The sequence below is a fragment of the Dasypus novemcinctus genome, chromosome 4, assembly GCF_030445035.2.
Source record: "Dasypus novemcinctus isolate mDasNov1 chromosome 4, mDasNov1.1.hap2, whole genome shotgun sequence".
NCBI classification, from domain to species: Eukaryota; Metazoa; Chordata; class Mammalia; order Cingulata; family Dasypodidae; genus Dasypus; species Dasypus novemcinctus.
In genome coordinates, this window is record NC_080676.1 from 10,075,841 (window position 1) to 10,209,473 (window position 133,633).

At 41.4% G+C, this 133,633-nt stretch overlaps 2 protein-coding genes across 6 annotated transcripts; both read left to right on the plus strand.

The window, feature by feature from the left end:
• Nucleotides 1–1,588: 1,588 nt before the first annotated feature.
• Nucleotides 1,589–82,796, plus strand: LOC101430790 (uncharacterized). Of its 4 annotated transcripts, XM_058295092.2 has the most exons (13): nucleotides 1,634–1,687; nucleotides 2,526–2,564; nucleotides 11,940–12,077; nucleotides 26,495–26,704; nucleotides 29,086–29,238; nucleotides 38,080–38,228; nucleotides 40,367–40,507; nucleotides 40,869–41,014; nucleotides 47,643–47,738; nucleotides 55,102–55,237; nucleotides 72,681–72,787; nucleotides 80,261–80,373; nucleotides 80,772–82,796. In XM_058295092.2, the coding sequence occupies exons 4-13, from the start codon at nucleotides 26,525–26,527 to the stop codon at nucleotides 80,781–80,783; spliced, it is 1,233 nt and encodes a 410-aa protein (XP_058151075.1). In that variant the 5' UTR covers nucleotides 1,634–1,687; nucleotides 2,526–2,564; nucleotides 11,940–12,077; nucleotides 26,495–26,524; the 3' UTR covers nucleotides 80,784–82,796. The 4 variants fall into 4 exon arrangements, with proteins under 4 accessions (XP_058151077.1, XP_058151074.1, XP_058151075.1 ...); XM_058295091.2 differs by lacking the exon at nucleotides 2,526–2,564 and having other exon boundaries at nucleotides 1,611–1,687; XM_058295093.2 differs by lacking the exon at nucleotides 2,526–2,564 and having other exon boundaries at nucleotides 1,638–1,774.
• Nucleotides 82,797–87,773: 4,977 nt separating this feature from the next.
• RNF7 (ring finger protein 7) lies at nucleotides 87,774–94,969 on the plus strand. Of its 2 annotated transcripts, none has more exons than XM_004459238.5 (3): nucleotides 87,774–88,039; nucleotides 91,919–91,966; nucleotides 93,562–94,969. In XM_004459238.5, the coding sequence occupies exons 1-3, from the start codon at nucleotides 87,865–87,867 to the stop codon at nucleotides 93,678–93,680; spliced, it is 342 nt and encodes a 113-aa protein (XP_004459295.1). In that variant the 5' UTR covers nucleotides 87,774–87,864; the 3' UTR covers nucleotides 93,681–94,969. The 2 variants fall into 2 exon arrangements, with proteins under 2 accessions (XP_004459295.1, XP_004459298.1); XM_004459241.5 differs by having other exon boundaries at nucleotides 87,784–88,032; nucleotides 93,562–94,484.
• The last annotated feature ends 38,664 nt before the right edge of the window (nucleotides 94,970–133,633 follow it).

Sequence of the window (133,633 nt, forward strand, 5' to 3'; positions counted from 1 at the left end):
TGATATCCACCAACTTGAGATGCTTCAGTGAAGGACTCCGGAGGGGCAGAAGAAAGAGTAATCCTCTTGAACACATCGGAGAGTAATGCCCATTGGCTCTGCTCCTGCTACTTCTGCCATGCCTGAACTAGTTTCCTATTGCAGCAATGATAGATCACCACAAATTCAGTAGCCTAAAACAATACTAACTCATTATTTCACAGTTCTGGAAGTCAGAAGTCAGACACAACTGGACTAAAATCCAGTCGTCAATACAGCTGTGTCCCCTTATGGAAGCTGTAAGGGAGAGCCCATTTCTTTGCCTTTTTCAGCTTCTAGGAGCTGCCTGCATTCCTTGGCTCATGGCCCCTTCCTCCATGCAAGTGTGGGCAGAGTCCTTCTAACACTGCATCTCTCTGACCTTTTTTATCCCCACTTTTAAAAATTATTTATATATTTCTTTATTATTTTTTTAAAAAGATACTTAGATCACACAAAATGTTACATTAAAAAACATAAGAGCTCCCCATATACCCCACTCCCCACACCCCCCATTCCTCCCACATGGATGACTTCTTTCATTAGTGTGGTACATTCATGGCATTTGGTGAACACATTTTGGAGCACTGCTGCACCCCATGGATTATAGTTTACATTGTGGTTTACACTCTCCCCCAGTCCATTCAGGGGGTAATGGCAGGTTATATAATGTCCTGCATCTGTCTCTGACCTCACTTCTGTCCTCTCATCTTTCCTCTGACCACAGTGGCAAAAGGCTCTCAGCTTCATTTTCTTGGACTCATGTGATGAGGTCAGCCCAGCAGGAACAATCCCAGACAAATCACCACCTCAATTCTGCAACCTTAATCACATCTGGAAAGTCCTCTCTGCCATGTGAGGTAACATACACGCAGGGTCCAGGGATTAGGGCATGGCCATCTCTGGGGACCAGTTTTCTGCCGTCGACACATCCTCCATCCTTGGTTTACACACGCAGAGCCACTGTCCCCAGCAAGATTTCTTCCCACTTCTCCAGAAGGCTGCAGCTGCTTTTGTGAACTTGTCTCCTCAATATTCCCCAGGAAAACTCCTTCGCAGGCCCAGCCCCTGAGCGTCTTCCTTTATCCCCTCACCCCTTCCTCCTGAGACTGCCGAGAAAACAAAACGAAGCAAAAAAACAAAAAGCCACAAAAAGAAACCTCTCTAGTGGGCAGGAGAGGCCCAGGCGGTGACACGACCGTGTGCCCTGACGCTGGCTTCTGGCCGTCCCTGGAAAGGGAAGTCACCACACTGCTTCTCCGGGAAGCCCCGCTGGGGGTTCCGGGGCTGCCCTCAGCTGCCCTGGGGCTGGTTCCAGGCTGAGGCGTCTGGACTCCCGCGGCTCGACTCTGTCCCCCTGACGCCTTGATGACCAGGGCCGGGTCGGCCGCCCCCGCCTCCAGCCCCTCAGCCCTGTCCCCGCAGCGCCCTCGGCTGCGACTCGCCGGGCAGGCGGGCGAGGACGCCCGGCTTCCTCCAGGCGGAGCCCAGCGGCTCCCAGCCCCGCCCCGGCTCCTCGCCCTCCGCGCCCCCGCCGGGTGCCTGCTCGGTCCCGCCCCGCCTCCCCGTCGCGCGTCGGCGGCGCCGTGCGCGCCCCCGGCGGGCGTCTCCAGGGCGCGGGAGCCGACGCGGAAGGCCGCCTGGCGGGGACGCAGCGCCGAGCGCCCGCGTGAGTGGGGGCGCCCGACCCGGCCCGGGCCTCGCGCGGGTCTGAGGAGGAGCGGCCTCCGCCGGCACCCCAGACTCTGTGGAGACTGTGAGAGCTTGCAGCGCCATTTCCTCCCGGGGTGCTGCCCCTCCCGCCTCCCCCAGGACAGCGTTGCCCAGGGCCTGGTCTTGGGGGTTTCCCGGGCTCGGGGAGGGAAGGATTCTCTTGGGAATGTATGTCAAGTGTAGCATGAGCCGTTCGGAGGGGAAAGCTGGGAGCGGCCTCTGCTGCCCCGGGACCCGAGGTGGGGCCAGCAGGTGCTGGATCTGCAGGGGACCCCCGAGCGCCCGTGTGCACCGCTCCTGCGGACAGGAGCCCCCACCGGCCCCCGCACTCCTGCAGCTCTCACCCCCAGCATCCCTTCTCCAGGAAGCAGAGGTGGGGACAGTCACCCTCCGACAAAATCAGTAAAACCTAGCACAGGCACCGGGCACCTTCGCAGGAGATGATCCGTGACTAGAGAGGCCCTTACGAATCGACCAATCAATGCTGGCCTTGGGCACCTAAGTATCCGCTCACTTGGGCCACGACATTCCACTGTACGTGGAAATGTCAAGAAGAAATGCTTGTCATAAAATAGTAAGGGAAAAACTCAAGATTCAGGGGTGCCTTAAGAGAGTTTTCATGGAATTTAGGATCTCAGAGCTTTATCGAGCCATTCATGAACCCAGCAGCAACCCGCTCAGAAAGTAGAAGGTTGCCCCATGGAGAGGGTGGAAAGGGGAAGGTCATAGAAGACTAAGGGGGAAGCCTGTGAGGAAACGTTCTAATTGACTGACATTGAGTTTCCATTTTACAGGGGGGCGGGGAAGGAAGGAGATGCACATTACTTACTATGGTATGCTCCTCCATTCCGATAAGCTCGCTTTCCTGGACTGAAACTAGTTTATCACCAGGCCATCGCTTATCAGCAACCCTGTTACAGTGTGTTCCATTTTCGTTAAACACCCCCTGCAGGCCAATTGTTTTTATCTTCTGGAAAGGCCTTCTCAGAGAGGGGTCGTCTGGCCATGCCGAATACAGGCAGCCATTTTATTTTACTGAACAAGAGCCTTTACAGAATAATCCAAATTATGGTGTATGTATATGTGTGTAGTTTGTACATCTGCAAACATGCAGGAAGGACTGGTGTGAAATGCTCTAACTTGTGAATAGTAATACTGTGATACTAGTAGCTTTTAGGTGATACCTGGTGGTGGTTAAGAACTGGGGCTCTGGAGACCTGACTTCCTGAGTTTGGATCCCAGCTGCACAACTTGTGATGGATGAAAGCTGGGGATTCTCTCCCCAGTGATCTCAAATGACCAATTCCTGAAATTCAGGGTTTCAAAGGGAGAAAGAGTTTATTGCTAAGCACAAAGCAGGAGATCAGATGGCCAACTGACCTGAAATCTGTCACCCCCAGTCTAAGGAGTTTAGGGTCTGTATAGGTTCAGGCAAGAGACGGTGGAATTGTTACCACTACAATAAAAAGTATTGTAAAATAACCATTATAATAACAAGTATATACTATAATACCATGTAAAGGGGGGGAACCAAGCGGACCTAAGCTAAAAAACCATTACAATAGCAAGTATAAATACTGTAGTCAGCTGTGACAAACTTACAAGCTGCCTGACCTTAGGCAAATTACTTATCTTCTCTGTCTCAGTTTCCTCATCTGAGCACTTAAGACCGAGCTCTGTTCTCAGCACTTGCCATGTACTAACTCATTTATTTCTCATAACAACTCTGTGAATAACATACATTATTTAATCCTCATAGATACTCAGAGGTCTTATTTCCCCATTTTACAGATGAACAAAATGAGGTTCAGAGAAATGATATTACCCAGAGTCACTCTACTAATAACTGACAGGGACAGGATTCAAACCAGTTCCTCCTAACTGGGTGTAGCCGGATTTTGTCTAGGTTCTTGACTGTGCTGCAGAAATGAATTTCAAGAGCACATTGAGTGGATGAGGCCAATAATTTATTAAGGTAGGGAGAGAAGAGAAACGGGAGAAAATAACAGATCATGGGTCCCAGGTAGAGAGAAAGGGACTGAAAAGCGATACAGATGGCTGACTTACAGACTACAATAACCCATTATAGATTATAAATGCCCAGGGTTTACTTGTGTGTTGACCCATGCAGGGGGACACAGCGAGAGCAGGGTGCAGAAGGCAGAAATAGGCACCAGGACAGACACTGGGACAAGGTGAAGGCAAGAGAGCAAGAGAGCTTGACGCTTGCTTTTTAACCCATTAATTATTCTGCCCCTTTGCTAATGGCTGGGGAGGAGTTCCAGCTGTTTGCTGTTTTTATTGATTACCCCACCCATCAATCCCCCAGGAGGGCCCAATGATAAAGTCCTTGGGGAATATCAGGGGCCTCTCCTGGTTTCCGGAGCAAATCTTGTTCTAAATGGCAGAATCTTGTGGGAGGGGGGGGGAGGAGGGAGTGTCTTCCAGCAGGCATCTTGGGGTCACTGATGTCCATGTGGACTTCTTGCCAGGTTCCCGATCCACCTATTGATTCCCTATCTTGTCCGGCTTCACCAGAGCCTGGACCCTTCCCTCCTTGCCACACACACTCTTCCATGCTTTCATGCCAGTGTTTGCACATTGCCAGATGATAAAAATCACCTGGGAACTTACCAAAAACACAGAGCCTTGGGAGTCAGGAGATCCAGTTCTGTTCTCAGCCCAAGCAAGTCCCTTCACCTTCCCATACCTCCGTTTTGTCATATATAAACAAGAGGTAAGACCAGGCCCAAGACAGCAAGCAGGTTTCTGGGAGCTGTAATCTGATTGCTCTCGAGCAGCAGTTTGGAGCACGGCCTCGAGTAGAATTCTGAGGCTGCATCTGGGTGACGGCCGCCAAGGATGAGAGGGGTGGTAGGGCAAGCAACCATCCAGGTGTGCTCAGGATTTTCCTAGTTTTAGCACTGAAAGTCCTGGGATAATAGGTCACCCTGGGGGTGACATCCCTGGATTAGACAATCTGTAAGATCCCAGCTGGAGCTACTCTACTGCAGTTTCCTCATTACCCCAGTATCTGAGTTTTTCATTTTCCTGGGTTCATTCTCCCTTTCCAGAACTTCATCACTCATTCATTCAGCAACTGTTTATTAAGGGACTACATGTGTCCGGCGGTACTATAAGCCCGGGGAAACTGCAATGAACAACACATATAGTATTGACAAGGCCCCTGCTCATCAGCATGCTCGCGCCCACCTGGGGCCTGGGACCTCTGCACACCACTCACACGGGTGCCTCATCCCTGCCTCCCCCACTGGACCAGGCTCCTGTGTCTAGATCCAGACCTTACATCCTAGAGGAGGGAGAAAGACATTAACCTAACAAAAAATGTAAAATTAAGAAATATCTCAGTTGGTAATCATGGCTGTACAGAAAATTAAAATAGAGAATGTGATAGAGATGAACTAAGGCCATTCTGAAGAGGAGACATTAAACTGGAAGATGAACAATAGGAAGAAATTAGCTATGAGAAGAATAGTGACACGAGCATTTCAAGCAGAAGAAACACGTGGTGCCAAACTTCCAAGGCTGGACTATCAAAATGCAGCAGCTGTTTTTGTGTGTTTGTTTGTTTTGTTTGTTTGTTTTCAGAAATCAAAAAGCTGCTCCTCAATTCATATTGAATTGCCAGGGACTCCAAATAGCTAAATCAATCTTGCAAAAGAAGAACAAAGCTGGAGATCTCACACTTCCCAATTTCAAAATTCTTTACAAAATTGTAGTATTCAAAACAGTGTGGTACTGGCATAAAGATAGACATACAGATCAATGGAATCAAACTGAGTGTCCAGAAATAAACCCACCTATTTATGGCCAACTGCTAAGTACATTAAAAGGGGAAAGAATAGTCTGTTCAATAAATTGTGCTGGGAAAACTGGATATCTGTATGCAAAAGAATGAAGGTGGCCCTCTACCTCAAACCATATACAAAATTAACTCAAAGTGGATCAAGGACCTAAACAAAAGAACTAAAACCATAAAACTCTTAGAAATCATAAGGGAAAAGCTTCATGACTTTGGATTAGGGAGTGATTTTTTTGCCTATGACACCAAAAGTACAAGCAACAAAAGAAAAAGTAGATAAACTGGGATTTCATCAGGAAGAAAAATTTTTATGCATCGAAGAACATTATCAAGGAAGTAAAAATATTTGGAAACCATATATCTGGTTAAAATCCAGAATATAGAAAGAATTCCTACAACTGAACAAAAAGGACAACACAATTTAAAATGGGCAAAGGAATTCAATAGACATTCTTCAAAGATGATATACAGATGGCCAGTAAGCTCATTAAAATATGCTCAACATCATTAGTCATCAGGGAAATGCAAAACAAAACCATGGCATACCACTTCCCACTCACTAGGATGGCGGCTATCAAAAAAACAAAAAACAGGTGTTGGTGAGGATGCAGACAAACTGGAACCCTTGTACATTGTCGGTGGGATTGTAAAATGATGCAGCCACTGCAGAAGACAGTTCCGCAGTTATTCAGAAAGTTAAATGTAGGCTACCATATGGCCCGGCAATTTCACTTCTAGGTATATACCCCAAAGAATTGAAAGCAGGGACTGAAACAGACACTATACACCAGTGTTCATAGCAACAATTATTCACAATTGCCAAAAGGTGGAAACAACCCAAGTGTCCATTCACAGATGAATGGATAAACAATATGTGGGGTGTGTGTGTATTTCAGCAATGAAAAGAAACAAAGTTCTGATACATGCTACAACAAAGTTCAACATGGTTGAACTTTGAAAGTATGATGTTGAGTAAAATAAGCCAGACACAATCATACAAATATTGTAGGATTCCACTTATATCAAATATCTAGAAAAAACAAATTCATAGAGACAGAAAGTAGATTAAAGGTTACTAGGGCCCCAGGGGAGGGGGAATGAGAAACTTAGGTACAGAGTTTCTGATTGAGGTCATGAAAAAGTCTTAGTATGGATGGTGGTAATGGCAGCACAACATTGTAAATGTAATTAATAGCACTAAAGTATACACTAAAAATTTGTATTATATATATATTTATAATTTGTATTATATATATTACCATAATTTTTAAAAACTCTAAGAAGACTAGAACAAGTTTGATTGTGTTCAAGAAAATAAAAGGTCAGCTTAGGAGATAATAATAGGAGATATGGTTGAGATGAGCTGAAGACATAGACAAGAGCTACATTACATTATGGCTTTATTAGACATAGTAAGGGTTTTTTACTTTTATTAAAAGTACAGTGGAACTTCTACCTCTGGCTAGGATAGAATAGCTGTGGTACAACAACATGTTTTGTCAAGAACAATTAGAAGTCAGATTAATTTTAAAAAAACACATTGGTTTAATGGAATCAGAGAGTTACCAAGACAATTGGGACAGAAATGGTCAAAGCCAAGATCCCAGACAGAAGGAAACTATAACATTCCATGATCTGCTTAGACTCTCAGAGCATTTGCTGATCTTGAAGCTGACTTAGAGGTGAAAAGCTAGGTAGAAGGCACTGGTTAAGAAGCAGAAAAGTCAGCAGAGATGTTTGGCTCTCTCAGGAGGCTAGAAACAAAAGTTGGACTTTGGGGTTGCCAAGGCAACCAGGTCTTGAGGAGCCAAAATCCTATTGTGAAGGCAGGCACGGGCAAGTGAGCCAGACAGTCTATGGCATTCCTTTGTATTTTTATTTTTCTTTATTTTTAAAGGAGCTCTAAATTACATAAATGTTACTTTAAAAATACTGGGAATTCCCATATACCCCACCTCACCACCCTCTCCCCCACTAACAATATCTTTCACTAGTTGTGGCATTTCTCTTGAGCCTGCACAGGACAAGAGACTAGAGAAGAAAGCCTATGAGTTTTCAGCAGCCTCATGGTGCTAAGAAGATAAAAATTCTATCAAGTAATCTAATCAAAGTCCCCTCAACTGAATTTAATGTAATCAAAGGGTACCATACCCACAGGAATAGATTAGTTTGAGAACAGAAGCTCTTTCTTTTGGGGATTCATAAAATAACTTCAAACTATCACAATGGTCAAGAAAATAGAGGACATAATGGAGATTTTAAAAGAACTAGAAGTTATAAAACAGTATCTAGTGAAAATTATAAAACTGAAAATGTAATTGAAATTAAAAATTCAATAGATAGGTTAACTGCAGATTAGACCTTGCAGAAGAGAATCAGTGAATCAAAAGGCACATCTAGAGACACTATTAAGAGTCAAGTAAGAGACACAAATTCAAGAAGCTCTAAGTAAAAGAAATGCAAAGAAATTTACACTTGGGCACATCAATATAAAACTGTTGAAAACTGAAGGCAGAGATAACATTTTAAAAGGAGCCAGACAGAGAAGATATATTACCTTCAAAAATAAGGTGATTTCTCAACAGAAATGATAGAAACCTGAAGACAGTGAAATGACATCGTTAAGTGCTGAAAGAACAAACTGCCAACATATAATTCTACACAAAGCAGGAAAATTCTCCAAAAGGGAAAGAAAAATAAAAACCAGTCCTGGGAAGCAGATGTGGCTCAAGTGATTCAGCTCCCATCTACCATATGGGAGGTCCAGATTTCGCTTCCCGGGACTTCCTGGTGAAGGCAAGCTGGCCCACACAGAGAGCTGGCCTGAGCAGAGTGCTGACCCACACAGAATGCTGGCCTGAGCAGAGAGCTGACACAGCAAGATGATGCAACAAAAAGAGACACAGAGGAGAGACAATAAGAGATGCAGCAGACCAGGGAGCTGAGGTGGTGCAAGAGATTGAGTACCTCTCTCCCTCTCCAGAAGGTCCCAGGATCAGTTCCTGGTGCTGCCTAAAGAGAAGACAAGCAGACACAGAAGAACGCACAGCAAATGGACATGAGAGCACACAGTGGGGTGGGGGTGGGGGTGGGTAAATAAATAAATAAATCCTAAAAAAATGATTAAAAAAAGAAAATCCTGACAAATGAAAACAGATTTTGTTATTTTCCAGCAAGCTAGCATTAAAAGAAATATTAAATTTCTTTGGGCATAAAGAAAATGATCCCAGACAGAATTATGAATATAGGAAGGAATGAAGACAACTATTTAAGAGTATTACTTGTGCAAATAAGAATGAATATATAGACAAAAAAAAAAAGAACAAAAAAGAAAAAAAGAATGAATATAAACTATGCAAAATGTATTTAGAATTAAAATTCATTACAATGATTATATAACACAAAAGTTATGAAAGGATTAAATGGAGATAAAAGGTTCTTTATATTGGGAAATAATTTCTGTCAAACTGTAGTAAGATAAGGACGCACGTTGTAATCTCCAGGATAACCACTAACAATAATTAAAGAATATATACCTAAGCAAATAAAGGGGAACATATAAAATTTTAAAAATACTTTAATCAAAAGATGAGAAGAAAGAAGAAAATAATAAAATGGGTGGGAAAAAGTAATAAGATGGTAGATTTAATCCCAAATATGTAAATAGAACTAAACAATCCAATTAAAAGATTATTATTAGACTAGATTTTTTTAAAATGCCCAAACATGCTGCTTTCAAGTGACACACCTCATCTATACATCTATAGGACCCTGAAATGTTGGAGATAAAAGGGTATAATAAAAAGCATACTGTACAAACACCAACCAAAAGAAAGCTGGTATAGTTACACTAGCATCAGACACGGTGAATTCTGAGTAAGAGATTCCCAAATTTTCTTGTTCATGGCACCCTTAGTCAATCAGTAAGTTTTTCACAGCACCACAGACTAAAAGAAATATTACACAGTTCCATTCGCTAAGTAGTTATGCCCAAACAATTTAAGAAGTGTTTATAACCTAAAAATTTAGTAGCCTTTTGAAAAAATTAACACATAAATTTAAATATGTATTTTTTACTTAATTCTGTAATAACCACACTTATTTATTAATGGAATGTATGTGCCTGTTGAGTACTGCACAATTTCTCAAACCTTTGAATCAGATTGGATACTGTCATTCTCATGTCCTGTTCAACATTGATTATCAGATGGTGTGTACTTTTTTTTTTGTCACTGCTACTTCCAAACACCCAGTTTCATTCACAAAGCTCTGATGTCATTGAAAGGAATGTAGCACTACGGTGGTTTTATAGGATGTTCACCAATTCCTCCCTTCACGTGATAGACCTAACTCCTTTCCTCTTTTTTTTTTTTATGCCACTTATATTGAGTTTATTAAAATTCTAAAATACGTTCTCATTAAAATGATAGCTTCATGAATTTTGGCAAATCAAGAACACTTGTGTAACTGGCACCCAGAACAAGAATTGTACTAGAACCCCAGAGGTCCCCTCATGCACCGCCCTAGTCAATAACATATCAAAAGATAACCATTTACCTGACGCCCAGCAGAACATAATATTTTCACATTTTTGTAATTCCTATAAATGAAATTATGTTACATCTTTTTGTCTCTCCATCTATCACAGAATGTTATGTTGGTGCTATTTATCTCTTTTGTTTATCATAACTATATTTTTTTGCACAATTATCTTTATTTTTTTAAATGTTATATTAAAAAAATATGAGGTCCCCATATACCCCCTCACCCCCTCACCCCACTCCTCCCACAACAACAACTCCCTCCATCATCATGGGACATTCATTGTACTTGGTGAACACATCTCTGAGCACTGCTGCACCACATGGTCAATGGTCCACATTATCATTTACACTCTCCCCCAGTCCACCCAGTGGGCCATGAGTGTGGGCTGGACTTAATGACTCACTTCTAATAAATAGACTGTGAGGAAGCAATAGAGTGTGATTTTTGAGACTAGGCCATAAAAGGCATTGCAACTTCCTCCCTGCTTTGCCAATTGCCACATCATAAGGACATTCAGATTCTCCTATGCCCACGTGGTGAGGAACTGAGGCCTCCTGCCTAAAGCCAGAAAGGATCTGAAGCCTCTGATGAACAGCCAGTGAGAAACAAAAGCCTCTTCCCAACAACCAGTGAGGGAGCCATCTTGGACATCAAAATCCCAGCCAAATCTTCAGGAGCTGGAGCTGCAGCCAACAGCCTGATTACAACCCCCTGACCCAGACCCACCCCAGCTAGTCTGCTCCCAAATTCCTGACCCACAGAAATTATGAGATAATATTTTATTGTGTTTTAAGCTGCTAAATTTGGGGGTAATTTGTTACATAGTAATAGATTTTATTAGTCCAAGCATGACCTAATTTGAAACTGTGAATTACCTCTAGCTGGTAATTCACCTAGCACCTGTCTTAATTTGCTAAAGGCTGCCAATGCAAAATACCAGAAATGGGTTGGCTTTTATAATGGGAATTTATGAGGTTAAAATCTTACAGTTCTGAGGCTGTGAAAAGGTCCAAAGCAAGGCATCAGCATAGCTGCTGACCTACCAAAGGTCGGCTGCTGGTGATCCTGGACTCCTGCCATGTGGCGAGGCATAACGCTGGCTAGGCTTTGCTGAGGCCCCTACCTTCCCCTCTAGGCTCACCTTCTCCTTGCGCTCAGCTGTGGATGTTCAGGTGCATGGCTCATCTCCACACTCTCCTCGGGGCCTCACTGCTTCAGCCTGGGGCTGCTTTGGTGATTCCAGCCTCCAACCTCTCTCTTAGCCTCTTGGGGTTTCTTGGTCTTTCTATGGCTGCAGGCAATCGTGGAGTCCTCTCTCACATGGCAGGGTGAAGTGACAGCTCTCTTCCTTTGTGTGTCTCTGCATGTTTCTCCCATTTATAAATTACTCCAGCAAGAGGGCCGAGATCCACCCTGGGTCATGTGTCATTGAAGTACTCCAGTCAAAGGCCCCCATACCCACAGGAAAGGCCTGATTTGAGAACATGATTTTCTGGGGTTCACATAAAAGACTCCAACAACACGGCTTCTGACAGATGTTGCTGGAATTCCCTAGAAAATTTAAAATTTCCCAGTTTGCCTCAGTGAGTTTGCTGCAGGGCGCATAAGTACCACAGTGCACAGTTTGGGAACCACGACTCTAAGGCATGAAGTATTACTAGAGATAAAGAAGGATATTAAATAATGACAAAAGGGCCAATCTAACAGGAAGATTTAACACATCTAAATTCAAGGGCACCTAATAACATAGCTCCAAAATATATAAAACAAAAATTGGCAGAACTAATAGCAAAATTAGACATCCATGTTCATACAATGCTCTCTCTCTCTTTTTTTTTAGGTACCAGACTCAGAGATTAAACCCAGGACCTCATATGTGAGAAGCTGGTGCTCAACCACTTGAGCCACATCTGCTCCCATATCTCTCTTAATTACTGATTGAATAAGCATAGAAATATAAATAAAGATAGGTGCAATGGTAAGCCAATGGAAATATTTAAGCTGAAGAGTCACATGATCTGATTTACATTTCAAAAATGTCATTCTGGCTGCTGTATGGGGAATAGACTGAAGAGGGGTATGGTGGTTTGAAGCTGTATGTCCCTCAGAAAAACATGTTCTTAAATCTAATCCATTCTTTTGGGTGTAAATCCATGGTAAGTAGGATCTTTTGATGAGGCTCCTTCAGTTCAGGTGTAACCTAGCTCATTCAGGATGGATCTTAATCCTGTATAAACAGAACGAATAGAGAAAGAGAGAGAGACACACACAGAGGTACCAAGCCATGGAAGCAAGAAGCTGAAATCAACAAAAACTGGAGGAGAAGGGAGAGACCAGCAGGCACTGCTATGTGCCTTGCCATGTGGCAGAGAAGCCAAGTATCACTGGCTATTGGTCTTTGGGAAGAAAGCATCATTTTGATGATGCCTGATTTGGACATTTTCTCAGCCTCAAAACTGTAAGCTAATAAATTCCCATTATTCAAACCAAGCCATTTTAAGGTATTTGCTTTAAGCAGCCTAGAAAACTAAAACAGGGGCAGGAGGGCTGGGGTAGTCATGTGGATAGAAGATTGATAGTGGTAGTTGCATAGTATTGGTATTCCTTTTTTTAAAAATCATTTTTATTGATACATATTAATAAAGCAGACAATCCATCCAAAGTGCACACTCAGTGGTATTTGGTATAATCACAAAGTTGTGCATTTATCACTTCAATCGTTATTAGAGCATTTTTATTATTCCAATAATAAAATAAACAAAAAACAAACCAAAAAAGCTCTCCCCCTTAATAATCACCTCGCAATCTCTCTATGCTTTCCTTGCCATATATAGCTTCTATTCTGGTTTCTGTATTTCTAATTTATTTATATTTATATATAGTTTTAAAACAAATCAATTTTATTGATACATATTAATAAAGCACACAATTCATCCAAAGTGCACAATCAGTGGTATTTGGGGTAATCACATAGCTGTGCTTTCATCATCTCAATCATCATTAGAGCATTTTCATTATTTCAATAATAATAAAAATAAACAAAAAACAAGCCCACTAACAAGAAAAGTCTTCCCCTTTCAATCTCTCTTTGCTACCCCTGCTGTACATAGCTGCTATTTCTGGATATTCTTGCACAATTATTTATTTATTAGGCAGTTTTGTTGAGATATATTCATATACCATATGTTATAATCAAAGTGTATAATCAATGGCTTTTAGTATAATCACAGTGTTGTGCATTCATCACCATGAAAATTTTAAAACAATTTCATTACTCAAAGAAGAAAAACTCCACACCCTTTAGCAGTCCTTCCCCAGCCCTACATAACCACTAATCTAATTTATCTTTATAAACTGATTTATTTTTACATTTTATATAAATGGAGTCATACAATATGGACTACTTTGTGTCTGGTTTCCTTTACTTAGCATAATGGAGGCTTTTTGTCTGATATTAACATCTTGTACTCTTAAACATACATTTGTTCATTTTCAAAGAAAAACTGTTATTTATGCAATTTTACCCATATTCATATTTCACATTTTACTTTGCTATACAGTCCCATGTTACACTTTTTATTGTTTCTTTTAGTAATATACATCGCCTTACACTTTTCCTTTAAACCCCTTTCATACTGCTAGTTACAGACATGTTGGGCTTTCACCTTTTCTATTTATTTCCATAGCTTAGCACACATTCTTTTTACCAATTCTGCAAAAGTAACCCTTAGCTTTCATTCTCTAACTCATTCTATTTTCTGTGACCCATATTCAAGTTTTTAACTCCATGACATTTCACAATATATGTTCATATTAGTGCAATCACACAGTATTTTTCCTTTTGTGTCTGGCTTGCTTCATTCAACATAATGTCCTCCAGGTTCATCCATGTTGTCATATGCTTTACAACTTCATTTCTTTTTACAGCTGCATAATATTCTGTCATGTGTATACACCACAGTCTGTTTATCCATGCATTGGTTGATGGACACTCATGTTATTCCCATCTTTTGGCCATCGTGAATAATGCCACTGTGAACAGTTGTGTGCAGATGTCTGTTCATGTCACTGCTCTCAGTTCTGGTTATATATCTAGTAGTGGTATTGCTGGGTCACATGGCAAGTCTATAGTCAGCTTCCTTAGGAACTTCCAAACAGCCCTCCACAGTGGCTGTAGCATTCTACATTCCTACAAACAGTGAATAAGTGTTGCTATCTCTCCAAATCCTCTTCAACACTTGTAGTTTTGTCTTTTTAATAGTGGCCTGATAGGTGTGAAATGATATTTCATTGTAGTTTTGATTTGCATTTCCCTAATTACAAGTGATGTTGAACATTTTTTTTTCACGTGATTTTTGCCATTTGTATTTCTTTGGACAAATGTCTATCGAAGTCTTTTGCCCATTTTTTAATCGGGTCATTTGTCTTTTTTGTTGTAGAGTTGCAGCATCTCCCTGTATATCATGGATATTTAACCCTTATCAGATATGTGATTTCCAAACATTTTTTCCCATTGAGTTGGCTATATTTTCACCCTTTTGACAAAGTCCTTTGAGGTGCAAAATTGTTGAATTTTGAGGCAGTCCCATTTATCTATTTTATTGTTGCTGTTATTCATGCTTTGGGTGTAAGGTCCAAAAACCACCACCCACCACATGGTCTTTAAGATGTTTCCCTACATTCTCTTCTAGTAGTTCTATGGTCCTGTCTTTTTCATTTAGGCTTTTGATTATTTTGAGTTGATTCTTGTATAGGGAATTAGATAGGGGTCTTTTGGTTATGAATAGCCACTTCTCTCAGCACCATTTTTGCTGAAGAGACTGTTTTATCCTGTTAACATGACTTTGGTAGGTTTGTTGAAATCCAGTTGGCCAAAGAGGTAAGGGTTTATCTCTGGATTTTCAATTCTATTCCACTGATCAAAGTATCTAACTTTATTCCAATACCATGCTGTTTTGACCACTGTAGCTTTGTAATATATTTCAAGGTCAGGCACTGAAATTCCGCCCCCCCCCCCCCCCTGCCCAAATGGCTCTTCTTCTTTAAGAATGCTTTTGGCTGTTCTGGTGCATTTTCCCATCCAAACGAATTTGGTAATTGCCTTTTCTATTCCTGTAAAGTAAGCTGTTGGAATTTTTATTGGTATTACGTCGAATCTATAAATCAGTTTGGGTAGGAGTGATATCATCACAATTTAATCTTCCAATCCATGAACATGGAATGTCTCTCCTTTTGTTTAGGTCTTCATTGATTTTTTTCTTTTAGCATTGTTCTGTAGTTTTCTGCATATAGGTCCTGTACTTCTTTGGTTAAATTGATTCCTAGGTATTTAAGACTTTTTGTTGCTATTGTAAATGGGATATTCCCCCCGATATCCTCCTCAGATTGTTCAGTACTGGAGTACAAAAACATTACTGATTTTTTAATGTTGAGCTTGTATCTTGCCACTTTGCTGATCTCATTTATTAGCTCAAGTAGTTCTGTCTTAGGCAGTTCAAAATTTTCTTAATGGAGGATCATGTAATCCACAAATAGTGAGCATTTTGCTGCTTTTTTTCCCTGTATGGATGCCCTTTTTTCCCCTTATCTAATTGCTTTAGCTAGAATTTAGCTCAATGTTGAATAACAGTGACAGTAGGCATCCTTGTCTTGTTTCCAATCTTAGAGGGAACGCTTTCAATCTTTCTTCATTGAGTATGATGTTGGCTGTGGTTTTTTCATATATACCCTTTATCATATTGAAGAGTTTCCCTTCTATTTCTATCTTCTGAAGTGTTTTATCAAGAAAGAATGCTGGATTTTGTTAAATGCCTTTTCTGCATTTATCAAGATGATCATGTGGTTTTCCCCTCAATTTGTTAATATAGTATATTATGTTAATTGATTTTCTTATGTTGAACCAGCCTTGAATACCAGGTATAAATCCCACTTGGTCATGATATATAAGTCTTTTGATATGCTGTTGGATTCTATTTGCAAGTATTTTGTTGAGAATTTTTGCATCTATGATCATTAGAAATATTGGTCTGTAATTTTCTTTTCTTGTAGTATCTTTATCTGGCTTTGGTATTAGGGTGATGTTGGCTTCATAAAGTGTATTGGGTAATTTTCCCTCCTCTTCAGTTTTTTGGAAGAGTTTAAACAGGTGTTAATTCTTTTGAAATGCTTGGTAGAATTCACCTGTGAAGCCAAGAAAAGTCCTGGACTTTTCTTTGGTGGGAGATTTTTGATGACTGATTCAGTCTCTTCAATGTGATTGGTTTGTTAAGTTCTTGTATTTCTTGTAGCATCAGTGCAGGATGTTTGTACATTTCTAGGAATTTGACCATTTCATGTAGGTTGTCTAATATGTTGGCATATGGTTTCTCATAATATTCTCTATGATCTTTTGTATTTCTGTGGGGTCAGTTGTAACTTCACCCTTTTCATTTCTTTCTTTCTTTTTTTCAAAGATTTATTTAATTAATTTATTTCTCCTCACCCCCTTGTTGTTTTTCACTTCCTGTGTTTGTTTGTTTTCCTTATTTCTTTAGGAGGCATCAGGAGTCAAACCTGGGACCTCTGCTGTTGGAGGGAGGTGCCTAATCACTTGAGCCACCTTCATTTCCTGGTTTGTTGTGTCTCTCATTTCCTTCCCACATCTCATGTTGCATCATCTTGTTGCATCAGTTCACTGTGCCTGCCCATCACACCAGCTTGCTGTCTTCTTTAGGAGGCGCTGGATCTGAGCCACATCAGCTTCCCCTCTTTCATTTCTGATTGTATTTATTTGAATCTTTTCTCTTTTTTTCTGTTAGTCTAGATAGACATTTATCAATTTTATTGATCTTCTCAAAGAACCAGCTTTTTTTTTTTCTCTATTTTTTTTTTGTTCTCAATTTCATTTATTTCTGCTCTAATCTTTAATATTTCTTTTTGCTTGCTTTGGGAGAGGTTTACTGTTTTTTCTAGTTTCTCCAGTTGTTAAGTTAGGTCTTTCATTTTTTGCTCTCTCTTCTTTTTTTAATATAGGCATTAGGGCTATAAATTTCTCTATCACTACTGCCTTCACTGTTTCCCATAAGTATTGGTAAGTTGTATTCTCATTTTCAGTTCATCTCAATATATTTACCAATTTCACTTAGAATTTCTTCTTTGACCCGCTGATGATGTAAGAGTGTGTTTTTCAGCCTCCACACATTTACAGACTTACCTATTTCCTGTTTATAATTGATTTCCAGTTTCATTGCATTATGATCTGAGAAGGAGTTTTGTATAATTTCAATCTTTGTGTATTTATTGAGACTTGTGTTGTGACCTAACATGTCATCTATCCTGGAGAAAGACCCTTGAGGACTTGAAAAGAGTGTTTAACCTTTGAGTTTAGGTGCAACATCCTGTGTATGTCTGTTAGGTCTAACTGGTTTATCATATTGTTCATGTTTTCTCTTTCCTTGTTGATCTTCTGTCTAGTTGTTCTAGCTAATGATGTGAGTAGTGTGTTGAAGTCTTCAATGATTATTGTAGAGATGTCTATTTCTCCTTTCAGTTTTTGCCAGAGTTTGCCACATGTATTTTGGGGCACCCTGGTTAGCTGCATGGATTTTTATGACTGTTATTTCTTCCTGATGGATTGTCCCTTTTATTAATATACAGACCTTCTGTATCTCTTATAACTCTTTTGCATTAAAGTCTGATATGAGTATACCTATTTCTGCCCTTTTTTGGTTACTACCTGTGTGGACTGTCTTTTTCCAACCTTTCACTGTCAGCTGGTTTGTAGCCCTGGGTTTAAGTTGAGCTTCTTGTAGGCAGCATATGGATGGCTATGTTTTGTTTTGTTTTTAAATCCATTCTCTTAGTCTATATCTTTTGGTTGGAGAGTTTAATACATTCACATTCAATGATATTACTGAAGATGCAATATTTACTTCCACCATTTTATTCTTTGTCTTTCATATGCCATATCTTATTTTCTCCTGTCTTCTTACTCTTTTGGTTATTCTTTCTGCTATTATTTTTCTATATTCTCCTCCAAGCCTCTCTCCTATCTTTTCCTTTCAGGCTCTAAGGCTTCCTTTACTATTTCCTGCAAAGTTGGATTCTTTTTTATGAATTCTCTTAGTTTCTGTTTGTGTGTGAAACTTTAAATTCACCATATTAGGAGGACAATTTTGCTGGATAAATAATTCTTGGGTGGCAGTTTTTCTCTTTCAGTATTATAATTATATCATATCACTGTCTTCTCACCTCCATGGTTTCTTTTTTTAAATTTTTAAAAAAGATTTTATTTAAAAAATTTATTGCCCTCCCACCCCCATTGTTTGTGCTCACTCACTGTTCTCTATGTCTCTTCATTGTGTGCTTACTGTATCTGCTCATCTTCTTTTTAGGAGAACCAAACCCAGAACCTCCCATGTGGGAAGGAGGCACCCAATCACTTGAGCCACACCCGCTCCCTGCTTTGTGTCTCTCATTGTGTTTCTTAGTTGTGTCTCCTCTTTGTGTCTTCTCATTGTATCGTCTTGTTGCATCAGCTTGCTGCACCTGCCTGTCACATCAGTTGCTGTCTTGCTCATCTTCTTTAGGAGAACCTCCCATATGGTAGGTGGGTCCCCAACTGCTTGAGCCACATCTACCTCCCCTCCATGGTTTCTGGTGAGAAATCTGCTCTAAGTCTTACTGGGCATCCCTTGTATGTGATTTGCTTTTCCCTTGCTGCTCTCAGAATTCTCCCTTTATCTTTTATGTTTTATGACATTAAATAGTATGTATCTTGGAGTAGGTCTATTTGCATATATTCTGATTGGGGTATGCTGTGCTTCTTGGACATCCAAGTTCATTTCTTTTGTGAGATTTGGGTAATTTTCAGCTATTATTTCCTCAAATATTCTTTCTTGCTGCCCCTTTTCCCTTCTCTTCTCCTGGAAATCCCATGATATGTATGTTGTTGCATTTCATGTTATCATTCAACTCCCTGAGCTCAATTTTTTTCCCATTCTTATCTGTCTTCAATTTCAGCTGTTCTTTCTTCAGTTTTACTTGTTCTTTCTTCTATCACTTTGATTCTGCTGTTGTATACCTTTAATGTGTTTTTTATCTCATTTATCATGTCTTTCATTCCCATGAGTGCTGATAGTTTTCTATTCAGGTTTTCAAATTCTTCTTTGTGCTTGTTCAATGTCTTCTTGATGTCATTTATCTCTTTAGCCATATTGTTTTTCAATTCATTAATTTGATTTTGGAAATCTGTGTGCATCTCTGATTAGTTGTTTCAAATCCTGTGTCTCTTCTGAAACTTTGACATATTCCTTTTCTTGGACCACATCTTACATTTTCTTAGTATGGCTCGTATTATTTTGCTGATGTGTAAGCATCTTATTAGGATGATGAGTTAACTCAAATGCTCATTTTCAGGAAACGGACTTGGCCCAGTGGTTAGGGCGTCCGTCTACCACATGGGAGGTCCACGGTTCAAACCCCAGGCCTCCTTGACCCGTGTGGAGCTGGCCCATGCCCAGTGCTGATGCGCGCAAGGAATGCCCTGCCACACAGGGGTGTCCCACACGTAGGGGAGCCCCATGCCCAAGGAGTGCGCCCCGTAAGGAGAGCCGCCCAGCGCGAAAGAAAGTGCAGCCTGCCCAGGAATGGCGCCGCCCACACTTCCCGTGCTGCTGACGACAACAGAAGCAGACAGAGAAACAAGACACAGCAAATAGACACAGAGAACTGACAACTGGGGGAGGGGGGAATTAAATAAATAAATAAAATCTTAAAAAAAAAATGCTCCTTTTCTCTCTTTTATAGGGATTTAGTGGCAGGAGGCTGTGTTACTGCTGTTCTTTGATTCTTGGTTCAACCTGTCCTGGGTCTTTAGGATTATCCCTATTAGTTGCTCAAAACTGGGCTCTGGACCCAGTAATGGGCTGCAGACCCACTTCCTCCAGCCTTGGGGAGGAAGCTGGAAAAACCCTCTCTTATTTGTTTTTAATTTCCTCATGTGCACTTCTTTGTTCTGCCAGCAGATGGTGCTTTTTGGCAGCCTTCTTTGATCTGAGAGTGACGTGATCAATGTGATAAGAGTTCCTGCCTAGAGGCTAAGTAAGAGCCTGATATTTCAAACTTTCTCAGAGGCAGTTCTCCAACCTTTGCTAACAGCCCCCTTCCTTTACCCAGATAAGAAATAATTCCACTCCCCCCCTGTATCCTCAACAACCAGTTCCTGCCATTGTGGGGGTTATTGAGACAGTTGGATCTCTTTAGTCCCAGAACTCTTTTATCATGAGCTGGCTCCCAAGGCAAACACTGGCCCAGCCCCACCTGGCCTGGAAGGGCTCCTGGGACACAGTGGACCAAATTTGTGGGTCAAAAGCTGAGTCAACCTTAGGCTATGTCACTCTCTTTCCCTTTTCCTGGGAAGGTGGATCCCTGGAGTCTCCTTTGTCTGTAGCCCCTGGTCCTGAGGCCTGAGAATTCAAAAGTGTCTTAGTGTGGAGGAGATTGCCAGCAGTATCAGCTGCTACTTTTAACTCACATTTTGCCATCACAATTCTTTTCCTTTGGCTCTCTCTTCTGGGTAGTGTCCCGCTTTCCCCTGGTATCCTAAACCCTAGGATGTTTTTTTTCCAGGCCATTTCTGTCTGTCCTCTATTTTTTTTTTTTTTTTTTTTTTGTGGGAGAGAAGAGAGTCCTGTGTCTTTCTAGTCCACCATCTTCCTGGGATTTTTATATTTATATTGTGTATAGATGAAGCCAAACAATATGAAGTCCTTTTTGTCTAGTTTCTTTCACTTAGTATATTTCCTTTTTTAAAAAAATTTAATGGAAGATTATTAATATATTACTATACAAAACTGTCCATAGTTTTCTTTGGCTGTATTTTTGCCTGATATTAACATCTTATAACATTAATGTACATCTTCTTCAGTTTCAAAGAACAACAGTCATATATGCAGTATTACCCAGATTGATATTTCACATGAGGTTTTGCTATGCTCTACAGTCTCCTAGTACATTTTTTAGCTCTCATTTAAGCAATGTACATGGCCTTAGACTTACCCTTTCAATCCACTATCATACCCATATAATAGCACTACTAGTTACAAACACTGTGATGTGCTTTCACCTTTTCTATTCATTTCCAAAGATTAACAAACAACCTTTTAACCAGTTCAGTACAGATTAGCCCTCAGCTTTCAAATTTCTAACCTCATTCTATTTTCTTATGACCTATAGTCTAGTTTTTAATTCCCTGAGTTGACACAATATATTTAGTTCATTAGACACAATCATAACAGTGTTTGTCCTTTTGTGTCTGGCTTGCTTCACTTCACAATGTCCACCAGGTTTGTCCATGTTGTCATATGTTTCATGACTTCATTTCTTCTTACAACTGCATAATATTCCATCATGTGTATATGCCACAGTTTATTTATCCATTCATCAGTTGATGGACAACTGAGTTGTTTCCATCTTTTGGCAATTGTGAATAATGCCACTATGAACATTGGTGTACAGATATATGTCCATGTCACTACTCTCAATTCTACTGGGTATATATTTAGTAGTAGTGTTGCCGAATTGCATGGAAAGTCTATATTCAACTTCCTTAGGAACTGCCAAACAGTCCTCCACAGTGGTTGTACCATTTTACATTCCCACCAATAGTGAATAGGCATTCCTATCTCTCCACATCCTCTCCAACACTTGTAATTTTCTGACTTTTTAATAATGACAATTCTAATAGATATTAGATGATATCTCATTGTAGGTTTGATTTGCTTTTCCACAAATGCTAGTGATATTGAACATTTTTTCATGTGTGTTTTTTTTTTTTCCATTTGTATTTCTTTTTTTTGGACAAATATGTATTAAAGTCTTTTGCCCATTTTTTAATTAGGTCATTTGTCTTTTTGTTGTTGAATTGTGGATCTCTTTATATATCATGGATGTTAAACCCTTAGTGGACATGTGATTTCCAAACATTTTCTCCATTGAATTGGCTGTCTTTCCACCATTTTGACAAAGTTCTTTGAGGTGCAAAATTGTTGAATTTTGAGGAGGTCCCATTTATCTATTTTTTCTTTTATTGCTCATGCTTTGGGTATAAGGTCCAAGAAACCACCACCTACTACAAAGTCTTGAAGATGTTTCCCTACATTTTCTTCTAGTAGTTTTATGGTCCTGGCTTTTATATTTAGGTCTTTGATCCATTTTGAGTTTATTCTTGTAAAGGGAATGAGATAGGGGTCCTCCTTCATTCCTTTGGTTATGGATATCTAGTTTGTCACATCATTTGTTGAAGAGACAGTTTTGTTCCAGTAATGTGGACTTGGTAGGTTTGTCAAAAACCAGTTAGCCATAGAGGTGAGAGTTTATTTCTGGATTTTCAATTCCATTTCACTGATCACTGCATCTTTCTTAATGCCAATACCATGCTGTTTTGATCACTGTAGCTTTGTAATTGGTTTCAAGGTTAGGCTGTGAGAGTCCTCCCACATTGCTCTTCATTTTTTAAGGATATTTTTGGTTATTTGGGTTTCTTTTTCCTTCCAAATTAATTTGGTAATTGCCTCTTCTATTTCTGTAAAGTAGGCTGTTGAAATTTTAATTGGTATTACATTGAATCTATGAATCAGTTTAGGTAGACTTGACATCGTCACAATATTTAATCTCCCAATCCATGAACATGGAATATCTTTCCTTTGTTTTAGGTCTTCTTTGATTTCTTTGAGCTCAAGTAGCTTTGTTGTAGATATTTCAGAATTTTATAAATATAAGATCATGTCATCTGTGAATAATGAGAGTTTTACTTCCTCTTTTCCTATTTGGATGTCTTTTATTTATTTATTTTTCTTGTTTAATTGCTCTAGCTATAACTTCTAGTATAATGTTGAATAACAGTGGTGACAGTGGGCATTCTTGTCTTGTTCCTGATCCAGAGGGAAACCTCTCAACCTTTCCCCATTAAGTACAATGCTGGCTTTTTCATATATGCCCTTTATCATATTAAGGACCTTTCCTTTTGTTTATGTCTTTCAAAGTGTTTTTATCAAGAAATGATGCTGGATTTTGTTGAATGCTTTTTCCGCATCATTCAAGATGATCATGTGGGTGTGTTCCTCCAATTTGTTAATGTGGAGTATTATGTTAATTGCTTTTCTTATGTTGAACCACCCTTACATACCAGGAAGAAATCCCATTTGGTCATGGTGTATACGTCTTTTGATATATATTGGATTCTACTTGCAAGTATTTTGTTGAAAATTTTTGCATCTATGTTCATTAGAGAGATTGTTATGTATTTTTCTTTTCTTGTAGTATCTGGCTTTGATATCCGGCTGATGTTGGCGTCATAAAATGTCTTGGGTAATTTTCCCTCCTCTTCACTTATTTGGAAGATTTCAAGCAGGATTTGTGTTAATTCTTCTCAAAATGCTTGGTAGAATTTACCTGTTAAGCCATCTGGTCCTGGACTTTTCTTTGTTGGGAGATTTTTAATGACAGATTCAATCTCTTTGGATGTGATTTTTTTTTTTCAAGCACTTTATTTCTTCTAGATCCTATGTATGTTGGTTTTGCATTTCTAGGAATTTATCCATTTCATCTAGGTTTTCTAATTTGTTGGCATACAGTTTCTCGTAATATCCTCTTATGATCATTTTTATTTCTCTGGGTCAGTCATAACATCATCTTTTCATTTCTGATTTTATTTATTTACATTTTTTTTCTTCTTTTCTTTTTAGTGTAGTTTGTCAATTTTATTGATCTTCTCAAAGAACCAGCTTTTGGTTTTTTTGACCCATGAGCACTTGAGAAGAATGTATAACCTGCTGATTTTGGATGCAACATTCTATATATGTCTTTTAGGTCTAGTTCATTTATCATATTGTTTAGGTTCTCTGTTTCTTTGTTGATCTCCTGTCTAGTTGTTCTATCTAATTAGGTGAGTGGTGTGTTGACGTCTCCAACTATTATTGTAGAGATGTTTATTTCTCCCTTCACTTTGCCAGATTTTCCATATTATATTTTGGGCTCCCATGGTTAGGTTCATAGATATATATATATAAGTGTTACTCTTTCCTGGTGGATTGTCCCTTTTATTAATATATAATGGCTTTCTGCATCTTTTAGAACTTTTTCCATTTAAATTTGTTTTGTCCAATATTAATATAGCTGCCCCTGCTCTTCTTTGGCTACTGTTTGAATAGCATATCTTTTGCCAGCTGATTTGTGTCCCTGGATCTTAGGCGAGTCTCTTGTAGACAGCATATTGATTGCTCTCTTTTTTTATCCATTCTGTCAGTCTATATCTTTTGATTGAGGAGTTTAATCCATTCATATTCAATGATATTACTATAAATGCATTATTTACTTCTACCATTTTATTCTTTGGCTTTCATATGTCATCTCTTATTTTCATCTGCCTTTTTCTTTTTTGGTTATCCTTTCTGATAGTCTTCCCTTCTGAAATATCCTTCAATATTCCCTCTCCTTTCTTTTTCTTTTGGCCTGTAAGACTCCCTTTAATGCTTCCTGTAATGGCAGATTCTTTTATATGAACTCTCTTAGTTTCGTTCATTTGTGAATATTTTAACTCACCTTCATATTTAAAGGACAATTTTACTGAATAAAGAATTCTCAGCTGACAATTTTTCTCTTTCAGGATCCTAATTATATCATACCACTGTCTTCTTGCCACCATGGTTTCTGATGAGAAATTGCAGTAAGTCTTTTTGGGGATCCCTTGTATGTGATGGTTTTCTTCTCCCTCGCTGTTCTCAGAAATCTCTCTTATCTTTGGCATTTGACAGTCTGACTAGCAAATGTCTTGGAAAAGGTCTATTCAGATTTATTCTGATTGAGGTACTCTGTGCTTTTTGGACATGCAAATTCATTTCCTTCATGAGGGTTGGAGAAATTTCAGCCATTGTTTCTTCATTTACTCTTTCTGCCCCCTTTCCCTTCTCTTCTCCATCATTTTTTCCATTCTTTTCTCTTTCCAATTTTAGCTGTTCTGTCTTCTGCATCACTTATTCTTTCTTCTATCATTTTGAGCCTGCTGTTGTATGCCTCTAATGTGTTTTTTAAAAAAGATTTATTTATTTATTTAAATCGCCCTCCCCCCCTTTGTCTGTTCTCTGTGTCTATTTGCTGCATCTTATTTCTTTGTCCACTTCTGTTGTCGTCAGTGGCACTGGAAGTGTGGGCAGTGCCATTCCGGGGCGGCTGCACTTTCTTTCATGCTGGGCGGCTCTCCTTATGGGGCGTACTCCTTGCACGTGGGGCTCCCCTACGTGGGGGACACCCCTGCGTGGCAGGGCACTCCTTGCATGCATCAGCACTGCGCATGGGCCAGCTCCACACGGGTCAAGGAGGCCCGGGGTTTGGACCTCGGACCTCCCATGTGGTAGACGGACACCCTAACCACTGGGCCAAGTCCGTTTCCCTCTAATGTGTTTTTGATCTCACATATTGTATCTTTCATTCCTATCAACTCTGATATTTTCTATTCAGGTTTATAAATTCTTCTTTGTCCTTACCCACTGTCTTCTTGATGTCCTTTATCTCTTGAACTATATAGTCTTTTGACTCATTGATTTGATTTAAGAAATTTGTATGAACCTCATTGATTGGTTGTTTCAAAGTGTGTGTCTCATTTTGGGCTTTGATGTAGTCCTTTACTTGGGCCATATCTTCCATTTTCTTAGTATGGGTTGTGATTTTTTTCGTTGATGTCTTGGCATCTGATTATGATGATTTTACTCTAATGCTCAGTTTGTCTCTTGCTTAGGGATTTATTAATATATAACAGCTTTCTGCTGCATGTTACTGGCATTCTTTGATTCTTGGCTCAACTTGTTCTAGCTCTTTAGGGTTATCCCTGCTTAGATGCTCAAATCTGGGCCATGGATCCAGTAAAGGGTTGCAGACCCACTTCCAAAGACTTGGGGAAGAGAAGCTATAAAGGCCAGAAAAAGCTCTCATTTATTTACTTTTAATTTCCTCTCATGCACTTCTTTGGTCTCCCAGTAGATGGCACTCTTCAGCAACCCTCTCAGGTCACGTTTCTGTTTACAACAATAATTATGCTCTTTTTAAATCAGTATGCCCTTGGTAGTATTTATCATCCAATATTAATGTTAATTGATTCCTTTATAATTGTGTTTCATTTTAAAGAATCTGAAAGAATGAACATGGACACATGACTATGGAAATTGGAAATTGAACAATTCCCTTTGATCTTGTATATCTTGACATCTAGTAGCCCTACTCCCTTTTTAAGATAAATAAAGCATTTTAAGATTTTGATAGAGGAATATACAGGAATATCTGTTAATTTCTAGTGAGGGAGATGTGGTCTGTTCCTTAAAAGGGCATGTGTTGCTAGGTTTCAGGATGAATTTCTGCTTTCAGAATCCATGTGGAATCTAACACTATAAAACAATGCCAAGAACAAAGGAAGGAAAAGGAAAAACTAAAGGGACACCCCTACCCATTGTTCCTATTCTTCAGAAGTTCCTAAAAACCTATGAGAAGCATTGTGCACAGTCTCAGACATCTGTGTGTCCAATCATCAGAAGGGACCTGAAAGCCAGTATCGACAGTGAACAGATTCTCAGGAAGGTGAGTATATGGGCTCCTTTCTTATTCTCTGAAATGAACTGACTGGGATTTACCCCCAAGGAACATGTCCTCAAGCTGAAAGCTGGCTGTGTTAGCCCTCTGCGTTCCACTGAAGGAAGTCCAAAGCATTGCCCTGGCGTAAAGTGTCTGCCTAGCAGCTGCCCTCTCTTCCTGCTCCTACTCCAGATCTACCCATCCCATCCCATCCAGTGGGTGTCCCTTGCCTTTACACCATGTCACCAACCAGAAGGCCCAACTCAAAGGCACCACTTTTGTCATCATTGCAGGCCCTCTTCTTCCCAGAGCTCTGGCCACCCCAGCTGACCCTTCAGAGTAAATATGTCCATCTTTTGGCCATTGATGTGTCCATGTCATCAGCCTAGAGCTGTGCTCACCCACACCTCTTTTGGCAAGGCCCATCTCACTTGGGAATGAGGTCAACAGAGACACAATTCTGACTGCAAAAGCAGTCGATTTCATAAAAAAAAATCTGATGTCATATCTTTGCCAAGATTGAACTTAGGGATTGGGCAGAGAGAAAAGGAGAGGAGAGGCCAGCACTGAAACTAAATGGGCTATTTTTGGAAAGAGGCACCTAATAGACCAGAAGGGAACCAAGCACCCCAAAGACAAACTGGGGGGCTTACAACTTTTCTATCACCATCCCAGAAGAACAGTCTGTTTCCATAATCAAACACCTACTGATTTCCAAAAATGCTGAGTGCTAACAAGACATAGAATTAAACAAAATAATTAGATATACATAGGTGCTTAAAAAAAAAAAACTAAACCAAAACAAAACAAACATTACTCCAAATTAACTTTGACTCGAATCCATCCCACCCAGATTTTTCTGTGGGGGAGGGGGTGAAGATGGGAGGATGATCATATTGCATCTCACACAAAAAGAACCTCCTAAAGTTCCTCTTCAACCATCTCTCTCTTTTCCAAGAATTTCCATTTCCCGGGGCAGCTGCCCCACTCTCTCCTATCCTTCTCTTCAGTCTCTCTACTCCCACCGCCTCTTCTCTTCCCTCCTCTTTCTATCCTCCCAGGTCTTCCTTATCCCATCTTTAGCTCTTCCTTCTCTAGGCTCCACCTAAATACCTGCTCATATAAATGCAGGAGATGCCCAGAGTCACTCTTTTTTTTAATGTGGTAAAATATTGCTAATTTATTTTTTCCACTGTAATACTTGTATTGTAATTAGCTTTCACTACTTAATCATAAGGGTTAAACATAAGTCTTTTTCAAAATTTATATTCCCTTCAGCAATCTTTTCCAATCTTTTAAAAACTTATTCTTACTATCTGTAGCAGTTTGATATTATTGGTAAATTCCAAAAAGAAATATTGGACTATTTGTAAATTGATCTTTTCCTCTGGGCATATTAGAATGTATTGGATTCAAAGGTTTTACTTTTACTTAATTAAATAATGACTAAGGCTTTGATTGTACAATGTCAGTAGGACGTTGAGACCCCACCCCCTTGGTGAATGGGAGCTCACAGAGAAACCACACCACAGAGAAGGGAGGTTGGAGTTTTGATATTGGAGACAGGGAAGTAAACACCCAGGATAAGAATACAGAGGAACAGAGACAGTGCCTTAGACATGGGCAGAAGCCCTGGGGAGAGAAACTGAGCTGTTCACCTAATAGTCTACAGCTGGCCTTGTGGAGAGAGCACAACAGCTGAGCTTGGAGAGAAACAAGCCCCGGAAAAAGAGGAACCCAGGAAGCGCGAACCCCAGCAGATGTTGGCAGCCATCTTGCTCCAACATGTGGCAATAGACTTTGGTGAGGGAAGTAAATTTTGCTTTATGGCCTGGAAACTGTAAGCTTCTACCCCAAATAAATACCCTTTATAAAAACCAACCAATTTCTGGTATTTTGCATCAGCACCCCTTTGGCTGACTAATACACTATCCAACAGAAATATAGTTATGTATCCTTACCTGGCATATAAGTGATATTCCCCTGTAGTGCGTCAATACAACCATAAGGGTTGTTTGTGTTGAGAGGGTTGCTTAGGCTTGGTCTCCACTTTTATTCTGACTATCACTAAAATAAAATTTCACGAAGCAATTATCCTTACCCCATAGGATGCACTCAGATATTTTCTTTTCTTTTCTATTTCATTAAAAAATTAGAAAGCTGGTTGCAGCCCACTAAATTGATTTCCTGACCCAATAATGGTTAGTAAACTGCTGGAAAATCTTTGCTCTATAGGACTTCCCATGGGGCCTCACACAGTGCGGCAGGAGCTTCATAAGCATGTGTTGAATTACCACTCCGATGCATACCTGATCCAAAATTAATAACTATTTTGTATGTTCTTCTGTTTGCTAACAACAATCTCCCTTTTTATTCTTACACTCCAGTTTATACTTGTAAGACCTGATGATTCCACACCAAGCATCCTACCGGTTTCTTTGGAACCTCTGCTCATGACAATTCGAGATGAGCGTTACACACTGGGGAAAGAGCTTTGCATCTGGGGTCTTCAACTGAACAACCCAGAGGTTGCCAGGCTCGTGAGTCGTGGGTTTCAAAATATTTTTTCAAACCTTAAAATTGAATATAAGGAGTGGGTGTAGCTTGATGGTTGAGCATATGCTTCACATGTATGAGGTCCTAGGTTCAATCCCTGGTACCTCTTTAAAAAATTGAATGTAATTGTACCATGTGTTCAAACTGTAGTTCATTTGGTCGCTGACTGATACGGTGTAAGGTTTTCTTTTAAAAAACAACAACAACAATGTATTTTAAAAGAAATATTTCAAATTTATATAAAAATAGAATGATAGAACTGAAATTCCTGTACCACTACCCAGATGTCACATACTTTTTTAAAAAAGAATGAAAATTGCAGATATTTACAAATACAATAGCTCAAGTGTCCCTTCACTTCCTTTCTTCCTATCTACTTCCCCTGAGGTACCACTAGCCTAAAGATGATATGTTTCAATCCCATGCATGCTTTCATACTTTTATTACTTATGCATATTTTTTTTATTTACATGAATACTATAATATACGTAGCCTTTTTTGCAACTTACTTTTTTACTTACATTATATTGTCAAGATTTCTCCATGTTCATTCATTTTGTGCGCTAAAATAGCACACATAACCGTCATTCTTAAAAGATAATTTTGCCTGGGTCTGCAATTATAGATTAGCCTTTGGTTGTTTTTTTTAAAAATTTAATTTCTATTATTGCTAGTGAGAAATCATATGTAGGACTTTGCTCCTGGCTAGGGCAAATCGGTAATTCAGAACAACTCTCTTACTGAGGACAAGCTAAGATAGAACCCCATGCGCACACACACGTATTAGGCAAGGAATCCAAGGGAGGCTGGAGGCTCAAGGCAGAGACACCCCCGGGGACTACTCTTTCCTGGGGGAATGTGATTTACAGAGGGAGCAGTTGAGAGGCTGAGAGTCTCAGCAGTGCTTTTGGCAGCCCTGCCAAACTAGACGACCCTAATTGCCTGGGGACACCGTCCCGAACTCCCCTTGCTTTGGTTCGGGACTGTGAAAAGCCACAGGCTAGGAATAAAGCTGGGCAGACAAATCCTGTAGCTCAGTTTCTGATCATCTCGAGTTCTAGAATTAGACTGAGGGATCCTGGATTGCTGATACCCCCAGGATTCCCGAAGCAAGTAAAAATACTCCCTGGAAGACAATTACATAATTTTAAGCTTCAAATTATGTCTACACACAGTTTTATAAAGACAAGGTGCAGCATGTAAAACACACATGAGGGGGAAGCAGACTTGGCCCAGTGGATAGGGCGTCCGTCTACCACATGGGAGGTCCAGGGTTCAAACCCCGGGCCTCCTTGACCCGTGTGGAGCTGGCCCATGCGCAGCGCTGATGCGCGCAAGGAGTGCCCTGCCACACAGGGCTGTCCCCCGTGTAGGGGAGCCCCATGCGCAAGGAGTGCGCCCCCTAAGGAGAGCTGCCCAGCGCGAAAGAAAGTGCAGCCTATCCAGGAATGGCACCGCACACACGGAGAGCTGACACAGCAACAAGATAATGCAAGGAAAAGAGGCACAGATTCCCGGTGCCGCTGGTAAGGATAGAAGCAGTCACAGAACACACAGCGAATGGACACAGAAAGAAGACAACTGGGGGCGGGGAGGGGGGGAAGGGGAGAGAAATAAACAAACAAACAAACAACAACAACAAAAAACACACACGAGGAGGCAAGACAGTATGAATAAAAAATACACAGATGTAGAAACAACATACTATATAAACAGTCCCACAAGGACTCCAGATATTGGAGTTATCAGACGTATACCTTAAAATATCTATACTTGCAATCTTCAAGAAAATATAAGACAAAATAAAAATTTTGGTAAAGAACTAGAAACTAAAAAAAATGAACTATACTGGCATTATGAAACTGGAAAAGATAACTGCAATTACTCTCGGGATGGGTTTAAGAGCATATTAGACAGATCTAAAGAGATCATTAGTAAAATAATGATAGATTAGAAGAAACTATCCAGAATGAAGCATGGAATCAGGAAAGAAAAAAATGTCAGAAGAAAAATTAAGAGACATAGTGGATAAGTGAAATAATGAACATAATTGGAGTCCCAGGAAGAGAGGGGAATGAGAATAGGGCAAAGCAACACCTGAAACTGGTGAAAGAAATAAGCCACAGAGACTAAAACTACTTAAGACCAAAGAAAAAGAACTTAAAATCAATTTATTTTTAAATTTTAAAGCAGTTTTACTCAGATATTCACATACCGTACAATCTATCCAATTGTACAATCAATGGCTTTTAGTATTATCACAGTGTTGTGCATTCATCACCACAAAAAATTTTAGAACAATTTCATTACTCCAAAAATAAAAGCTCCATTTTATATAAATGGAATCATACAATATGTAGTGGTTTGTGTCTGGTTTCTTTCATGTAGCATGATGTTTTGTTTTGTTTTGTTTTGTTTTTGCCTGAAATTAACATCTTGTAGTATGAACATACCTAATAGGGGAAACAGATGTGGCTCAAGCAGTTGGGCTCCCGTTTACCACATGGGAGATACAGGATTCGATGCCCAGGGCCTCCTGATGAAGACAAGCTGGCCCACACAGAATGCTGACCCATGTGGGAGTGCCCCCCCATGCAGGAGGGCCAGCCGACACAGAGAGATGACACAGCAAGAAGACGCAACAAGAGACACAGAGTAGAGACAATAAGAGACATAACAGAACAGAGAGCTGAGGTGGCACAAGAGAATGATTGCCTCTCTCCCACTCTGGAAGGTCCAAGGATTGGTTCCTGGGGCCACCTAATGAGAATACAAGCAGACACAGAAGAACACACAGCGAATGGACATAGGGAACAGATGACGGGAGGGTGGGGGGGGAGAGAAGTAAGTAAATAAATCTTTTTTAAAAATGTATAAAAATTACTTATAAAAAACATACATTTGTTTAGTTTAAAAGAAAAACAGTCATATATGCAATATTACCCATATTCATATTTTACATGAAGTTTTACTATGCTATACGGTCCCATGTTACATTTTAAAAGTTTATTTATTTATTTAGATATATTCACATGCCATACATTCTATCCAAAGTGAATAATCAATGGCTTTTAGTATAATCACAATAGTGTGCATTCATCACAACAAAAAATTTAGAACCATTTCATTATTTGAAAAAGAACTCCAGACCCCTTAGCATGCCTTCCCCAGCCCTACATATCCACTAACCTAATCTCATCTTTATAAGTTGATTTACATTTACATTTTATATGAATGGAATCATACCATATGTTACACAAATGTTTAGTTCATAGTAACACTGTCATACAGTATTTGTCCTTCGTGTCTGGCTTGCTTCACTCAACATAATGTCTTCCAGAAATGACTTCATTTCTTCTTACAACTGCAAAACATTCCATCATACACCACAGTTTGTTTATCCATTCATCGGTTGATGGACACCTGGGTTTTTTCCAATTTTTGGCAATTGTGAATAACACCACTATGAACATTGACATGAAAATGTCTGTTTGTGTCACTGCTCTCAGTTCTTCTGGTTATATACCCAGTATTGCAGGGTCACGTGCAATCTATATTCAACTTTAGGAACTGCCAAACAGCTCTCCACAGTGGCTATACCATTCTACATTCCCAACAACAGTGAATAAGTGTTCCTATTTCTCTACATCCTCTCCAACATTCGTAGTTCTTTGTCTTTTTAATAGTGGCCATTCTGGTAGGTGTGAAATGATATCTCTTTGTAGACTTGATTTGCATTTCCCTAATCATTAGTGATGTTAAACATTTTTTCATGCGTTTTTTTTTCACCATTTATATTTCTTCTTTGGATCCTTGTCTATTCAAGTCTTTTGCCCATTTTCTAATCTGGTTGTTTGTCTTTTTATTGTTGAGTTGAAACATCTCTTTGTATATCATGGATATTAAACCCTTATGAGACATGTGATCTCCAAATATTTTTTCCTATTCCATTGGTTCCAAATAGTAGAACTCAGTTAATTGGTTAGTTTCACTGCCTATGTTGCATAAAAGAATTTAAGAACATTCCAATTTAATTAGACTTTTAAAAAGAGTTTACTGAGGGAAGTGGACTTCGCCCAGTGGATAGGGCATCCGTCTACCACATGGGAGGTCCGTGGTTCAAACCCCGGGCCTCCTTGACCCGTGTGGAGCTGGCCCACGCGCAGTGCTGATGTGCACAAGGAGTGCCCTGCCACGCAGGGGTGTCCCCCATGTAGGGAAGCCCCATACTCAAGGAGTACGCCCTGTAAGGAGAGCCGCCCAGCACGAAAGAAAGTTCAGCCTGCCCAAGAATGGTGCCGCACACACGGAGAGCTGACACAACAAGATGACGCAACAAAAAGAAACACAGATTCCTGTGCTGCTGACAACAACAGAAGCGGACAAAAAGAAGAACACAGAGCTAATGGACACAGAGAACAGACAACAGGGGTGGGGGGTGGGGGAAAGAACTAAATAAAATGAATCTTTAAAAAAAAAGAGTTTACTGAGAAATGAGAGAAAAGAGAAAACTACACACTCGAGAAATGGATGCAGGTGTCCTCCAGGCAGAGAGGTGCTGTTTCACTTTTTTTTTTTTAATGGAAAGATTGGGTTTCTTTTTTTAAATTATTTTAATAAAAATATATTCAAAAAGATTAACTTTTTAAAAGTTTGTTTTATTTTTTCTTCCACAATTTTCAATAACAAATCAATTTTTATTGATACATATTTATTAAAGCATACGATTCATCCAAAGTGTATAATCAATGGTATTTTATATAATTACATAGTTGTGCATTCATCATTTCAATCATTATTAGAACATTTTCATTATTTCAATAATAATAATAAATAAAATCACAAGAGAATTCTTCACCTCTCAATCTTTGTTTTTCCTGCTATTCAAAGCTGCTATTTCTTGACTATTCTTGCACAATTAAAATCAATTAATTTTAAATCTTAAATTTTAAATCTTAAAATCAATCACATTATTTTAAAGAAGTGACAATAGAACTGATGTCTGATTTTTCTATAGAAGCAACACGGAAGTTAGTCACCAATAAAATAATATCTTCAAAATTCTGGGGGGTGGGTGGAGAATGCCAACTAAAAACTTTATACCCAATATAAACATTCTTCAAAAAAATTAAAGTGAAATAAAGACATTGTCAAACAAACAAAAAGAAATTTGTCACTGGCAGAACTGACATAAAGGAAATACTGAAGTGAATTCTTTACATAGAAGGAAAGTGTTCCTCAATGAACAGTTGGTGGTATGGGAAGTCAAAGAGCCACAAAAATTGTTTTCTTATGGAACTTGAAAAACTGATTCTCAATTTTATATGGAAATAAAAATGACTAAGCATAAGCAAGACAATCTTAAAAAATAACACAGTGAGATAATTTGTTCTAAGAGTTATCAAAACTTATTTTAAGGCTACAGTAACTAAGATTTGTATTGATGCAAGGAAAGTAAATCAATGGAAAAGAATAGAAACAGACTCATACCTATATGAACATTTAATTTGTGTGAAAGATGATAATGCAGGGCATTGGGGAAATCATTTTATGAATCCCAAAAAGATTATGTTTTTAAACTAATCTATTCCTGAGGGGTTGATATCCCTTGATTGCATCATATTCAGTCGAGGGTCCTTTGATTAGATTACTTGATCAAACTGATTTAGGGATTTTGATTGGACTATGTCAATGAAGCATGACTCAGGTTGAGTCTCTATCTTCTCACTGAGTCTGATATAAATGGAGACACAGAGAGAGACACACAGGAAAAGGGAGCCACCATATTTGTTCCTGCCATGTGAGAGAAAAGGTTCCAGTTTCACCCACAGCTGAACTGCAAAGAGAGAAGCCCCCAAGAGGTGCAAAGAACTGAGGCCATATGCCTGACATCTTGAAGGTGAACTAGAGAAGAAAGCAGAGCAGTCCAGACTGATAGAGGAGGCCTGGAAAGAGAGAAGCTCTATGCCTGGTTGCTCACAGCAGAGCTCCAGGAGCTGGACTATATTTCACAACCTTGGAGCTATAAACTTTTACCCCAGATAAATCCCTTTTATGAAAGACAACCCATTTCTGATACTTTGCATTGGCAGCCCTTTGGCAAACTAAAACGGTGATCTTTCAATTAATGATGCTGGAACAATTGAACGTAAATATGGGGGTTAAAGAAGCCTGATCCCTACCTCACACCATACCCTAAAATCAATTCCAGTAAATCATAGATTTAAATGTGAAATGAAAAATTTTAAAGTTCCTATAAAAAAGGTTGAGACTATCATCACAGCCTTGGGGTGGAGAAAGACTTATTAAACAAGACACAAAAAGGTAGTAAATTAGACTCTGTTAAAACTAAGAACTTCTCTTAATGAAGAATCACCATTCAAAGAGTGAAAAAGCAAGTCAGAGCTGGAAATGCTATTTGCTACACATATAATAAAAAAAGTTCATATTCAGCATATATTAAAAAAAAAACAGAAGAAAAAATTGGCAAGAAACTTGGATAGGCATGTCACAAAAGAAGATATCAAATAGCCAATAAGCATGTAGAAAGGTGTTCAACCTCATTAGGAATTAGGGGAATGCAAATTTAAAACATGATGAGATACCATTACATACTCACAAGGATAGTGAAAATAAAAACACACTCCCAGAGTCAGTAAGGACTTGAAGCAATTGAAATTTTTAATACACTACTGGTGGGAGTGTAAATCACTTTGGAAAACAGTATTGCACTATCTACTGATACCAAAGGCTGTGATACACAATCCCACTCTGCAGCTATATACCCAATATAAATACATGTACATGGGCACTGTATTAGTCAGCCAAAGAGGTACTGATGCAAAGTACCGGAACTCTATTGGCTTTTATAAAGGGTATTTATTTGGGGTAGAAGCTTACAGTTATCAGGCCCTAAAGAGTCCAACTCAGGGTAATATAAGAGGTACTTTCTCAGCCAAAGTCTGTTGCCACGTGTTGATGCAAGATGTCAGGCAATGTCCCCAAGGGTTCAGCCTTCCTCCTTCCTCCTAAGGCTCCATGGTCCCAGCTTCTCCCAATCTCAGCTATAGGCTGGCATAAGGCTTGTCATTCTCCCCAGGGCTCATTTCTTTCTGGGCTCAGCTGCTCTGGTCTCTCCACAAGGTCAGCTGTAGACTATCAGGCTCATCTCTCTTTCCGGGGCTGTGTCTATGGAACGCTCTCTCTTCCTGCATGTCTGCTTCTGTGTCCTCCTTCTCCATGTATTTACTCCCCTGTCTTTAATCGAGCATCCATATATACAGCCCACAGCTGTAGGCTAGCTGTGAGTGGGGACTCAAACTGAGTCACCCTAATCTTGATTTAATAACATAAAAGTGAAATCTCTGAGTCAATTTTCCCTCCAGGTCCTCAGGGAATGAGAGAGATGGGTTTGCTTCTAGTTCATCCTGACTCTAGGCACATAGTGCTATGGGCCCCACGTCATGTTTTGAGCCACACCTTTGTGCAATGGTTCCTCACCTTGACGGGCCACGAGTTTGCTCTCCAGTCCTTTGGACCCTGTGACCCACAAAAACCAAAGCTCAAATCCACTACTTTGGTAGTGCTCTGAAAGAGAAAGCTGGCTTCAGGGCCCTGCTTTCCCCCCGGTTCCTGGCTAATTCTCACTAACCTTCCAGCTAATCAACACATTTAATATTCAACCAGCAGTTTTAGCTGTTTTAGCTCAGCAGATCACCAAGGGTAACCCAGTCTGCTCAACTGCCGGGAATAGAATACTGTCTGTACATGTTAAAAGTGACCCTTAGCCTTCAGGAGAACCATGTAACATTAAAAAAATAATAATAAAGAGATCATTTTAAAAATCAATAAATAAAAGTGACCCCGAACGATCTTTTAAAATGTTGCCCTCTTGGTAATCTGGAGGTTGCTGAGGAATTCGTTTTGGTCCTTGCCCACAGAAGGACTGGCGTCCCAGGAAGTGGGGCTCCAAACCACTGGTCAGGGCGGCGTCGAGAGCCTGTTTGGCACAGACCGTCGTTAGCGCAGGCACAGAGTGCCACGGGCTCCTCTGTCGGAAAGCCGGCTTCAGAAACTCAATCCAGCTCCCAAACGGGGCGTTTTCTCACTAAACAGGCCTCTGGCACCAGCTCTGCAGTTAAGGTTACAAGTGTCTTTTTATTCTCAACCAAGATTTAATTTGGAATCCTATATGTGACCAACATGTCATTACCTCAAAAAACCCTAATCCTCCAAACCAACCAAAGCCTCTTTTTGGCCCAAATTCTGAATTGGAGGAATCCTCAGGCTATGATGATCCTAATTGCTGAAAGATAGTTTCATGGCATTCTCATGATTTGTAGTTTTAAATACCCTCATCTATCAGTTAGGGTAGTGGTTTAACTGTCCCTGGTATCCTTTGGTACCATAAGGAATGACCTTTTGCCGTAAGGCTCCTTCTTTCAGGGGTCTGAGAGAACTTGAGATGGCTGAAGCAGTGCCATGGCTCCACACGCTTTGATATGACAAGCACCTCGTGGCTGAATTTGCACAGTGCAGTTCTGAGTGGACCTCATTATAAGAAGATTTGCACAGCATGCTTCTCTACTAAAAAGAACACAACCATAGGAGGTTTAAGCTTGGTGTTTCCCATATACTTTTTCAATGAGTTCTTGTTTGACCATTATTTTATTTTCATGCCACATTTTCCTTGGGCAATTAGAAAGTTATCTTAAAGGCAAAAATTTGATGTAATTAATACAATTGACTTCTATAGAACATATTAAAACACAGAGGGTATTTGTCTTTGTTGCATAAGCACTTTTTTTTTAACCTGGCATTCTTAGGCTCTGCTTCTGGAATTGAAAGGACGTACCAGCTACCCATTTACCACTCTAGAAATCGTTGATTGCAAAATGGATCTGTGGTCTCTAGGGCGACTTGGAAAGGCCCTGCCGTTCAGTCATTTGCACTCTCTTGTCCTCGATTACTGCAAGTAAGGACGGAAGGAGGCTTCCTATGGTGGTTCTGGGGTGCGCTGGGAGCAAGGGGTGGCATCTGGGTGCTGTGTGCCTCAGAAGTCATCACTGAAGGCAGGTGCCCTAAAACATCCTTAGAGCTAATGTTCTTGAGTAAATGTTAGTGTTCTCAAAAAGAGTCCCTCATGATTCATTTATCCTTTCAACAAAAATTTACTGAAGGCCAGTTCGTGCAGACCCCGTGGCTACGGAAGGTACAAATATGTATAAGAACAGGCTGCTGCCCAAGGGAACTTCCGGTACCGCAGTGAAGAGAGACATGCTCTTGATTATCTATAGTGCAAGGTCTGAATATCATAAAAGACGTCCATATATATTTTCGTGGTAGTTCAGATAAGGGAAACCACAATTTTGGGATAAGGGGTTGAATACTCACCAGGAGAAGGCGGGGAAGAAGGCATGGCCTTCAGAGGGCTGGTGCGGGGCGTGTGGGAGGACTGTCGGGGTGATCACGATAATAGTAACAATAAGTGGCAGCTGATGGTTATCGTGTGCTTGCTGTGTGCCACGCACGATGCATAGATTAGGCCATTCTATTCTCCCAACAACGTCTTGAGATGTGTACCATTTCTATTTCTAAACTACAGATGAGGAAAGACTCAGGGATTAACTAGCTTGTTCCAGGTCATTCAGTTGTAGGACTGGAGCCCTGATGTGAACCCAGATGGTCTGAGTCAGAGCCCACCCTCTGTCACTAGATGTCAGGGGGTCTATAATCTGCCAGCTATTAATTTTGAACTCTCGAGTGATCTGGGGTAAGTCCTGCAGCCACCATGGTCCATAATCAGATGGCCTGTGCCAATTCGAAAGTCTGTGACTCCATGGCTTCCCTGCCCCCCCACCCCGTCGTCACTCACGCCCCGAGACGGCCAAGGCCGTGAGGTGAAAAGATGACGCACCCAGACTCCAAGGCCCCCGAAAGTACCGGGGTTGCGTCGAGGCCCTGGTGGTGACAGCGGACAAGGCCATCAGCAAAAGCTGGGGAGAGGGGCGCTCTCTGCCGAGGTGCAGGGGTTTCATCGTGTCATTCTCCTGGAATTCTGAGAGGGGCGCTGGGCGGGGTCTCCCGGTGCACAGCGGTGGGCAGGGGGCCAGGACGCCACACGGTGACGATAGGGTCCCCCCAGCTCCCCACACGGTACTCAACAGAACCAGCCCCACCAGAGACCCTTGCTGGTGGGAAGAGAAGGAATTCCCATCGTCAGGAAACAGCTTAGTTTACCTGCCAGGCCAAATGCTGCTGCTGCTGGTAAGACACCTAGGGCTGGTCAGGGTTGGGTAGCTCAGAGTCAGCCCCGGAGACCTCAACACTGCAGACATTGCAGACTACCAGCGGTTCCGGGAACTGGCGTTCTTTCCCCCTTGTCTTCCCTGAGAAGTGGCCTTCTTTCTCTGTCTCACACCCAGCACAGTAGCTGGCACACGGTGGGCCCTAAACAATTACGAGTTGAATAAATTAATAAATTTTAGAAGTTATTGCTGTTCATTCTACCCACTTTGCCTTAAAGTTCAAGCCTTGACATTCCGAATTCCTTGAAGATGTCACTGTACCGCACTGAACCTCAGCTTCCTGACCCATAGATTATTGCTAAGACGCACCTCAGTGGCTCTCGCTGGCATCAAGGAGATGATTTCACTTTGCCAACCCTAAGGACCGTACAATACAAGGGGCTGACACAGCTGAGGGCCATGAAAGGTGGGAGGAGAAGCTGCACTCCCTGAGCCTCCTCTGCACACACTTCAATAGCCCACTCCTTCCCGAGTCCCGGGCCGCTGGGGTCTTCCCTGCCAGTGGGACCACCGCATCTGGCTCCTGGGGTATACGATTCAGAACTGCTCTCCCTCTGCTCCCTGAACGGGGACTTCACACGTGCTCGGTTCCCTTCGCCAAGAGACAGGCTCCAGGAGGTCCTCCTCCCTCCACAGCCCCGCCGCCCGCCCCAGCCCACCACCACGGCCAGCCCTGGTCCTGGAATTCCTGACGCCGAGTCCCCGAATGCCTCTAACTGGCCCCGAGGAGTGCTTGAAAATGAACAAGCCGGTGGATAGCATGGGGTTTAAAAGTCACTAATTTGTTCCTGTCGTTTCCTTTCAGATTTGAGGAGGAGGACATGGAGCGGGTTCTCTCAGGCCTGGAGAAGAGCCAGAGGCTTCAGGGCCTCAGCCTGCGTTACTGCGGGCTGGGGCCGCCCAGCGGGCCGGGGCTGGGCTCGCTGCTCGGCCAGGGCGCCCTTCGGTGAGGCGCGGCTCCGGCCGCCCGGCCCTCTTGGTACCCATCCATCCTGAGTTGCACAACCTGCTTATTTACAGAGTCTACCAGCCCATGACATCCCCTGGGTTTTCGTTATGATTTTAATCATCTTGTTTTTCCCCTCTAGTTTTTTTTTTTTTTCCCTTTTCCTAACTAGCAGAGAAAGTCCCTTTGGTTAAACTTGAGAATCAAGGGTGTGATGCTGAAGGCATGTGTTTGGCCAGCTGGCATTTTCACTGGGGCTCTGATTTACCACCTAGGATTTTAATGAGAAAAGAGCTCAGATCCAAATTTGAGGAAGTGGAGATAACCTCAAATGAACAATATATTTTGTCCCTTTCCCCAGGGAGCTGCATCTTGATGGCAATTATTTGCAATGCTCCGGGGCCCTGGCTCTCCTCGGACCCATAGCAGAGCACGCGGAGATGCAGGGCAAAGAGCAGCCAGCCACGTCGTCACCAGCCACCAGAAACCCCCCTCAGCCACTCCCAGGTGAGTGCTAGGGAACTCGGCACTAATCTGCTGATGGGGCCCCCGAAACAGAGGAACCTTTGCTGGGTGTTTAAAGTGACCTTTCAAGTGGCAGCAGAGGAAGGGGAGAGGAGCCAAGGCACGCAGGCCGCTTCTCGAAGCTGGCAAAGGCATGGGAATGGCTTCTCCCACAGAGCTTCCTGTAAGACGGCAGCTCGACCGACATCTTGGTTTTTGCCCATAAAACCCATTTCAGATTTCTGAACATCAAAACTGTAAGACAGTACATTTGGGTTTTGGTTTTTTTAAAAAAGAACTTTGATTCCTTTTTTTTAAAGAATTATTTATTTAGTTATCGCCCCCCCCCACCCCAATTGTCTGCTCTCTGTGTCCATTTGCTATGTGTTCTTCTGTGTCTGCTTGTATTCTCATTAGGCGGCTCTGGGAACCGATCCTGGCACCTTCCGGAGTGGGAAAGAGGTGATCATTCTCTTGCACCACTCAGCTCCCTGATCTGCTGTGTCTCTTATTCTCTCTCCTCTGTGTCTCTCCTTGTTACACCATCTCGCTGTGCCAGATCTCTGCGTGGGCCAGCACTCCTGCATGGGGCAGCACTCCTGCATGGGGCAGCATCCTGCATGGGGCAGCACTCCATACTGGCCAGCATGCCACATGAGCCAGCGTGCTTCACCAGGAGGCCCTGGGCCTCCCACATGGTAGATGGGAGCCCAACTGCTGGAGCCACACCCACCTCCTCATTTGGGTTTTAAGACACTAAATTTGAGATAATATGTTATACAGTGGCAATAGGAAACTAGTACAGCATGTTAAACTGAACACTTAGATGAAAAATGGCATTAACCTCAAGAGGATTAAGGGAAAATAGTGGGCCCCCTGTTTCAGGTAAGTGGGTGGCACTGGCGTCAGAGACAGCTAAATCCAGGGGCTCACACTATGTTATCAGGAGACCCTGAGTTTGCAGCTCTGGACTAACTCGCCTTCTGGGGGCTGGCCATCCACCCTACCAGTATATGCAGCAAGAGGCAGTTGACGTGACTGCCAGGTGTCCCACAAGTACATCATCCAAATTGGTAATCAGTCAAAAAGTGGGAGCCCCTTTCTTCCAGTGACTATGTGTCAAATCCCATAGAAATGTTCCAATTGGCCCTGCTTGGGTCACATGCCTATCCCTGGGACCAATCACTATGCCTCAGGCCATGGTGAACCATGATTGGCCAGGATTGATGGCACACCCATTTTTGCTTCCAGGGGTGGAGCACTGTGATTGGCAGCCCTACCAGAATCGCTTGATTGGCAACAGGGGCAGTGGCAGTCCTGCAAAGAAGCAGTCAAATGAGGAGGGCAGATTCAGGACAGACAAAAACAACAGTTGCTCAATCCCCTGTAAATAGCTTTTCATTTGTTTTAATAGATCCCAAACATGGGAGTTATGACACATGTGAAAGCAGTCCACTTTCTTTTTTTTCCAAAGATTTATTTATTTATTTCTCTTCACCCCCTTGTTGTTTGCACTTGCTATTTCAGCTCATCTTCCTTGTTTCTTTAAGAGGCACTAGAACTGAACCTGGAACTTCCATTGTGGGAGGGAAGTGCCTAATTGCTTGAGCCATCTCCATTCCCTGCTTTGTTGTGTCTCTCATTATGTTTTTCTTCTTGTGTCTCTTGTTGCATCATCTTGTTGTGTCAGCTTGCCACACCAGCTCATTGTCTTCTTTAGGAGGTACTGGGAACCAAACCAGGGACCTCCCATGTGGAAGGTGGGAGCCTAACTGCTTGAGTGACATCCACTTCCCAAAGCTGTCCACTTTTAATAGTTGGTAAAAGTAAACCATAGCACACGGTTAGCAGTAGACTTAGAGGTATACCTAGGGTCCAATCCTACTCAGTGTATGACTTTGGGCAAGTTGCCAAATCAGTTCAACTTCAGCTTCTTCAGCTGCAAAATGGACATAATGATAATGACCTCATAGGGTTTTGTGGGGATTAAATGATATAAAGTAGTTAGCACCATGTTCTGTACAAAGTAAATAGCTGAGAGACATTAATTATCACCACCATCATCAACATTTTAGCAACAACGAACTTTTCCTAGGGAAGAGTAAAATCTTGAAGCACTTTGGTGAACACAATCACACTACTTGCTGGGGAAAATGAAGATAAAGAGCTGAAGTAAAGGCTACTTTATGAAAATGAATGCAAAGGACCTTAACTAACATTCATAAATACAACCCTTATCGCCTGTTTAGAGATGTTAATGATATTGGAATTATATAGGTTATTTGTTGAATTTGGTAATTCAGTCAACCAAATAAATATACAAAAGGAAGTTGGGGGAGTGGGTGAAGCTCAAGTGGTTGCGTGGTTGCGTGCCTGCTTCCTATGAATGAGGTCCCAGGTTCGATCCCCAGTACCTCCTAAAAGCAAACAAACCAAAAAACCCAGCTCTCACTGGAGAATGAGTGTAGTTCAGTGGTTGAGTGCCTGCTTCCCATGTACACGGTCCTGGGTTCAATCCCCAGAACTTCCTGAAAAAAGAAGAAGAAGCTGGGAAAACAATGTTTATTATCAAGTACTACTTTCCCGTTGCTATTTTTACCAACATTCTTGTTAAATACCATAGTCCTATTTATTAAGTCCTGCCCTGTAGCTTGGGGGTCTGAATAACTAAGTGCATCTGTGATTTTTCTTTTTGATAATTGGGAATGTACAAGCACTATCCCGAGGGCTTGGGCATGTGGCAGTGGGGACAGGCATGAGAAGAGTGGGATTGGAAAGGTAAAGAGGTGACACGGATGTGGGAAACAACATCTCCCATTCCAGTTGTCCTGGGTGGCGTCTGCTGGAAGGGGCAGTTAATATTTAATCTTAAGAGCTATGTATTTGCTTTCCCGGGCACCCAAAAAGGCCAGGCTTGTCAAAGCTGACAGCAGAGAGTGCCTGCCCTGGCACCGCGGCCCAGGACAGGGTGGGAACTGCTCCAGCTGGGCCAGGACTTGCAGTCTCCAGGGGCCAAACAGAACCTTTTTGTGTTCCTCGCATTGCTCAGGATCTCAGCAATAACGACAACACCCACAAGTACAAGTACATTTCTAGGCTCTCCTCTTCCCTAAAGGCCAAACTGTAAAACTAGGGCAGTCTCTCACATTCACATTCACGTCTAGTTCAACTGGTGCGTTTTAGTATTCTGCACTCTTTTGGGTACATGACAGTGCCTTTTTAATTTCACAGCTGTATTGATAAAACTCTGTCAAGCTTTCCTATCTTGTCTTAACGTCTTTGTCTAGAAGATTATCTTTAAGTGAAAGTTGGAATAAAAGAGGCATATGCAGCAAAAAAAAGTGAATTATGGTGTATTACGAGCACCTCTCCCCATGTCCTTTTCTTTTTCAAAAACAGCACACTTTATATCAATCTGTCGGGGCAACAAGTCCTAATTTCTTACATTCCCTTGCTCTCTTCAAGGCATCCAAGCATCTGAAAAGGGGAAAAACAACTGCACTGATTTTCTCCTACAATCCAACAGTGTTTGAGACCACCTAACATTCACCCCCCACTCCCTCCAGCTAACCAGCATCCTGATTTTGCTTTGAGGGAACTCCCCCTTCCCCACAGGATACAGCTCGGTGAGGTGGTCAGTCAAGGTGCCTGCACCCCCCAGCCACGGGTGAGTGTCGGACCCAAGCCCCACCGGAGGGACGCTGCCACCCTGAAATGTGACTCAAGCAGAACAACAGGGCACGCCACCCCCGCCCCCACCCCCCCAGCCTTTTGCTCATCCTGCCAAGACTCCTAGAATTGCCCAGGTCCCTGGTCTTCAAACTGGGGTATGTGAAAACTTTCCAGAACAAACTGGGTACATTGAGGGAGTGTGTAGACAGTTTAAAGAAATGTCCGAGTCTCAACTTCCATGCCTATGGTTAAAATCTTTGGTCACATCTTCTGTATGCAGAAGAGAGGCACACACTCCCCATCTAGTATCTTAGCAGTGTCTTGCCGTAGGATATAAAAAACAAAGACAATTCAAAATATTAACATGTTGAGAAAATGAATGACTTTAATACCTCAGTGATAAATCAGTTTTTACATTTCCAGTGGCTTCCAATTTTTGCTTTTAACAAAATTGAAGGAGGACCTAATCAAGTTGTCAGCTGACAGGCCATTAAAAAACATTTTGTGGGTGTGACACACCCCTATGCCATGTTATCATGTAACTTAGGAGTTCAAAGAATTAAGTAATACTATTACAATAAAACTTTTTCTAGAATTGCCTTATTAAATTTGAATTTCAGATAAGCAACAAATAATTTAGTATCAGTATGTCCCATGCACTGTTTGGGATATATTTATACTAAAAAAAAATTCATTTTTTGTCTAAAAGTTAAATTTAACAGGATATCCTATATTTTGTGGTGGGGAAAGAAGCTAAATCTGGCAAACCTATTTCATTCCCATCTTGTATGAACAAGATTTCTCAGCACTTAAAATTTTAACAATGAAAAATTGTAATAGAACTATATGCAGAAATCTGTTTCATTCTAGCATCAATGTTCTTTACTGAGCACATGAATTAACTGAAAACAAAGCAGCACCATCCATCTCTTGAGAGATGCATTCAATAAAATTTTATTTTTGTGTTTAATTAGGATTTATTGAAATGTGTACAATGGGTATGTTGCATTGATCAATTATGTACTTCTAAAAATTATAACTCCAGAAGAAACGTTTAATACTTAGACTCATAATAACAAGAAAAAAAATTTAAATATTGTACACAAAACATTTTTAAAACTTTATTTATTTATTTATTTTTTAGTTAGGCCAGTAAAAAGAATTTATTGGGAAATAGGGGGAAAGAACAGAGAAATGTGAGAGAATGACAAAAATATAGCATTTTTATTACAGAGATATATTATAGGATGACCTATCAAAGATTTTGAGACATAAAATTTAATGCATAGGTAGAATGGAAATATAAGTAAAAGCAAAAGAAGAAAAAGTGACCATTTAAAATCTTCAGTTGTTAAAGAAGGGTTCTCATGTTGGACTTTTTAAATGGTAACAGTGAGTATCAAATTGCTTGGAATTTAGATTCCATTTGTTCCACTTAAAAGAATGGCATTATCTTTAAATGTCAATATTTACAACTTTCTGGAAATTTCGTCCTTTGCAAATTTTTAAACTAATGTTGGAAAAGTTTAGATATCGACCTAAAACTATTCAAGATGGTATCTATTTTTCACAATTCCTTTTAGGAGGGTATGAGCAAAAATGCTTTGAAACCACCGCTTTATGGGACCCAAATTCTCCCAGGCATCCCAATAATTTCTCCTTCCTCCCAGAGTCAGACACGGTGGCTTTCTGTTGCTGACATTCAGAGGCCCAAACGCCTTGCCACCCAATGATAACGTTTGTTTTCTCAATTTCTTGCCGTAATGGGTAACATGCCAGCTTTGCAATGATGCCCCTTCTTTCCTTCATCGTCTATGCGCAATGCATATAGACATACACACGAAAACCCACAATGCAAGACACTCTTCTAGGTGCTTGGGAGAGAGCGCAGAAGAGAAGGCCCTCCCCCTGAGAAGCTGCCGCTGCGGGAGGGGCCGGCCCCCAGCAGAGGCGTGCGTGAGGGCTGGGGTGGGGGCCGGGCGATCCTTAGAAGACGTAATGAAGGTACGCCTTCCACAATTTGTTCGACGGTATTACTGCTACGAAGAAGGAAAACGGCAGCCAGGAAGGGAGTGTGGGGGTCTGCGGGAAGAGGACGGGGGGGCTGCGGCTGTCAGCAGCGGGTCCAGGGCAGGCCTCCTGGGAGAGGCGGCGTCTGCGCCCCGGCCGGGAGGGAGGCGGCTGTAGAGAGGGAAGAGCATTCTGGGAAACAGGAACGGACGCGCCAGGGCCCGGCTTCCCTGCGCCCGGCGAGGAGCGGGGACGGCCGCGTGGTTCCAGGCCCCGGACGGCGGGGCCTGTCGGCCGGGGGAGCAGGGGGCCTGCGGGCTTGGGTTAGAGGAGAGGAGCCCCCTGGGCGGTGGGGAGAACCGCAGGGCGGGGACAAAGGCCCGTGGGGAGGCCGCTGTCCTCAGCGGGAGGAGGGGCGGCTCCGACGGTGGAGGGAAGCGATGGTCGGTTCCGCCTCGACAGTGTTTCCCAAAGGACTGAATCCGGGGCCGAGAGAAAGGAAAGGGGGAGCCCAGGGCGACTCCTGAGCGACGGCGTGCTAATAGTTCTGAAAACGTGCCAGAGATGCGTTCGTCCCAGCGACAGATTCTTTCTAATCCCAGGGATTCGGAGCCATTTTTATAAAGGGCCGCGGCAGCCCGGAGAGAAGTGGGGTCTCGCAGGGTTGTTCTTGGGGCTCTGCTTGGTGGCACGTTCTCCTCAAGCCTGGAGGAGAGAGACAGGAAGAAACACGGGACTGAACCGAAGCGAATGCGATTTCGACGAGTCAGATAATTCTCTCTCTTGTGAGAAATACCATTGCCCAAAGTGTACGTAAAATGAAAGCAATACCGGTAGCAAGGTGTGCCAAAACCCATCCATTTCTGTTTTTTTCTATTTTTTGTTTGCTTTTTAAAAAAATTTTTATCCATCCATTTGATTTTAAACATGCTTTTTTTTTTTCATACAGCCGGACAGAGAGGAAGTTCAATTTTGAATCAGATTACAAAATCATCTGGAGCTGTAACAGTGAAAAGTATATCAGGGAAGAAAGAGAGAGAACAAGGTATTTTTGTTGTTGCAGTTTTAACTATTCCTCCCACTCATTCATCTTCGCAATCATTTCCTCCTTTCATGAGCTGTGTGTTCTCTACTACTAAGTAATTACCCCAAAGAGAGAGAAAAGCTCAAGTGGAGAAAAAGGCAGACTCACTGTCCATGGCCTCATATAAATCATATAAATAAAGCTTGGCCAATTCCGCTGGAGAAATTAGTTTTTGGCACATTCACCAATATCAAAAAAGAGCCCAGTCAGGTTTGGAATATATCTGCAATGAACAACCAGCAGGAACTGATAAATTTAGCTCAAAGACTTCTACAGTCATTACATGGAATCAGAAACTTGGTGATTTAGAAGGAACTTTAAGAAATCACCAAGCTCATTCTCCTTCGTCTGAGCAGGGTCAAACTAAATGAAAAAGCTGTCCAAGTAGTGAAAGTTTGCAGCTGAGTGTTAGGGAACCAGGATTCTCTCCCCCTTGCACTAAGCCGGGGTCTCAGCACGACCTGTCCTGCAAAACGAGGGCTTGGTACTCAAGGGCCCCTAAATTCCACTCCAGCTTTAACATGTTGACGTTCTAAAGAATCACAAGATGATCACTGGACGTGTCATAAACACAGTCTTGGGAAACGCCTCCTCGAGGATACACTCAATCTGTGTTGTCCCATTTAAGGCCATTTATTCCTTTCTGTACGTTAGTCAGTCTCCGGGGGCAATGGCCCTTACCACGAAGCTCTTCACCCTTTGACTCTCTCCCCTTCAATTTTACTCCATTCTTGTGTGTGTGTTTTCTGTCCTTGAATCATCCTTGCCTCTCCTCTGTGAAATCTCACTGAATTAGAAAAAGACAGATTCTTGTTTTTAAAAGCGTAAAGTGAGAAAATTTAACAGACCTTTTCTCTGCTGTCTGATCTAAGTACAGTCTTTATACTGAATATGTTGGTAGATTTTGGAAAATCTACTAAAAGGTGGGTGGGGGTAGGGAGAATCATGCCATGTTACTGTTTTGTTTCAGCCAGTTGCCATTTGGGAGTATGTTCAACCAAAATCCTTCCGGAAGAATTGTTGGGGTTCCTGGGGGGATGAGGCCAAATGACACCTGAGGGGAGGGGTAAGCTGGGCCCTTAATTCTACCTCTGCGTCTGGACCAACAGAAAGTGGTAAGAAGGACAAGGACCTCATGCAGGCGTCATGGCACACCGCTGTCATGTCATCACTCAAAGGCAGAAAAGGCCAAAATGAGAACTTCAAGGCCCCTCAAGCCTGGGGAGAGAGCCTGGCCACTTCTATTTGTCGAAAAGGAGAAGAAGAAATGGCAAAACAAGGTTATAAAAATTGTGTAATCTTAGGAGTCTTTGTATTTCGTAAGATAACTCTGCTAACACATAAAAACACAGAGAATGTGTGCATAATCTCACAGGCACTGATGTCAGAGTCTGAATGTGAGACCCTTCTAGAAATCGAGTTTGCCTATGCAACATCCCCTGCCTCAGCCCCTTGACCCCCACTCCCCTGTGGGCCCTGGAGATACTAAACCCTTATAGAAGTTGGATAGTTTCAGAGAAAAGTCAATGAAACAAAGCAACACGACTACTCATCCTTTGGCTTTTTTTTTTTTTTTTTTTGGTAAAAATAGCAAATTTTATATTTCATGTATAGTTACCACAATATAATTTTTTAAGTGTATTATATACCTTAGCTTATGTAATATTATTATAATACTAAATTATTTTCATTAAAACTAGCTTAAGTATTAAGATTTTTTAAAAATATATTTTTTATCTATTTTTAAAAGATAGATTATATAAAATGTTACATAAAAAAATATAAGGGATTCCCGTATGCCCTACTCCCCACACTTCCCACTTTTTGGGGAATAAAATAGGGACTACAGGGAAGCAGATGTAGCTCAACAGATGGAGCATCCACCTACCATGTGGAAGGTCCAAGGGTTCGATACCCAGGGCCTCCTGGCTTGTGTGGTGAGCTGGTGCATGCGCAGTGCTGCCACGCACAAGGAGTGCCGTGCCATGCAGGGATGCCCCCGCATAAGGGTGCCCCCCACACAAGGAGTGGCCCCTGCTCGAGGAGAGCCGCCCCGTAAGGAGAGTTAGCCACGTGAAACCACAGCCTGCCCAGGAGTGGTGCCTCACACACGGAGAGCTGATGCAGCAAGATGATGCAACAAAACGAGACACAGATCCCCAGTGCCACCTGATGAGAATATAAGTGGACACAGAAGAACACACAGCAAATGGACACAGAGAGCAGACAACCGGGGCAGGGGAAAAATAAATAATAAAAAATGAATCTTTAAAAAAAAAAGGGCTAGAGTGGACTTATTGGTATTCTACCATAGACTTATTAGGATTCTCACAATGGAAGAAATCATATTGTCCTTCAGCTGTTAAGTAGCTATGTTGAGGCCATGGGCAGGGGTCAGGTGACTCCCCTGGGCCCCTGGGGAGGCCAGTACCTTACTGTTTTCCAGGGAGCAGGGTGGGGGCCTTAAAGACCACAGGTTGCCTGTGCTCAGTCTTTTAGTTACCACCGATGCAATATAATTCGGTCAGGGCCCATTCTGTGGGGGACGTAGTGAGGGAGATCTCTGGTCACCGCAGCTCTTTCTGTAGAAAATGGTCATTGAGTGCCAGCTCTGTGTGGGGCCCGAAAACTGTTCCTGGCTTTGAGGAGATTCAGAGTATAGTTTAGAGAGAAGATTCACACCTAGGAAACAAAGAACCAAAAGGTAGCACCTACCAAGGACCAAACGTGGGCCCCAGAGGCAGGGAGGGAAGTCCTCGTGAAGAAAGCCATAGCTGAACCAGTGCCAAAAAGGAGAGCGGTAAGTGAAGAAGGGCCTTACTGCAGGCTGGGAGCCTGCGAGGGTAGCTGGAAGAGAGGAGCTGGGGAGGCCGGGCCTGGCAAGAGCGCCTGTCGCTAAGGGAGGGCCACGCATGTCAGGCCAAGGAGTTTGGGCTGACCATTAAAGTCTTCTGTTTCCCAAGGAATCCTTTGTCTCAAATCAATGAACACAACTTTGTATCTAATATTAATAGCTTTCAAGGGCAGAACATTTTTATGCTGTCCAGCGTTCACAAAAACAAATTTTAAAGCAACCACTTCCCCCATTGCACCGTTGCTTTTATAGACATAAGGCGTTTGTTTGCTTGGCGGGGTGAGTTTTGTCTTTGGTAGAGGAGCTCCACTTGTTTCTAAACGAAGGGTCATACTAGCTGATTTATATCAATCTCCTGAGTGAGGAGGCCAGATGGTTTCCATTTGGTCCCAATTGGAAACAGCCAAACTATTTTTATGTGCTCCATTTGTGGATGGGAGGCTTTTGGCCTGCTGCTTGGAAAGTTGTCTCCACAATACTGTACAAGTCAAAGCCTCCAATCAGAAGCCTGATGCCTGTTAATTCTCTCCAAATCCTAATTGTAAGAACCTGACAATGTTACATTTATCAGCCTTTTATAAGTTGACAGAAGCAAAACATTCCATTTCTACCTTTAGAGAAGTTTGTCTTTCTTTCAAGTTCCCAAGTGATGCTGATGCTGCTGCTGGACCAGGGTCCCCTCTTAGAGGTCCACTGCTTTAGACTTGAAAGAAAATCAGATTGCCTGCTCTTGACTGTAGGGTGCTTGGAGAAGACAATCAGAGAGCAGGAAAAGGCTCCTGGATACCTCTTCTCTGCCCGAGAAACCACAGAACAAGCAGGGCCCAGGCCCATTTTCTTTAGGCTTCTCTGTCTTCCAGCCCAGGCTGGCCGACATGAGCCCATGAGTCTTTGTACAACAGGGATACAGAAGCTGGGGCACCTTGGACGGGGGCATTGCTCGGCACTCAAGTAGGAGAGGCTTGGCCTGTGCATTGTCACTAGTCTGTCAGGTCCATAAAGAGTCAGTAGGGAAGCGGATTTGGCCCAACAGTAGGACGTCCGCCTACCACACGGGAGGTCCAGGGTTCAAACCCAAGGCCTCCTGACCCGTGTGATGAGCTGGCCCATGTGCAGTGCTGATGCATGCAAGGAGTGCCGTGCCATGCAGGGGTGTCCTCTGCATAGGGGAGCCCCACGTGCAAGGAGTGCACCCCATAAGGAGAGCTGCCCAGCCTGAAAAAAAAAGGGGCAGCCTGCCCAGGAGTGGCACCACACACATGGAGAGCTGATGCCACAAGATGATGCAACCAAGAGACACGGATTCCAGGTACCACTGACAAGAATACAAGTGGACAAAGAAGAACACGCAGCAAATGGACACAAAGAGCAGACAACTGGGGGTGGGGAAAGGGAGAGAAATAAATAAATAAATAAATCTTTTTAAAAAAATTCTGGGTGCCTCTGACAAGAAAGAGTTAGTAGATGGGGAAGCCGATGTGGCACAAGCGATTGAGCTCCCACCTCCCACTTGGGAGGCCCTGAAGACAAGCAAGGCAGCGAGCTGACACAACAGACAGGCATGGCAAGCTGATGCAACAAGAGACAAGGAGGAAAGCATAATGAGAGACACAAAAAATCAGAGAGCGGAGGTGGCTCAAGCAATTAGGTGTTTCCCTCCCATATGGGAGGTCCCAGGTTCAGTTCTCCATACCTCCTAAAAAAAAAAGAAGGCCAGCACGCAAGGAACAGCCACAGACAATTCAAACAATGAGGGGGTGGGGAAAAATAAATAAATTAAATAAATCTTAAAAAAAAAAGATTTGGTAGATGGCTGAAGACTGGAAATCACTGAAAAGTTTTCAGGAGTAATCACCTGCAGATAAGATGGTTTCCATGAGCCCCATTCAACCAGTCCTGTCTTGCCATCTCAAGACCCCAAAAGACTCTTAAAGACCCAGTGAGGACTCAGGGGTATCCTGGCATCTGGGCCTGCTCCACCTCCCAGCCCAGTCCATCACCTCCAGGAACGTTTTAATGCCAGAGGATCTGGGCCAGGGGTTCTTGGCCTTTTTTTTTGTTCCACAGACACCTTTGCCAGTCAGGTGAATACCACTGACCCCTTACTAAGTCCACACTCTACCCTGTATTATTTAGTAAATAGATCACACCTGCACCAACACATCCCCACAAGAATAATGGTTTTTTGAGTTTCAATTCAAGCTCACAGACCCCTGGTTAAGAACTCCTGCTCTAGGACGAGGAGGGCTAGTACATAAACACATACAGAAGACAAAACCCAACTCTAAAACGGCCAGTCCACACACAAGCCCAGGATCAATCCAAACCTTTGCTGAGTACCAATTCCACTACCGTGGCAAATTCACTTCCCCAAATAAGGCATTACTGCTTACATCTTGCCACAGTCCACAAAGATGCCAGCGGCATCACGGAATGCAAGGGCCAAGTTCAACAGTCCAGCTGTAATCTTCAAAACAGATTTATTTGTTCCAAAACAGGAAGTAGCTGGTTATAAGCCTGAAATCATTTTACTTGAGATTTCATTCTGGGGTGACAGCTGAACAATGGAGACCTTCACAGGCAGGTCCCAGGTCCAAGGTACAAATCATCCAACACTAATTGCACTTTGCATCCTTAAATCCTATAATCAGGCAAACAGAATTTATGTTCTGGTTTATAAAACTCTGGTAATTACACAGGAAATTACACATGCTCCTTGTTGATGGAAAGAAGCTATTTTTACCAAGTTTACCAATCAACATCACAATGGTGGTCCTATCAGGACTTGGCATCCACAGATTAGCACTTAAGTAGTGGTTGAACAGAACAATCTGAGGCAACCAGAATTATAATGCCCATCTGTCCTGGTGTTCCCAAAAGCGTCTGAGGAGTGAGGGAGAAGATGAGGAAATCTCACCTTCTGGGAGAACATCTGGTTTCATGAAAACTTACACTTGGGAGGTGAGGATGGACAACCGCCACACCAAGGAACCGAGAGTCTACAACTGCAAGCAGGCCAGTCCCATCCACCAGCCACAAGGGGTTGAAGCCCCTCTCAATAGAGGTGGAGGGGGCATCACCATCAGAGAATCCTCAGGATTGGGGAATAAAATATGGACTAGAATGGACTTACTGGTATTCTGCTATAGACTTACTGGGATTCTAGCAATGGAAGAAATTGTATCATTGATGTGGAACAGTGGCCACTGGAGTTGCTGACGGCAAGGAGAGGGAAAAAGAGGTATAGTATGGGGGCATTTTTGGGACTTGGAATTGTCCTAAATGACATTGCCAAGACAGATACAGGACACTGTACATCCTGCCATAACCTACAGAATGGAGTGGGAGAGAGTGTAACCTACAATGTAAACTATAATCCATGCTGTGTGGCAGTGCTCCAAAATGTATTCATCAAATGCAATGAATGTACCACACTAATGAAAGAAGTTGTTGATGTGGGAAAGTGAGAGGTGTGGGGAGTGGGGCATATGGCAATCCTCTATATTTTTTATGTAACATTTTATGTAATCTAAGTATCTTTTTAAAATAAATCAAAAATATATCCAAAAAAGGCTTTACACTTGGTCTTTAAATGCTGGCCCACATAGGAAGTAGAGCTTTCTCTGAAAGGAATGAGCAGTTCTTCAACAGGAAAAGAGAGGACGTTCTAAGCAGAGGGGAGCACATGAAGAAAGGCTCAGAGGATGAAGATGTTACAGTTATTTTCGCAGGCAAAGATAACATTGTGTCTTCTTTTACCACCAGCCTGGAAGGAGGTTTGGGTGGTTTTCCCTGTGGGTCCGCAGCTGAAAGGAGCCTGTGCTGTGAGAGGCCCCCAGGAAACAATTGGGGTTTGGGACTGCAGATGTGGCTCTCCCAACTAACACTTACTGAGCGGATGAGCTAGCATTACGCCCAGGGCTCTTTCTTTTTCTCCATCACTTCCTGTTTTGCCCTTGCCAAACTCCTCAGGGCGAACTGGTGTAAGTTTAATGTGTGCACATCAGCACTCCACAGCCTAAAAGCTGGGACCCCACTGCAGGGCAACCAGACACCATGGCCACTGACCCCAGTCCATGACAGCAGGACAGGACTTTTCCTTCTAGAGCTCAAAGAACGCAACAACTCGGCAGGCTCCTTTGCGCTAGAGTGGATCAGCAGACAACCCATTCCTCCTCTTCCAAGAAATATCTAGTTTTCTAAAATTGCCAACATCAAGGCAACAATCTAAATCTTTGATGGGATTTCCTTTCATACAGAGCTTTCTGTTGTAAAGAATGAAGGATGTACTGAGTATAAAATGAAGATACTTTTATTACATGTATTTCCTTGACATTGCAAAAGGTATCCATTTGTATGAGTCAAATAAATTACACATCAAAAAAAAAGAGAAAGAGAAAGGAACTTAGCCGATGATAAATGGGGAAACTATTGTCTATGAATAATTAAATATCCTGATTTTTTTTATAGGAATCAAGAAAAAAAGTAAAGGTTTGCCTGAAGCTGGTCCTTGGTTAGTGAAATTGCATTTGGCTGATAATGGCATAGATGGAAAAGGAAAAGGAGGAGAAAAGGACATACTGGAATTCATTCAAATTTTAACATGGTGAGTAGCAAATTAAGAGATTTTACTTGTTCGCTTTCCGAAAGTAAGTGCTTGAAGTAAGTCATGAGGCAGTGACTTAACTGCAGTCGTTTGGCTCTTCTGGAGAGGTTTTCCAGCTCCCCAAGGGAAGCAGTGACCCATCTTGGTTATGGTATCTGGTCCTAAATAAAAATAAAAAATGAAAAAATAAAAACGATGAGGCAGGCAGTTGTGTGTGAACCCAGGAAGTTGTCTCAATGTCCTCTCCAGAAGCCCCATTTTTGGAAGTTGGCAACTGAGAAAAGGCAGCAGGTCTGACCTCCAAATTTTTCTTCCCTAAAGTTAGGATATACAATGGAAAATGCAAGCGAAGAGACTTGAAAAAGAAGGGCAGCCTACTCGAGGGTGAAAACGCTTTTCTGTTTGAGTACCAAGGAAGCCACAGCTAATCTGGAAGGCTTCTTGACAATCTTGGACATGTTGCTCTCCAGCACTACTAAATCCACATCCCCAGGGGGCCGAGCCCCAAGTCAGGACTTCTGAAGCTAACATAGAAAAGTTCGCTGGGTGGACAAGGCCTCAGCAGCTCCGGCCAGGCAGTCAGAACTTGTGGCATGTTGGGACACTCAGAACAACAGGACAAAGCCAAGGCTTTAGGCTTGAGGGCTTGACTGACTACTATTTATTATTTTAGGAGCAACACATTCTTTCTCTAATGTACTTGACTTCCTTATTCAGGGAAGATGTGAAGATTTCCAACATGGCTAATTTTGTTGCTATTTTTATAATAATTATAATAATAAACTTCTTTTTTATTACCCTTTTCATGTATTGCTGGATTTGATATATTGCTGATATCTCATCCTTTTAGTCTTGCTAAAATTTTGTTAAGACTTTTTGCATCTATGTTCATGAGGGATATCGGTCTGTACTTTTCTTGTAGCATCTTTGTCTAGTTTGGAGCTCAGGGTAACATTGGCCTCACAAAATGAGTTAGGAAGTGTTTCCTCTTCAGTATTTTGAAATAGTTTGTGTAGAACTGACATTATTTCTTCCTTAAAAGTTTGGCAGAACTCATCTGGAATTTTCTTTATGGGAAAGTTTGTGTATTTTTTTATATATATATATATAACAGAACGTGTGAATTTACAGATCAAGCATGTATAGCATTCCCATATAGCACCCCTTCACCCAACACACCACACCACTGTAGAACATTTGTTACAGATTGTGAAAGAATGTTATCAGACTATTACCACTAACTACAGTCTATAGCATACATTTGGAATATTTTTTCCATACCCCTCCCATTATTAACACAGTACATCTTTGGCATTGATGCAAGAATATTACAGTATTTCTATTAACTATATAATCCATAGGTTACATTAATTGTCTTTTTCCCATGCTTCTCCACATTCCCTCCACCCTGCAATAGCGACACACATGCGCTCTAGTTCACAGAAGGACATTCTTGTGTTTGTACTATTAACCACATTTCTCCTCCACCTCTGGGTTCACTGTGTAATTCAGTCCCTAGATTATTCTCTAGCTTTCTTTTAATTGACATTCACATCCCTAGACTACTTTTCAGCCACAATCCTTATGGGAAAGTTTTAAATTACAAATTCAACTTCTTTAATAGATATAGATCTATTCTGAGCTTTAGTAGTTTGTGCCTTTCAAGGAATTTGTCCATCTCATCTAAGTTATTGAATTTATTGCTACAAAGTTATTCCTAATGTTCTCTTATTAACCTTTTAATATCTGTAGAAACTTCAGTGATATCCCCACTTTCATTCAAGATATTGATAATTTGTGTCTTCTCTCTTTCTTGTTCCTGATCTACCAAGCTGTAAGTTTTTCAATTTTATTGATCTTCTCAATGAAACAGCTTCTGGTTTTATTAGTTTTCTCCACTGTTTTTCTGTTTTCAATTTCATTGATTTCTGCTCTTATCTTTACTATTTCCTTTATTCTACTTACTTTGGGTTTAACTTGCTCTTCTCTTTCTACTTTGTTAAGATGGAAGCTTAAATCATTGATTTTTAAACCTTTCTAATATTATAATTAGATGTTTATATTAGTATTAAGCTTTCATTGCATCCCACAAATTTGATACATTGTATTTTCATTTTTATTCAGTTTGAACTATTTTTAAATTTCCCTTATGATTTCCTTTTTGAGCTATGGGTCATTTAGAAAGTATTTGGTTTCCAAATATTTGTGGATTTTCCAGATATCTTTCTAATTTAATTCTGTTGTGGTTGGAGAACACATTCTGTATTATTTCAAACTGCTTAAAAATATCAAGACTTTTGTATGGCCCAGAAGATGGCCTATCTTGGTAAATAATCCATGTGCACTTGAAAAGAATGTGTATTCTGCTGTTATAGGATGGAAAGTCATTTTGGCCATGTTGGTCGACAGTGTTATTCAAATATTCTATGCCCTTATAGATTTTTTTGTTCACTTGCTCTATCAGTTATTGAAGAAGGGATGCTGCTTTGTTTTATTTGTACTTGGAATTTACTCAGTTTTTTCTTCACGTATTTTTTAAATTGTTTTATTTTTATTTTGCTTCATGTGTTTTAAACCTCTGTTATTAGGTGCATAAACACTTAGGATTATGTCTTCTTGATGAATTGATCACTTTATCATTATAAATGACCCACTTTATCCCTGGTAATTTTCCCTGCTCTGAAATCGACTTTGCAAAGATTAATATAACCACTCCATTTTCTTTTCATTAAGAGCATGGTTTATCTTTCAGCATACTTTTATTTTAACCTATCTATGTTCTTATATTTAAATTGGATTTCTTTTATATGGCATATAATTGTCTTTCTTTATATCCAATCTGACAATCTCTGTCTTTTAATTAGAATGTTTAGACCATCTACCCTCAGTAGGATTATCAATATGGTTGACTTTTTTTTTTTTTTTTTTAAGATTTTTATTTATTTAATTTCCCCCCCTCCCCTGGTTGTCTGTTCTTGGTGTCTATTTGCTGCGTCTTGTTTCTTTGTCCGCTTCTGTTGTCGTCAGCGGCACGGGAAGTGTGGGCGGTGCCATTCCTGGGCAGGCTGCACTTTCTTTTCACGCTGGGCGGCTCTCCTCACGGGCGCACTCCTTGCGCGTGGGGCTCCCCCACGCGGGGGACACCCTTGCGTGGCACGGCACTCCTTGCGTGCATCAGCACTGCGCATGGCCAGCTCCACACGGGTCAAGGAGGCCCGGGGTTTGAACCGCGGACCTCCCATGTGGTAGACGGACGCCCTAACCACTGGGCCAAAGTCCGTTTCCCTATGGTTGACTTTTCTATGCTATTTCTTTTCTATTTGTCTCATCTGTTATTTGTTTTCTTTTAATTCCTTTTCTGCCTTCTTTTGTCTTGAGTATTTTTTATTATTTCATTTTATATTCTTTATTGGATCATTAGCCATACCTTTGTCTTTTGGGGGTTTTTAGTGGTTGCTCTAGGACTTATAGTATTCATCTCCAACTTACCATGGTCTGCCTTCAAATAATATTACACTACTTCACTTATTGTATAAGAATCTTTCACCAGTATTCCCCTCCCATCCTTTCTTCTATTATTGTTATATATTTCGCTTTTACATACATTATAAAACCCAGAATACATTATGCTTGATTTAAGCAGTGATTTTTTAAAAATTAAAAAAAACATGTTTAAGTAGGAGGGAAAAGTTTTTTTAATTTACTTATATTTACCATTTATGGTACTTTTCATTTTCTTGGGTATATCCAAATTTCTTTTTTTTTTTAAGAGATTTTTTTTTTTGGAAGATTTATTTATTTATTTAACTCCCCCCCCCCCCCCCTTGGTTGTCTGTTCTCTGTGTCTATTTGCTGCATCTTGTTTCTTTGTCCACTTCTGTTGTCGTCAGCGGCGTGGGATTTCACCCTGGGCGGCTCTCCTTACGGGTGCACTCCTTGCGCGTGGGGCTCCCCTACGCGGGGGACGCCCCTGCGTGGCAGGGCACTCCTTGCGCGCATCAGCACTGCACATGGGCCAGCTCCACATGGGTTAAGGAGGCCCAGGGTTTGAACCGCGGACCTCCCATGTGGTAGACGGACGCCCTAACCACTGGGCCAAGTCCATTTCCCCAAATTTCTATCTGGTATCACTTTCCTTCTATATCAAGGACTTACTTTACTATTTCTTATGCTTATGCTGGATTTTCTAAGCTTTTGATGTTTGGAAAAAAACTTCTGCCTTCATTTTTAAAAGTTTTTTACTGGGTATAGAATTCTTTGCTGTCCTTTTTAATTTTTGTTAATATTTTCAACATGTTCCATTTTCCTGGCTTGCATCATTCCTGTTGACAAGTCTACTATCATTTGTATCTTTGTTCCTTTGTATATAATTTGTCTTTTTTTCTGCTACTTTTAAGATTTACTCTTTTCAAAGGTTTCCAGCAATTTTGATAATTATCAGCCTTAGTGTGGATTTCTTCTTGTTTCTTCTGCTTGGAACTGTTGAACTTCTTAAATATATGCATGTATAGTTTTCACCAAATTTAGGAAATTTTAACCATTATTTTTCAAATATTTTTTCTTTCTTCTCCTTCTGGGACTCCAATTATATGTATTTTAGGCTGATTGATTTTTTTCCCCCACAGCTTACTAGTGCTGTTGTTCTTTTTTTTCCAGTCTTTTTATTTCTTTGTGTTTCACTTTTAACAGTTTCTATTGCTATGGCTTCACATTCACTAATCATTTCTTGTATAGTATCTAATTGCCTATTAATTCCATCCAATGTATTTTTCGTCTCGGACATTGTACTTTTCATCTCAAGAAATTCAATTTGGTTCTGTTTTATAACTTTCATTTCTTTCCTCACTATGCTCATAATTTTCTCTGCCTCTTAAAAACATAGAATGTACTTCTAATATATTTATTTAAGTAGTCAGGTTTAATCTTTGACTACTGATTTGATCATCAGTGATATTTCTGGGACTTGGATTCTGGGGCTGGCTCCTGGCACTCTTTGGTCCTTAGCTTGTCACATAGTGGTGTCATCTGGTGTTCCTCTTGTCTTCTGGGTTCCACTGAATTTCAGCTTTTGGCTTCCTGTGGCTTTCTCTCTCTGTGTGTCTGAATTCCATTTTGCTTATAAAGGACTCCAGTCATTGGGTTAGGACACATCCTGATTGGGCTGGGCCACACCTTCACTGAAGTAGCCTCATCTAAAGGTTCTACTTACAATGGGTTTACACCCACAGGAATGAATTGGATTAAAGAACATGTTTTTCTGGAGTATATGCAGCTTCAAATCACCACACCTCCTTAGGGCTCTAACTGATGCCCTGTGTGGTGGAAGGACTGTACACTCTGGCTGGCAGGAATACTAACCTGTTCCCAGCCCTATATGAGCTTCAGGGATTTTTCAACTATTTCTGTCTTGTGATTCTTTCCCTAGCCTTAGACCTTTTCCTGAAAATTGTATTCTGATGAGTACTCAACCAAAGATTTGAGGTAAACATGCTGTGGCTATTCCGGAGCTCTTTTTTCCTGCAAATCTTTCTTTGTTGCAAATTCTAACCACCTTTTCCCAAACTTTTGAAGTCTGTTTCCTCAACTCAGCAAGACCAACAGGCTCTGACTGGGTTCTCTCTCCCATCGTTGTGATAAAGAAATTCTCTCCGAGCAGTAACCTGGGACATTCGTCAGGACTTAACCTTGTGTACTGTGTTGCCACTCTGAAGGATCATTGTCCTACACTGCCTATTGTCCAATGACTGAAAACCATTGTTCAATATATTTTCTCTGTTTTTTTATTTATTTTTTTATTACTTCAGCAGGAGGGCAAACCCAGTCCCTATTACTCCATCATGGTCAAAAGCAGAATTCCTGCTTCCTTTTATTAAACACATGTACCAGAGGCTGTACATAGTTTTTTTTTAACTTCTCACCACAATCTTGGATCATAAATACTATGATTACTCTTATTTTACAAATGAGGAAACTCAGATTCAAAGAAACTAAGTCACTTACCCAGTGTGTCAGAGTAGTAGCTGTTAATTTAGGTTTCAAACCTGAGTCTTAGGAGCGAATGTAGCTCAAGCGATTGGGCGCCTGCTTCCCTCATAGGAGATGCCAGGTTTAGTTCCTGGTGCCTCCTTAAAAAACAAAAAACAAACAAACAAAATGCAGCAAGCAGACAAATGAAAAAAAGCAACTCAGGGCAGCCAAAGTGGCTCAGTGGTTAAGTCCTGACTTCCCACATACGAGGTCTGGGGTTCAATTCCCATCCCTGGTACCTGAAAAAAACAAACAAAACAAAAAACAAACCCTGCTTCTTAACTGACCCAAAGGCTGAGCCTGAGTCAGCTCCTTGTTTGAAGTGCTGCCACCTTGTAGAGTCTCAAACACTCTCATTTTTCCCTACCAGCCCAACTCATCTTTTTTTCACCCTGATGCCTCTTGCATCCCTCTTGACTCCCTCTCCTGGCAACTGCCACCTGCCTCAGCTGAACATTTCCTAGCCATTATGCTTGATTTTATATTCCCTTTCAATTACTTCTACCCTAGTGATTTCACCAACCTGAGCTCATAATGACAGCTGAAGGCAAATGTAGTGTATGTGGCCTTTGCACCTTTCATCTCTTCTGGGCCTTTTGGCCTCACCCCCATTTCATCAGCACTTAGTGGCTTTCTGATGTGACTCATGTTGGGAATGGCATGCTCATCTCAGGAATAGCCTTCTTCCAGCCCTTTTTCCATCTCTACAGTTCCAACACTCATCCTCCTTCTGCACCCACCTGCAGTACTCTCAGCTGGTGCCCTGGAAGTAGAAGCATTACCTTTATACCCCACCCCACAGGCCCTTTTCTGGGCCAGCTTAGAGGGAGTTGGAGGATGACCAAATAGGCTCTTGAGAGCACTACAGGGAACAGACCCATGGCTCCTCCCCCTTTTTCATTGGAGGTCCCAAGTGTCTATGAAGGAGGGTCTCAGAGGTTAGAAGGAGCTAAGGAACTTGTCTGAGGGCCTATGAGCACAGAGAGCTCCTGGGCCTGCCTAGATTGAATGTTTACCTAGAGTAGCTTATGCAAATGCATTTCTGTTGAGGTAGGATTGGTGATGGAGATTATGGGACAGCTAACCTCCTGCCTACCAATTGGCCTAGCCATCCTTCTACTCCTTGGACCCTCCCCGCTCTTAGATGAACTAGTCCAGAAACAAGGGATATCACGCCTTCTGTTAGTGAGGAGCCCTTACGTAGCTCTGCTGCTAAAGTCTACACCCAAAACCAGTATCTGTGGCTTCTTTGGACTTAAGGCAGGGGCCACATGGCCTGACTGGGTCCTCCTCCCATTAATCAGGCCTCCCTCTGGTTAGGATTCATCTGGCAATGGTCTGTGGTGCTGACAGGACCTGTCCAATTACTTAAGGCTGCCCCTTTGTCATTGTATTCGTCAAGAGTTCTCTAGGGAAACAGGAGATACCTGCCAATAGTAAGAGGTTTTATAAGAGTTCTCTAGGGAAACAGGAGATACCTGCCAATAGTAAGAGGTTTTATAAGAGTTCTCTAGGGAAACAGGAGATACCTGCCAATAGTAAGAGGTTTTATAAGAGTTCTCTAGGGAAACAGGAGATACCTGCCAATAGTAAGAGGTTTTATAAGAGTTCTCTAGGGAAACAGGAGATACCTGCCAATAGTAAGAGGTTTTATAAGAGTTCTCTAGGGAAACAGGAGATACCTGCCAATAGTAAGAGGTTTTATAAGAGTTCTCTAGGGAAACAGGAGATACCTGCCAATAGTAAGAGGTTTTATAAGAGTTCTCTAGGGAAACAGGAGATACCTGCCAATAGTAAGAGGTTTTATAAGAGTTCTCTAGGGAAACAGGAGATACCTGCCAATAGTAAGAGGTTTTATAAGAGTCTCCCATGTGACCGTGGGGATGCACGAGTCCATGGTCCCCTGGCAGGCTGCAAACCAGGGGCTCTGATGAAAGTCCAGTGAAGGGCCTTGAGTTTCCGGGAGACGTGGGCTGTCCAAATACAAGTTAGAAAATTCTCTTGGAATGCTGAAACCACTTCCCCTTTTAAGTCATTCAACTGATTGAATAAAGCTTCACTTATTGTGAGGGCAGTCTCCCTGATTGCTGTAAATGTAATCAGCCATCTATGTAGTAAAGTCACTGGTGACTAAAGTCCATAAATGTCCTTGTATTACAATTAGTCTGTTGCTTGTTTGACCAAACAACTGGACACAATTACCTGGCCGAGTTGACACATTAGCCTAACCATCACAGTCATGTTCTGTCTTCTGCTCTAACTGCATTAAATGTGACTGCAGGAACAGCTATGTAATTTGCAGGGCCCAGGGCAAAGTGAAAACTTGTGGGACCTTGTTCAAAAGCATTAAGAATTTCAAAATGGCAACAGCAGAGCATTAGAACAAGTCCCCTGTGACTGCACAGGTTGCACACCCACGAAGACACCCTGCGTGACAGGATCCATAAAAACCTCTAATAATGTGCATCCACACAGTGCCACGGGGCTTCTGTGCCTTGTTTTTTCAGTTCTGACATGAAGGATTTAAATATTTTTGTTCTCTGTTTTAATGTGTGAGAATTGGGAACTACTAGGTACTTAAAGCATTTTTTCTTGGAATATCTGAATCATGTTGCACAATTTTGTTGTGCAGACTGTCTGGCATTCACATCCCTTCTGTCATTTGCCAGCTGTGTAATCTTAGTCAAGTTAAATAACCTCTCTATACCCCACTTTCCTTATCTATAAAAATGGGGATAATAATCGTGTTCACCTCAAGAGATGTTGTAGGATGTGGCCGAAATAGTTCCTTCGGGAGAGCATTAGACTGAAAAAAAAGTTGTAGGATTAAATGAGATAATGCAGGTTAGATGTTAAATACAGCACCCAGGGCCTCAGCTAGCACCTTTGAGCAAGTTAAGACAGAGCCTCCCTGGGAAGATGAACTAAAAGGAATGCACAGTAGTTCCCAAAGAAATTTGGAAAATAAAGACCATGCAGTACATTTGTCGTAAAGCTAAAGTTTTTGATTGTAAAGTGTGGTCCTTTATTTTGAGAGTATGTCCTTCCTAACTTTATGTAATGTTTTTTCTTTTATGGTGTTGCTAGGTGAGAGTTGTTATTTATTTTCTGTACTAAAGTTGCCAAACCTTTGTCATTCCCCAAATTTTTTTCACATTTTACTAATGCAGAAATTCTAAAAGGTTGGGAAACCCTATGCAATATCATACCGTCTCTTTTGAATAAATACATGGATGGATTAATGATCTTGAGACAAAGTTTAAGGCAACTGTGACTTCCAGCATCAGAATAGGTAGGCAGGGCTCAAATTACAAAAACAACAGAGGAAGGGCAAAAGTCTGTCTAAGGGAGCTGCATTGGGGATCTATGGACTGGGAGAGTGCTGCATATCATGCAGGAGGGCAAGGGACAGAGAAATGAGGAAGCCTAAATGGAAACTGTGAGTTACTACCTCCCATGTCCAGGAATGGAATTGACCTCAAAGCAACAGCCTGGTAAAACTGGTGGTTCACTGCAGCAAGCTGAACAAACTCATTCTATGAAGTCAACAGGGTGAGAGGTGCAGCAAAGGTGGAAAGTGGTTTCAACTCAGTGAATTTGGCCAGCAGAGCCTGCTTTGGATCTTGGCTCTGGAGAGCAGAATCACAGGCAAGTGGAGGGTAAAAGAGGTACCCCCATGGAAAGATTCACCAAAGAACACTATCTGCTGGCAAGTCGGGAAACTGGAAGAAGGAATAAAAAGCTTTTTGGAGTCTCTCATGACCCAGACCACTTGGATCTGATCTGTACCCCATTAGTGGGTCTCTGGTCCCATTTTGATCATTTAAGCTGTAAAATTTTAAAGACATAGAATAATTAACCCAAAATCAAGGAAGAGTCATGAAACAAAATCACTAGGCAAGAGAGATAAACTGTCAGAGAAAATTCACCACATATTTAGAAGCTTAGACATCAGCAAAAACTTACAAGCCATACTAAGAAACAGGAAGAGATGGCCCAACCATAGGAACAAACCAAAACCAAAAACCCTGATGAGACACAGGATTTAAGATAACTAATCAATGATAATCACACAAATCTCCTACATCAATTCAAGGAGTTTAAGGAAAATATGGCTAAAAAGATAAAGATACACAATGGATGAGTTTATATATACATTAGAGGCATATAACAGCAGTTTTGACATGTTAGAAGAATGAATAAGTGAAGTTGAGGACAAAACATCTGAACTTGAAAAAACAGGAGAACAGACAGCAGAAAGAATGGGAAAAAATTGAACAGGGTCTCAGGGAATTGAATGACAATAGAAAACACACAAACAAATATGATAGAAGTATCCCAGGAGGAGAAGAGAATGAAAAAGGGGCAGAAAGCATATTTGAGAAAATAATGACTGAAAATTTCCCAACTCTTATGAAAGACATAAACACCAACATCTGGGAATAATGCACCCCAAACAGAATAAATCTGAATAGACCTACTCTGAACACCTACTATTCAGAATGACAAATACAAGCAATAGAGAGAGGATTCTGAAAGCTGCAAGAGAAAAGGAATGCGTCACATACAAAGGAAGCTCAATCAAGGGAAGTGCCAATCTCTCATCAGAAACCATAGAGGCAAGAAGACAGTAGCATGATGTACTTAAGGTACTAAAAGAGAAAAACTGCCACAAAGAATGCTTTATCCAGAAAAACTGTCTCTCAAAAATGAAGGTGAGTTCAAAGTCTTCAAAGACAAACAAAAACTGAGAGAGTGTGTTACTAAAAGACAAGATTTACAAGAGATACCAAAGGGAATTCTACAGCCTGAAAGGAAATACAAGGGTGTGAGACTCAGAGAAAAGTGTAGAAATGATGATTATTAGTAAGGGTAACTTGAAGAGTAAGAAAGCAGATGTATTAGTCAGCCAAAAGGGTGCTGATGTAAAATACCAGAAATTGGTTGGTTTTTATAAAGGGTATTTATTTGGGGTAGGAGCTTACAGATACAGGCCATAAAACATAAGTTACTTCCCCCACCAAAGTCTATTTTCACATGTTGGAGCAAGAAAGCTGCCAACATCTGCGAGATGTTCAGGCTTCCTGGGTTCCTCTGGGCTCAGCTCCTCTGTTTTCTCCACAAGGCCAGCTGTAGACTATGAGGCTCCCTAGGCTTTGCCTCTCTCCACAAGGTCAGCTGTAGACTATCAGGCGAATGGCTCCACTCTCTCCCTGGGGCTCCAGCTTCAGCATCTAACTCCAACATCAAAACTCCAACATTAAAAGCCCTTGCATCAAAAGCTCCAACTCTGTCCTTTGCCATGCCTTTTATCTGTGAGTCCCCACCCACCAAGGGATAGGGACTCGATGCCCTCATGACATGGCCCAATCAAAGGCCTAATCATAACTCAATCATGCCCAGGTACAGATGGGTTTACAAACATAATCAAATATCTATTTTTGGACTTCATAACCATATCAAACTGCTACAACAGACAATAATAAGATATGACAGTGGAAAGCCAAAGGATATAATGGATGAAGTAAGTAATACCTTTAGAATAATAATGAACATTAAAGAATTGAACTACCCTATCAAAAGACTCAGATTGGTGGAATGGATAAGAAAATATGAGCCATCTAGAGGCTGTCTGCAAGAGACTCACCTTAGACTTAAGGACACAATCAGGTTGAAAGGTTGGAAAAGATATTCCACACAAATAGTAACCAAAAAAGATCTGGAGTAGAGATAGTAATATCAGACAAAATAGATTTTAAATGCAAAACTGTTATAAGAGATGAAGGTCACTATATATTAATAAAAGGGCAATTCACCTAGAAGAAATAGCTATAATAAATATTTATGCAGCTAACCTGGGTGCCCCAAGATACATGAGGCACATACTGGCTAAATTGAGGGGAGAAATAGACATCTCTACAATAATAGATGGAAACTTCAGTACACCATTCTCAGCACTGTATAGAACATTTGGCCAGAGAATAAATAAGGAAACAGAGAACTTGAATAATATGCTATATTAGCTAGGCCTAACAGATATTTATATAGCATTACACCTCAAAACAGCAAGATATATATTCTTCTCAAGTGCTCGGGATCCTTGTCCAGGATAGACCATATGTTGGGTCACAAGACAGGTCTCAATGATATAAAAAGATTAAAATTATATGAAGCACTTTCTCTGATCATAATGGAATGAACCTGGAAATCAATAACAGAAAAAAGGAAAATTCAGAAATATATGGAGATTAAACAAAACACTTGTAAGTAATCAGTGGGTCAAAGAAGAAATTGCAAGATACATCATTATATATCTTGAGACAAATGAAGATGTGAACACAACATATCTAAACATATGGAACACGGCAAAGGCAGTGCTAAGAGGGAAATGTATAGCCCTCAATGCTTACATTAAAAAAGAAGAAAGAGCTAAAATCAAAGACCTAACTGCATGCCTAGAGGAACTAGGAGAAAAAAAAAAACAAAAAACCCAGCAACCTAATCCCAAACCAAGCCATTGGAAAGAAATAATAAATATCAGAGCAGAAATAAATGAAATTGAGAAAAAAAAAATAGAGAGAATTAACAAAAACAAAAGTTGGTTCTTTGAGAAGATCAACAAAATGAACAAACCCTTAGCCAGAATGACAAATAAAATAAGAAAGAAGATGCAAATAAATAACATCAGAACTGAGAGGAGGGGACATTACCACTGACCCTGTAGAAATAAGAGAGATCATAAGAGGATACTATGAACAACTGTACACCAACAAATTAGACAATGTAGATGAGATGGACAAACTCCTAGAAACAATGAACAACCTACACATGAACAACCTACACATGAACAACCTACACTGACCCTAAAAGATATTGGAGACCTCAACAAACCAATTACAAGTAATGAGATTGAAACAGTCATCAAAAATCTCCCAAAAATGAAAAGCCCAGGACAGATAGCTTCACAGGGGAATTCTACTAATCATTCAAAGAGGATCTAATACCAGTCTTGCTCAATCTCTTCCAAAAAAAGAAAAAAATGCAGATTAATTTAATGAATACAGATGCAAAAAATCCTCAATAAAATATTTACAAACTGAATCCAAATGCACATTAAAGGAATTATACACCATGATCAAGTGGATTTTTTTTTTATCCCCGCCCCTTGTGGCTTTTTTGCGTGCTGTCTGTTCTCTGTGTCCATTCGCTGTGCGTTCTTCTGTGTCTGTATTTATTTATTTATTTCCCCTCCCCCCTTGTGGCTTGCTTGTTGTCTGCTCTCTGTGTCCATTTACTGCACACTCTTTTGTGTTTTTGCTTGTCTCTCTTTTTTTGTTGGGTCACCTTGCTGAGTCAGCTCTCTTTGGCATCTGCAGGCTGGGTGGCACTCCACAGCACTTGCAGGCTGGGCGGCTCATGTACATAGCATACAGGCAAGCCAGCCTTCACAAGGAGGTCCCGGGATGCAAACCCAGGGCCTTCTGTATGGTAGACTCCCCGGAGCCCAACTGATTGAGCCACAGCTGTTTCCCTCAAGTGGGTTTTATCCCAGGTATGTAAGGGTGGTTCAACACAAGAAAATCAATTAGTTGACTGCCACAGTAAACAGTGCCTCAAACAGCAGGGCTCCTGAGGGCTCTAGAGACATCTAGACATTTAAGCAGGGCAGAAAAGCTCAGGAATTTGGCACCCTGTCAATAGATCTTACTTTGGAATTTATGCTCCCCAGTGTAACAGAGTTAGATTCATTTATAGTTTCCCTACACATGTACCTTCTGCCGTTTTATTTGAACCATAATTAGCACTGTACTTGTTAAACATATGTTTCAGACAATTAAATCTTTGGTCTGTTCATGTGCCGGTTGAGCCCCAAATCTTAGCAGAGTTGCAAAACCTACTCTCCAGTTTGTTGGACTCACCCAGGACAACTAACAAGAAGACTATGGTGGACAACGCCCATTGCAAGGAACAGAGAGTGTCTATAACTGCAAGCAAGAAAGTTCCATCCATCTGTCCCATGGGATCTAAGCTTCCTCTTAATAAGAAGCAGAGTAGGCATCACCATCCCCAAATCCTCAAGCTTGGGGAATGAACAATGGACTAAAGTAGGCATTATTATTCTATTATAGACTTATTATTATTCTAGTAATGGAAGAACTTTGGTCATTGATATAAAGGCAGTAACCACCAGTGGTTCTAAGGGGAGGGAGAGGGAAGAATTGGTGTAACATGGGGTTATTTTTGGGACATTGGAATTGTCCTGCATGACATTGCAATGATTGATACAGGCCATTATACATTTTGTCATAACCTATAAAATTGTGTGGGGTGGAGTATAAACTATAATGTAAACTAAGTCCACAGTTAGTAACAACAGATCAAAATGTGTTTGTCAATTGTAACAAATGTACCACACTAATGAAAAAAAGTTGTTAATGTGGGCAAGTGTGAGAGGGGAAGAGTGTGGGGCATATGGGAATCCTCTATATTTTTGATGTAACATTCATGTAATCTAAAGCTTCTTTAAAATAAAAATACTTTAAAAAAGAAAATCAATTAGTGTAATAAAACACATTAATAAATTGAAGAAGAAAAATCACAAATCATGATTGGCTTCGAAAAGGCATTTGAAAAAATACAGCATCCTTTCTTGATAAAAACACTCCAAAATGTAGGAATAGAAGGAAGGTTTCTCAACATGGTAAGGTGCATATATGAAAAACCCACAGCTAACACGGAACTCACCAGTAAAAGACTGAAAGCTTTCCCACTGAGACAGAAACAAGACAAGGATGCCACTGTCACCACTGTTATTCAATATTGTGCTAGAAGCTAAACCATTTAGGCAAGAAAAAGAAATAAAAGGCACCCAAATAAGAAAGGAAGAATTAAAAAATTTTCCGTTTACTGATAATATGATCCTATTCCTAGAAAATCCTGAAAATCCACAATAAAGTTACTAGAACTAATAGACAAGTTCAGCAATGTGATAGAATTCAAGATTAATATGCAAACATCAGTAACATTTCTATATACTACAAATGAGCAATCTGAGGGGGAAGTCAGAAAAAATTCCACTTATAGTAGTGATTGAAGGAGTCAATATTTACAAATTAGCTTAATGAATGACATACTTTTATGTATTCAGAAAACCACAAAGCATTGCTAAAAGAAATCAAAGAAGACCTAAATAAGTGTTCATGGATTGGAAGAATAAATATCATTAAGATGTCAATTCTAGCCAACGTTATTTACAGATACAGTACAATCCAAATAAAAATCCCAACAGCCTTTTTTGCAGAAATGGAAAAACCAATTATTAAATTTATTTGGAAGGGTAAGGGGCCCTGAATAGCCAAAAATATCTTTAAAAAAGAAGAATGAAGTTGGAAGACTTTCACTCCTTGGGTTTAAATCATATTACTTAGCTACAATGGTAAAAACAGCATGGTACAGGCATATAGATAGACGTATTGAGCAATGGAATCAAATTGAGAATTCAGAAATAGACCTTCACATCTAAGGTCAAGTAATTCTCAAAAAGGCTGTCAAACCCACATTCTGGGTCAGAACTGCATATTCAACAGATGGTGCTGGGAAAACTGGATATCTGTAAAAGAAAGGAAGAGGATCCCTATCTCATACCTTATACAAAAATTAACTCAAAATGGACCAAGGATTTAAATATAAAACTGGAACCATAAAACTCCTAGAAGGAAATGTAGGGAAACATCTTCAATATCTTGTGGTAGGTGGTAGCTTACACCCAAAGCAGGAGCAACGAAAGAAAAAGATAAATGAGACCACCTCAAAATTAAAAACCTTTGTGCTTCAAATGTCTTTGTTAGGGAGGTGAAAAGACAGCCTACTCAATGGGAGAAAAATTTTGGAAAGCACATATCCGAGAAGGTATTGGGCTCCATGTTATATAAAGAGAGCATACAACTCAATGATAAAAAGATAAGCAGCCCAGTTTTAAAAATAGGCAAAACACTTGAACAGACATTTTCCAAAGAAGAAATACAAATGGATTAAGAGCACATGAAAAGATGTTCAATGTCACTAGCTATCAGGGAAGTACAGATAAAAACTATAATATGTTATCATTTCACATCTTACAGAATGGCTATTATTTAAAAAAACAAACAGAAAACTACAAGTGCTGGAGAGGTTTCAGAGAAATAGGAGCACTCCTTCTGTGTTGGTGGGAATGTAAAATGGTGCAGCCTCTGTGCAGGACTGTTTGGCAGTGCCTCAGGAAGCTAAATCTAGAATAGCCATATGATCTGCCAATCCCACTACAAAGAGCATATTCAGAATTTGTGGACGCAAGAACAGGAACAGATATACATTTGCACACCAAGGTAGTGGCATTATTCACAATTGTGAAAATTGGAAACAACTCAAGTGCCCATCAACAATGAATGAATAAACAAAATGTGGTATACTCATATAATGGAATACTATGCTGCTATAAGAAGAAATGAAGTCGAGATGCATCCAATATGCATGAACCTTGAGGGCAATATGTTTAGTGAAATAAGCCCAGACACAAAAGGACAAATATTGTATGGTCTCACTAATATGAACTAAACACAATGAGTAAACTCATGAGGTTAAATTCTATAGTATAGACCACTTGGAGATAGAACGTAGCTTGAGAAGGGGGAAGCTGACGTTGAATGTATGTAGAATGTTTAATAACGTGCATTGTAAATGTGTAGAAATAGAGTTGTCACATTATAGTTAGTATAATGGGGTAGTCTAGGGAGGTTAATGTCAATTGAAAGAGAGCTAGAAGATAATCTAGGGAATGTATAACAGTGATTTTGGTGATGGATGATGATTTTTGTTAATAGTACAAACACTAGAATGTTTCTCTATTACAAAGTGTTAAGAATATGGAGTTGCATGGAAAAATACAACTAATGTAATATAAAAAATTTTAAGGGAGCAGATGTAGTTCAAGTGGTTAGTGCCTGCTTCCCACACATGAGATCCTAGGTTTGATCCCCGGTGCCTCCTAAAAACAAACAAATGAAAAAAACCAACCCTCATTGGGCAGCAGATGTAGCTCAGTGGTCAAGTGTCTGCTTCCCACGTACGAGATCCTGGGTTGAATCCCCAGTACCTCCTAAAAAGAAAAAAAAAAATTAAGGCAATTAAATAGCCTTCTCCTACTAATTTATATAAGAGAAGCACCCAAGCTGGGGAGATTAAATTGGGAAAAAAACTGGATTCAGGATATCTCCAGGTTCAAATTGGTACTAGAGTCAGTGCATCTTCTTAGGGAATGGAGGTAAGAAGGGGGCAAGTCCTAAAATGAAAGAATCTACTCAAAAATAATTGCATTAGATTTCTTTGAGTAACCATCTTAGGCACAATGCCATTTTATTTTGTCATTCTCTTTGGGCAGCCTGATCAAATACTCTGCCAACTTACGGGAAATTGACCTTGGAAACAATGTCCTGGGAGAAACAGCTGCTGCTGACATACTTGAAGCCCTGAGAGCAAGAAACACAGGTAGAGTATGTTTAGTTTCTGTGTCCCTTCTCTACCTGCCAAATCCACTCATTCCTAACACTGTACTACACGAAACTTGCTCTACTTTTATTTAAATAACTGGACTCACTATGTGCTGACCTAGGAACAGTCACATGCTGGCCACCACTGTGTCAGTTTTCCCACTCATTTGCACAGAGTTTGAGAACTTCTGCAATATTATCTATATCCTGGATTTAAATCATGCATTACTTTAAAGTGGAAATTTCTCTGTTGCTTTTTCTTTGTCTCTCCTCTCCTCCTCACCTAATCTCCAAGGAACTCTCTCCCATTCTCTATGTTCCTCCCTAACACAACCTGCGAAGATTTGTCCAGATATCACTTGGAAGTCTCAAGTAACAGCACTCAAGATTCTCATGTGCTTTCTGGATCATCAAAAATGGTTATATTGTGATTAGCATAGAGACAATATTAAGGGTACTTTATGGTAATCTAATTCTTTAGAAATGAGAAAATCTCATAGGGAAGGAGTTACTTAAGGTTGCCCATTCCTGCCCTCTCCATCAATATGCATGACCAGAATTATTGACGGTTACCCTTTCAACTGATGGGGAGGAGGTGAAGAGGCATCATTTTAAATGAAGCTCAACAAAGACATCATAAACAGATTTGAAAATGCAAGTTCAACGTTAGGAAAAATGGGAGAAATTTTAGCACATTAGCTGGCGGGTTATGTAGAGAGAATTAAATACTGCGATCATCTTCTTCATCATTTCTTTGATAATTTGGTCTTAAAGACATGGTGTAATTACAGATTGTTTATTTTTAATGCTATCTGTGTTTTAGAGAGAAAAACTGTATTGATTTTACTGTCTTCTGCATTGCCATTTTTGCACTAAATAACAAATCAATGATTCCAAGACTTTTAAAGTTTTGTTTTATTTTAGGGAAACAGAACATCTATTCCCTTTTCCATTAGCATTGAATTCAAATTCAACAGTTATTTGGTTACTATTAAATCAAATTTAACCTTAATGATTTAATGATTTCATTTTGTTTTTCCTGGCACCACAGTAACATTTTCATTATATACTGCAGAGAAGCAGGCAGCCTTCTGACCATTACCAAATGCTAATGATGGGATGTCTCAGATGCTTTAATAGAAAATGATTATTGTTGAGTACGTATTTGGAGATGCAAAACATTATGCTTCCTTAGCAAATGGTTCAGTTTGCATAAATGAGAAGGTACTTGCAAAATACCCACCTGAAAATACAAATACTTATTTAAAAAGCATTATAAAGTAATTTATTGTTCAAGAAATCAGTGTTTTACAAATACAGTAGTTTGTATCATAAATAGCCTTAATGCATCAATATCTTGAACTGAAATAATTATGCAATGTTTCTGATGCAGTACTTCAATCAGATTGTTAATTTGAACATCAAGAAAGACCCTCAAAACAGGGTTAACTGGTTGGATGCTTTGGAAAAGTCCCTTGCCATTCAGCCCTAATGGCATTATTTTAAACATTAAAAGCAATTAGTAACATCACTGATTATAGAACTAATGTTCTCCTTTTGATTGCTTCTCTGTCCTTATCCTTTGCAAATTAACAAGGTAATTTCTAATTCTAACTCTTTCATGAAATCCAAATTAACAGCCTGAAATCACTTCTTTGCCCACCAGGCTGTTAATGACCTACCTTTAATGACAGAATGCACACAATGATAGTTTCCCCAAAACATCGGCAGATTCACTTCTTTTCTAAAAAGTTAATAAAAAGACAGACTGCCATCCACATCTTAAAGGGTTGTTTCTTGACTTAGGAAACAGAGTATTTCAGAATAATTTTTATTTACTTATTTCAGTATATAGTTATTAAGTGCCTATTATGTGCCTGGCCCTGTCCTATACACTGGGGACTCAGGCAGTGAATTCCTGAGGCTTACTTCATAAGGCTTACTTTCTAGTGCAGGATACAGACAATAACAAAAGGGAGGAAAATACAAGTAGTATTGTTTACCAGAGGGTGTATTAGTCAGCCAAAAGGGAGTGCTGATACAAAGTACCAGAAATCTGTTAGCTTTTATAAAGGGTATTTATTTGGGGTAAAAAGCTTATAGTTAGAAGGACCTAATGAGTCCAAGTTTAAGTTACTTCCTCACCAAACTCTTTTGCCCCGTGTTAAAGATGGCGGGCAACATCGTGAGGGTCCAGCTTTCCTCTTCCTCTTAAGGCTGTGTGGGCCCAGCTTCTTCCAATATCAGCTGTATTGGAGGGCACATTTCTTTCCCGGCTCAGCTGGTCTCTTCACAAGGTCAGCTGTAGACTATCAGGCTCATCTCTCTTCCCAGGGCTGCAGGATCAAAATTCATTCCTCTTCCATGCCTGTGTTGCTCTCTCCATTCCTCTGTGTGTATCTTAATAATGCGGTTGAATCAAAACCCTAATCTTGATTTAATAAAGTAAAAGTGAAGCCTCTGAATTTAATACAGTCAAAGGGGCATCATGCCCAGAGGAGCAGATCCGTTTACAAACATAATCAATATCTCTTTTTGGAATTCATAAATATTATCAAACTGCCACAGAGGGAGATCACATTTAGGAAAAAAATACAGCCAGAAAGGGAGAGAGGGGTTGGGAAGGCCTTACTGAGAAGGGACCTTTGAGTAAAGACCCAAAGGAACGAAGGAATGAGCTATGCAGGGAACTAAGGAACGAAGGAATGAGCCATGCAGGGAACTTCCAGACGGAAGGCCCAGCAAGCGCAAAGGGCTTAAGGCAATGCCCGCCTGATGTGCTGGAGCAGGGGCATCGCCCACCAGAATGGAGTGAGAGAGGCTGCAAGAGTAAATGGACCAAAAAACAACACAAACATGCAAGAAGGGTGGAGGGGAGGAGACCCTCGAGACTATTCCTTGTTGAGATGGAAAGCCGCCCGGGAACGTTAAGCAGAGGAGTGACGTCATCTGACCTACATTTGAGCAGGATCTCTCCAGCTCTCCACTGAAAATTGATGGGAGGGGAGACGAGCAGAAGCAGGGAGGCCAGCAAGGGGGTTTTCCTTGGAGAAATTACACAGGGACTTCCAGCTGACTCACAACCCCCAGCGTGTGGAGAAGGGGCAGGAGGTCAAGAAGCTGGAGAATGGGAAGTTCTGCTCACTGAACAGCTGGACTTCACCTTCACCACCGGCCTCTTTTGTCCACCCTGTTCCCAGAAGGCCGACAACCATGTAGAAGACCAGTGTTTTCTTCTCTGGGAACCAGAAGAGCCTCAGAGAAAGAAACTCCAGATGCTGACAGCTGGCTGCCAATCGAGCATTCAGAGAAGCCTAGCAGGTCTGGACATAAACAGGACTTCACAGCAGCCTTTGGGTGCTCCTGCGTCACTGTGAGCAGAAATGACAATCTCCAGACACTTGAGGGACCAGGCCTGAAACAAACAGAGAAAAGGAGCCCCGAAGATGCAGGGACCACACAGACAACTTCAAAACAAAAACACAACTAATGTCCTCAGCAAGATAGGTAATAAAGCATCTGTAAAAGCAGAGCAGGATGATATGAAAAAAGAACAATTATACATGAATTACCATGGCCCAGCAATTCCTGCACAAGAGAGATGAAAACATGTACACACACACACACAAAAGAACAATTGGAAAATAAGAGAAAGTTATTGGAAAGTAAAAATGATCACCAAAATTAGAAGGTCAAAAGAAAGGTTGAAAGTTGGTAGTGAGAAAGCCTTAAGAAAGTAGAACAAAAAGACAGGAAAGTTAAAAATTGAGATAAAATATTAGAGCTAGAGAATTGGTCCAAGAGCACCAGCATCCAACTAAGACAGAACAGAGAAAAGCGAGGAGGAAATTATCAAAGGAGTATCTCAAGAACTTTCCCAGAACCAAAGAACATAAATATGGATATTGAAAGAGCCCATGGAGTGTTCAGCACAGTGAATGATAAAGAACACTGTGGGTAAATGTGTTGCCTTCCCCCCAGCGTGGGACATGACTCCCGGGGATGAGCCTCCCTGGCACCGAGGGATTACTACCAAGTACCAGCTGATGATGTAACTAGAAAATGACCTTGAATAAAAAGGTCAACTCAGACCAGCAGAATATCTCAGTCCACATATAATACCAGGAGTTAAAAATGTTTTTTGACCTGAATCAAGGGGGAAATAGAAAGGACAAATGAGTTTATATGGCTATGAGTCTCCAAAAAGAGCCGGGAGGTTATCAGAGGGGTTGCCCTTATGCATACCTCAGCAGAGTCCCAGAGACAGATAAAGTAGATACAACCCCGGGTATTGGTTCTTCTGAGGACTACAGAGACCTACAGGTTCTATGGTCATGGCAGATGGAGTTCAGTGCCATGTCAGTTGGCCCTACTTTGGAGTTGGTGTTTCTGTATGATGGAGCTAGACTCAGATGTGATCTTTTTTCACAAGCCTCTCCTGTTACTTTTACCAGAACTGTAGTTGGTGCTGGGGTTTAATATATACCCAGGGGATCTGAATCACTGGACTGACCATATGATAGCCAGGCCCTGAGTCTTAACAGACTTGCAACTCCTACACTCTGGTTTGTTGGACTTACCCCACTAAGCTAACATGGAGTTGAAGAAGGTCAACCACCACACCATGGAGCCAAGAGTGCCTACAACTGAAAGCAGGAGGATTGCATCCAGCATCCATGTGGAATCTAAGCCCTCTCTTGATATAGATGTGGAGTGGACACAACCATTCCAAGGCCCACAGAATGGAGGAATAGAATATGGATGAGAGTGGACTTACTGATATTCTATTCATGAACTATTGTGATTAGTAATCAAAGAAAATGTGGCATTGGTGTGGAGAAAGTGGCCATGGTGGCTGCTGGGTGTGGGGAATGGGAGGAAGAGATGAGATGTGGAGGCGTTTTCAGGACTTGGAGTTGTCCTGGGTGATGCTGCAGGGAGAGTTACCGGACATTGTATGTCCTCCCATGGCCCACTGGATGGAATGTGGGAGAGTGTGGGCTATGATGTGGACCATTGACCATGAGGTGCAGCGGTGCTCAGAGATGTATTCACCAAATGCAATGAATGTCTCATGATGATGGAGGAAATTTTTGCGATGGAGGGAGGAGTGGGGTGAAGGGGATGGGGGATATATGGAGACCTAATATTTTTTTAATGTAATATTAAAAAATAAATAAAGACAAAAAAAAGAACACTGTGGGGGAATGGGAAAAAAGGAAAAAACAAAAAAGCAAGATTGCGTACAAAGGACTGGGAATCGGAATAACATTTGATTCCTAACTGTAAGTAGGAGTAATGGAGCACTATCACGACAATTCTGTGAGAGTACTGTACATTTCCAGTTCCTAACTAAGTGTGAGGATAAAATTAAGATGTTTTCATCATGCAAGGACTCAAAGTATATACCTCCCCCGTATCCATTCTGAGGAAGATTCCAGAGAATATGCTCAAGCAAAATGAGGAAGTAGATCACAAAGACAAAGAATGCAGAATCCAGAAATCAGGAGAAACAATACAGAAAAGTAGAAAAGGGAACCTCAGGTGACAGCTAAGACTCAGGCCTATCCTAGATTGGAGAAGGAAAACAGAAGACTTTGGGAGGTGGGATTACTGGAGTAAAATTGAATTGACTGAGTATTTGAAATAGTCAGGTATTTTGAAAGAAACACTGGTAGGTGTATGAGAAATATAATAAAGCACTTTTGAGAATAAAGATTTAGAATAGATAGAAAGCTATGCAAATGGAAAAAAGGCAATTATTAACTTGGGCAAAAGAAAGTTATACCAAGAAAGGAAACACTAGACAAGATATATATGATAATATGTTTTGTGAGTGTCGATTTATCTAAAAATTGTGATTTATCTTTATTGGGACATTTGGTGAGAGGAAGTGACAAAAGTTACAATGTTAAAGTTAAAATGGAAATATGAAGAAATAATATTATAAGCATTTTTTTTTTAAGGAAGGCAGTAAATACCATCAAAAACAGCTGAGTTGAAAGTGGTTACGTCTAGAAAACAGGTTATGGACCATTGAGGGGTGGGGTCAGGGTTCATTATTTTACATTATAAGTTTTTTAGCCTTATTTAATATTTTTTAAGATTTATTTTATTTATTTATCCCCTCCCCCCTTGTTGTTTGTGCTCACCATCTGCTCTCTATGTTCATTTGCTGTGTGCTCTCATTTTCTCTTTAGGAGACACTGGGAACCAAACTTGGGACTGGGACCTCCCATGGGGAAGAGAGGCACTCAATTGCTTGAGCCACCTGCTCCCTGCTTTGTTGTGTCTCTTTTTGCCTTTCCTCTTTGTGTCTCTTTGTTGTGTCATCTTGCTGCATCAGCTTGCCAGGCCTGCCCATCACACCATCTTGCCATCTTGCTTGTCTTCTCCAGGAGGCACTGGGAACAGAACTGAGACTTCCCATGTGGTAGATGGGAGCTCAATTGCTTGGACCACAATTGCTTCCACCTGTTTAATTTTTAATTATGTGCGTACATGACTTTCATTAAAATATGCTTAAAGAGAGAATTGGAAAGCCCATAGCTTTCTCACCATGCGATTGACTGTTACATAACTCCTTGTCACTATCTAATGCGATCTTAAATCATCCCAGCTTCCACCAAGGAATTGGAGATCTCATGCACTTTGGCCACATACATTGAAGAATGGGTAGAAAAGAAGTGAAAAGGATGGCCAAAAGCGTGGCATTCAGGAAACACAACAATCTTTTGTGGGTTTGGGTGCCACGCAAATCCTCTGTGGCATCCGGTGGCCCCCCAGACACACTGTGGTCCCCACCCAGGAGCATCAGAGCAAGCCCCATCCCGAACTTGATGTTCTTGATGAGATAGGATGGAAAGAACTCTTCTCCTGACTTTCACAGACCACCATGAGTCACATGCTCACTTAACCAGTCTTTGTGGTAGGGGATGAAATACACTGATCAGCCAGCCTTGAGTCATGAACCCATCTCTGAAGGGCAGAGGGGAGACTCCCAAAGGAAACTCAAGGTATTGTTCCAAAAAGATGCTAGAATGGAAGCTGGCCAGGCAAAAACAAGAGCTATCTACTGTAGATGGAGAACCAGTAACAGTAATAGAGCCAGTTAGTGACAAGATCAGAGTTTTGCTTGCAGATCTCTGATCTGGCAGCAGGGTGCAGGATGGATTTGGGGTTGGGGAAGTCTGGGATTAGAAAGACCACTTAGGAAGCTACTGTAATCATCCAAGTAAAAGATATGACAGTGGGAATGAAAATGAAAGAACAACTGTAAGAAACCATTACACAGGTAAATGAATTGTTATGACCACTCACACCAAGAAGATATAGAGCAAGGGTATCAGGTGGAGGAAAGTTGTCCAGCTGGTAGGAATGTGGGAGAATGCCCTCTTCAGCCTAAGATCCAACACACCAAATGGAATTGTGAGATTTCTACGCATTTGCTATATGTTCTTCCTACCTGCAGGTGAGCTGCCAGCCTTAAAAATTACAGTCACTCCCCAGATCTCTTCAGACACCTTCAGATCTATTTGGAAAAATAGCAGAAAATCTAGTATTACTCCTAAAAAGAAGAAAAAGGTAAGCTCTTGGGTATCCGGGTTGGTAAGTAGCAGCCAGAAGGGGGCGCTACATGGCTCCTAGGGCACTCGGGTGGGGGAGATGGCTCAGCCAGCAGCAGATTTTGCACTTGTTAAGATGAGAATTCCCATTCTAGGTAATGTTCCATTCTGATAGATGATGGTTGTAACAATACAACATAGTTCCCTCAGAGATCAGTGCAAACCCCGTTCTCCCACCCCATCCTCAACAAATCCTGGTTTCCTGCTAGCCTACTGTGACTTGGAAATGATAAATTTACTAAACTTTTTTTGAAGCCTATCCTGTCTTTTAGTGGGAAATGATTTGTGTACATTTTCTCTCTGTTTATGTAGTTGTTTCCCTTTTTCTTTTTAAATTTGTGTTTTCCTATTTCACAGGCTAAAAAGTGAATATGGATGCCATCTATTTCCATGACCAATTAGACATGCCTAGAAAGACATTGCTTGCTCTTGAAATAAAATAATATTTTCACTGTAATCAAGTCCCTTTCAAGTATTAAAACTTGATAAGATCATTTTATTAAAGTTCAAAGTGGTGATAATCCTTTCACCTCTGCCATTTTCTAACATGTGAGTTTCACAATTGGACCTTAGGTGCGATTCTCTTATGGGGCCTCTTCCTTTGTGTATGTGAAAATTATAATTTGAAAGAGGTCAAGATCTTTACCTAAGAAAGAATTTCACCGTAATTATAACTATACTTGGGAACAATAGGAATGTTTGTAACTAATAACCACTTCCTAAAAGACAGCATCCCTAAAAATAAGATCTTCCCCAAATGGGGAAACTTCTCATCACTCTAACCTCACCACGAAGATGTCGACCCTGTGGGAAATGGAAGCAGGTGTGGATGATCAATGTACAAATGATAAACTGGATTGGTTGAGTTTTGTATGTCATGGTAATGTGATGCAGCAATGAAGAGCATGGACTGTGGACTTAGATAAACCAGAATTTTCTGTGGAGATCCTGCTGCTTTCCCAGTTAATCTCACAGCACCTCAGTTTCCCGTTATATATGACATGGATAAGCATAGTGCCTATCTCATTTGGTGAACATTAAATGAGATGACGCATATTCAAGCATTTTAGGACAATGCCTGGTACATAGTATGTGCTTGAAAATAAATATTAATGGCAGCTATTAGTGCTGTTAATTATTGTAGATGTTAGAATCAAGTGGTTCCATTCTTTCAGCTAGGGCAGATTCACAATAAAAACAAGGGACGGGGAGATGGGGAAGAAGTGTTAGACCTCTTCATTTTAAAGTAAAAACAAAACAAAAACTGTACTTCTTCAAAGGAAAAATATCTATCAACAAAGATCTATTTTTTGGAAGTTTATCTACTATGAGCATGGAGCTGTAAACATGTGCAAGAACTGGTCATTCATTCTATGTACAACTTTAGCAAGCACTGGCAAATTCATGGACTCAAACTACTGTGGAGGTGGGAAAAGGTACAGTAAATTATCTCCACTCGCCAGGATCTTAGTCTAGCTAGGAAGACTAGACTCTCCAACATGAAAAATGAACAATACAATATAAAAGTTGAAACAGTATGTCATCAGGAAGGTAAGGAGGGCCATAGAGTAATGAGTCAACTGAGCATATCTACCAGAACTCACAGATTCATTGGATGAAGCCTCCTAAGAAATTGTTCCCATTCAAAAAGAAAAGACCTTTTTGAAATTTGCCACTCCAGTTTCATACCCACTGGATAGGGTGTAAAATCATTGTGCCTGTTTAGAGGGTCTTTTGGCAAAGTCTACCGAAATGAAAAATATATTGCTTTTGACCCAGCCATTCTGCTTCTAAAATTTGTTTTACAGAACTACTCTCACACATGTGCAAGGAAATGTGTATAAGGACGTTCCTTGCAGCACTGTTTACTACTATACATTGGAAACAACTAAATGTCTCTCAAACAGCTCTCAGGGAAATAAATCATGTTAAATACGTGTGGAGACTACTATGCAGTCATTAGAAAGAATGATGTGAATATGTAAATGCATGTTTTGGAAAGGTATTCAAGCAATACTATTAAACAAAAAACAGAAGCAGGTTAGAGAATGGTACATATGAAAATTAACATTTATATGGAAATTGAAGTTACGTATTATGTGTCTGCATGTACATATATAGAAATTTTTGGAGACTATTAAGAGTCTATTAGCAAGGGGAGCATGGAGAGTTTGAGAGGTGATGAAATTTTGTTTGTTTTTTGTCTTTTATTACATTATTGGAGTAATGGAAACGCTTTAAACATGATTGAAGTGATGAATGCACAACTGTGATTATACTAAATACCACTGATTGTACACTTAAGATGGAGTGTATGCTTTATTAGTAAGCATCAATAAAATTTATATTAAAAATAAAAAATAAAAAGTTTTAAAGAGCCTATTAACTGCGCTTGCTTTATTTTTCATTATATACACTTTTTGCTATTTTAATTTTGCATCATTTATAAACTGTCCATTTTTAAAACTTTTAAAATTGCTTTCAATGTTAGATAAGCACAGTCAGTCTTGTCTTGTGTGTGTGTATATATCAAAACCAGTTTAGGGAGTGGATGTGGCTCAAGCAGTTGAGCACCCACCTTCCACACGGGAGGTCTCAGGTTCAGTGTCCGGTGCCTCCTGAAAAAACAAAACAAACAACAAGCAAAAAAAAAACAAAAACAAAAATACCTAACCCAGGGAAGCCAATGTGGCTTAGTGGCTGAGCGCCAGCTTCCCACATACAAGGCTCCAGGTTCAATCCCCAGCCCTTGCTACCTCAAAAAAAAAAACAAAACAAAACACCAGATTAATCTAGTTTGTTTCCAATGAGTTTTATCTAGCTTCAAAAATCAAATCATTTCTCAAGAGGTAAAGATATACTACTGTGACTTGTTGAAAATATGTAAAAGGATAGGTCTCAGAATTAGAAATTTTCAAAATAAATTTGAGCAATGGCCACATCACTGACATAAATGTCTCTTCTCCCACTTTCACCACTTTAATGGAGGTGAAAGTGGGAAGTCACACTTTTTTGACTTGATAAACTTTGATGAACTTGTTACACAGCAGTAACAACATTTTTGGAAGTCACACTTTTTTGACTTGATAAACTTCGATGAACTTTTTACACAGCAGTAACAACATTTTTTGGTTGCTACGTAAACAGGTGTCAAAAAAATGGAAGAAGCACAGTAAGTGTTATGATTTCCTGGGAGGAAATAATATGTGGTGGTAAAGAGTGGGTAGTGAAGACACGAGGATGAGTGGACTCTTCCCGGGGGCAGAGGGCAAGCCAGCTGGAAGGGTGGGAGGATTCTGGCCACTGAACTGCCAGGGGATGGCCTGGGTGTGTCTGGACAACTGAGCAGATCAATCTGATGAGGGTCCTGGAAAGGAGTGCTTCGGCTGAAGCTAGAAAAGTAGGTTGGGGCCATATTGTGACAGGATTTAAATGATCCACTGAGACATTTAGATTTGTGATGATAATGGAGAACCGTGGAACACTTTGAACAGGGAAATGCCAGGTGGAAAAGGGAATGTGAGAAGATTCGTCAGGCATGTTGGAGGGGCCACCAGTTAAATTGGGAAGAAGGGAGAGGAAAGAAGTCAGGACACAATAATCCAGGGGAAGTATGAAGAGGTTCAGGCTCGGCAGTGAGAATGGAAAACTGAGTTGATTCTAGAAACTTCTAAAGGAAAACTGAACAGATAGTTGCATCTGGAGGGTGGGGAAGAGGAAAGAGTCAAAGATAGCTATGGATTCAGCCTAAGACAATTACACCTGGGAGAGAATTAGACTTCAGGCCAAAGAAGCAAACTCTTGAAGGGGAACTACAGTCTGCAAGAAAGGAAATTAACTCTTTTCAGTTTTTGAGTTTGAAGCAATGGTGAACCAATTCAACCAGACATGACCAACATCTGACAGAAAACAACCAGATTTCAGAAAACAGGTAAAAACACAACCACAGGGCTATACTCACCTGCATCTCCTGTTCAAGAAGATCCAACTTGGTATAATCTTATACAAATCTATCAAAACCAATTCTGAAATCTCTTATTTTCTTAGGAAGGCCATCTTGTTTCTAAATAAGGCATCCTGAGATTTAGGAATAGATTTTCATATTTAAGTGTATATCTACTCTGAAACATCTCTTTGTTTTCACATTTTTAAAAAAGATTTATTTTATTTCTCCCCAAACCCTTGTTGTTTGCATTTCTGTGTCTGTTGTATGTTTGTTTTCTTTTTAGGAGGAATCAAACCTAGGACCTCGGATAAGGGGGGAGACGCCTAATCGCCTAAGCCACCTCCACTCCCTGCTTTGTTGTATCTCTCGTTATGTTTTCCTCCTGTGCCTCCTGTTGCATTATCTTGCTGTGTCAGCTCGCTACGCCTTCCTGGCACATCAGCTCACTGTCTTGCTCATCTTCTTTAGGAGGCACCAGGCACCAAACCTGGGGTAAGCAGGAGCTCAATCACTTGAGCTACATCTGCTTCCCTTTTTCACACTTTTCACATCTCTGAAATCCATCTGTATCCTACAATTTCCACCTTACATTAGATGAAATAAGGTAGTTTGGGAGATTTCAGAAATTCTCCAAAAAGTCTGATTGGTCAAATGTATGCTTTCACCATCTTGTGATGATGAATGAGGGGGACAGTAGCAATTCCTAGCCAAGTCCCTTTCATCTAGGACCAAGAGAGACAAATGAACTGGGAGGTTCCATCTGACCAAAGAAGGCCAGCAAATGCCCAGGGACATATGGGCGTGGACACAATTATTTACTAGAAAGAAGAGAAGTGAGCTTGTGACCCTTGTCTGGCAAGTGAGATGGATAGATTTGCTTCGGACATCCCCAGGTGGGGCAGCATACATATTTCAGGCTTTAAGTCCTAGCCTTTTGGAACCACTTTCTTATTTGTCTTTACAGTTCCAAAGACTGGTCCCTTGGGGGCAACTAAGGCAGTTGATAAACAATGTCATCAGGGTTGTTTTTTTATTTTTCGTAATAAAGGAAAGTTGATTGGCAAAGAGGAGGGAAGAGATGATGGCTGGCATGCGGATCAAAGATATAAACAGCAAAAATATCCACTTGTACTGGGAGACAGCCTTTTCTAAAGGACTTAAATATTTTGCTCAAGGAAAGTCCACCAAAACACAAAGGACCATGTCTTCAACTTAGTGAGTATTAAGTAGTGGAGACTGTATACCTGAGGAAACAGGTCCTGAAATCCAGAGCTTGAGCCTGGCTTTTGCTCATACACCTCTGGAACTGGGGAGAGTGACTATGGGGTTGTGGTGGAAGGGGAGCCAAGAGGGCCATGAGGTAAACAGATATTTGTTTCCCTGCATTCTTCTATAGCTTCCCCTTTTGGATGCTTTTGACTGAGATCCTCCTCATGGGGAGATTCAAAGGTGAATTGCAGGTGTCCCCTCCAACTGTCTCTGGCCACACTGAACATCCCCTCCAGCCAGGTTTCCTGTCTCTGTTCCCACTCTCTCCTCTTCCCAATACATCCTTGCTTGTTGTTCTGAACTCACACACATTGCATCATCCCCGTTCTCTTTGTCATCTGAAAAAGTGCTCCTACCATGCAATGGGTCAAAACTGAACTCACCTTCCTACCCACAGTGTCTCTGAAGTGTCTCCAGTCCTCATTCTTTCCCCGTCATCCCTCCTCACTTCCACTGTCAACTTTCACCTGCAGCAAAGTCTCCTCTCTCTCCATATTTCACGCCTCGCTCAGCAAAGGCAGGTCCAGAGCATCCATCCCCCATTCATCCTTTCAGCTGAGTTTCCCTCTTTCCAACTGCCTGGTTCTCAATAGCCGGGTGAATTTTCTCCTTATCTGGTACCCGCATTCTTACTTTATTGCATATCTAGCATTTATTGCCATCTCTAGTCAAATGTGTGGTTTCTTAATATGAACAGAACCTGTGTCTTTATGGATCATTTGGATTTGTTCACAGGCATTTTTGTCTGGCTCATAAAGTTTAGTATGGTCAGATTCACGTCTTCCACCACGACTATTTTCCCTGCTTGACTGACAGCTTGGAGAGATTTATTCTCTTCGCTCTTTTCCTGGCCTCCTCTCCCCCCCAGTTCAAACTTCATCTCTTCTACGAGGCTTTCAATCGCTTCATCAGTCCTCAGGGGTGTCTCTGTATCCTCACAGCACTTAACATGTCGTTCAACAACCAGCACATGTTTGCATCTAGCCAAATGTGACCCTGTGTCCACATTTATATTTTTATATATTGATGCATCCTTGAGTCTAGTTAGGTCCTGCCCAGGCCAAGACCTAAGATCAGCCCAGCAGGAGGTGACTCCCAAACATGACGCAGTAGCTATCCACCACTAAGTAGTGGTGAAAATCAGGTACCTCCTTAGGCTGTCTGCCTCAGCTTTCTTATCTTTTAAATGGAGAGTTTTGTCTGCTTTGCTCCGGAAAACAAAAATTTGAACCTGGGCTGGTAGAACCCTGGTTTCAAAACAGCCACCATCACATAATCGCAATGTGGTTTTTCTTAAGCTACTTCACGTCTCTGGACCTCATGACCCGTACATATAAAAGGAAGCAATTAAACTATATCAGAGCTTCTTAAACGGTGGTCTAGAGATAGCCCTAGGGTCCCCGGGATCCTTTCAGGGGGAACCAGGTCAAAAATATTTGCTAAAGAATATTCAGTAGTTCCCTCTTTTCAATCTCATACTCTCATTGAATGTACAGTGGAGTTTTCCAGAGGCTATATGATGGGTGGCGTCATCACGCTAATGATAACTTGTAACGGACTTATTACTGTTATTTTAAGTGATACTTGTTTTGGTTTTAATTTCATAAAAAGTAAACATCAACTAAGTCTACATAAACAAAAGTTCTTTAAGGTCCTTATCATTTTTAGGAGTGCTAAAGGGTCCTGAGACCAAAAAGTTTCAGAACCACTGAACCGGATATCTAGATCTTCAAGGTTACTCTCTCCCTCAACAAATAATGACCGAGCGCCCACGGTGGCCAGGCATTTTTAGTCACCGAGGAAATGGTGGGGGCAGGGAAGTGGTCCCCGCACTGATGTAGTTTACATTTGGTAAAGAAGAGACAAACGAATAAATTAACAAGATAATTCCTGACAGCGGTAAATTTACTTTGGGAATAAAGCAGAGCACAGCCCGCCCCTCTGCCACTAGCCAGTAACAATGAACCTCGCCCACCCTCAAGCCGCCGGGAAGGACCCGGCGCTCCCGACGCCCGTGCGTAGGGAAGGCGGAGCCGCCGGGCGGCAGCCCCGGCGCTGACGCGTGCTGACATCACCGCAGGGCGCCAGCCAATCGCGGGCGGCCCCGACTGGCGGCTGCGCGGCGGCCAGCGGCCTGCGGGCGGCGCTGTGGCGGGTGGCGCGGCCGCCCCGGGTCGCCATAGCTCCCCGCCGCTCTCGGCCCAACGTCTCGGTCGCCGGCCCCGCGCCGCCGCCATGGCCGACGTGGAAGACGGCGAGGAGCCCGGCGCCCTGTCCTCTCACTCCGGGAGCGCGGGCTCCAAGTCGGGGGCGGATAAAATGTTCTCGCTCAAGAAGTGGAACGCGGTGGCCATGTGGAGCTGGGACGTGGAGTGCGATACGTGCGCTATCTGCAGGGTCCAGGTGATGGGTAAGCGCTGCACGCCGGGCCGGGGCGCGCTGCGGCCTCCGCGGGGCCGGGCCGGGCCGGGGAAGGGGAGGGCTCGGGAAGAGCCGCCGCTGGTCGGGGGGTGCGGCCGCCGCTGGGGCCCGCGGGGTCGTTCTCCGGTCGCCCAACGCCGGGGCGCGGGGGACGTGCATTCTCGACAGGGAATCGGGCAGTTCGCAGAGGAATTAAACTAGGGGATTTCAAGTAGTGATAGGTGCAACCAAAAAAATCAAGCTGGGTGACATGATGGGGGCGGCAGGAACCATTTCGGTTTATGTGGCCAACTCCAGCCCCATTTCTAAAAGCAAAGCCAGAGGAGGGGAGGGTCAAGGGCCTGGGTCAGCAGTGCACGTTAATGGTTCAGGACACAAAGTGTCCAAAGTGATGCTCTAGAATCACCTTCCACAAAAACGACACCGCGGGTCCTGCTCTGGAGAGGCGCAGGAAAGAAAAGTGCTCCCAGGCATCGCACTTCCGGATTAGCTACTACCTTTCTGCTGCCTTTGATTTGTGGGTGGTTCGAGACAGGTCTGATAGCACTCGCTTGGCTTGAATGGGGTTATAGTGTAGTTCAAGAATATTTAGTTTAATGGGAACTGAAGAATGTAAGCCTTTTATTCAGGGACTGTGTTTCTACTCCAAAAAAATACGTTTCGGCTAGTGATATAAAACTTGATTTCCATTCTGCCCTCTGTTCCCATCACAGGATGCCATTTCCTCGAAAAGATATTTCCCTGCTTTTGTGGAAAGCCCTCTTTTATAAATAGGTCTTACTTTCTATGATATGTTCAATAAAAATAATGGCTCAAGTGAAACATTTCAGAACAGCTGAATCCGGTATGTTTTATATGGTTTCTGTTTTAAAATCTCAAACTATCCTGAAAAAGAGGTACGGTTTAAAATGCAAGTTATGCTTTAAAACAGGGCATCTAAAATTACTGTCACAACATCTTAAATATTGCTATTTCTTGAGCGTAGGTCAAGAAAACTGAGAACTTGGGGGCTTCCCCGAAAAAAATCAGAGAACTGGAGAAAATAAATGAAAACTATTGCTCTCTCTTCTTAAGAGATGAGAATTTAAACCTACCAGAATGAAGAGTCTCAGTTTAGGCTCTGTAGTACTTTCTTTTTGTTTTATTCAGAAGGGCGTGTTTCAAAGAGGATTTACAACAATGGGATTCATATAATTTTTATGTTTTACTTTTGAAAGAACTTGATTTTAGACATGACCCATTTATTTTGCGTATTAAATTTAAAAAGCAGCTCTTTATTTGTGTGCAATAATGTCTTCTCCAACCCATACTTAAATAAGAACTAGAATCTCTTTCCAGTTTGGGTGGTATTTTTGCCTGATTCAAGCAACTTCATCTTTTGTTCTTGTGCAGGACAAGCTTCATTCCCTAAAGTTTCTTTAAGAAAGAAAATATTCCCAAAAATATATTTAAAAAGAATTTATCTCTGAAATAGCTATTTTTCCCCCAAGGAAATTTTCCTAAATAGTAAATGGAAATGTAGAGACCTATAATAATAGTTGAAATTTTACAACAAATAAACTTTACTGGGATATTTAAAGTAGGTATGGGCTATAAATGGCTCAAGTTCATCATTACCTTTCTAATTATACCATGTGTTCTGCTACTGCAGGATTAATATTGCAAATCTGCAACAACTGTGCTTTGGATTCAGAAAGTATTCTGGACTACTCTAACTTTGTATTTTGTTTATGAGGTGTTAAAATCCACGGAGTGGTCAGGTGACGGCATAAGACAGTTTGTTTTTCAGTCTTCCAATCTTTACCCTAGAATGATACCAGAAGGTGTTGCTATGTGATGTACTCCTTAGAAATATGCCGTTTTACATATTAGGAACACTATTGAAAGAAATTTTTTTTCTTTTTTCTGAAATTTAGGAATTTTTATAAATTTGGGTCAACTTTTGATAATGACTCTAAACCAAAGCTATAAGCATAATCCAGAGATTTCTAGATAGTGAAACAAGAGCCCACCTAATCCCATTTCTTTAGTATTTGGAATTTTTCTCAGACACCTAAACTATTTATTTATTATGACTTCTTGCTCCAGGATTTGCCTGTAAGTCACTTCACTTCTGATGTGGGTAACACTCTCTCTTCCTTTTTTTTTTTTTTTTTTTACTTAGAACAGATTACACAGTGAGCAAATGCTGTTGAGGAAGAGGGGAGCAGGTTTGCTAGTGCAGCCAATTTATAAAGAGCTCAAGTAACCCTTTGTGGCTTTATCTTAACTTAGACATTTGACTTAGCCTTTTGAAGCCTTACTTTTCTAGTTAGTAAAAGATCCCCTTCACCAAAGTTGGGATCACCAAAGATTCCCTCCACAGCTCTCAAATTCTCAAATTCTGTGATTGCACAGAACAGGAGCCAGATGAAGGTAGCATTTCTTCACAGTTGTATCACCATCCTTATGATACTTAGTTGTGTGTGTGCCTGTGTCCCTATTACTGGTGAGCTGTTTTTGAGAACAGGGACCCAGCCTTGGTCATTTTGGAGTCCCCAGTGCATGACTCCGCACAAAAATACCAAGAAATTGTGGAATTGAAAGCCTCAGGAGGCACTGGTTGTTTTTAATTCTCATGGAGAGGCCAGGGTGTGTTGTTTTGTTTTTGTTTTTTAAGAGTTAGAGCATGTAGAGAGGAGCAAGCAAATGCCTCAGCATAGTCCAGTGTAAGAAGAGAAGCAGGTTTCAACTCCACCATGTTTCTATTTTTGTAGAATTTTTCTTCTCCAATCCATGTTAAAAAATTATGTTTTTCTCTTGGTTTGAACTTTTTTTTACCCCCTCTTCCAGGCCAGTGAGTGAGTCCATTTCATTGCTCCCCAAAATATACTGTTTCCTCCTTCAAGCACATAGTACTCAATATTGAATTTTGAAAGCTTCTAGTTCACTCTTAAGGTGCCCATTCCTAGTATTTATTCCTAACTAATTTCTTAAAATACTTCGCCATTGTTGGGTAGATGCTTTGAGCTCAGACTTTTCTGTAAAGAGGGCATTTTCTTAAAGATAAAAGAGAACATTTTCAGTACCTTGTACTTCTTCCTCTAATAAAATTTTCACAGATATTTTTCATCCCCACTTAAAATATAAATACCTCGTGCCATTATCCCCATTTTACAGAGAGAGAATTGAGGCTGGTCCAGGGGCACACAGCTGGTAAATGGCAATGATTTGTCTCCACATCTGCCTGGCTCCAAAGCCAGTGATTTCCCTTCCATACTCCACTTTTTTACCAGTCTTGTTTGATGACCAATGGGAAACAAACAAAATTGTTTAATTATAAATATTTAAATTTAATTTTTATGTAGGTTATACGGTCCTATGGTTCAAAAATATAAAAAGGTATTCAGTGAAAATTCTCCTTCCCATTCCATCCCCTCTCAGGTAAACTTAATTTCGTGGGTATCCTTCTAGAGTTTAAGTATAAGCAAATACAAATATATATGCATGTCTTATTTTAAAAGGTGTTCCAAAAATAAACTACCTCTAAAATTGATCTATGTGCGCATGCCCAGTGAGTTTATAATAATTTATAATATAGTAGAGTATGGCATGTTTTCCTCTAGTGACTGGATCTGTTTTCAGGGCGTCTTTTCTCATCAGAGCCTATAAAAATAGAAGGTTGGTAACCCTTATGGAATTGCTGCTGGTCATAAGTAGAATGCCTTGTACTTTATTCATCTTTAAAAAGTTATATTCAGAGGAGAAATTAATAATATGAGTCTTTTATCTTCATCTCTAACCCTTAGGGCTTTTGACTTTGAAGTGTCTGGGTTTTAAAATTGCATTCTGAGTATCAGAATGAGAATTGCTATTTGTTTACTTTTAGATGCCTGTCTTAGATGTCAAGCTGAAAATAAACAAGAGGACTGTGTTGGTATGTTATAATTTCGTTCTTTTGCTTTTTCAACTGAAGGTTTCCTCTCAGTGGGGATGTTTGAATTTGCAAGTAAGTTTGACTTTATCAATACACAAAAATAAACTGTAAAGCAGTGATCCATTATTAATATAAAATTTGTTGGTTTTCAAAAGACCTTAATGGAATGAACCTGCAAAATCATTTTATTGCCTGCAGTTGAGAAGAACTGGTTATATATTACAGAGATGGCCATAGGAAAATTTTTCTAATCAGAAAAGAAATAATTCTCTTCTCTTAAGAAAATTATAAAATAAGGAATTTGCCAAAACATGGTTTGATTTGGCTTTGTTATTGGACACTTTTGGTAGGTTTTTATTCTTACAAAGCATTTCAGTTTTCAGTACTCCTTTTTGATACAGTATGTTTTTAACTTTTCAGCTAAGGTAAAAAAAAATCTAAGTCTCAAGTATTTTATTTGTGTGATTTGTTTATAGAAATCTATCCCATTTTCCTTACAGTCAGAGACTAGAAAAATTGTTTTAGCCTAAATATTTTAAGCAATTCAAAGGTTTTTATGCCCCAGTTCTTAAGGTGATCACATCTAGATTGCTATATAAAAGTGTTTAAAGGTTTCCCTAGAATGAAAGGTTAGCTTTGTACTTTGTGCTTGCATGGTTTACATGCAGCTACTTAATATGATTTATGCAGTTTTGATCAAATCCCGTTTTTTCCTCCCTAAACTCTTACAATATTTCCCCCTTATAATTTCTGTAAGAAGTATTTTCTTCCACTCTTCTCTTTTTATCTTTTTGTCTTTAATTTTGTCTTGGCCTGTTTCCATATATAGCTCATTTGGTCAAGCAAGAGATAAACAAAGCCCAAGTTTGAGATTACATCCCAGATTGTGGGTGATTTCCCTTGATTTAAAATTTTACTTTCATACTGTCTGTTTAAAATATATTAATTTGAGAATTGTGAGGGGTAGGCCAGCTTTCTTTGATCAGAGAGAGACTTATCTCCCCAGCCAGCCACTTTGAAAATTTCATTTTGTCTCATGAGGAATTGACTTGCTTGTAGGTGACTTAACAAAGTTCATCACTTTTAGAAAACAGCTCAGTAGATGTACAACTAATAATGATTGGAGCACATCATCCATTTATAATCACCTGCTATGAAAGGAAAACTTTTAAAACTCATGTCTTGATTAATAAAAAATTGGGAGAACATTTTCCAACAAAATAAAGCTCAAAAGGTCTCCCAGGTTATTGTGTAACCAAGAAGGTCTGGGATTCTAAGGAAGGCTCAGTTCCTGTAAACTTTTCCCTTCAGGAAGACAGCATGTAGAGCTTTGTAGGGACTGGGGACCACTGCCTCAACCAGATTCTACAACAGGGAAGGTCCCCCAAACAAGTGTACCTTGCACATATTAGATTCTAGTGGTTTCTTTCTAGGTAGGAAGAGATTATTTTGACCAGTTCTGCATCTTAGTAGTTAAATTGATAGAAAGCTGACTATTATTCATAAGATTCATCATATAAAATGACATAGCTGTATTTTTATTTCAACAATTTGAATTGAAGTATATAATGTTAAATATTCTTTTTTTCTTTCAGTGGTCTGGGGAGAATGTAACCATTCCTTCCACAATTGCTGCATGTCCTTGTGGGTAAAACAGAATAACCGCTGCCCTCTCTGCCAGCAAGACTGGGTTGTCCAAAGAATCGGCAAATGAGAGTGGTGGGAGGCTTTCCTGTTCAGTCGCCTGGAGCCCTGGTGGATTTGTTATCAGCAAGTGCCCTACAAAGGCTCGGACACTCCAGGGGACTTAATTCTTCAAATAAGAGGTGGGGATCCGCAGCCCTTGGGCCTTCACCAGGGCACAGGTTCGCATTTTGTCGGTTTTATTTTTGGAAATTCTCTACAATGAAGAAGATAATTTTTTAAGGATGGTCTTTCCTACCTCTGCTTAGAAGTGCTGTGATAGAGGAGAGAACTACAAATCCAATGACTTTATAGTTTACCTACCGACAGCCAGGGGGCTGTGGAAGCAGTTCCATTCAGAGGAGAACTTTCTACATGGTTATGGCTGATAGGTTAAAAAGAGAGAAAAAGAGTGTTATAGTCACAAATAAAGTGCAGTTTCAAGCCCAACTCTTACTCTTAATTTGTTTCCTTACCTATTTTTTGAGGGGAGGAGAGATGTGACTCATGAAATCTTTCTTTGATTTAATGAGAATTTTAAGTTGGTATATATTCCAGTGGATAGAGTAAATAAAATTTAACCTTCATGCATATGAGATTTTGATTGTGTCTTTGACTCATCAAGAAGACCTAGATCAGCACTCCCTCTCTGTTATATCACTGAGTGATAAATGATACAAGTATTTTCAAGTTCTGATTGGATTAGATTATGTTGTAATTTAGCTGTGTTTTAGGTGGAATGTTAATGAGGGGGAATATTTACCACTGTACGGTTTGATCAAAAGTTTATTTTACCCTTTGATGTTTTAATAAATAGTTTATTTGGCTTACTTTATTTGAATTGACATTGCAATTTTATGTGTAACCTTAAAATGAACAAACTAATTTGTCAAGTGACTTTTCATTTAGTTTGACAAAATATCCATATATTCTTACTTGGCAATAAAATTTCAAGCTTATTACCTAGAAAATATATAAATGTAGGAAAATACTTCAGTTTTGTCAAACTCATTCACACTTGGGGAAGTTATTTTGTAACTGTTCATGGACAAGTTCATTTTAAATTCTCCAAAGAAAACCCTTAATAGAGGCTACTGCTGTGAATTTAAAAAACAAAAATCACTTCTACTGATTCAGAGTTTGCCACTAATTCAGAGATTCAGTCTGCCATTGCTTTTTTGATCTAAGGAATGCAGACACATAAAATAATGTTTAAAATGTTATTATTCTCATTTCCCTGGAAATTATTGCTTCCTTTTTTGTTCACTATTGTCTACTGAAAAAACGAATTAAATATATAGATATGTTTGGCCATTTGAATGTTGTGTCATGTGTTTATCATTGTGCAGTGAACTAATTTAGCAATTTTCGTTTGACCTTTTTAAAAGTTTGTGTCCATTAAATGTGGACCAAATATATGACTTTACAGTAAAGAAGGAAATAAAGAGTGCCAAGCTACTTTAATCCCCATGACAGTATGTAAATGAGATCCGGAGGACGGTGGTAATGTTGATTTTCCACACAGCAAAACCACAGTCCCACCACCTAACAAAGCTCTATTTATATTACCATCAGCAGGGTAGAGAGGAGGAGGGCCTGGGACAAAGCAACACTGACTCCCTACATCCTGCGATGAAATCAGCTCATCTGCGTGGTACAGATTGTTTGATCAGAAAGAACATGTTCTGATAATTACGGATTCCAACACAAAAGTTAAGCATTTGAACAGGGTTTTTTGTCCCATTTCATTAAATAATGTTGACCTTTGTTTTGCTAGTGCTAATGTCGGGAAGAGACATTAGTCATCTTCAGCTATTTTTCCATCTTAATGCAAGCTACATTCTTGTATTCCAGCTAGCATTTGAGTCAGTAAATTTCACCTTAACCAGACCCATTGCTTCCTTTTTTAAAAAAAAACATCCTCTTCACTATCTTGTAGTGAAATTAGTAAATGTTTCCTAGACAAAAAATTAAAATGTAAGTAATCATAACTTATTGTAATATAAAATAGAAATGAAAGTTAATTCAACTGTAACTAATTTAGTATGTAAATGCATGGACATAATTACACCAGAAGACAATGAAGTAGGCTGATGCTTGAATATATTACGTATAATCATGTGGACAGCAACAGTGTAGACTGATTTATTGACTCAGAAACCAGTATTTCCATTGATAAGACTTTTTCCCCCTAAAAATGGGAGACCATGCTTAGTAAAGTTCTGAAAAAAAGAATGTAATTTTCTCAGTCTACATGTTAGTTGCATACTCGGAAGCTTCATTTTTAAAGCCATGCCAAAGAAATTTGTTTATATTTTAAAAGAAGTTAGATTCTAGACTCCTAATGGCAAACAGATTTTCAGCTACATGAATGGACATTGAAAAGTCACGCAGGATGCTGAACCACTGTATGGGACTGTCCTGCACATTGCAAGATGGTTAACTTTCCTGGGCTGCTGCCCACTAAACCCCAGTGGGACCATCAGTCTTTCTGCCATCCAAAGAAAGCTCTTCACATTTCCACAACATCCCCTCTGGGAGTGGTACTGGCTTTTTGGAGAGTACTGGTCTAAGTGCTTTGGACAGGCAAAGTGTATATGCCAGCAGTCTCCCTCAAAGTGACACAAACAAAAAGTAACTTAACAGTAGTAAAGTGTTCAGATTTTTAAATGGCTACTGTCCCAAAAAGAAGTTCATAACTCCAAATTTTGCTTACGGTGTCTCTGCTCTTGAGAGGCTTGAATGACTCTTAATGTTAACTAGTACACAGTTGTTAAATATTCACTTGGCAAAGGCTTCTAGGCCTAAAGAGTATAAGCTGAAATTGTTTCATGTAACTGAAGCTAATGATCCTTTAGGATCAGAAAAAAATATACATGTTAGCACAATAAAAAGTTTTTTAAGTTGAATAGACATCTGACAAAAAAGGTAACTATAAGGGAAAAGCATGTGTTCTTGCTTTTTTTTTTTAATTTTTAGGAGGTACCAAGGATTGAACCTAGAACCTTGTACATGAGAAGCAGGCACTCAATCACTGAGCTACAGAGGTTGCTGTTTAAGTTATTGCGAAGTGTCAACTTTATGTAATGAACATTATATACTCTGAAATGAAAAATAGAAAATTGTGGTTTTTACTTTCGTAAACCCTTGTTTAAAAGAATAATAAGGAGAATTGGAATTAAAGTGCAAACAAATATATTTTACATTAAGCTATTTTATCTTGAACATTGAATGGTATAACAAAATGCAGGGAAAATGTTTACATGGATAGTCCTTTTTTGCCACCTTTATATCATTAGTCCATTTCTGCCATTGTTAGGTTTTGTTCAATAAGGTATGTCTTACAGAAAAAGGAATTTTCTCTCCATTTTTATATTCTTATTTGCCTTACTGGCCAAATGCTGGGATTCTAGAGCCAGGTATCTGGATTTGAACCCAGCGTCATCATTTCTTAAGTTTTCTTAACCTCCAACATTCCTCATTTTCCCCATGTGAAATGTAGGTAGTACTACCTACCTCACTAGATTGTGTTGAGCATTGAGGACTAAATGGTCTAATATACATGTAAAGCTCTGAGAACAGTGTCTAGCACGTGGTAGGTTTCATTTTATTATGATATATTATTATTTCATGTTATCGTTTCATTTTAGTCATTTTTGGAAGCTCCTTTAATAGAAATGCCACTTTCATAATAGTGTGATTTCAGTTATGGGTTAAACTCTTAAATGTTCTCAATACAAATTTTATAAGAGAAAGATAATTGTTGTAAGCATGTTAGATTGTGAATTTTTCAGTCAACATGATTTCCAAATTTTATATTAAGAAAAGGTTTTGTCAATGTTGAGCCCTCATTTAAATTTTAGATTTTTCATCTCGGTAGAAATATTTTATTGGAATCTTACACATAGGAATATAGGGGTAGCATTTTTGGACAAGATTTTAGGGATATCCATGTAGTTTGGGAAATAAATTAACCTTTTTTTACAACCCTCAGTTTTCATTTTCATAACCTTTCAGAACAGGAGTAACTGTTAAAATAAAATCAACCTGCTTCTTTCTTTGTCTATATACTTGATAATCTGAATCAGTAGAAGAAAAGAACCTGCTTTTTCTAGTTTGGGTACAAACACTTTCCCCAAGTGAATGCAACCGCAAGTATAGCCTAGTAGTAAGATTGCAATTTTGGACTTAGTCTGGCTTGGAATCTTGCCTCCATCACTTAACTAGTCACATGATCCTTTACTTCTCTGTGTTTCCTCAGCTAAAATGAGAATGACAATATTATCTACCTCATAAAGTGGTTATGAAGATTGAAGAATACATGTTAACTGCCCAGAACAGTGCCCGAAATATAGGAAGCAGCCCCTAAGTATTAGCCATCGTCATAGGTCCCCACTGTCACCACTAATCTCTTAGAGAATGGTCTTTAAGAAAGGCATATTGTTTGCAGTGATGCTTCCTGTATGAATTATGATGTTTGTGTTCAGTCACAACCTGCAAAGAATTTCCAGCAGAGTTTTTAAAAGAGGAGTTTTCAACCTTTTTTCCTTTTTTTTAAAACCATCCCAAACCTCTGCAAAACCCCATTCCCATCAGCAACAATGGGCTCTCCCATGATAGTGCCCAAAAAAGTGCAAGTGGGCTGGGGAGGAGAGTTAGAAAATCACAGTTAAAAAATTCTGAAACTTGCAGTGCAGATGAATGTTCTATGCATTTGCGTTTTATCCTAGTCTCGAAGATACCTACCAACTCTTTCGATTTATTGGGACTTATATAGAAAATGCAACTAACTAAATAATTTCTACAAAAGTATTAGTGTTATAGAATAATCAGAATCCTTATCAGACCACCCAGAGTGTCTAAATCTGAAAAATGCGTAGACTAGGATAAGCTTTCCATGACTGGTATAATACAATCTTAATGGAACTCTTTAGTGGTGATTATTAGACTTTTATTATAAATTAATTTTTGTTACACTAATTCCAGCTCTGCTTTTTCTACACTTCTATTATATATCTATAATATAATAAAATTTTATTATTTATTATATGTCAACTGTATAAGAAGCTTTGCCATAATGGCAGAGAGTTTCAATATAAGTCTTCTGTTTTCAGGGACTGCACAATCTGTGAGGGGAATGTTAGATTGACAGCAGGATGGTAAAAGTGTAATGTACTGACCCTTCTGAGAGATGCACAATGCTCTGCAAAGTGGAAGGGAGTTACCACGTTCACCATCAGCATATACAGTATGTGCCTAACAAGGACCATTCCTTGTGTGGGTTACAAGAACCAGTTTATACGCTATTTTATTTAACAGCACTTTTAACACCTCTGTGCATCATAGTATTTCTATATAGAGAATGGAAGGATGTCTCCTCAAAATAAGTTGTTCACATTGTTTCCACTTCCTCGACTACTTTTCAGTTCCATTCTCCACTCCACATATACTCATGTTTGCCTGGTTATAAAGAGCAAGTGGGGTCTGCTCACTGACAAATGAGTTAGCTAAAAAAAACACTCGATGCTTATAGTCCTTTCTTTAAGAGTATAGGTCTGTGCCTAACAGTAAAGCTGTTAGCCACAAGTTGCAATTTAATTTTTTAATTAATTAAAATAAAACAATACAGTCCTTTAGTCACACTAGCCACATTTCAAGTGCTCAGTAATCCAACGTGGGCCGTGGCTTCCATACTGGATATTGTGGAGCAGAACCTTCCCATCCCTCTGTCGGGCAGCGTTGAGGCAGAGCATCCATTATAAGGTCTGCTCTATTCTGTCAGAATTCAGGAATCATGGGGCCTCAGTTATATCGAATTTGTTTGTGACCCTGTACTTTTCCTTCAAAAAGTTATCTCTGGGAACTGGAATGTTGGCTTTAAGCCTTACTTTACTCATTAAATCTTATCCTTGGTTCCTTAAAAAGTTATAAATAGAATTTTATCCTTGGTTCCTTAAAAAATTATAAATAGTATCACCCAGCAATCCCACTTCTAGGTATATACTGAAAATAATTGGAAGCAGATACTTGTACACCAATGTTCATAGAAGCATTATTCACAATAGCCAAAATACAGAAGCAACCCAAGTGTCCATACACAGATGACTGGATAAACAAAATGTGGTATAAACATATAATAGAATATTAATCTGCTGTAAAAAGATACATGCTACAATGTATCATGTTGAGTGAAATAAGCCAGACACAAAAGGGCAAATATTGTGTGATTTAACTTTTATGAAATAACTAGAATATGCAAATTCAAAGGGACAGAAAATAGAGTACAGATTATGGGGGAAATGAGGGGAGAATGGGGAGTTAATCTTTATGAGTACAGAGTTTCTGTTGGGGAATCATAGAAAACTTTGGATGGGGAAGCAGATTTGGCTCAACTGACAGAGCGTCCACCTACCACATAGGAGGTCCAGGGTTCAAACTCCGGGCCTCCTTGACCCGTGTGCAGCTGGCCCACACACAGTGCTGATGCGCACAAGGAGTGCCCTGCCACGCAGGGGTGTCCCCCACATAGGGGAGCCCCACACACAAAATGTCCACCCCTTAAGGAGAGCTGCTCCAGGTGAAAAAAGTGCAGCCTGCCCAGGAGCAGCACCACACATGGAGAGCTGACATAGCAAGATGACACAACAAAAAGAGACACGGATTCCTGGTGCCGCTAACAAGAATACAAGAGGACACAGAAGAACATACAACGAATGGACACAGAGCAGACAATGGGGGGGGCGGGTAGGAGAGAAATAAATAAAAAATAAATCTTTTTTTAAAAATAAGAAAAGTTTGGATAATGGATTATGGTAATGGTAGCACAACATTGTGAGTGTAATTCATGCCACTGTACTGTATACTGAAAGTGGTTCAAATGGGAGATTTTATGTTGTGTATATGTTACCCCAATTTTTAAAAATCTTACCCTTGACAAAGAGAAAAAATTATACATTTATAAACCTTTAGCTTGCCAACTCATTGCACCTGGGAGAAAAGTAATCAACCCAAATACAAGGATCCAGAATTATAAGAAACATCTCAATATTAAGCATAAAAAAGGGATTGTTGACTTAATTTCCTATTGTTTAAGCTCTGTAAGAATTTCTTATATCTTAAAAATGAAATATATTTTAAACTATAAATTTATATAGCAGCTTTTGTGTCTTTCCTAGATTTATAGCAGTGGTTCTCAACCAGGGGTGAGTTTGCATGCCTCCCCTCCCCCCACCTGGGACATTCGACAATGCCTGGAGGCATTTGGGGTTGTCGCAACTTGGGGCAAGGGATACTACTGGGATCTAGTAGGTAGAGGCCAGGGATGCACCTAAACATCCTGCCATGCACAGGACAGCTCCCAAAACAAAGACTATTGGATCAAAGAATGTCAATAACCACCAAGGTTGAGAAACCCTGATTTACAGAAATCAGCACCTTTTTTTTTTTGAGGTACTGGGTTCAGGGATTGAACCCAGGGCCTTGTATGCAGGAAGCAGGCACTCAACCGCTGAGCTACATCAGCTCCCCTGAGTTGGTTTTTTTGTTCGTTTGCTTGTTGTTTGTTTCTTTGTTTCTAGGAGGCATCAGGGACTGACCCTGGGACCTCCCATGTGGGAAGCAAGCACTCAACTGCTTGAGGCACATCTGCTTCCCAGCAATTAACACATTTTTGAGAAGTTAGAATTCTCTATTAGAAACTTGCTAAAATATGGTCTATAATAACAAAACTTGTATAACTCTTAAATGCCTAATTCTCTTCTAAGAGGTTTACATATAGTAACTCATTTAATCTTCACAAAAATCCTTTACTATTATTATTAACTCTTTTTACAGCTAAGGAAAAGGAGGCACTGAGAGGTTAAGTAACCTACCTAAGGTTACACAACTAGTGAATGGAAAGTAGGATTTGAGCCCAGGCAGTCTGGTTCTAGAATCCACATCCTTCACCATTAGTTCATGGTGTCTCAAAAGAATACCTTATCTGAACATATTTTCCTCCAAAAATGCTAACATGTGTTCACATATTTCCGTTTTAAGTTCTGCAAAGCTGCACACAAATATCTTCATTTACAGAAATATTTTAGAGTTGTATATTCTATGCTTTCAATATTGGCCAAACCATTTCATTGTTTTCTAAACTATTTTATTGGGTATTGCTACCACATCTGATCTAAATTCAAACATTCATACACTGACAAGGGAATTTATGTTTGTTCTAAAGGAATAAGAGCATAAGAAGAGAGCATTAGTAAAAATAAATATATTAAAACTTTATAAATAAAAAGCAGGTTTTTACTAGCATTTATGTGTATTTTTATTAAATTTGATTCCTAGAATACATAATATGGTGAAAAACGTTAAGCCTTTCTGCTTATGTAAAAATACAATTACGTCTCAATAGTTGGAATATATTAGTCAATCAAAGGGGTTCTGGTGCAAAAAACCAGAAATCTGTTGGCTTCTATAAAGGGTGTTTATTTGGGGTAGAAGCTTGCAGTTATCAGGCCATAAAGGGTAAGTTACTTCCCTCACCAAAGTCTGTTGCCACGTGTTGGGGCAAGATGGCTGCCATGTCCGCAAGGGTTCCGGCTTCCTCTTCCTCTTAAGGCTCCGAGGTCCCAGCTTCTTCCAATATCAGTTGCAGGCGAAAAGTCTCATGTCTTTCCTGGGGCTCATTCTTTTCCAGGCTCAGCTACTCTGCTCTCCCCAAAAGGCCTGATACTGTAAGGTATCAGGCAAACAGCTCGTCTCCCTTCCGGAGGCCTCTGCCGTGTCTAAGAGGGCCTTCTCTCTTTCCTCACGTATCTGCTTCTCTGTGTGTTTACTTTCCAGGGCTCCAGCGTTAAAACTCCACCTTTCTCCTCTGCCATGTCATCTTCTCTTGTGAATCCCCATTGCTTGGTCATACTGACATGGCCCAATCAAAACTTCAGTCATAATTTAATCAGGTAAGAGGGAAACCTCTGAATCCAATAATCCAAAGGATCCAGAGGAACAGACCAGTTTACAAACATAATCCAATATCTATTTTGGGAATTCATAAATAATACCAACTGCTACATAGCGTTTCTTGAAAAAGCAATTTGTTCTTGATAAAGCCAGGCTGAGTAAAGAAATAATGGTTCATATAAACCATTTAATTGATTTTATGTTTGGTTTGACATCTTCTTGTAAACACTAGTGAATTAGCTGGCAATACACTTGGCTGCAAGTGTCAGAAAGCCTAACCACACTGCTTAAAGAGATAGGGGTTTTATTGTTCATGCAATAAGAAGCCCGGGGCTAGAGCAGGGAGTCAGCAGTGCCATCAGGAACCCAGGTGTTCTCCTTTCTGTTCTGACATGTTTAGCAAAAAATCCCATTCTCAGATCTACTACCGCATAGTCCCAAGATGACTGCTGTAATTTCAGGTCTCATATTTAAATTTGCCCCTTTGTGAGGGACAAAGGGGTTTTTTTTCTTTAGCCAGACTTTGACTTCTCCTTGGGAAGGGCTGCCCTCCCCTGGTGTTTTTACATCATCGTCTACATAGCATTGGCTGGAATGATGTCAAATGGCCCCTTCTAGATGTAAAGGAAAATAGAAGATGAAGTATTTCACTTTCCAGCTTTTACAGAAAAGGAAGAAAAGGTAAAACATAAAACGTTGTTGAGGATGGGTGTTAAATGGGCCAACTTATATTATCGGTCACAAAAGTATTTACTAAAACTTTAATAGTTGCTAATACTTGGGTAGTTGCTGCTGCATGTACTTCCTTTTCATAGAATCTTAGAATGCTAAAGGATCTTAGAGATCATTTTGCCTCTAGAATGACATCTTTGCATCTATAGTTTTAAAATGCTGACTTTTAAAGCAATTGTAAAAAGTGAACCATTATGACACGAATTTGGATAGACCTTGAATAAAATTACATATCTCAAAATATAACTTCATATAGAAAAAAGACAATGTTACGCAGTCTGTGAAGCCACTGTTAGATATTTTCCCAAACTCTAATTTTATACAGTGGTTTTGAGTAGTTGCTTTATGTATTTTGAAACTTTGAGCTAAAATAACACACAGAGTCTTTTACAGATAAAATGTTTGCTTCTATAGTTGCCCTGAGAAACAGAACCTCTTTGGGAAGATTTAAATCTAATGCTCTTATCTAACTATCTTATTTCTGCCGTCACCATCTCAATGCCTGCACAATGTTTAGCTTCTTTAATGAAGAACATAGCCAGGCAATTGGGTACTGCCTCAGCAAGTTTAAGAGCTGGATATTGGACAAAAGAATTGAAAAAATACTGCCCGAAGAGGAGATACAAGTAGCGCGTGAAACATCATTCCGCATCAGGAAAGCAAAACCACAATGAAATACCACTACACACCCCTTAGACTAGCTTAAGTCTGAAAGACGGATAACACCAACTCTTGGTGAAGACGTGGAGGAACTGGAGCACTTCTGCATTGCTGATGAGAATGCAAAATAGACAAGCCTCTCTGGAAATCAGTAAGACAGTATCTTAAAAAGTTAAACATACATCTACCTTAGGATGCAGTCATTCTATTCCTAGGTACTTATACGAGAGAAACAAAAACATATATCCACAAAAAGACTTACAGAAGAATATTCAAAGCAACTTTTTTCATATTAATACTTAAAATAGCCCAAAACTGGAAACAACCAAAATGCTCACTAACAGAAGAACAGTGAGTGGTGTACTTATATTACTGGGCTGTAAAAAGGAACAACACGGATGAACAAAAGAATCCAGACGAGTATTTAACTGTATGATTTCATTCCTATAAACATCCAGAACAGGCAAAACTACAAAACAAATCTACACTGATGGAAATGAAAATAACGGTCGCCTCACAGTGGGGGATCCTGACTGGAAAAGGGCACATGAAAACTGTCGGAGGTGATGGAAATGTTCTCTATCTCAACTTCAGTGATAGTAGCCTGAGTGTCTACATAGTCAAAATTCTTCAAACTATACACTTAAGATCTGTGCATTTTACTCAATGTAAAAGAAACATAAATTTTTAAAGAAAGTCGTATTTATTACCACAACCAACACTCTTTTACACTTGCTACTCAATGGGAAATACAGTAACAACCACCAGAAAAAGTCATTAATGGTGTTTCCACTTGCCTTATTGTTCAGCTCATCAAGCCAGCAATCAAATGAAAATAACTGTGCTTCTCATCTTGTTCTCGTCCCCCGTGGAGGTAATCTGAGAAAGCTCCTTGGAGTTCATTAAGTGCTACATTTTCAAGAAGTTCATCAAAACGCTGAAGAAATAAATAATGAAAGAAGTGTGCGGGTTTTTTTTTTTTTTAAGGTAAAAATGTTTTATTCAATCCATCTCTCTTCTAGATCATTTTTCAGGGTTTTGAATGTGCACAATCTTGGAGTTGCTCCCGGTTATAAGAAGAGATTTCAGTGCACCCTGAATCTCACTGAACACCTCTCTCTCACTTTTCTAACAGCAGGTTTAGATTTTCTTATGGGTAGCATTTAGACTCTTGGGCCCTTCCCACAGCTAATGTTGCCTCACGGCTTGACTGCCCTGAGAGCTCTCGTGCCGAGTGGCTGCCAAACAGCCTGGAACTGAAGGCTTGTGAGTGTGCCCAGACCCCCTAATAAAGGTTAGGAGGGCCAACGTCTTCCCATCACACCACAGCCCTGCTGTTAGGTCCTCAACGTGAATACAAAGCAAAAGGAGCTAATCTTGAAGTCCTGGGGGGGCTGTCTCCACCCTCAGCTCTAAAACCCTTCATCTAAAACCAAGGAATTCTCCATCTCCTGGTCAGACCTGGATGCAGGGACCAGGAGGAGGCCCAAGTGCTCCGCACAAGAATCTGCGTAAGTCTGCGCAAGACGCAAGACTGTCACCCCTCCCAGCACCCCAACACTTGGAGCCTGGCCACCGCCATCTTCCTTGGGACCATCAGTCTCGTTCTGCCTTTCACCCCTATCTATGCCAGTCAACGCAATAAACCCATTTTCCAGGCCACTTTGCATCCTGAAATCTAATTTCATGTTGTTCTTTACATTCCTTTAATATCCTATCTCCCACTTCTCTCCAACTTCTGAAAGTCTTCTTCCCCAGTGCCCTGTGATACTCTCATGGACAAAGTCCCTAACATGCTCATCTTTCTTCTCTGAAAGCTCCCTTTGCCTTCTTATTCTAACTAAAATCTAGTTCTGCCCTGGGGACACTGCTTCTTCTGCAACCCTCCTACTCCCCATGTACCACTGGACCTGGCAATGTGCCAGCTGTCCTTGCTCCTCATTGTGGCTCCTAGGCTATTCTCCCTCTCTCCTCCCCAAAACATCCAGATTTGAATCTGTCACGATACTCCATAACTCACTTTGTCTTCTTGTCGCTTCACGGTTTAATTCCCTTTGCTCTTTGAAGATGTTGGCTGCTGGCTGTGACTCTCCATCACTACTCTTGATCTTTCTTGGTGGGTTCAATATCCTCTTGGATGAGCCTTTTAATACCCTGGCATCCCAATCCCTTGAAGTCCTCTCCTCCAGGATCCTGTGCTGCCCACCTCTACCTTGTCTGCTCACTCTAGTGGGCAAACCCTTGAATAAAACTCCTCAGAAGAGTAGCTTACACTGGCTGCCTCCAATTTTTCTCCCATTCTCTACTGAATTGGCTCTAATAAGGCTTTGACCCCATCACCCCACTGAAACCATTTTTGTCAAGGTGCCTGGTGACCTCCAAGTTGCTACACCCATTGGTCAATTTTCAGGCCTTATCCTACTTGATCAAACAGTAGAATTTGCTGCTTGACATCTGTTCACCGGCTGCTGGCTGTCCTTCCACCTTCTCATCTTTTCCCCTGCTTGCTCTCTAGGGTCTGACCTTAGACTTCCCTGCTTCACCCCCAGAGTGATGGCATCTAGTCCCACAGCTTTAAACTGTGGTAACTCCCTATGACTCTCAGTCCAGGCCTCTCCCCTTCCTCAAGATCTCTATTTGGGTGTCTGAAAGGCAGTTCAAACGCATCACACACACAATAGTCCCTGCTCTTCCCCACCACCGTACCTGCTCCTCCAGTGGATCTCCAGCTTGTTTAAGGCAAATTCATCTTCCAGTTACTCAGGCCCAAAACCTCGCAGTCACACTGGTCTCTTTTCTTTCTCTCACACCCCATATGGCCCTCAGAAACAAATACTCTTATGTATTTGATCTCGCACGGGGTGTCTGCGATGGCCTACAGATTGATCTTCTGGCTTTGACTTCTGACTCCTTTCCTTCAGTCTGTGGTCCTGTCAGCGTGTCCATCCAGCTGTAGTAGTCCTCGGCTGAAAACCTCCAAGGTTTCTCATCTCGTAATAAGGTCCAAAGTCCTTCCCATGACCCCTCCGTTCAGTCCATCGCCCTGTCCTCATCCAGTCCAGCCTCAGGGGCCTTCCTGCTGTCGGCCCATCCTGAGGGCTCTGGGCTGGCCATTCCTTATGCTTAGAGCACTCTATGCTGAGACACCCCCAGATCTCACACCTTCACCTCCGGAGCCTAGACCTCCAGACATGGGGCCACAACTGCCGTGAGGCCATCATGCTCTGAGGCAGGTGGGGGGAAAGACCCTGGAGGGGGAGGTCCTGGCACCCCGCTCTCCCAGCTGGGCGCAGCCTCCCCAGAGCTGCCAGGTGAACACAGGCATGTGATCAGGCCCGGGTGAGACCAGCAAAGGACAGCCCCAGCAAAGCACAGACTCGTGAGGAACGCTAAACCATTATGTTAGGGTCCTAAGTTCTCGGGTGGTTTGTAATAAATACTACATATTTCACTTATTTGGCTTATCCTCTCTCTCACTCTACTGAAATATAATCTCAGAGAGGGATTTTTGTCTATTTTGTTTACTGCTGCACCCCAGTCTAGAACAGTGCCTAACATAATAGGCACTAAATATATATATGTGGAATGAATGAATGGACCTAGGAAAGCTATGACAGGAGAATTATGTGTGGAATTTAGTTGATACGACTTAGTACTCAATTCTATTTTATACATCAAGGTCATTACTTTCAAGGTAATATCAAAGATGAGGTGTATGTCACCAACTGAATTTAGCTTTGTATTTTCTTTAGCATAATACATGTCAGAGCCGGGCCTTCCATATGGACCTTATTATTTATGGAAATAAAGCTTTCATCTCATTCATTATTACCGAATGATCCTAATGTTATCCATGTTTAGTAAACTTGGTAGTATTTATATACTTCAAATTATTATTTGACTTAACTGCCCCCCACCCCCTCAGTGGACATTCAGCTGGAGTCTACACACTTAACTTACTGATTCTTCTTTAGCATTCTTTTTTTCTTCTCAACTCTCAATTATTTTTATTCTTCACCAAATGTGAAAATAGAAAAGTTTTTAGAAACAGACTCACCAAAATTTGTAGCAAATGCTTACTACTTTCCCATTCCAGAACTGCAAAGAACAGAAGTACAAAGTCTTTTATAGTCCACTAAAAATAGCGTTGACTTTCCTCCCCGCGTTCCATTTTTCATTACAATCACAGGATCTCTTTCCAGATAATTCTCACATTTCCCCACATATTACATACACGTTTTGTGGAGTTCGTTTTGCTTTTTGTTTGTTAACATTGTATTGTTTGGTCTCCTTTGATAATTCCTTAGTCTTTAATAAAATCCCTTACTTTCCGGGAAATTGTTTAGTGATTTTTAAAAAAAAATTTCATTGTGTGAACACATACAATTTATATTCTTTTGTCTTTCTGCCATACTTCATTTCCAAATTGAATCTTTATCAAGAAGTATTTTCTCTTTGTTTCAAATACACTAATTACTTAATTCTCTATCTCAGCTACAGAATATTTCTGTTATGGGTGTGTAGTGGTCATTAAAACAATTGGAGTCTTGCTTAGAGAGGAAGATGTTTATGTTATGCCAGATTATAAAGCCTAAGATTCAATGTTTATGAATTTAATTTATGAAAAAGCAATGCGCTTCAAGCAGCTCCACAGATACTTTTGCCCCTTTTAAAGCATTTGCAACTTTTATCTTAAGTAGCCTCAAAAACACAATTTCCATCTGTTCTTAGTATGGCTTTTGAGGAAGGTAGGGTTTCCTGTTGATACAAGGATTTCCCTGCAGATGCACAGTAATTGTTTCAGTATCAATTGAATAGAGCTGAACTAGAAGCTTGGTATCATACGGGACACTGTGCTTTATAATAAGAAAACAGGCCATCTTGATGGGCAGCAAAGCACAAGAGTCATCTCTAAATACAATCCCCGCTTTCTCTGTGTCTCAGACTGGACTCTTCGACCCATTCCTTCACTGCCACCGGGATAGTGAAGAGTGAGAAGACCACCGGGCTGGAAAAGGGGACCTCACGTTCCTAGTTCCAAATCTCGCACTTCCTTCTTTATGGTGTCAGTGTTCTTCATGTGCAGTAAGCACTCAGACCAGGTCAACACTAGAGCTATACAAGTTACCTTGAATGCTAACTCTGTGGCTGCTGGATAATGTTTGGAGTTAACTGGAAAAACTAACTGTTTTAAATTGATGTTTCCTTTGAAAAGCTAGAAAATTAATGGCTCCCTCCCGTGTGCTCCCTTGGATTTGGTGAAGGCCTGCTCTGGACAGGGCTTTCAGCAGGCTGTGTTGTGGGCATCACTTTAAATTGAGCTCCAAACATAAAACCCTGGCAACCAGACCCATCCTTGTTCTCTCCTTAGGACTGAAAAACTTCCCTCACCTAAGGCCATTCTTTCACCTGTACTTTGAACTCCCCCTCCTCCTGTCTTCTAGGAAAATGTAGGCTTTTATTCCCATATTTAAACCTTGCCCTCTGTCTGGTATCCTTCCCATCAGCTCTCAAAATGCATAAGCCTTTTTTTAAGATTTATTTTTTATTTATTTCTCTCCCCTCCCCCACCCCCTCCCCCCAGTTGTTTGCTCTCTGTGTCCATTCACTGTGTGTTCTTCTGTGTCCGCTTGTATTCTTGTCAGCAGCACCCAGAATCTGTGTCTCTTTTTGTTATGTTATCTTGCTGTGTCAGCTCTCCGTGTGTGCGGGGCCACCCTGGGCAGGCTGCACTTTTTTCATGCGGGGCAGCTCTCCTTACGGGGCGCATTCCTTGTATGTGGGGTTCCCCTACGTGGGGGCCACCCCTGTGTGGCAGGGCACTCCTTGTGCACATCAGCACTGCGCATGGGCCAGCTCACCACACGGGTCAGGGGGCCCTGGGTTCGAATCCTGGGCCTCCCATGTGGTAGGCGGACACCCTATCCATTGAGTCAAATCAGCTTCCCAAAATGCACAAGGCATTACCGCTAATTTTTTTCTCTCTCCTACATCCTCTCTAGATGCCCATCATATATCTTTCCTTCCCTTCACAGCCAAAGTTCTGTTACAATCTCCACTTTTTTTTTTAGGAACCAGGACTGGGGATTGAACCTGGGACCTCATATGTAGGAAGCTGGCACTCAACCACTGAGCCACATCAGTTCCCCTGAGCTGGTTTTTTTGTTTGTTTGCTTGTTGATTGTTTTTGTGTTTTTAAGAGGCACCGGAGATCAAACCCGGAACCTCCCATGTGGGAAGCAGGCGCTCAACTGCTTGAGCCCCATCAGCTCCCCAATCTCCACTTTTTCATCTTCCTTCCCCCCAACCCTCCAGGTAGCCTCATAGCCCCACCATCCTACTGAGACTTTTCCTCCAGGACCTGGGGCTTCCTTCTTGCCCAGCAGGGTCAACGCTTCTTTGTCATCGTTCTTTTGTCCTGATCTTCTTGACCTCTCAGCAGCACTCAGTGCGGTTGACGGCTCTCTTCTTGGTTTCTGTGGCACCACACCTTCCTGGATCTCCCCTACTTCTCAGGCTGTTCCTTCTCAGTCTCCTTTGGAGGCCCATCCTCCTCTCCCTATTAAACATTGAAGACCCTCAAGGTTTAATCCTTGTCTCTCTTCTGGTCTCGCTCAGTTCTCTCTCCCTGGACTGGTTGTTCAATAATTGCAATGACCATTTACACTACTGTGACTCACAAACACGTGCCTCCCCAGACCTCTCAACTCCAGACTCTTCTGTCCAACTGCTTAGCTCTCATCTCCCTTGAAATGTCTCCCAGGCACCCAAACTCCTCATGCCCCAAACTGAACTCAGATCAGGCCTTCCTCTAGGGTTCCCTATCTTGGCAAATGCTGTAACCATCTGTCCAGTTGCCCAAGTCACCCCTTCATCTCCCTCTTCCTTACCCTCTATCTCACCAAGTCCTATCCATTTTAACTTCTAAGTAGCTTGAGAATCATTCTGTTTTGCCCAGTTTCTGTTGCTACCCGCATTACTTACCTGGTGGACTCCTGCCTCCCACTCTATTCATCACACAGCAGCCAAGAGGATCTTTCTGAAACACAAATATAACCATGTTTTATGGGCCAACACTCTGGTGGCCTCTCATGGCTCTTAGGAGAAAGGCCACATCCTTACAAGCATTGTTCGATGGAGCTTACCTCATGCCATATTTATCATCCTCACCCCCTCTGGTCTTTCAGTTCCTCGGACTCCCCTCCTGGCTCTAGTTTCCCCACGAGACCCTAAGTGAAGTAGTTAACATATATTTAAATATTTTGTATTCCTCTCCATGCATTCCACCCTCCACTTGGTCTCGTAAGTCCTAGTCTTCCTTCAGGTCTCAGCTCAGCCTTCCCTGACCTCCCTGGCCCATTCCCCTCATCATGCCCTGTCATAGTAAGACGTGACTCCTCGTGGGACCACGCCACACAAATGTACAGTAAATCCATGGTGAAGGGAGAAGGAAAGAAGGCAGAGGTCTTACTCATCACTGTGCCCCTAGGACCAGGCTGTGCTATCTGACACACAGTAGGTGCTCAAGCGGTGTTTTGGAGGAATGAAACCATGAATGAATGAATGTTTTCAGACAGCACTTTGCCAGGAGCCACTCGTGATCTATAATGATAGATGAAACCCAGCTGGGCAGCAAAGAAACCCCCAAAATCTCAAGATGCAAGATCGAAAGCTTCTTTTTGGGCATTAGATGATACTGAAGAGCTACAGGGAACAGGGCAGGTGGAACGGCATGGACTGTGCCGGCCATCGGCCAATTTGCTCTCAATACTTGCTCTAACTTCGTCCTTTTCTGATCTGTCTCTCAGGGTGCTCAACCCTGTAAGGGCCATTTCCCAGCCTCCCGTGTCCTCTGGCTTCTGGACAGGGTCCGTCAATGGAGGCAGGACAACAGCGTGTTTCTCCCCGCATCCCTCAGCTTCCTGTGGGATCAGTGGCTGGGTCTCCTCCGATATTTTGCTCCCACTGGACAACCTCCCTACTGGGTCCCAGCCCAGCTCCTACCTGTCAGCCCGCATCACGGTTCCCTGGTCTGCTGGGAGGTCAAGGGCTCTGCTGACAACCTCCTCCTGCCTTCGTCCCTGAGCCCCAAGCGTGGGAGCAGCTCCCTGTCCGAGCTGCTCTCTGGGTCGCTTCACTAGCCCTTGCCTGGCCTTGAAGCAGCTCCTCACCGGGGCAACTAGCTCCCCATATTCAACTCCCTCAATTAAACTGGCTAGAGCTCCTGACAAGACCCTATGGTTGCTACATATTTTAAAATATAAAGTAATTTTAAATCTATTAACATATTAAATATATTTTAAATGCATTTATGTACATATTTGTAGTATTTATATTAAATATATTTTAATAATACATTTATTTTCTACATTTATATAATTATATTTCAAGTATAAGTAAATTTTAAATATATAAATGCATAATATATAATTTATATATAAATGAATACCTATATATAATACTGAGGTATTTACAGGTATAATCACATGGGATTTTCTTTAAAATATTCTAGAAAAAAAAGAAGTGTGTTAGATGAAAATGAAAGAAGATTGGCAAAATGCTGAAGTTGGGTGTTGGGTATGTGGCACTTCATTTTACTATTCTCCCCCTTTTGTGTGTGTGTTTGAAATTTTCCATAGCAAAAGGTTCTCTGAAAATAGTGTCATAATGGCATGTTTTTATGAGTTTCCTTTTTTTTAATGCTCTATATAACTGTGTGTCATTCCTTCCTAATTTCACTAAGAAATTAATTGCCTCTAGAGGTCTGTTGAAGAAAATCCAACCAACTGGTCTTACCATTCAGCATTTCAATAGAAAAGGCAAGGTGCTTGAAAACTAAATTTTCATGAGAACGTTTCCTGACCTCATTGAAATAGATTAAACTACCTCATTCCTCCTCTTTTCTCTTTCATATCCAATAAAATGTTAGCTGAGAGATCCTTGATTACTTCAAATTATTAAAACAAATTATGGCCAGTTGTAGTTGCAATGGAAAAGACCCTTTTGCTTTTCCTTCCAGTAGAGGGCTTCTCCTGAAAGAAAAAATAAAATCTTTGCGGTGGAAGGGTTCAAATCAGAAGCTGAAGAATCATCTGGGTTCTCTAGATATCCTACTGCTAGCATATTAGTCTGCTTCAGAAATAGCACTGCTCAAAATGTCATCTATTTGTTTCTGAGATCATATAATATAAACTCACATTACTTCATAATTCTTGATCCTCAAATAGATGTGCTCCTGGACCATACAGAAAATTGGAGATTTTAGAGGAAGTTCACATTATTTGTAAGACCTAGCTTTACAAAGTATTCTTTGAATAGTTATTCCTAGGGTGTATTTTTCACAATTGAAAATCCTTAGAAAAAGAAGCAAATCAAGAATATCCAATTAGTAGTAATTAACCTAAAACTTTTTTTAAAAAGTCTGTGTTTCAAATGTTGTGTAACGTAAGAGCATTTTAAAATTATTTTAAAATAATGTTGTAAACCACATGATGCAAAACGTAATGGAGAAAGTATTTTTTTTCTTTTCTTCAGGTTACAAAATTAGTCATAGAAAGTACTGAAATATCTTGTTTTCTACAATCAATAAAAGTTATGATTTTCTTTCAAAAAGAAATACCTCCTCTTTTCACAGGACAGAGTTTAGTCTTCTTTTTATGACAGAATATAGTAATAATAAGTCATTTCGTGGCAATCATTTGTGCTGCTGGCTTCTGTCAGAAATCTTGAAGGAAACTGAAACCTCTGTCTTCCAGCTCTGTGGGGTGCTGCAACTTTCCAAGGTCACATGACAGCTTGAAATGGCTGCTGCTATGCTAGGTAGATACTGAACTCAGGAACCCACCTGCTTCTACATTGCTTAAGTCTCTCCCGCCTGCAATCCATACATTAGAAAAACATGATTTGGGACCAGACTTTCACCTTGGATCGATAATTGTCATTTGGAAGCTAGTGTTTTCTGATCACTTCTTTGTGCTAGGTACTATTTACAATTTAATTCTCTCAATAGCTCACTCAAGAATCAACATTTATTAGGTTTGTTTTACAGACAAGGAGACTGAGACTCAGAGAAGTAAAGTAACTCGCTCAGAGTCACACAGCTATGATTTAGCAAGTCCACGACTCAGATCTTTCAAGCAGTTCTGAAGGTCATTCTCTTAGCCAGTGGGCCGAAACTCCAATCCAAGATTTCCGGGACTCTTCCCACTGGGTGTGGAGCAGCCTGACAGTCAGTGCCCAGAAGCTGGCTCTGCTGCTAAGCTGAGGATTGAGGGCTGTTATTTCCTCAGACCCACAATTACCGTTTCATCAAGTTGGGGTCAGCCATGGACCATTTTATTAAGCAGCCACATAAAGTGTTCCATTTAAAAGAAACCTCTCTTTTTTTTTTTCAGGTGGATAAAATTTTAAAAATAATGATACCATTTAAATTAATACCATTAAAATGACCAATAGTCATTTTATAACTTCTAAACATGGTGTTCAAATATAATTTAAATTCTGTTCTCATTGGTCAGATCATTTCTAATTAATAAGGGAGTGAGTTCTTTTACCAACATGGCCTATGGCATCACTGACTTAAAAGCAAACTATTTTCAAGCATCCTCTTCTTTATGAATGTCAGAGCTACCTAAGAAGGGTTACGTCTGTACTGTCTGGGAAGGTGGCCACTGGGCACTTGAAATGTGGCTATTTTGAATGGAGACATGCTTTAAGTGCCAAATACCAAGCAGTGCTTGAAGACTTAGGACACAAAAGTGAATGTAAAATAGCCCGGTAATCATTATTATATGGATTATACGTTGAAATGAAAATATTCTAGCTATATTGTGTTAAATAAAACATATTAGAACTAATTTGACCTGTTTCTTTTCAATGTGGCTATTGGAAAATTTAAAACAACACGTGGCTCACATATTTCTATTTGACTGTGCTAGGTTACATGATTGCAACAGGGATCAAAGAAAATGCGAATGGAATTAAGCAGTTCATTACATACACATGTCACTGGTGGAAAGCATTCTTTTTTTCAGTAAGAAGGTTAAATATCCACATGCTGACGAGGCTGCCATTTTCTCGAAGTTCTGCCCTGGTAGATTGCCACTGGATTCCTAAGAACCATAAGAAAAGGCATTTCTTTGTCAGGACAATTTCTAGCTGATATTTTCCCACTGCACAGAAATGGGGACCTGGGGATGACATACAGGGAACGAAAATGTGGCAGCACTTCCGTGTGGGTTTCAAAGAAGGTGGCACGACTGAGCAGCGGTCACTGGTGCGGACCCCCGTCCCTACGACAGGGGGCACGGCTCCCGGCACGGCAGGGCAAAGCCAGAGGGCAGCCATGGGTTCATCCCGTAATTCCCGGAGGGTGAGGCCCCGGGGGTCTCTACTCCGGGCGGAAGGTCTGCAGGCTGGGACTGGCGGGGGAGGAGGGCGTTGGCCCAGAGCCTGCGCCGGAGAACGTTTGTTTGGAGAAAGACTGACCAGCTTTTTTTTTCCCCCTCTGTCTCCCCCCCCCCCCCTTTTTTTTTCCTTTTAAACACTCTGGCATAATACTGAATGACTTTGTTTTTAAGTTTAGCCTCGATTTGTGAAGAAAAATCCTGAGCATTACCTCCCTGAGGACCCAAGTTGTTATCTTGGGAACGGGAGCCCTTAGCCTCATCTCTGTCTTCCCCAGTCTGTGTTCTCTGGGTCTGTTGGGGCGCCGCGCGGCCCCGGGGGCGGGAAGCTTCGTGGCTGGGAGAGGCAGGGTCGGGGGCAAAGGGGTCGGGGAGCGTGCCTGACACTCCACGCTCTTCCCCGCGGCGCACAGGCTCCCGGGCGTTCCACCCGCTCCTCGGCGGAGCCCTGGGCGCCGTCCGCCGTGGCGCGCGCGCCTTCCGCCATGGCGTCCTGTGGGCCGCGCGCGCTGCTGGGAGCCCAGGCCGTCGGGGCTGATTCCCTTCACATCTCTCTGTCAGGAACGTGGCCTTTTGTGTCTGGGTCACTTGGTGGTACGTTTTGGGTTCAGTGATTCCCACCCACCCACCCCTTTTTTTTTTTTTTTTTTTTTTTTTAACCCAAGATACTTTCGGTCACCTCAGAACTGAGAAAGCCTGGGCTGGAGGACTTCCGCAGGCGCTTCAGGGCGCCGCAGCTCTGTGGGGGAGCCACGGCTCGCTCCAAGGTCCTGGGCCTGAGTCCACGCGGGCTTCGGGGGGATGTCGCAGGACTCAAAGCTCAGAGCACCCCCCCGTCTGTCACCTGCCCTGTGCATGTGGCTGCTGGGGACAAGGAAAACGTCCCCCTCACGGAGCCTCTCCCCGACCTATTTCCAGGCGTTTCTTAGCCGGAGCCTTGTAGCGAAAGTGTAAAATTAGAAAAAGCTTAAAATGCTGCTGTCAGCAACAAATAACAATTTATTATTAGGCCTTGGACAAGCGGTAGCTCCGCGCGTGCTCGGGGAACAGTGTGCGGGGAAGGGCCCTCGGGCGAGGGCTGCGAGGGGGCGGGAGCGCGGCGGCCCGGGCAGGCCTTTCCCTCTTGCCAGAGGAGCTCAAGGCGTCCACCCCGCCGGCGCCCTCCCCGTGGTCTCGCCAGCAGACCCAGACACACTGAACCTTAGAGCCCTCACCAGGCTGGTGCAGCCCCAGCCGCAGCCTGCCATTTCCCGCCCTGGGTTAGAGCCACGGGCGACACCTGGGCCTGGGAACCGGTCGCCAACCCAGCCTACCCGCAGGCGCGGGCGACCTCGGAAGGAGGCCGCAGGGACCCCCGGCCGGTGCCGCCCAGCCCCCCCGGGACTGTGCCGAGTCCTGCCAGCTCCCGTCCCGGGACCTGACGGCCTCTTCCAGGACTGCAGAGCCGCAGCGCCCACGTGGAGGCCATAGCCTTCCTTAAGGACCTGGGAGCTGGCTGAAGAGGGCCCGGCAAGGATAGTCTAGCCTGCAGGGGCGGTGGCCACTTGTCGGGGGCTCCCACCAGGACAGCCACTCCCAGCTCTGGCCACTAAGTGCCAGGCAGCCCCCACTGAGGAGGAGCAAGCGGTCCTGGTGGCCCTAGCCAATTTTGAGGCCATGGCTTTCTTTCTCTCTCTCTTTTTTTTTTTTAACTTTATTTTTAAGGTTTTTGATTACATAAAAAATAGAGGGGAGGGAGTGGGTGTAGCTCAGTAATTTGAGCACCCGCATCCCATATTCAAGGTCCAGGGTTCAATCCCCAGTACATCCTTAAAAAATATATATATATATATATATATATATTCCCATACACCCATACCCCAGCCCCTCTCCCTATCACATTTTCCCCTACTATTAATACTTACATAGTGTGGTACATTTGTTAAAGCTGATGAACCAATATTGAAGCAATGCTACTAACCGTGGTCTACTGTTAACATTGTGGTTTAGACTTTGCAATGTACAAGATTATAGGTTTTGACAAAATGTATAATGGCCTGTATCCATCATTGCAAAATCATGCAGAACAATTCCAATGCCCTATGTTCCACCTATTCTCCCTCCCCCTCCCCTTGGAACCTCTGTAACCACTACAAGTTCTTCCATTACTATTAATAAAACAATAATAATAATGTCTCCTTTTGGTCCATGGTTGCATTCTCCCTTTATGTTTGTTCACTTCCCAATCTTGAGAATTTGGGGATGGTGATGCCCACTCTGCTTCAGACTGAGAGGGGGCTTAGATCTTATGGGGCAGATGGAAGAAACTGTTCTGCTTGCAGTTGCAGATACTCTTCGCTTTCAGGGATGGGGGTTGTCCATGATCATCATTTTGTTAGTTGTCCTGGGCAAGTCCAATGAACTGGAGAGATGGTGTTGGCTGCAACTCTGCTAAGATTCAGGGCTCAACTGGCATATGAACAGACCAAAGATTTAAGTCTCTGGGACTTTTATTTAATGGGTATAGTACTAACTATAGGTTCAAATAAAAAGGGTAGAAGAATTGTGTGTGGGGAAATTATAAATGAGCTTAATGCTGTTACAGTGGGGAAATAGGTTATCAAATATTCCAAGGTAAGTCCAATAGACAGGGTGCTGATTTCATGGGGTTGTGGCCTGGCCTATAGTGTCCAGATATCCCTAGAGCCCTCAGGAGCACCCCTGACTGAGGCTTTGTTTACTGTGGTGGTGAGTGAGATTTGCCTGAGATGAACATATGCAACTCACTTTGAAATAACCATAAAAACTCTTTTGTATTTAATTTTCCCCCTTTTGATCAAGATCTTTTTCCAAATGCATCACGGTTGGCACTTGGTGATAATCCCTCAGTGCCAGGGAGGTTTATCACCAGGAGTCATGCTGGGGGCTGTACTATTCTACCTTCCCACAAGCAATGGATGAGTTCTCCTATTCCTCCACATCCTCTCCAACACTTTTGGTTTTCTCTTTCCTTTTTTAATAGCCACCAGTCTAATAGGTGTAAGATGATATCTCATTGTAGTTTTTATTTGCTTTTCCCTAATAGCTACTGATGACAAGCATCTTCTTTACATGCTTTTTAGCTATTTGTATATCCTCTTTGGCAAAGTGCCTATTTCAAGTCTCTTGCCCATTTTTAAAATGGATTGTTTCTTTTTATTTTTGAGATGTAAGATTTCTTTTTATATGCTGTATATTAGGCCCTTATCAGATAAGTGGTTCCCAAATATTTTCTCCCATTGAGTAGACTGCCTTTTCACTTTCTTGACAATCTCCTTGGAAGCACAAAAATTTTTAATTTTAAGGAGGTCCCATTTATCTAATTTTTCTTTCATTGCTTGTGCTTTGAGTGTGAAGATTACGAAAACATTTCCTATTACCAGATCTCGTAGATGCTTCCCTGCCTTATTTCCTAGGAACTGTATGGTCTTGGCTCTTATATTTAAGTCTTTTATCCATCTTGAGTTAATTTTTGTGTAGGACATGAGATGGTGATCCTCTGTCATTCTATTGGATATGGATATCCAGTTCTCCAAGCCCCATTTATTGAAAAGATTATTGTGGCCCAGTTGAGTGGGCTTGGTAGCTTTGTTGAATATCAGTTGGTTAAATATGCATGGATCTTTATCTGAACTCTCATTTCATTTCCATTGGCCAGTATGTCTATCCTTGTGCCAGTACCAGGCAGTTTTGACCACTGTAGCTTCGTAGTATGTTTTAAAGTCTGGTAGCCTTTTCTGCATTGATAGAGATGATTATATGATTTTTTTTCCTTCAGTCTGTTAATGTGTTATATTACATTGATTGATTTCTTATGTTGAACCATCCTTGCACACCTGGGATAAAACTCACTTCATCATAGTATATAATTTGATTGATGTGTTGTTGGATTCAATTAGCAAGTATTTTGTTGAGGGTTTTTGCACTTAAGTTCATTAGAGAGGTTGGTATGTAGTTTTCTTGTAGTATCTTTATGTGGCATTGAAATTAGGGTGATGCTGACATCATAGAATGAGTTAGGTAATGGTCCCTCCTCTTCAAATTTTTGGAAGAGTTTGAGCAGGAATGGTATTAGTTCTTTCTGGAATAATTGGTAGAATTCATCTGTGAAGCCACCTGGTCCTGGGCTTTTCTTGGTTGGGAGGTATTTTGTTTTTGTTTGTTTTTGGTTGGAAGGTTTTTGATGACTAGTTCAATCTCATTACTTGTGATTGGTTTGTTGAGTTCTATTTCTTCTGTCATCAATGTGGGCTGCTTGTGTGTTTCTAGAAATTTTTCCATTGCATCTACATTGTCTGTCTTGTTGGCATTCAATTTTTCAAAGTATCCTCTTATGATACTCTTTATATCTGTAGGGTCTATGGTGATATCCTAGCTCTCATTTCTGATTTTACTTATTTACATCTTCTCTATTTTTTTCTTTGATATTTTAACTAAAGGTTTGCCAATTTTTTATTTTTTATTTATTTTTTATTTTTATTTTTATTTTTTTAAAGATTTATTTTTATTTATTTAATTCCCCTCCTCTCCCCCAGTTGTCTGTTTTCTGTGTCTTTTTGCTGCGTCTTGTTTCTTTGTCTGCTTCTGTTGTCGTCAGCGGCACGGGAAGTGTGGGCGGCGCCATTCCTCGGCAGGCTGCTCCCTCCTTCGCACTGGGCAGCTCTCCTTATGGGTGCACTCCTTGCGCGTGGGGCTCCCCTACGCGGGGGACACCCCTATGTGGCACAGCACTCCTTGCACGCATCAGCACTGCGCATGGGCCAGCTCCACACAGGTCAAGGAGGCCCGGGGCTTGAACCGTGGGCCTCCCGTGTGGTAGACGGACACCCTAACCACTGGGCCAAAGTCCGTTTCCCCCAATTTTTTAAATCTTCTCAAAGAACCACCTTTAGTTTTATTATTTTTAGTGTTTTTTTTTTAAATTCTCAATTTCATTTAAGGCTATACATTTCCCTCACAGCACTGATTTAGCAGCATCCTGCAAATTCTGATATGTTGTATACTCATTTTCATTTGCTTCAAGGTAGTTACTGATTTCTCTGGTAATTTCCTCCTTATTCCACTGATGTTTTAAGAGTGTTTTTTTTTAACTTCCATATATTTCATGCCTATTCCCATTCTCCATTTTTTATTGATTTCTACCTTTATTCTGTTGTGGTTAAAGAAAGTGCTCTGTATAATTTCAATCTCTCTAAATTCGTTGAGACTAGCTCTATGACCTAGCATGTAGTCTATCCTGGGGAATGATCCATGAACACTTGAGAAGACTGTGTATTCTGTTAGGGCCATGGCTTTCTAACAAGATCAACCCTTCTGCAATTTCCTGACCAGCCCCTTCTCTGACAAGCTTCTGCAGTGGAAACTCTGAGATGCAACCTGTATCAGACAAGTATTTCACCGAGTTCCAAGTATTGGGAATTGGTCATTTGAGGGAGGTACCTGTCTCAGAATAGTCAATATGGAAATGACATATCGAATATCAAAGTTTTTGCTTTTTTAAAAAATCTCCAAATTAGAACTAATTTCAGTGCCAGTTGTGGATAATCCCTAGTTTACTGAGCCCCTCTTTCTGATCACCATGGTAAATGAATGAAAAAGGCAGAAGAAAACAACAAAATGTGGAATTGACTAAGAACCCTTATCATGGAGCCCACACCAGGAACATGTTCAATGCCCTGGACACTTTGGAGAATGCAGCATCAAAAGGTGAAAGATCTCCTTTTCTCCTAATAATAGAAATTGGGTTATTTGAGAATATTTTCAGATATCCAAGAAGACGCTCATCTCAGAGTAAAGGCGAGAACCTGTTTGGTGCCACTGCTATGCTCCATTCTTTCTTGAGGAGTGCTTCTTATAGCTCCGCTTTTTCCAGAAAGCTGTCGTCCTTTAACCTTGGCTAGTTTCTCTCTTTTTCTCCACTCCCACTCCTTTTATCATCTGATTGCCCCTTCTAGTGCCATCTACTTCAACCTCTTCTTTTCACTTTCTTGCCTTTAAGGTATGTGACATCCAGGTGAAAAACACTGGTAGGATGTATGTCTGTAAGAAACAGTACAAGAAGCAGCTGAAGAAGAAAAATGGTGAGAAATTGGCTTTTTAGGAAAAGGAAATCTTGGAGAAGGTCCACAGTCTTTTCATTATCTCTTGGTCCTATGCCTTTGAGAGGCAGTCCTGTTTCTACCTATTCATGAGCATGATGAATGGTGACCTCAAGTGCCACATCTACAGTGGAGGCATGCAGGGTGTGGCTGTGAGCTGGGTTGTCCTCTGTTCTGCCCAGATGACCTGCGAAGCACGGCACCTCCACACCCTTTGGCATCGTCTACCTGAAGCCTAAGGACACACTTCTGGATGACCTTGGCAACTCCAGGCTGTTTGACTGGGGACTGGCCATGCAGATCCAGGATCACCAGTCCATCACCCAGAGGATAAAGTGCCTTCCACCTGCCCCAAAGGCAGGAACAGAGTCTGAGAGAACAGGGAGGGCTATTCTACTCCCCAGAGCAAATTATGTCCTGGACTTTATTTTTCTAATTTCCTTTTTCTTAAAGTCCTTATGATGTCCTCTTGCCTTAAGTGGAGTGGTGTAAGAGGATTAGGTTAATTGGCTATTTGTTTTCCTACCAAAGTGATGGGGCTGGAGCTTCTTTGTAAGTTGGAGATCATCCATGCATACATGGAAAGATGGAGAGGGAACTGAATTCATTGAGCCGGTCTAGGTGTGTTTCCACCAATAATTACTTTCATGTTGCCATGTTCCTGGGTTGATAGAGTCTTGGTTTCTTCTTCTGGAAAATGAGGGGGCAGGACCCTAAAATTTCAGAATCTTGGGAGATAAACTTCATTAGGATAATAAGAGAAGATGCCCTCATCATCTTTTCCACTTACACTTAGCACATTAAAAATAAAACATCTCCTTTTCTGTTGAGTGTGGAATGGGGGAATGTTTTACCCTGGATGAAGGTGAAATTTTAAATGAAAATATATAGAAGAGAGCACAGGCAACTGATGTTCATTTTGGCCCACTTGATTCTAAGTGATTTGAAGAGAATTCTTTGATTAACAAGGGAAATATAATCAAGCAATTATGTTAAGTGAATAATACGAAATCTCTAGAATTCTGACAGCCTTTCCCATGGAGTTTCTGCACATGAAGGTAGGAGAGTCCTCATGAAGAAAGGGCCCAAATAAAATTCTTAAGTATTTATTTAAAATGTTATCTTTGCACAGTTTTTCAGCTTGCATGGCAGAGGGAACAATCAGGCAGGGAAGTGCAAAAAATCATGGCTCATTTAGGAAACTACAGGTGATTTTATGTGGATATAATGTAGAAAAAGTTGGCAAGATGTGTAGGGCTCAGATCACGCAAAGGTGTTGGAATGTTTTCATGTATGGAAACTGGGAACCCCTGCAGGGTTTTCAGGAGACTGACATGATTAGAGTTAAGATTTAAAAGACCAATCCAGCAACAATTTGAAGGTAGGTGAAAGGCAGGGGAGCTAGTTAGAAGGCCAGTACAATGGACCCGGTAAGACATGATGGCACCTGTCTCTGACAGTAGGATGAAGAAGTGGGAGCAAATTGAGCTGTTGGAGGATTCAGGACCATCTGGGTATGAGGATGAGGGAAGGTGAGGGTCTGGAAACCCAGTGACCAAGAGGAGGAGCAGAACTGTGGGAAAGATGGTGAAATCGCATGATCATATTTTATGTAAGGTTTCTGTGGAACAGGCAGGTGGGGATGTTTACTGGACATTTCGCCCTATAGGTCTGGTGCTGTGGAGAAAGTTCTGGGACAGACATTGAGATTTTGGTGACATCCTGGCTTGGGCACAGATGGGGAAAAATAGGAGAAAAGGACCAGGCATGGAACCTGAGGAACATTAGCAGGTAGGGGTATGGAAGAAGAGGGGCCCTGCATAGGCTTTAAAATCAGGAGAGGCAGGCATGGTGAAGTCATGGGAGTTGAGTTCAGAGGAGCGGATGTAGTTCAGTGGTTGAGCACCTGCGTCCCATGTATAAAGTCCTGGGTTCAATTCCTGGTACCTCCTGAAGAAAAGAAGAAAGAGTTTAGCAGCATCTCATGAAAAAAACAGTGGATTTAAAAAGAGAGGGACTTATTTTTTGTGTGTATTAGTAGTATGGAGGTGGACAGTTGCTGACATTAGGTTAGCAGCCACAGGATAATGGGATTGATATCTCTCTATTTTGGGCTTTCCCATGTGTTACAAGATGGCTGCTACAGTCCCACCCATCATTTCTATATTCCAGGCAGGAGGCAGGGCCAGAAGTAAATGGGTATACACACAGCAGCTTAGTTTGTCTCCCTCTAAGGAGTTTGCCTGGGACCCTATCATAGCTTCTCCATAGATCTCATTGGCTAGAACTATTATCTGGTCGCTCCTATCCACAGGGGAAGCTGAGAAATGTGATTCTTTTGGGAACTGAGGTGAGGAGGTTCAGGTATTAGGAAGAAAAAAGGCTTGGGTATTGAGCAGGTAACTAGCAGCCATGCCACAGGTATCAAAAAAGAAGAGGAAATTAGGGAGAAGAGAGAGGTCAATAGTGTTGAAACAAAGAGGTTTCACACAGTATGTGGGATTTAACAATTAGGAAACCACAATGTCCTCAGTAAGAGCGGAAATCAGGAAAACGGTAGATGAACATGAAGAGAATATTAAGAGATACAGAAATTATGAAAAGGAACTAAACAGAGCAGAAGGTCACAGTAACAGAAATTTAAAGTTCCTAGAGGGCAATGACTAGTGAAGAATGATCCATTGATGGGCCCTTGATATTGACAACTATGCTTATGAGCCTTTGCTCTTGAAATTGCAACTTAGCCTAGTGCTGTAGGGTGCCTAAGAGGTACCTTCTGAGAGCCTCCATGTTGCTCAAATGTGGCCTCTCTCTAAGCCAAACTCAGCATATAAAAGCATTACTTTCCCTCCAGTGTGGGACATGACTCTGGGGATGAGCCTCCCTGGCACCGAGCGATTACTACCAAGCACTGACTAGCAATGCAATTAGAAAAACAACTTGAATAAAAGGGGGGAAGGTAAAGAAAAATGAGTTTATATGGCTGAGAGACTTCAGGGTGAGTCAGGAGGTCATCCCAGAGGCAATACTTATGCACATCTCAGCAGGATCTCATGGACTCCCAAAGTAGATACTATCCCAAATACTGGGGCTCCTGAGGGCTCTGGAGACTCCCAGGTCCTACTGTCATGGCAGATAGCTCCAGAGTTTGGTGCTGGTGGGACCTACTCTGGAGTTTGTGCTCCCAAGTATGACAGAGTTGGACTTAGTTGTGACTTCTCTACGCATGTCTCTTCTGTCCCTTCTATTTGAACCTATTGTTCAAATAGGTTGTTCAAATAGGTGCTGGAGTTGGTAGGTGTACATCCAAGATGCTTGAATCTTTGGGCTGTCCATGTGCCAGCTGGGCCCTGAGCCTCAGTGGAGTTGCAATATCTACTCTCCAGGTCATTGGACTCACCCAGGATAACTAACAAGGAGGTAAGGATGGATAACCACCACACCAAGGAACCAAGAGAGCCTATAACCACAAGCAAGAGAGTCTCATCTATCAGCCATGTGGGATTGAAGCCCCCTCTCAATTAGAGGTGGAGTGGGCATGACCATCCCAGAATCCTAAGGATTGGGGTATAAAATATGGACTAGACTTACTGGTATTCTATTAGACTTACTGGTATTCTACTATAGACTTATTGTGATTCTAGCAATGGAAGAAATTATATCATCGATGTGGAGACAATGGCCATTGGAGGTGCTGAAGGCAGGAAGAGGGAAAAAGAAGTATAGCATGGGGCATTTTCTGGGACTTGGAATTGTCCTGAATAACATTGCAATGATAGATACAGGCCATTATATATCTTGCCATGACATGCAGAATTGTGTGGGACAGAGCATAAACTACAATGTAAACTATAATCCATGCTTATATATTGGCAATGCTCCAAATGTGTTCATCAGTTGCAATGAATGTACCACACTAATGAAAGAAATTGTTAATGTGGGGAAGGGTGGGAGGTAGGGGAATGGGGCATGTGGAAATCCCTCATTTTTTTGTGTGTAACTTTTGTGTAATCTATGTATCTTTTAAAAAAATTAAAAACATATATATTTTTTAAATTCCCTAGAGAGGGTCAACAATAGATTGGAGCTGGTAGAAGAAAGAATCAGAGAACATGAAGACAAGACAATTGAAATCTTTAAATCTGAGGAGCAGAAAGAAGAAAGAATGAAGAAAAGTGAAGAGAGCCTGAGGAATCTGTGGGACACCATCAAGCAACGCAATTCAAACATCATGGGAGTCCCAGAAGGAGAAGAAAGAGAGAAATGGACAGAGAATATATGTATATAAAATAATGGCTAAAAAATCCCAGATTTAATGAAAGACATAAATATACACATCTAAGATGCACAATTAACTGCAAATTAGATAAACCCAAGTATATCCATGCTGTGCCAAAGATAAAAAGAGACTTCTGAAAGGTCCAAGAGAGAATCAGCATGTCTCGTACAAGGGAGCCTGAGTAAGAGCAAGTGCTGATTTCTCATTGGAAACCACGGAGGCAAGGAGGGACAGGGGCAGGATGGGGGGTACAGGAACAGAGTTTGAGTGTTCTATTGAAGTTAATTTGGTATTGAACCAACTGTGATTATTACGTATTTAGAATGTTAAATTAAGCCCATGGTAACCACAAAGAAAATATTGGAGAATGTGCAAGTTCATAGCCAGAAATTAAGAGTACAGATTGCCAAGGATGGGGAGCAGGGATAATGATAAGTTAATGCATAATGGATGTAGGGCTTCTGTTTGGGGATATGGGAAAGTGTCAGAAATGGATGGTGTGAAGGTACTGAAATATTGTGAATGCTTGGGATGGGATGAGATGGGAAAGTTTATAATACATGTAATATAGATTATATATATGTATGTGTGTGTGTATATATATATATATGTCCCCACAATTTAAAAAAAAGAAAGAAAGAGCAACTGAAGAGACAATGGTAATTAAATGCAATACATAATCCTGGATGGGATCTAGCAAAGGAAGAAAAAAGGCTCAAAGGGACGTTACTGAGACATACGAAGAAATTAGAATATAGACTGTAAACTTTTAACCAATGTTAAATTTCTTGAACTTGAAAATTGCACTTAAAGTGGTTATGTGAGTGAATAATCTTGTCCTCAGGAAATGTACATGGCAGTATTAAGTGTTCAAAGAGCATAATATAAACAGCCCACACTCACATGTTCAAAAAATGGATTGATGAATACATAGTCAGATAGAGTAGATAGATGATAATTAGATAGGTAAATGGATGAGAGAGAGAGAGATGAGAGAGAGAGAGAGAGATAAGGGAGGAAGGAAGGGAGGGAGTGGGGACAGAGGGAAGGAGAGAAAGAGGGAAGGAAGGAGGGAGGGAGGGAGGAAGGAAAAAAGAGTGAGCAAACGTGGCAAAAATTCTAAATTGGCGAATCTGGGTACCTGAGGGTGTGGGGGGCACTGAAGTTCTCTGTATAGGGTTTGTATTAGTTTTGTATCTCTCCTGTAAGTTGGAAAGTCTTTTGAGGTAAAAAGTTAAAAATATAAATTCTTCAGCTTTTATCCAAAATAAATAGACTTTTAATGTAAAACAAACAAACAAAAACTCAGCAGTGAAAGTTTTTCAAATCCAATTAGAAAACGGGCAAAAGACATGGAGAAGCATTTTACTAAGGAGGACATACAGATGGTAAATGAACATATCAACATTATTAACTGTTAGGAAAATGCAAATTAAAGCATGAGCAATCGCTACACACCTATCGGAATGGCTAAAATAAAACAGTGACAACACCAAATGTTGGCCAGGTTGTGGAGAAATTGGATCACACACACGTTGCTGGTGGGAGTGTAAAACGGTACAGCCACTCTGAAAGACAGTTTGGCTGTTCCTTTAAAAACTAAATATGCTGCTACCATACCAATGACTATTGCACTCTCAAAGAAATGAAAACTTCCGTTCACACAAATACCTGCACACAAATGTTTATAGTAGCTTTATTTTTAATAGCCAAAAAGTGGAAGTGAGCTAGATGTCTTTCAGTGGATGAGCAGTTAAACTAACTGTGGTATGTCCATTCAGGATTGCTCTACAGCAGTGAAAGGCATGAGCTGTTGGTGAGTGCAACAGCCTGGATGACTCTCCAGAAAATTATGCTGACTGCAAAAAAGCCTGTCCCCAAATGTTAAATACCGTATGTAAATTCGTAAAACATTTTTGAAATGACAAAATTATAAAGATGGACAACAGTTCAGTGGTTGCCAGGGGTTAAGTAGGGCAGAATGTAGAAGGAAGTGGATGTGGCTATAAAAGGGAAATGGGGGAACTTTGTGGTGACAGAATGTCCTATATCTTGACTGTTAATGTCAGCGTCCTGGCCACTATACTGTAGACTTCTGCAAGGTGTTACCATTGTGGGAAAACTGTGCAAAGGGTACAGGGATCTTTATGTATTATTTCCATAACTGTACGTGAATCTACAGTTACCTCAAAATTAAGAGTTTAATATTTTAAAAAATGAAAGGACAGCCGCCCTCCCCCTCTTCACTGTTTACCTCCTCTCCATAGCTAAGAGAATCACCCCATAGCTTCCTATTTACTGCAGCTCTCACATGTGGAACTGGACCACTAAGTGGATTTTAAGGTCATTATATTCACAAAATTTCACAAAAGACCATTTTAAAATGGTGTATTTACAAGACTTCAGCACTAACATTCAAGGTTTTTTGTTTTCAAGGTAACTGAAGCCAGGGATGGAATCTGGGACCTCAGATGTGGGAAGCTGGCGCTCATCCACTGAGCCACATAGGCATCCCTGAGTTGGTTTTCTGTTTGTTTTGCTTGTTTGTTTTTGTTTTTCCAGATGCACCGGGAACGGAATCCAGGACCTCCCATGTGCGAGGTGGGTGCTCAATCACTTGAGCCACAACTGCTTCCCCTAGCATTGTCGTTTTTTTTTAAAGAGTTATTTATTTCTCTCCCCTTCCCACCCATCCCCCATTGTCTGCTCTCTATGTCCATTCGCTGTGTGTTCTTCTGCATCTGCTTGTATTATCAGGTGGCACTGGGAAGCTGTGTCTTTTTTGTTGTGTCATCTTGCTGCATCAGCTCTGTGTGTGTGTGGTGCTACTCCTGGGCAGGCTGCGCTTTTTTCACACAGGGCAGCTCTCCTTGTGGGGCGCACTCCTTGCGTGTGGGGCTCCCCTATGTGGGGGTGCCCCTGCACAGCACAGCACTCCTTGCACGCAGCAGCACTGTGCATGGGCCAGCTCCACACGGGTCAAGGAGGCCCTGGGTATAGAACCCTGGACCCTTACATGGTAGGCAGATGCTCTATCAGTTCAGCAATGTCTGTGTCCCCTTAACATTCAGTTTTGATACCAAGGTACTGTATGAAAGAACTCATGTGAATATCAGGGAGAAGGTAAGAAGGAAAAACCCAAATTATGAAGGTTGGTATCTGCATTGACTATGCAATTCCACCAGAAAAATCAAAGCATCATGGCTTTGGAAACTTAGCTAATTTCTTCTCATTCAGTGACTCATTCAGTCTTTTATAAAGTAAGATTGCTTTTCGCTACATATAACAAAATGCCAAATTCCCATGGCTTAATTGTAATTGGCTTAATTTTTCTCCCATTGGAAGAAGCGCAGAGGTGTGAAGCTGCCGACATGGACTCAGCAGCTCACCAATTTCATGGCCAATATCTCCATAAATACCTTGCCCTTTCCCTCCTGGTCACAAGAAGGCTGTTGCAACTCCACACATTAAGCCCACATTCCAGGATGGAAGAAAGGAGGAGAAAGGGGCAATGCCAGCAGACTTCTGACGACACCCCATTGGCCAGGACCATGTCACACGTTCATCTTCAGCTGTAAGGGGAGCTGGAAAATGTAGTATTTCATTTTCCAACCTCTCTGGTTTAGGGAAGGTAGGAAGGAAGGGGAGTGAGACTGGATGTTGGGTGAGGTGACAGTGTCCGCCACTCCAGCCCCAATGAAAAAGTACGGATAAGGATTTGGAAATAATATTCAGCTTCTAACTCACATAGACATTAAAACCAGAAAATGGTGTAAGAGGCAGAATGCTAAGGTGATCCCTGGTGATCTTACCCTTGTATAATCTCCTTTCCTTGGGTGGGCAGGAGCTGTGAATGTGATGAGGCATGAGTCCCATGATTATATTACATTTTAGGGTGAAACAGATGTAATAAATGTTACTAATTAGTTGGCTTCCAGTTACTCAAAAGAGAACTTACCCGGGTGGGCCTGACCTCATCATACAGGTACTTTAAATATGGGTATAGAGGGCAGAGAACAGGGAAGTCTGAGACGCTAAGCATGAGAAAATTGGCTTTGAAGCTGGAGAGATCCATGTGGCAAGGAATGCCGCTGGCCTCAGAGCCGAGAGCGGTTCCCAGCTGGCATCCAGCAGGGAAATGGGGATCTCAGTCCCACAACCACAAGGAATTTTGCCACATCCCCATGAGGTCCCCAAGCTGCAGGTGAGAATGCGACCATTTGACATCTTGATCTCAGCCTTGTGAGACCCTGAGCAGAGAACCCAACTACTCTGTACCCAAGCCTCGGACCTACAGAACTGTGAGCTAATAAATGGGTGTTGTTTTAAGCTGCCGAGTTTATGGTGTAATGCTGCACAGCAAGAGAAAACTCATGCAAATAGTAAAAGATGACCAGAAGAAGGCTTTTTAAAAAATGATAGCATCAAAATTAATGGAGAAGCTACCCAGATGCTGGACCAGGATCAGAATACCTCCCATCTATTATAATAGAAGTTAGAGCTATAATTGTATTTCTAACTCTGGACTTGATTCTTCCAATGGTAACTCTTCCCTGGGTATGAGCTGGGCCTCCCTAGACGGACACGCATCCTTTCAAACTATTGGGAGGACATTGGGTGAAGTATTTTGGACCTTTCTCTAAAGGCAGCAGGGAGCCATTGAAGGTTTTTGCACCAGGAAAGTGGCGTGAGTAGAGTGATTCTTTAGGAAATGACTCTGACACTGTGTAAGATGAATTGAAGAAGGAAGAGATTGAGGTTGGGAAGAAAGGTGGACAGGCAAGGGCCCAGGGCCCAGGGCCCCGCACAGCCCTGTGTTCAGAGCTCAGCCCCTCTGGCCTCAAAACCCAGATCTTTACTTACGTCTCTTAAAATGTGACTGTCCTGGGTACAGGTGTGGCTCAAGTCGTTGCGCACCTGCCTCCCATGTGGAAGGTCCTGGCTTTAGTTCCCAGTGCTTCCTAAAACAAACAAACAAGCAAGAAACCAACTCAGGGAAGCAGATTTGGTCCAAAGGATAGGGCGTCCGCCTACCACATGGGAGGTCCAAGGTTCAAACCCCGGGCCTCCTTGACCCATCTGGAGCTGGCTCATGCACAGTGCTGATGCGCGCAAGGAGTGCCCTGCCACGCAGCGGTGTCCCCACGTAGGGGAGCCCCACACGCAAGGAGTGCACCCCGTAAGGAGAGCCGCCCAGCACGAAAGAAAGTGCAGCCTGCCCAGGAATGGCACTGCCCACACGGAGAGCTGACACAGCAAGATGACGCAGCAAAAAGAAACACAGGGGAAGCAGACTTGGCCCAATGGATAGAACATCTGCCTACCACATGGGAGGTCCAAGGTTCAAACCCCGGGCCTCCTTGACCCGTGTGATGAGTGGCCCATGCGCAGTGCTGATGCGCGCAAGGAGTGCCGTGCCACGCATGGGTGTCCCCTGTGTAGGGAAGCCCCACATGCAAGGAGTGAGCCCCATAAGGAGAGCCGCCCAGTGTGGAAAAAGTGCAGCCTGCCCAGGAATGGCACCGCACACACAGAGAATTGATGCAGCAAGATGATGCAACAAAATGAGACACAGATTCCTGGTGCCGCTGATGAGGATAGAAAAGGTCACAGAAGAACACAGCGAATGAACACAGAGAGCAGACAACTGGGGGGGGAGGGGGCGGGAATGGAGAGAAATAAATAAATCATTAAAAAAAAAAAGAAACCAACTCAGGGGAGTGGGTGTGGCTCAGTGGTTGAGTGCTGGCCTCCCACATATGAGGTCCCAGCTCAATACATGGCCCTGATACCTCAGAAGAAGAAAAAAGTGACCCTCCTCAGGGAGAAGAAGCCACAGAAGCAGCCCTAGAACATGGCCCATGGGCCTCCTAGCTGCTGACGGCTCCACAGTGACTGAGAGAGGCTCCTCAGGGAGCAAAGGAGCAGGATGGCTCTGGCCAGGTTTGAGAAAGAGAGAATGACGCAGGAGGAGAGACGGGATATTTACAAGCACTGTCCTGGGAGGCAGAAATCCTGAGCGCTCCTCGGGATTTCTGATGTACTCTACTTTGATTTCTACTCTAAATTTCAAAAGGTAATCACTGAGAAATCCCAGTTTTACTACTGATTCCGAGCCTGCCTTATCAGCCAGGCCTTGGGATGTGTTTAATCTCTAAGATTTTAAGAGTCTATGAGGGAAACGGACTTTGGCCCAGTGGTTAGGGCGTCCGTCTACCAAATGGGAGGTCCGCGGTTCAAGCCCCGGGCCTCCTTGACCCGTGTGGAGCTGGCCATGCGCAGCGCTGATGCACGCAAGGAGTGCCGTGCCACGCAAGGGTGTCCCCCGCGTGGGGGAGCCCCACGCGCAAGGAGTGCGCCCATGAGGAAAGCCGCCCAGCGCGAAAAGAAAGTGCAGCCTGCCCAGGAATGGTGCCGCCCACACTTCCCGTGCCGCTGACGACAACAGAAGCGGACAAAGAAACAAGACAAAGAAACAAGACGCAGCAAATAGACACCAAGAACAGACAACCAGGGGAGGGGGGGACTTAAATAAATAAATAAATCTTTAAAAAAAAAAAAAAAAAAGAGTCTATGAGGGAAGCAGAGGTGACTCAAACAGTTGGGCACCTGCCTACCACATGGGAGGTGCCAGGTCCAGTTCCCAGTGCCTCCTAAAGAAGACCAGTAAGAAGTAAGCTGACATGACAGGCTGGCATGGCAAGCTGAAGCTACAAGATGATCCAGCAAAATGATGCAATGAAGAGATACAACAAGGAACCAATGAGAGGCACAACAAGCAGGAAGGAGGTGGTTCCAGCGATTGGGCCCCTTCCTCCCACATGGGAGGTCCCAGGTTGGTTCCTGGTGTCTCTTAAAAAAAAAAAAAAGAAGATGAGCAGACACAGAAAGAACACAACAATAGACACAGAGAGCAAACAGCAAGCTGGAGGTAAAGGGAGTGAGGGGGGAGAAAGAAAACAAATCTTTAAGAAAAAAGTCTATGAGATAGTCTTTGCACTATTTAGTGGAAAAGACTTGAAAACTCAAAAGATTAACATGCAGATTAAGTTGGCAGGACTTCCTAGGTCAATAGTGTCCCCGGCAGTCATGTCCACCTGGAACCTCCGAATGTGCCCTTATTTGGAAAGAGGGTCTTTGAGATGCTGTTATTTAAGAACAGTGAGGTCCTCCTGGATTAGGTTGGGCCCTAAATCCATGGTGCTAACAGAGCCGTATACGGAGAAGAAGGAGGCAGAGAGTAGAGCTATGCAGCTCCAGAAACACCAGGGACTGCGGGCAAAGACCAAAGCTAGAAGAGGCAAGGAAGGAGCCGTCCGGAGAAGAGCCTCCAGAGGGAGTGTGGCCTCCACAACTGTGAGAGCATAAATTTCTGTTGTTTTAAGCTACCCAGTTTGAGGTGATTTGTTACAGCAACCACAGGAAACTAATACAGTCAGAGTTCTTATGGGACACAATGAAGTTACTGAAGAAAATGAGATGAGTGGTTTTCATAACTAAATCCAGAGGCTCGGCCTGTTCCAAGGTCCAGGCTCTCTCTCTGGGAAGCTCTCCGCTCGGCTCTCCTCTGAGGCGGCCTCACCCTCAGGCATTCTCCTCACAGAGGCCGCCAGCAGCTCCACACACATCCTACCCACTGAACCTCCCTGAGGAGAGAAAATGCTTCCTTATGAAGAGCTCCTCACAATTCTCAGGTAGGCTCTCAACGGACAACTCAGATCACACGTCCAGTTGCATTGGCCAGAATTGGTCACCTTCCTACAGGGATCAGGGGTAAGTCCTGCCCCATCTAAATCTCATGGTCTGAGAACAGAGGAAATGTATTCTTCAAAGGAAAATCAGA

What these genes read in the sequence shown, in the direction of transcription:
- LOC101430790 (XM_058295094.2), top strand. Translation starts at nt 26,525, where the DNA reads ATGCCAAGAACAAAGGAAGGAAAAGGAAAAACTAAAGGGACACCCCTA. An exon ending in CCCCCCTCAGCCACTCCCAG is followed by an intron (nt 41,015 to 47,642) that starts GTGAGTGCTAGG and finishes TTTTTCATACAG; the next exon opens with CCGGACAGAGAGGAAGTTCA. An exon ending in GAAGAAAGAGAGAGAACAAG is followed by an intron (nt 47,739 to 55,101) that starts GTATTTTTGTTG and finishes TTTTTTTTATAG; the next exon opens with GAATCAAGAAAAAAAGTAAA.
- RNF7 (XM_004459238.5), top strand. Translation starts at nt 87,865, where the DNA reads ATGGCCGACGTGGAAGACGGCGAGGAGCCCGGCGCCCTGTCCTCTCAC. An exon ending in CTGCAGGGTCCAGGTGATGG is followed by an intron (nt 88,040 to 91,918) that starts GTAAGCGCTGCA and finishes GTTTACTTTTAG; the next exon opens with ATGCCTGTCTTAGATGTCAA. An exon ending in TAAACAAGAGGACTGTGTTG is followed by an intron (nt 91,967 to 93,561) that starts GTATGTTATAAT and finishes TTTTTCTTTCAG; the next exon opens with TGGTCTGGGGAGAATGTAAC.